This window comes from Balaenoptera ricei, chromosome X (genome assembly GCF_028023285.1).
Source record: "Balaenoptera ricei isolate mBalRic1 chromosome X, mBalRic1.hap2, whole genome shotgun sequence".
Classification (NCBI taxonomy): Eukaryota; Metazoa; Chordata; class Mammalia; order Artiodactyla; family Balaenopteridae; genus Balaenoptera; species Balaenoptera ricei.
In genome coordinates, this window is record NC_082660.1 from 121160810 (window position 1) to 121304988 (window position 144179).

The 144179-nt window shown below is 40.3% G+C and overlaps 2 protein-coding genes across 2 annotated transcripts; one reads left to right on the forward strand and one right to left on the reverse strand.

Moving 5' to 3' along the window:
- Positions 1-640: 640 nt before the first annotated feature.
- Positions 641-79028, forward strand: LOC132357197 (transmembrane 9 superfamily member 2-like). The gene is given in 16 exon segments (XM_059910476.1): positions 641-649; positions 918-985; positions 9160-9199; positions 19375-19502; positions 24475-24586; positions 38482-38561; positions 41762-41874; positions 42881-42973; positions 42976-43011; positions 44352-44471; positions 44676-44733; positions 61598-61757; positions 63045-63196; positions 65903-66014; positions 68769-68940; positions 78819-79028. Coding segments are annotated over 16 exon segments (1467 nt in total). The 3' UTR covers positions 78833-79028.
- Positions 79029-103182: 24154 nt separating this feature from the next.
- Positions 103183-104691, reverse strand: GPR101 (G protein-coupled receptor 101). Its single transcript, XM_059911823.1, has one exon. The coding sequence runs from the start codon at positions 104689-104691 to the stop codon at positions 103183-103185; it is 1509 nt and encodes a 502-aa protein (XP_059767806.1).
- Positions 104692-144179: the final 39488 nt, after the last annotated feature.

The following is a 144179-nucleotide window of genomic DNA, read 5'->3' on the forward strand; positions in this document are numbered from 1 at the left end:
TTCATTCTTTTTTATGGCCTTTTTCACATAGTTTTAACAAATCTGATCATTTATTACACAAATTGAGGGCTTGCCCTATACCAGATTAGGGGGAAAAAAAGAAGGGAGAAAAGGCATAATGACAGCTGACAGCCAAAATGAAAGAGAAACTCTTTACAAAAAGAAAGGAAACTCTTTACAAACAAGTTTATGTTCTTTGGTAGGGGTGGGGGGGTGTGGGTAGCAGAGGTGTAAATAGTTATCTCTTGCCATTCAGTTTTGGGGTAAATAGCTGTTTTCATCTCATTTGATACTGGAGATGTCACAGAGTCAAAGCAGGTGCAATGATTGATGCTCAAAATGACCCTGAGTCATCAAGGAAGGTTAAATTGTGATCATAATGTTTTGTTTAAGATAGGAAAGAGTGAAGTGTATTTTAGAATAATTCTTATAAAAATGGTTACAATAATGCAAGAAAAGCACTTATGCTGGTAGCTTTAATTATTTCAAGTTCTTAACTTGAGTTCCATGGACCCTAGAGGCCCTATGAAGCCTTTTAAAGCTGAACAGGGAATTTGGTGAATATGTGTGCTTTTCTGGGGCAAGGAGCCATAGCTTTCATCCTATTCTCAAAGGGTTCTATAATTAAAAAAGGTTAAGAATGGCTGAGGTATCTGAAAAATTTATGTATTCAAAGACCCCGATGATGCCAGATAAATGAAATGTTATGAATTTATAGCTATACTGTTTAAAAAATTTATAAGTGTACTGTGTTATAAATTTATAACACTGTGCTAAGTTATAAATTTATAACTATACAGTTATAAATTGATGGGAGCAATAGACCCAATTACCTTTCAGTTACTTCATTATGTATTTTGCAAGTACTGCCTTATTTTACTTTGTATTATTAATGATTTTTTTTTCCCTTCTTGTAGTCATCAGTAGCACTATTTGTAAATAGACTGGACTCAGTGGACTCTGTGCTACCTTATGAGTATAATACGTAAGTTGTAAGTATTATAATTATATCCAATATAATTGATATCATTGTGATTAATTTATATCATAATTATGATATAATTGTGTTAAAATGTGCCTTAAGTTTTTAAAGTTAGTGAACGAAAGCCCTGAATATATTAAGAAATGTAGTGGTAATTTTATAATCAACGTAACAGGAAAAAATGATTAGAATAGAGAGCTTTCAATGTGAGACAAATGCTTAAAAAATTAGGAAGTTGCCATACTTGATTTTTCTTTCTAAGAAAGGCAAAGTATAAATTTACTACACTTTGAACTTGAAAAAATATCTTTGCAGAGTTGTATCTTATTTCTAAAATATCAAATACTAAGGTAGGTTTATACTAAGGTTTTTAATGGATGAAGGTGCTTAGTTTAGTAGTGAGTAGTTATTATAAGATTCAGTATGATCGTTCATTTGAGAATAGCAACAAATGATATACTTCTTAGAAAAAATGATTGTAGTTCCCTTTGGTATTACTTTATTTCTACTAATTAAGCAGAAATAAAATCAGGTCTGATTTTCATTAAAATACCAGGTGTAAATGTAGGGTGTTAGTATGAGAATTTAAAACATTACAGAGGCCTACCATTTATTTTATCTTCTACCTAAGCCATTTTACATTCAAATTTACTTAAAGGTAATTGTAATTCTTTTCACCTAGTAACTGTTTGATTTGTGAGTATGTGGGAATGTGTTTGGAGGTGTTTGTTTTTTAATTCCCCTTTGATCAGAACTGATAATTACAGTTTCTAAATGTCCCAGGTTAGAATCAGTACAGACTTTAAGCCATTGTTTCCTTATTTGTGCTTATATGTAATTTGAAGTTTAATCCTAAAAATAGTGTTGTTTTCTTTTTGATTGTGATTAGCTGCATTACAAAAGTCAAGAGCAGTACCATGAGCATTTTAAATAATGAATTCATAATTATCAGAGGTTAAACAGTTTAAAGAGAAACATATAATGAGGTCTATAAATCATAAATAGAAAGATTCTGGGTCATATTTTTAGAAGAATCTACCATTAAAAGTGGAGAGGCTAGATAAATTATAAGGACTGATTTCTTTGCTGATTTTTTTTTTTACCTGACTTGAACCTCTCTTTTTTTTTTTTTTTTTCTTTGACTTCTGTCAAGACTCCAGAAAGAAAAGCCCTTCTGAAAATCTTGGACAAGTACTGTTTGGAGAACGAATAACATCATCTCCTTATGAGGTTATTCAGTTGATCTTATTTTAAATCTTATTTTAAAATGAATCTTCTCAAAACTGACTACATATACAGCCATCCCTCGGTATCCATGGGGGATTGGTTCCAGGACTCACTGCAGATACCAAAATCCACATATGCTCAAGCCCATAGTCAGCCCTCCACGTAGGCAGGTTCCGCATCTGCAGATTCAACCAACCACGGATTGTGTATTAAATTTTACGTCTGCCATCCACGGTTGGTTGAATCTGTGGATGTGGAACCCGTGGAATCAGGGTGCCCACTGTATATTTATTGAAAAAATCTTCATATAAGTGAACCCGGGTAGTTCAAACTTGTGTTGTTCAAGGGTCAGCCATAATTGTACCAGAGTCTTTGCTTTAAAGGAAGGTAAAGAAAAAGGAAAGGAGGTAGAATCTGGTGTTGCCAGAAGAATACATTAATACAGTTGGCCCTCCAAATCCAAGGGTTCCTCATCTGAAGATTCAACCAACCTGGAATCGAAAATATTCAGGGGAAAAAATTCCAGAAAGTTCCCAAAAGCAACACTAGAACTTACATAGCATTTACACTGTGTATTAAGTATTATAAGTAATGTAGAGATGGTACGAAGTACAGTTGACCCTTGAACAACACAGGTTTGAACTGCGTGGGTCTACTTATACCTGGATTTTTTTCAATATATGATCTGTGGTTGGCTGAATCCCTGGATGTGGAACCTGATTCAGAGGAACCATCTATGTAGAGGGCCAACTGTAAGTTACAGGTAAGATTTTCAACATCAGGGAGGGTTGGCCCCCTAACATCTGCATTGTTCAAGGGTCAACTGTCTAGGGGAGGATGTGTGTAGGTTATATGCATATACTCCACCATTTTATATGAGGGACTTGAGCAATGGTGGATTTTGGTATTTGTGGATTTTGATATCCTTGGGAGTTCTAGAACCAATCCTCCACTGATACTGAGGGATGACTCTATATGCTCTTTAAGCTATCTGCAGTAGTTGGTGGTTCCACACAAAGGTTTTGCCTTTCAAGTTTTATTTTTGCTTCATAAAGAAAAAAAGTTTAATTTTTTGTTCTTGCATATTTTGGGTAGGGTGATATAAGTAGATGTAATTGGACTCTCAGTGTCTATTGATATTGCCCTTGATATCTTAATAGATATGGGGATGGAGTAAGGATGTTTTCAAGAGCAGTCACGGTTATGAAGGCACTAACTTTTTTCTTCTTTTTTCTCAACTTCATTGAAGTATAACTGAAGTACAATAAACTACACATATCGAAAGTGTGTAATTTGATCAATTTTAATATATGTGAAAACATCAGACGTTAGCTTGTTTTACAACTTTTTATTTTGAAATAATTACAGATTCACAGGAAGCTACAAAATAATGAACAGGGAGGTTTTGTGTACCCTTTAACCAGGTTTGCCCAATGGTAGCATCTTGCATGACTGTACAATAGCAAAACCAGGGAATTGACATTGGACAATGCACAGACCTTTTCAGATTTCACTAGTTTTACATACACTCTTGTGTGTGTGTGTGTGTGTATGTGTGTGTGAGATGCAGATTCGTGTACCCACCAGCACAGTCAATACACAACATAGTTCCATCAGCACAAGGCTCCCTCATGCTGCCCATTTACTGTTCTTTTTCTGTTTAGTTTTCAGAATTCTTTGTATATTCTATCAATAGTTATGATTCCTTTATTGCAACAGTAGTTTGCAAATAGTTTCTCCCAGTCTGTGGCTGTGTTTTCTTCTTCTTTATAGGGTCTTTCACAAAGCAAATGTTTTAAATTTTATGTGGTCCAGTAATCAAGTTTTCCTTTTATGCATCATGCTTCTGGTGTCAAGTATAAGAAGACTTTGCATAGCCTTAGGTCCTGAAGACTTTCTTCAAAAAGTCTTATAATTTGACTTTATATATTTAAGTCTGATCCATTTCGAGTTATTTTTTGTATAAGGTGTGAGGTCTGGGTTGAAATTCTTTTTTTTTTTTGTCTATAGGTGTGCAATTCCTTCAGTACCATTTGCTGGAAAGACCTTTTCAGCAATTTCAGTTCTTCCTCCACTTACTTGCTTTTGCACCTTTGTGAAAAAATCACTTGGGCCTAGTTGTGTAGGTCTATTTCTGGGTTCTCTATTGATGTGTTCCGTTGGTCTGTGTGTCAGGCATTCGCTTTTCGATGATTAAAGTTGCACGCAGTTCCCCTGTGGAGTACCATTGTCCTAAGAGAAAAGTGCGCCTTTTCAAGAAATGCTGTGCTTTGGACGGAAGAAACATGACAGTTTAGTTCAGTTGCCAATAAGGAATTTTAGGGTTAATATTTGTATGATTTCAGGATATGAAGTGTTAAATTTTCATTGTTTACTCTTGCTTATTGTTTTCTGATGAACCGCATTGGCACTTCATCTTGATAATCTCCTGTAGCTAGACTTTGTAAATAAGAGGTTTCATATTAAAAGTATCAAATATTTTATTATCACTTTTTTGGTAACAGCTTTATTGAGAGCTCATTCACATACCAAATAATTCACCCACTCATACATGTCCAATTCAATGCTTTTTAGTATACTCATGGAGTTGTGTAACCATCACTATAACCAATTTTATTATCAGTTTTAAGTGAAGGGTTGTAGATCAAGGTAGTTTTTAGAAAGCTACAGTGGATTTTATTTATTTATTTATTGGCTGCACCGCGCGGCTTGCGGGATCTTAGTTCCCCAACCAGGGATAGAACCTGCGTCCCCTGCGGTGGAAGCCTGAAGTACTAACCACTGGACCGCCAGGGAATTCCCGCTACAATGGATTTTATACCCCACCTTTTATAATACTGAAGAAGGCAAATTCTTCTGTTTAGTGGTGAAAGCAGTGTGTGTGTGTGTCTACTGTAATCATTTTAGGTATGAACTGAAATGTAGAGGAGATAGTGCTGAGAATGATGGCATACTGAAGTCTCTGAAGAAAAGTTTTATTTGTAAGATAAAGTGCTTGTTTTGTGACATTTGATTTATACAATTTAGTCAAATCTCTTAATATTTTTAATTTTCTTTCTTAATAGTTTTCTTTTAACAAGACAGAAACCTATAAAAGTTTGTGTAAAATCTTATGATACAGCAAATGAAAATCAAAAGAAAAAGCTGTCCTTCTTTGTCTCTTGTAATAGTCTTTATTTTAAAGTCTATTTTGTCTGATATGAGAATTGGGTAGTGTAGGCTTCCTGGTGGAGGGAACTGGTGCCTGTGTTCTGGAGGATGAGGCTGGTGGGCAGGGCCACGTCCGGTGGTGTGTTTTGGGGTGTCTGTGACCTTATTAGGATTTTAGGCAGCCTCTCTGCTAATGGGTGGGGTTGTGTTTCTGTCTTGCTAGTTGTTTGGCATAGGGTGTCCAGCACTGTAGTTTGCTCTTTGTTGCGTGGAGCTGGGTCTTAGCATTGTAATGGAGATCTCTTGGAGAGCTTTCGCCGTTTAATATTACGTGGAACCGGGAGGTCTTTGGTGGACCAGTGTCCTGAACTCGGCTCTCCCACCTCAGAGGCTCAGGCCTGACACCCGTCTGGAGCACCAAGACTCTGTCAGCGACACGGCCAGGTATGTGGGGAGTTTCTTGCCTTTTGGGAAGTCTGAGGTCTTCTGCCAGCATTCAGTAGGTGTTCTGTAGGAGTTGTTCCACATGTAGATGTATTTCTGATGTATTTGTGGGGAGGAAGGCGATCTCTACGTCTCACTCCTCCACCATCTTGAAGGTCTCCAGGAAACACAAGCTTTAAATGACACATTAAACAAGATGGACTTCATTGATATTTATAGGACATTCCATCCAAAAACAACACAATACACTTTCTTCTGAAGTGCTCATGGAACATTCTTCGGGATAGATCATATCTTGGGACACAAATCAAGTCTTGGTAAATTTAAGAAAACTGAAATCATATCAAGTATCTTTTCTGATCACAACACTATGAGACTAGATATCAATTACACGAAGAAAACTGTAAAAAATACAAACACATGGAGGCTAAACAATACACTACTAAATAACCAAGAGATCACTGAAGAAATCAAAGAGGAAATCAAAAAATACCTAGAAACAAATGACAGTGAAAACACAGTGACCCAAAACCTATGGGATGCAACAAAAGCAGTTCTAAGAGGGAAGTTTATAGCAATAAAATCCTACTTCAAGAAACAAGAAACATCTCAAATAAACAATATAACCTTACACCTAAAGCAATTAGAGAAAGAAGAACCAAAAAACCCCAAAGTTAGCAGAAGGAAAGAAATCATAAAGATCAGATCAGAAATAAATGAAAACAGAAATGAAGAAAACAGTAGCAAAGATCAATGAAACTAAAAGATGGTTCTTTGAGAAGATAAAATTGATAAACCGGGCTTCCCTGGTGGTGCAATGGTTAAGAATCCGCCTGCCAATGCAGGCGACTCGGGTTTGAGCCCTGGTCTGGGAGGATCCCACATGCCGCAGAGCAGCTGGGCCCGTGCGCCACAACTACTGAGCCTGCGCTCTGTAGCCCGCGAGCCACAACTACTGAAGCCTGCGCTTTTAGAGCCTGTGCTCTGCAGCAAGAGAAGCCACCTTAGTGAGGTGCTATACAGTAGGTTCTCATTAGATATCTATTTTATACACAGTATCAATAGTGTATATATGTCAATCCCCATCTCCCAATTCATTCCACTGCCCCCTTTCCCCCTTGGTATTCATATGTTTGTTTGTTCTCTAAGTCTGTGTCTTTATTTCTGCTTTACAGATAGGTTCATCTGTACCATTTTTCTAGATTCCACATATATGCGTTAATATACGATATTTGTTTCTCTCTTTCTGACTTACTTCACTCTGTATAATACTCTCTAGGTCCATCCACCTCACTAGAAATAACTCAATTTCGTTTCTTTTTTATGGCTGAGTAATATTCCATTGTATATATGTACCACATTTCTTTATCCATTCATCTGTCAGTGAACATTTAGGTTGCTTCCATGCCCTGTCTATTGTAAATAGTGCTGCAGTGAACATTGGGGTGCATATATCTTTTTGAATACACCCAGTAGTGGGATTGCTGGGTCATATGGTAGTTCTATTTTTAGTTCTTTAAGGAACCTCTATACTCTTTTCCATAGTATAGTGGCTGTATCAATTTACATTCCTGCCAACTGTGCAAGAGGGTTCCCTTTTCTCTACACCCTCTCCAGCATTTATTGTTTGTAGATTTTTTTGATGATGGCCATTCTGACTGGTGTGAGGTGATACCTCATTGTAGTTTTGTTTTGCATCTCTCGAATAATTAGTGATGTTGAGCATCTTTTCATGTGCGTCTTGGCCATCTGTATGTCTTCTTTGGAGAAATGTCTATTTAGGTCTTCCGCCCATTTGTGGATTGAGTTGTTTGTTTTTTTGATATTGAGCTGCATGAGCTGTTTATATATTTTGGAGATTAATCCTTTGTCAGTTGCTTCATTTGCAAATATTTTCTCCCATTCTGAGGGTTGTCTTTTCATCTTATTTATGGTTTCCTTTGCTGTGCAAAAGCTTTTAAGTTTCATTAGGTCCCATTTGTTTATTTTTGTTTTTATTCTCATTACTATAGGAGGTGGGTCAGAAAAGATCTTGCTGCGATTTATGTCAGAGTGTTCTTCCTATGTTTTCCTCTAAGAGTTTTATAGTGTCCGGTCTTACATTTAGGTCTTTTTTTTTTTAACATTTAATTAATTAATTAATTTTATTTTTTGGCTGTGCCGTGTGTTAGTTGTGGCATGAGGGCTCTTCATTGTGGGCATGTGGGATCTTTCGTTGTGGCGTGCAGGCTTCTCTCTAGTTGTGGCGTGTGGGTTTTCTCTTCTCTAGCTGTGGTGCACGGGCTCCAGGGCACATGGGCTCTGTAGTTTGTGGCACACGGGCTCTCTAGTTGAGGTGCATGAGCTCAGTAGTTTTGGCCTGAGGGCTTAGTTTCCCTGCGGCATGTGGGATCTTAGTTTCCTGACCAGGGATTGAACCCATGTCCCCTGCATTGTAAGGCAGATTCTTTACCACTCGACCACCAGGGGAGTCCCTACATTTAGGTCTTTAATTCATTTTGAGTTTGTTTTTGTGTATGGTGTTAGGGAGTGTTCTAATGTTATTCGTTTACATGTAGCTGTCCAGTTTTCCCAGTGCTACTTATTGAAGAGACTATCTTTTCTCCATTGTATATTCTTGCCTTCTTTGTCATAGATTAGGTGACCATAGGTGTGTGGGTTTATCTCTGGGCTTTCTATCCTGTTCCATTGATCTATATTTCTGTTTTTGTGCCAGTACCATACTGTCTTGATTATTGTAGCTTTGTAGTATAGTCTGAAGTCAGGGAACCTGATTCCTCCAGCTCTGTTTTTCTTTCTCAAGATTACTTTGGCTGTTTGGGGTCTTTTGTGTTTCCATACAAATTATAAAATTTTTTGTTCTAATTCTGTGAAAATTGCCATTGATAATTTGTTAGGGATTGCATTGAATCTGTAGATTGCTTTGGGTAGTAGAGTCATTTTCAAAATATTGATTCTTCCAATCCAAGAACATGGTATATCTCACCATCTGTTTGTGTTGTCTTTGATTTCTTTCATTAGTATCTTATAGTTTTCTGCATACAGGTCTCTTGTCTCCTTAGGTAGGTTTGTTCCTAGGTATTTTATTCTTTTTGTTGCGATGGTAACTCAGATCTTTTTATTTTGGAAGTCCCAATCACACTGTTTTTGAAATCTGTCTTGTGGTTTTCAAGCTGTTTTCTACTGGGCCCTAGGGTAATAGAAGTGTCTTGGGGCTGCCATGGAGGCTGAATGGGCATGGAAGGGCTCAACCAGGGCAGCATTGCTTATAATCTGTGTTACATGTGGAGACTTGACATGGATCAGCAATGGGGATGAAGGGGGAGACTCAATGTGGATCAGCAGTGGGGATGAAGGGGAAGGGAGAGAGGAGCAGAGGATGCCTGCCAGGTTTCTGTTTTGGTGTCTAATTGGTGGTACCCTTCATTGTTTCTCTCCAGAGAAGAGGGCAGTGCTTCTTGAATTTCAGTCATTCATGCACCACCTTGGTGATTTTTGCCACATCTGAGGCACCTGTATTATTATTTATCCGTCATTTATTTTTTTTGGCTGTGCCGCATGGCTTGCGGGATCTCAGTTCCCTGACCAGGGATTGAAACTGGGCCCTGGCAGGGAAAGCCCAGAATCCTAACCACTAAGCCACCCGGGAACTCCCTATTTATCCATAATTTAACTTAAATTTATTTAAAAGGAAATTACAGAAATTACAGGCTTAGTGTACTACTTATATATTTTATTCATCTATTTTCAAGTAACTAGATTAAAAAGTAGAGTACAGACTGTTTTTTCACCTACTACCTAAAATTATCTCATATATCCCCAGTGATATGTATTTCTCACAGTGGGAAACATTCACATAGGGAATGTGGGAGAAAAAGCAGCAAACAACTGCTTAATTGATAATTCTTTTAAAGTAAGGGAAAAGTGACAGAAGACAGGAGTTAATGAGTAGGAGAAATTTGCATTAATATAGTCTGTGTTTGATACTCTATATGGAAGTCTATATGGAAATTTTTTTTTTTTTTTTGGCCGCACTTCCCGGCTTGCGGGATCTTAGTTCCCTGATCAGGGATTGAACCCGGGCCGTCGGCGGTGAAAGCACAGAGTCCTAACCACTGGACTACCAAGGAATTCCCTGGAATGGTTCTTTGGAACCATTTAAAGACCACATCTTTGATGGTCTGGGAAGAATAAATGGGCCAATAGGATGAAAGAGCCCCAGTTGGCCAGAGTAGCAGTAACTTTTATCAACATTTGTGGGTTGCCACCCTAAGATTACCAAGGTTAAGTGAAACCAGCAGTTGTCTTTTGTCATCCCTTTTATATATAGAGGAACGCTTTATTGAGAATTTTCTCATTCATTTTTATTTTACGGAATTTTTTTTTTTTGGCTGCACTGCACCGCATGTGGGATGTCAGTTCCCCAACCAGGGATTGAACCCATGCCCACTGCGGTGGAAGCATGGAGTCCTAACCACTGGACTGCCAGGGAAGTCCCTAAGGATATTTATTTTGGGTAGATGTTGATGTCCTCCTCCTTCCCCCCTTTACATGCAGACTTCCTTCCATTGCAAACTTAAAGCTGTAGGGAAGTTTCAGAAAAGTTGTTTATAGTATTTATTGTGTAACTGATCTTTTTTGCAGGAATAATTATATCACCTATTCTCAAAGTGAGGTCTGGGACTCTCTGAGAACTTTTCAGGGAGTCTGCCAGGTCAAAACTATTTCCATAATACTATTAAGATGTTTTTTGCCTTCTTTACTCTCACTCTTTCATGAGTGTACAGTGGAATTTTCCAGAAGCTATGTGAAGTGTGATGATGTCATCACTCTAAAGGCTAATGGAATGTGTGATTCTGTACACTTGCGTTTTAAAATTTTCTCATTTTAAGTTCTAATTTGGTCACTATGGGTAGATATAACCCTCATAAACAAAAACTCTTCAGGGTTTTTCATACTTTTTAAGAGTAGGAGTCCTGAGACTAAAAAAGTTTGAGAACTGCTGAATTAGATATTTAGAATCAAAGTGGCAAATATGATTGTCTTATCAATAGAAAGTTTTAAATTCATTAAGTACACTAGCATTGTATGAACACCACCATGATGATTACAAAAGTAATACCTGTTTGGGGACTTCCCTGGTGGTCCACTGGTTGAGGCTCTGAGCTTCCACTGCAGGGGGCCTGGGTTCCATCCCTGGTCGGGGAACTAGGATCCCCTCATGCCGCGTGTTGCGGCCAAAAAAAAAGGGAAAAAAAAGTAATACATGTTTGTAAAACCCTCATACAACACAGAGGTATAAAGAGTATGAAGTGACAGTCTTCATATAATCCTCCTCAATTTTAATAGATTCTTTTTATGTATACATAATTTCTTAATCTAAGTGAGATTGCAATATATATATTTTTGTAATCTGCTTCTTTGTCTTTACTTAGAAGTTTATAATGGACTTCTTTCCATGTTCATTTTGTATATTATGTATGTATACACACACATATGTACGGAGAGAGGAAATACAAGAACGAGAAAATGATTATACTTTTTAATAGTTTCATAATATTCCATTGTATGGATGGATCATAATTTTTTATCCATTCCATCATGATTAGCTGTTTTCAATTTTTGTTATTAATGATGCTGCAGTGAACATTCTTTTACCTCTCTGAGTCTCATCTGTAAAATGGGAATAAGGATAATATATACCACATAGGATTGTTGTGAGGATAAATAGGATAAGACTTGTAAAGTTCTTGGAGCAGTGTCTGACACATAGTAGGCACTCAATAAGTGATAGTTATTATTGTGCAAACCTCTGTATACTCTTTTCTAATTATGACCTTAAGATAAATTCATATAAGTGTAATTGCTGGGTCCAAGGATATGGACTTTAAAAAAAACCTTTTCGTTGTAAAATGCAGATACAGAAAACCATACAGAACAAATATAAAGTGTAATGAATTGTTATAAGGGGGACACCTTTGTAAACCCCAGCCAGATCAAGAAATAGAATTTGGCCAGCCACCCCAGAAGGTATCCATGTGTCCCTACCCACTTCCAACACTCTTCCTTCCCCTAAAATAACCACTATCCTAACTTTTACCCTAATCACTTCCTTGAGTTTCTTTTACGGTTTTGTCACCCAAGTCTACATCCCTAGATGCTATAGTTTAGACTTGATCATTTTATGTATCTTTTTTCAATGTTTTTTGTGAGCATTTTCAAATGCACAAACAGTTGAATGAATTATATAGTGGACACTCATAAACCCAGCACCTAGATTCTATAATTAGCATTTTCTGTGTTTGATTTATCACCTTTCTATCCATTTGTCCATTCCTGTATTACTCATCCAAACAATGGTGCATTTTCCTCTATCCCTGATTCCTTCAAATTGGTAGATGGATCCAGCGGCTTGATTAGATTCAGGTTTGATCTCTTTGGCAAGATAAAGTAGTGATGTGTTCTTTCATCAGGAGGCACATGATATCACCAGAATGTGGCACATTTGTTACAATTGATGAATCTTCATTGATACACCATTATCACCCAAAGTCCATAGTTTACATTAGGGTTCACTCTTGGTATTGTACATTTTATGGGTTTGGACAAATGTATAATGGCATATATTCATTGTTATAATATCATACAGAGTAGTTTCACTGCCCTAAAAATCTTCTGTACTCTGCCTATTCATCCCCCTCCACCTGATGTCTTTTGTTTCTCTCTTTTACTATGATAAGTGGATCCATTAATTCCTTAGAGGTTGCTGAGGCTGAAGAAACAGGAGCATGCGGAGTGAGCATTCATCAACCAGGAAGCAAAACCCTTTTCTCTTGCAGTGTCTATCCAGCGCCCTCTACTGACAAAGCTTCATTCAGTGTCAGGTTGCGAAGGAGAACTATTTAAAATATTGAAAGGGCCCAGATAATTTTCACAGAGGTCAAAGAGCATGAATTCGGGGATGAGAGGCAATCAATCAATGACTGGCACACCTTACATGCATGTACTGATCAATACTCTGATGAAAGAGACCCCTTGCATATCTCCAGAAATCTCTGTGCGGCTCTCCTCTCTCTGGTAATCTGCCCCACAAAATCTAGCCCCCTTGGCCTCTCTGGACTTCGAACTTTGTCTTCTCAACTGGGAGAGATTGCAGGGCTCTGCTTGGGTACCCTTTCCCTGCACCACAACCTGGAAATCCTCTCTGGGGAGGAAGCGTGAGGCTTCCCCTTCTCTGGGTGATCACTGTTTTAATGTTCTTTGTTGTCCAGGGTCTGAAAACTGTTGTTTCATATATTTTACCCATTTGAAAAAGTTGTTTAAGGTGAAAGAGTAAATCTAGTCTCGTGTTATTCAATCATGTCTGGAGGAGGAAGTCCAGCTCTCTTGCTTTCTTTTTGCATACGTTTGCTTCGTGTAACTTTGCCTATCCTTTCATTTTTAACTTTTCAGAATCTCTTTTAGATGTGTCTCTTTTATACAACATGTTGTTGAGTTTTGCTTTGTGGTATCTTCTGAAAAATCTTTTCCTCTTAATAGGTGAGTTAAGCCCATTTACATGTATTGATATGACACTTGCTTTCAGTTCTGTTTTATTACATCTTCTTTCCTATTTTGATATTTCACATTTTATTGATTCTAAGACTCATGTTTCCCCATATTTTAACATTTATGAAATCAAGATGTGTCTTCCAGTTGATGGCATGTTAAAGGTTAATTGACAGTGTTTTTTTTTAGCAGCACATAAAATAATGATTTTTTAAAAAATTTAAAAAGAATTTATTTATTTAATTTATTTATTTTTAGCTACATTGGGTCTTCCTTGCTGCACGCGGGCTTTCTCTAGTTGTGGTGAGTGGGAGCTACTCTTCATTGCAGTGCGTGGGCTTCTCATTGTGGTGGCTTCTCTTGTTGCAGAGCACGGACTCTAGATGTGCGGGCTTCAGTAGTTGTGGCACGTGGGCTCAGTAGTTGTGGCTCGTGGGCTCTAGAGCGCAGGCTCAGTAGTTGTGGCGCACGGGCTTAGCTGCTCTGCGGCATGTGAGATCTTCCCGGACCAGGGCTGGAACCCGTGTCCTCTGCACTGGCAGGCAGATTCCTAACCACTGTGCCACTAGGGAAGCCCGTAATGATGTTTTATAAGTGGTGGCATTTTAGATTCCATGAAATATAATATTTATTTGAAAAGTCTTTATGTGGTCTACATTTTTATTGTTGTAATTCTTCTAATATTTAAGGTTTGTATTTCTGTTATAGTCCTTTCATTTATACCTACTATTAGTCACTGTTTTTTTTTTTTTTTTTTTTGGCTGTGCCACACAGCTTGTGGGATCTCAGTTCCCCGACCAGGGGTTGAACTCTGGCCGAGGCAGTGAAAGCCCAGAATCCTAACCAGTAGGCCACCAGGGAACTCCCAGTCACTTCTTTCTTTAGAGGGTGTTATGCAGTTTCATGATTACGTGTCTAGTTATGGATTTTTGTTTTGCTTGTTTTTTTTAAAAAATAATTAATTAATTAATTTTTGGCTGCATTGGGTCTTCATTGCTGCGTGTGGGCTTTTCTCTAGTTGTGGTGAGCGGGGATTACTCTTCGTTGCGGTGCATGGGCTTCTCATTGTGGTGGCTTCTCTTGTTGTGGAGCACGGGCTCTAGGCACGTGGGCTTCAGTAGTTGTGGCACATGGGCTCAGTAGTTGTGGCTTGTGGGCTCTAGAGCGCAGGCTCAGTAGTTGTGGCACACGGGCTTAGTTGCTCCGTGGCATGTGGGATCTTCCTGGACCAGGGCTCAAACCCACGTCCCCTGCATTGGCAGGTGTATTCTTAACCACTGCACCACCAGGGAAGTCCCTGTTTTGCTTTGTTTTAAATCCTGTTTGTAATTCCTTAAGTTTCCTGGATTGGTGCCTTTTATCAGTTCTGTAATTCTCAGCCATGGTGAGATATTTTCTTCTTTCCTTTTCAGACTCCAATTAAAGCTATGTTAAATGTTATTTTCTCCTCCATGTCTCTCTTTTGCTTTTTTAAAAAATAAATTTATTTTATTTATAAAATAAATTTATTTATTTTAATAAATTTATTTATTTAATAAATTTATTTAATAAATAAAATTTTAAAATAAATTTATTTTATTTATTTATTTTTGGCTGTGTTGGGTCTTCGTTGCTGTGTGTGGGCTTTCTCCAGTTGTGTTGAGTGGGGGCTGCTCTTCCTTGCGGTGTGTGGGCTTCTCACTGCGGTGGCTTCTCTTGTTGCGGAGCATGGGCTCTAGGCCTGCGGGCTTCAGTAGTTGTGGCTCGCAAGCTCTAGAGCGCAGCCTCAGTAGTTGTGGCACACGGGCTTAGTTGCTCTGCGGCATGTGGGGTCTTCCTGGACCGAGGCTCGAACCCGTGTCCCCTGTATTGGCAGGCAGATTCCTAACCACTGTGCCACCAGGAAAGCCCCTCCTCCATGTCTGTTAACTTCCCTTCTGTATTTTCCATGTTTTTCCTGTGCTGTGTTCTTCTGGTCTATCTTCTAGACTATAAATTCTCTTTTCACTTGTTCCTTTTCTTAAGAGAAGAGAATTTTAGTAATCATCTTCTCATTTCTACAAGTTTTGTTCTTCAGATCTGCTGGGTCATTATTTGTACTTTTCTATTTCATACACATGCTTTCACACTTGTATTTGATGTCTTTAAAATATATTAAATTTGGTTAATTTTAAATCTGCTTGTGATCATTTCTGGATCTGAACTCTTTACAAGGTTGTTTCTGCTGATTCTTGCTCATAATTCCTTTTTTCTTGTATACTTCATTTTTTGGACTACATACTTATTGTTCTCGAAGATTGTTTGTGGAGTTTCTTTGAGTCCTAGGGTCAAAGTACTTTCCTCCAGAGAGGATTTTCCTTTACTTCCACAGGAGTCTTTGGGAAATACCAGTCTGGGACCACCTTAAAGCAAATTCATAACTTGAACTTTCTGGGGCCACTTTGATGATGTGAATCCAGCCTGCAAATCTATGTCAGGGCTGGTCTGTGGCCACAACTTTTTAAGGACAGTTTTATTTCTCTCCCCCGCCTCTGCCTTGTTCTGTTTAGCTTCAAGACCATCTTCCCAATAGTCCATTGGGACTATATGAGCAGGTTCACTTCTGGCTCACCTTTACCCTGAGGATGTTACTTTTGGAGGGGGTGGGTGGTCTCAGCTTAATGTCCAGAGGGTCTCATATTAGCCTTTTCACCTGGGAGGGCCTTCCCTGAGTTCCCGCCTCCTCATCCCATGAAGCTACCCAAACCCAAGTTCAAGTTTGCCCAGCTCAGCAGGTGACCTCAGGGCAGTAGCAGCATCAGTGCTCCCTTACCCAGCTGACCTCTCTGGCTTCCTACTTTCCCTTAGAATTTGGCATGGTAGTTCCTTACTTTCTTGTCACCTCATGTTGCTTTTTTTCTTTCTTAAATTTTAAAGACTTTACCTTTTTAGAGCAGGTTTAGGTTCACAGCAAAATTGAGAGGAAGGTACAGAGATTTCCCATCTACCCCCTGCCCCACCCATGCATAGTCTCCCCCATTCTCAGCATCCTCCACCAAAATGGGACATTTGTTACAACTGATGAACCTACGTTGGTCCATCACATCATAATCACGCAAAGTCCATACTTTACATTAGGGTTAACTCTTGGTGTTGTACATTCCATGCTCATGTTTCTTTTAAGGAGATATTTGTTATATTTATCATTTGTAGTTTTTAGCAGGAGATTTGGCCCAAATAAGATTGGAATTGGAAATCTAGTTAAAGTTTTAAAGCATAATTTTAATATCTAGTAGGAAGGAAACTAACATTTAATGACTTCTTTACTCTGTGCCAGGTGCTGTGCTAGGTCTTTCCGTATAATTTCTCACTTAATCCTCAACAATTTTATGAATTAAGTGATGATAGCCCCATTTTACAACTAAGAAAACTAAGGCCCAGAAAGACTCACGTACAAAAGATGGTATGTGGCAAAATCTGAATTCCATCCCTATGTTTCTTGATCCAAATTTTGATCTCTTTGTACCATACCAAACTGCCTCATATTTTTTGAGCATCTACTGGCTATTAGCTCTGAGGATATATTTGAGAAGTGCCTGGCACATAGTGGATGTTCAAAAATATTTGTTGAATGAATGAACGATCCAGACAAAATTCATAGCCTTGTGATCTACTGGGGAACACAATTTACTAGGGGATGTAAACATGTAAATACACTTGAGTACAATTTGATGTGGTAAATGGCAGAGATATGAGTGGAGTGCTATGAGAGCACACAATAAAGAATTCTCTTTAGTAATTTTTCAGATTATAAGTAGAGGCTATGGCAGCAGATGAGTCTGGAGAGACAAGCAGGATTCAGATCCTGAAGGGCCTTGTTACCACTTTATCTGTCAGATTGAGTACGTGACGGTGGTTGAAATGCTTTTCATGGGCAGATTTAACCCTTACAGCACTCTGTTATGATTTCTACAGTATAGGTACGGAAACCAAGACACTGAGAGGTTAAGCAACTCGGCCAAGGTCACTCAGGCTAGCACATGCCATTCCTGAGCTTTCAACCAAGCCAGTTTGACTGTGAAGTCTTTAACCCCTATGCTGTGCTGCTTCTATTAGTACATATCACACACATACCTCTGTACCAGTACATGCTCTACTAGCTGCATTTTATTTCTCTGTATGTTTATACCATCTTTCATTTAACTGTACTGATAGACATTTTTGGTTGTTTCTAGGTTTTTGCAATTATGGACAGTATTGTGGTGAGCAGTACTTACTTTCCATCCCAAGCTGATTCTGATGCACCGCCTCAGGATCACTCGTACCGTCTCCTTTATCATCACTGTACTAAATGATCTCTAAATTTCCTTCAGGGCTATCACTCTCAATTCTGAGATTTGCAGAGTCATAATTCTTAATCTAGGAGTCCTGCATGTTGTAGATTACTCAACATGGTAATTGACAAGGCTCATTTGTACTCATTCTCTGAAGATTGAAGGCCTGGGTGACATAATAGCTAATATTTAGGCTTTCTATGCCAAGCACTGCACTAAGTACTTTACGTACATTATTCTGTTTAATCCTCTCAACAATCTTATGGGCAATCCTATTATTGTCCCCAATTTTAAAAAGGGGAAACTGAGACTCAAAGAGGTTAAATGACTTGTCTGTGGTCATATAGCTAGTAAATGGCTGTCTGATTGCAAAGTTCATATTGTTAACCCTTGTCTTAATTTGCTAGGGCTGCTGTAACAAAGTACCACAAAATGGGTGTCTTAAAACAACAAAAATTTATTGTCTCAGAGTTTTGGAGACTAGAAGTCCGAGATGAAGGTGTCAGCAGCAGTGCTGGTTCCTTCTGAGGGCTCTGAGGGAGAATCTGTTCCATGCCTCTCTCCTAGATTCTAGTGATGGCCAGCAGTCCTTGGCTTGTGGCTGCATCCCTCCAGTCTCCTCCCCTGTCTTTACATGGCATTCTGCCTGTGTGTTTCTCTCTCTACATGGCCTTTTCCTCTTTTTATGAAGACTGGTTATATTGGATTAGAGCCCACTTGAATGGCCTCATTCATCCTAACTTGATTTTGTCTTACAGAGACCCTATTTCCAAATAAGGTCACATTCACAGGTACAGTGGGTTAGGACTTAAGCCTGTCTTTTGGGGGGGGGACACAGTCCAACCCATCACAACTCTTATACAAAAACTGCCCCCCAAATCCTTATGGAAAAATAGTCCCTCACTCTCCCTTAACCACTGGTTCTCAAAGTGTGTTCCAGGACCAGGAGCATCAGCACCACCTGGGAGCTTGTTAGACACACAGAATCTCAGGCTTCACCCTAGGCCCAGTGAGTCGGAATCTGCATTTTAACAAGATCCCTGGGAAATTTGTATAAACTTTCAAGTTTAAGAAGAATTGATCTAAGATAATTATCTTCAGATATAGTTGTGGCTACTAGGGAGTGAACTAATGAATACTTGGCTGGTAGAGAGAGTTTCACTCCGTTTTTATCTGTTTGATGCTTCTGATTATAAATGTAGATATACCCTCATTATACAAAATTTGGTAAGTACAGAAACATCCAAAGAAGTAGAGGAAAAATTATTGCCTATAATCTCACTACCCAGAGGCGCCACAGTTAACATTCTGAAACACAGCTTCCTTCTATTTTTTCTTGCTTCATTACTTTTACCATAAATAAAGCCCAAACTCTTGATAGGGTTAAACTTTAAGTACTGATAACATTTTATTAGTTTATTTGTATTACTTCATAGTTTTGTGTGGTTAAAAATCCAGTGATGCATGCATTTGTGAATTTTACATTTGCAATATTATTCCTTTGTAACAACTATTTAAAACTGTAGAATTAACTAACATCTTAATTTTAGGCCAGATGCTCAGGGCTGCAGTTTTTATCTTATAAAAACACATTTACACTTCAGTATGCTTAATTTATAGCTCGATTTTTTAGAAGTAATATATCCCATTTTCATTCCGTGATTAGATTTTATATTTTTTAGTTTGTAGGAAAAGTTCAAACTTCTTTCAAATTTCTTTATCTTTCTGCAGTCTGAATTCAACAAAAGTAATACTTTCTACCTCTTCAACCATGTCGATATTACCATTACATATCACGGGGAAAGTGAAACAAATTGGGGTATTGTAAGATTGGTTACTGCTAGACTTGATCCCAAAAGGTAATTATAGAATGTCTTTTTAATTAGTTCCATTAATTTAAAAATTAATTCAAAATGTAGAAGATCTCACCAGAATTTTTATTTTTAGGATACATGTGTGATATAACCTTAGACATAAAGTTTGAAAAATCAAATAGGCAGGGACTTCCCTAGTGGTGCAGTGGTTAAGAATCCACCTGCCAATGCAGGGGACATGGGTTCCATCCCCGGTCCGGGAAGATCCCACATGCTGTGGAGCAACTAAGCCCGTGTGCCACAACTACTGAGCCTGTGCTCTAGAGCCCACGAGCCACAACTACTGAGCCCACGTGCCACAACTACTGAGCCCACGTGCCACAACTACTGAAGCCTGCGCGCTCTAGGGCCCGCGTGCCGCAACTACTGAGCCCACATGCTGCAACTACTGAAGCCTGTGCACCTAGAGCCTGTGCTCCACAATGAGAGAAACCACCGCAATGAGAAGCCCATGCTCCGCAACAAGAGTAGCCCCCGCTCGCCATAACTAAAGAAAGCCTGCACGCAGCAATGAAGACCCAATGCAGCCAAAAATTAAAAAAAGAAAAAAGAAAAATCAAATAGGCAATTTTATTCCATTTAACCTATAGTAAGCATCTGAATAACATGTAATGTGAGGAAAAACTGGCAGACCTGGAAGAGAATTGACTTATTGAGGATATCCTAACTCTCTTCTTTAGTTGCTGCCATATGACAAAGAGATTAGATTAAGATTTATGTTTCTTCAGAGGACAATTCTAGTACCAGTGGAGTCTATTAGGCAGGTATCAGCTGGGTATAAGGAAGAATCTGCTAGCAATTAGAGCTCTCTAACATTTGAATAAGCAACCTCAAGAATTAGTGAGTAGTTAATCCCTACACGTTTGTAGGAAGAGCGTAGATGACCCAGCTCTTTGAGATTTCATAGTTAGGCACCCAGCATAGTGTCTGGTCCCTAGTAAGTGAGTGGTCCCTAGTAAGTGAGTGCTTAATGTCTGGTCCCTAGTAAGTGAGTGTCTGGTCCCTAGTAAGTGAGTGCTTAATGAATTGTAAAGGGCAATTCTGTATTGGGTAAGAGACTAGACAGGTGACCTTTAATGTTCCAACCTTAAGATTCTTTGAGGGCTTCCCTGGTGGCGCAGTGGTTGAGAATCTGCCTGCCAATGCAGGGGACACGGGTTCGAGCCCTGGTCTGGGAAGATCCCACATGCCGCGGAGAAACTAGGCCCGTGAGCCACAATACTGAGCCTGCGCGTCTGGAGCTTGTGCTCCGCAACAAGAGAGGCTGCGACAGTGAGAGGCCCGTGCACCGTGATGAAGAGTGGCCCCCGCTTGCTGCAACTGGAGAAAGCCCTCGCACAGAAACGAAGACCCAACACAGCCAAAAATAAATAAATAATTAATTAAATAATTTTTTTAAAAAAAGATTCTTTGAAACTGTAGGATAAGAATAGTACTCTTCAATTAAAAGGGATAGAGGGGGAATATATCATACAGTGTATCAAATCATGATCCATATGGGCAAAATATTATAAAACCTGAAATATTAGGATGGGAAAAGTGATCCTTTGAAACTTATGTGAAGTATATTAAAGGAGGTAAGTGTGGTATGGTTTTCTGAACACAGAACAAGGAATTTGGAAATTTGGATTTTTGTCTCATCTCTGCTGGTTCCATTTTGGAAGTCAACCCTAAGTTCATCGAGATGAATCAGACTTCATTGTTTTTAAGCCTACTGGCCTGTTTTACTTTAGCCAAGGTTGTTCCATCTGTCACAGCTGATGGCCAAAGGGAAAGAATAGTTAGGGAATGTGCTGTGCCAAGCTTTTGACCATGGGTAGGTTAACTTGATCTCTCATAGGTTTAAATTTCCTCATCTGCAATAGGAGAGGGCTGAATTAGGAGTTTTTAATATAGATACAGATGCATCAAACCCAATTTTTATTTTATTTTATTTTTTTAATATTTAATATTTTTATTTGTTTATTATGAGTGATATTTAGCATCATTTTACATGTTTATAAACTATCTGTATCTGTTCCCAATTTTTATTGATGTGTATGTTTCTGGGCAAAAGTGTCCATACATTTCATTAGATAAACAGACCCCAAAAGATGAAGAACACTGGTACTTTCCAACTCTGACTTATCTTAGTAAAAAGATATTCTTTTTAAATTAGTGGCTATGTTAAAAATTTTTGAAGATTTATTTCATAAGGTGTTGCAGACAGGAAATAAAAGAAGGGTTAAAAGGATCAGGACATATTTATGAGTAACGGGGTAAATAGAGCTACTAAGAGAGGCCAGGGAATACTAACCATTGTCAAGAGCAACCGCCCATGCTTCTTTGTGTCTGTCACTTCTTATATCTGGGAACAGAATTTTAGGTTGATGGGCTGTGAGGTCTGACTCAGGATGGCTACTCATGTTGAAAGTCATTTGGGTAGAAAGGTAGTAAACATACAAAGTATGATGCAGGAAGCTAATCTCATCAGCTATATGAAAATCACATTTAATGCTTATAATCACATCTCATATTCTCAGGCTTGGAGAGAGTAAAAAAGCCAAGAAAATCACTTTCTAGAGCTGTATTTATTTCTACGCTGCCCATAGTAATAGCTTATGTATGCATGCAGTAAAACTTTTATCTAATCACAGTAAAGCTCATTTATTTGGGCCCCCTGAGAATGACTGTGTTAAAATTCATCTTTTTCAGAATTAGGCAATCTGCTCAAGGTCATAGACGTGAGTTAGGCCTAATGGTTTTCTGGGTCTAGAGTCTTGTGTTTTCTTTCAGGTTCTGTGCCTTGTTAATTTCCCTGATGGTTGCTATAACTGATCATCTCTTTTTCCTTAAAACACCTGCCGCATTTGGCTTTTGGGTTACCACTTTCCGGTTTTCTCCTGTCTCACTGGTTGCTCATCAGTCTTTTCATTTCTCCAACCTATTTTTTTTTCTTTTTTTTCATTTTTGGCCTCACCACGCAGTTTGTGGGATTTTAGTGCCCCGACCAGGGACTGAACCCGGGCCCTTGGCAGTGAGAGAGTGGAGTCCTAACTGCTGGACAGCCAGGGAATTCCCTCATTTCTCCAACCTCTTAATGTCAGAGGGCCCCAGGACTCAGTCTTTTAGCTTTGCCTCTTCTTTATTTATACTCACACCTTGGCGATCTTACCCTGGCTCATTGCATCAGATACCGCAATGACGCTTAGGTCTCTAGACTTGTATATCTGGCTGTTTACTTGACCCGTCCACTTGGATGTCTAGTAGGCATTTCCAACTTAACATGTGTCCAAAAGAACTTCTAATCTTCCCTCCAAATCTGCTTCTCCTGTTGTCTTCTGCATCTCAGTAAATGGCAACTACATCCTTCTAGTTGCTCAGGCCCCCAAACCATGGCATCACCCTTGATTCCTCTTTATCATTCTTCATTTATATCCTATATCTAGTCCAACCCTTTGGCAGATCATAGGCTCTAATTTTTTTTTTGGCTGCATCACGCGGCTTGCAGGATCTTCGTTCCCTGACCAGGGATCGAACCCGAGTCCACAGCAGTGAAAGCCCTGTGTCTTAACCACTGGACAGCCAGTGAATTTCCCATGTGGCTCTATTTTTAAAATATATTCAGAATCCACCACTTCTCATCACCTCCACCACTATCAGCTGGTCCAAGACATGGTTATATCTCACATGGATTGTTGCAAAAACCTAGTTGGTCTCCTTGCTGCCAGCCTTGTCTTCTCACAGTCTGTTCTCAATACAGCATGCAGAGCATTCCTTTTTAAATTTCAGCTCATGTCAATCCTCTGCTCAGAGCCTTCCAGTGACTTCCCATCTTAGAGTAAAAGTCAAAGTTCTGAAAATGGCCTGTAAGGCCTTATACAACCGATATATAAGGCCAGTGGTTTAAAATAGGGCTTCTACCTTGATTAGAGATCTTAACACAATTTTGCATTATGCATTATCATGCAGTAATTTAATTTTTCTCTTCAATGTTAAGTTTTGATCTATAGCCTTAACAATTATTATTTCTCTAATTCATAGCTGCTTTAAATTGTATTTTGGCTTTAAGTAGAATGCATTCATCCTACAAACACGTATAATATAAGGGCACATTATGTACCAGACAGTAGGGTTACAGGAGTGAATAAAAAGAGGCACACACCAATAACCTTCGCAATCGTGGGCGAGTGGTTTTATTGTGTATATATGCGTACAGATAACAATCCCATAAGGATTACATATTATTCTTTAGACAGAAGCCAAAGGGTAAACTGTATGTTGAGTAAATAATTCAAAATGGAAGCACCATGGTTTCTCCTTTTGATTTTCTATCACCCTTTATTCCTCTTTTACTTTTCGAGTGACAGAAGAGTCTCTATTTCTGACCAGGCATTTGCTAGCTTCACCAGTCCTGTCTAGTTTCAAACTTCTCTAGTTTTTGTTTTCCATCTTCTGGTTTTAGTAATCATTCTCTTTCAAACACAAAAGGTTCACATAGATTATATACTCAGTACCTTTCATCGTTAAGCATGGCATTTTGCACACAGTAGACCCTCAAATCTCTGGGTGCTTATAAATATGATTTCTGCATCATCTATTTGATTTTCTAACTCTATAGCTAAGGTTACAAGATAGTTTTCTTTTTTAGTATATAGAAGGGGGGATGCAATAAAAGATGAAAAATAAAGGCATTTGCTAATAGAAGGATTTAAAAAAAATCTATCCACAGGCAAAGAGAAGGTTCTTAAGTATTGTGTTTTGGGCAGTATATTGAGTCTTATTTGCGTGTTAGGGACATTTAGAAACAAAAATATTTTAAATCGTAAAGAGTTTTAAATGCAGAATATAATGAAAGACCTATTTTTTTTTCAGCCTGCTATTGTTAACGTGCCTGAAGAGCCATGAATCCGAAATTTACGATGTCAGTTTGGTATAAAAATTCCTTTCCCTTCCTTTTTTCCCTCTCTTTTATTAGCTATAAACATTCAGATGAAAACCACCTAACTTGTAATGGACCCCCTATGGAAATTCCTGGAGAATATACAGATAAGTTGAATGTAACCTACACTTACTCTGTGAAATTTGAAGTAAGTATTCTATGCCATCATCTTATTTTTTCCCAAATCAAGTATATAAATATCATATATTTCATTAATATTAAAGCCTTAATTTCCGTCAATTTAAAGTTGTGTAACACAGCTTAGGAGCCCAAGACAGTAGGTAAGTTCTTTATGTTAAAACCATTCAAAAGACAATAATTACAGGAATTGCTGTATTCAATCTACTACATTTCAGGTACCTTGCCCAGTACATTACTTTCTCATACTTCACACTGAGGTTTGAATGAGGTACATGGGCAACCAGAGGGGTGTCTCCTGGGGTTGGCAGACTGGCTGACTGCTCAAGTGAGACCTTCAAGGAAGAATATCTTGTGGAAGAGACACAATCTATTGTAGTGAAAAGAGCTGACATATTGGACATTTGGACTGACCTACAGTTCAAATTGGGGCTTGGCTGCTTACTAGCTGCATGAGCATAGGCAAGTCATGTGATCTCTGAGGCTCGATTTCTTCTCATGTCATTTCATCCTCATTTTCAGAATATATAAAGCCCTTAGCATGACACAGAGTAGGTCCTCAACATATAACATTCATTATTATTTGTACATCTGGAATTTTTCCTTTTGTAAATAGCTATTTTTATAAAGATGGTATGTATTTTTGGTAAATAGATAGATAGGTAGATAGACAGATTGACTATTAACATTCTGGTGAATAATTTATCAGCTCTTCAAAGCCCATGTTTTCCAAAGAGTTTTCTGTAAACTAGTTCCTTCATATTTTATTTGTTTTAGCTTGGTATTTTAAAAGGTGTTATGTGAAAAAAGGATCTATGATGAGGTTACTTTGGATAATGCTAGGTTAAACAATGTTAAAACAATGGCTTTATGAGTATTCACTATGTTAAAAAGCATTGTGAATTTTCAAAAGATGCTTATAATATGCAGCATTTCATAGACCATGGCAAGAACTCATGGGGATATAATTTTCTGTAGAATATATAAGGAAAACACTGCGTGTGGTGCTAAAAAGTGTACACCTTTGTACAAATGGGATATTACATGTGCTATTTTCACTTAATGTGTATGTCATGGACATCTTTCCAGGTCAATAAATACAGAGTCACAGCCTTCTTTTTATTGACTACATAGTATATTTAACATACAGGCTGTAATTGACTTATTTAGTGCCATATTGATAAAAACAACCCAAATGTCTAATTTTTAATTATTATAAACAATGCTTTAATGAGCATCCTTACTTTTTTATTTGTCTGATTATCTCCTAGACTTAAATTCCTAGAAGTAGGATTATTTAGGTAACAGGGTGTGCACATTTTGATAATACCTTACCAAATTCTTTTGCAGAAAAGTTGCTAGGCCTGAAGATCTGCTGTTTCCTCACACACTCAGCAATACTAGATTTTTGTCAGTTTTAAAAATCTTGCTTCAGAATTTAATTCTGTGAGTATAACAAAGGGAGGTAGATTCATACTAGGCAAACTCCTAATGATCCAATATATAAACCAGAACACCAATTTTGTAATTTATGTGAAGAAATATAAATGTCTAGTGGACCACACCATTCATGTCAGCTGGTTAGCCCATCTGCTCATAATAAAGATATATGAGAAAGAAAATATAAATAGAATAGAATAAATAGAAAGTTTCTTGGTGAGCATAGGACCCCAGAGCAAAAGTAAGAGAGTATTAAAAGGTGATATTCATGTGCACTAGTGCTATGCTTGCCCATGGACCAGATATCTGGTTCATATTCATGGGTCAGGTACTCTTAGCCTTGGACAGTATTAGAGGTGCTTCTCCAAAAGATGAACTTTGGGGCTTTCCTTTCATAGGGAAAACTTTTTATGACTATGTAGATATATGTATTTCTCTTTATAGTTTTTAAAGATGATGCATCATATTTTTGATTCAGCTTTCATTATACTTGATTTTATATAAGACTTATTTCTTATGGCTTTAGATTTGCTTTCCTGAGACAAAACCCTAATCACCTTATTTGGGATTAGGTCTCAAATCTCTTTGAACACTTACAAATTGTGCTTGGTTTGTGTCATTTCTATAGATGGCCTGACAGCCATTATGACACGATTCTTCCTAATCTCATTCTGAAAGCAATTCCGGTTTGGGGATGCCTTGCTTTTGTCCCTATGTATCACCTATAAAATGTTATCTCCATTTTATAAATGAGGATCCTGAAGCCCAGTGAGCTGAAGTAATTTTCTCTGGATCATAGCTAGCAGGAGGTGGAAGTGATATTCAAACTCAGGTCTGTTTGGCCCCAAACTCATAGTTTTTCCACTATTCCATTTTGGCTTTCTATATTAAAGGTCTATTATATTTTCTGCCTACAGAGTTACTGTAAAGAAAATGAGAAACGTTTATGTTAGAAATGTGTGTGTGTGTGTGTACTTTGAATCATCCAGCTAGAGGTCAGGATTACTTGATCCTACAGCCTGCAGTTTACCCAAAGTACAATTGGTGAAAACAGGCAATTTACTAGTCCAATAAGTATAGTCCAGTCTTCTAATCTCTGGATGAAACACAGAAGTGTAATCTGGGGAAAGGAATGAAATACACCCTGAAGAAATTAAAATAACCTTTCCCCAGTGATTGAGAATAGTATTCCAAGTCCAAGCTATTATCAGAAGTTGATTGAAGAGCTGAAGCCCTTATACATTTTTATCACTTATCAGTTGGCTATTAAAATTTTAAGTATAGGATGGTAACTAGACTTATGGTGGTGATCATTTTGAAATGTATAGAAATATTGAATCACTATGTTGTATAACAAGAACTAACATAGAGTTGTAGGTCAATTATACTTCAAAAACAAACAAGCAAACAAACTCATAGAAAAAGAGATCAGATTTGTGGTGACCAGAGGCAGGGGATGGGGGCAAGGGGAATCAGATGACGGTGGTCAAAAGGTGCTAGGGATGTAATGTACATCATGATAAATATAATTAACACTGTACGTTATATATGAAAGTTGTTGGGAGTAGATCCTAAGAGTTCTGATCACAAGGAAAACATATATTTTTTTCTTTAATTTTGTATCTACAGTATATGAGAGGATGGATGTTCACTAAACTTACTGTGGTCATTTCATGATGTATGGAAGTCAAATCCTTATGCTGTACACCTTAAACTTATACAGTGATGTATGTCAATTAGATCTCAATTAAACTGGAAGAAAAAAATAAAATAAAAAAATTTAAGTGTAGGAGCGCTTATGTTTACAGTAAAAGCCAAGGGAAAGCACATCTAAATTGAAGTTTAGATTCATGCCAGGAGCCTGCATGGTATGGTGTTAGTGGTCTGCCTGCCTGTCAGGAAGTAACTGTGGCAGTCAAAAGAGCTGAAGTGCAAGTTCAGATGCAGCTATACCAAATGGGGGTTTTGGGGAATTGCCTTATTTGAGGTTAGGTCTCAACTCCTTGTTCTTTAAGTTTCCTTAATACTGGGAGGTATTCCAGAAGAGGAATTTTTCCTTTCCCGTTGAAACTCATTTAGGGTGCTTAGAAGGCTCCTGGCTTCCAGACGTGGTGCGGTGGAAAGAACCAGACACACCCAAGGTTTGAATCCTGGTTTTGACATTTGCTAGCTGTGTGAACTTCGGTAGGTTACACTGAGCCTGTATTTCCTGATCTGTAAAATGGGGCTAAAATAGTTACCTCATGTGACTGCTGTCAGAGGTAAGTGAACTAACATATAAAATATTTAGCACAGTGCCTAGCCCGTAGCAGACACACAATGTTTCCTATCCCTTCTCTCAGATACAGGAGCACCTGATTTACTAATGTTTTATACAAGAGTAGCTCATGTATGCAGAGTGCACTTACACAGTGAGAACACACCAAGCCACAATATTCTTTTTTTTTTCTCTTTAGTTAATTTCTTTTAACCACAATATTCTTTTTTTTTTTTTGTAGAAATGTGTTTGGCTTTTTTTTAAAATTAATTAATTAATTTATTTTTATTTTTGGCTGTGTTGGGTCTTCGTTTCTGTGCGAGAGCTTTCTCTAGTTGCGGCAAGCGGGGGCCACTCTTCATCGCGGTGCGCGGGCCTCTCACTATCGCGGCCTCTCTTGTTGCGGAGCACAGGCTCCAGACGCGCAGGCTCAGTAGTTGTGGCTCACAGGCCTAGTTGCTCCGCGGCATGTGGGATCTTCCCAGACCAGGGCTCGAACCCGTGTCCCCTGCATTGGCAGGCAGATTCTCAACCACTGCGCCACCAGGGAAGCCCAGACCACAATATTCTTTACCTGAACACCAGAAAGTTGCTGTTATAGTTGTGGGGAGGGCGCCAGGAAGAGTGGTGATGGATATCTCTGATGGTGCTGTTTCTTTATTTTCTGTCTTGGGTTTGGGTTGAATTTTTTTTTTTGTTTACCCAGTGATAATCGTACACGTCAACATTTCTCAAAGTGCATTCCCAAGAATACTAGTCAAATAAGTTTGGAAAATGCTACTTTCTACTGTCTCCTTTCTTAGCTTCACAAAGCACATTAGTGTTTAAAAGTCTCCTAATAAAGAAACCTTTGACTGAGTCTAACTCAACATTTTACCATCGTCTTTGACTATGGAGTACCATTCTGGAGTAACATTTATATCCCACTGCAGATTCCACTTTGTGTACCCTAGGTGTACATGGTTGTTGTGTCTTGTAGTAGCTTACAAAACTCTATTGAACTAGAAATTTTTATTTTTTATTTTTTTAAATTAGAAAAATTTTTATTGAAGTATAGTTGATTTACAATATCATGTAAGTTTCAGGTGTACAGCACAGTGATTCAGTTATACATATATATATTCTTTTTTAGATTCTTTTCCCTTATAGGTTACTACATGATGGTGAGTATAGTTCCCTGTGCTATACAGTAGGTCCTTATCAGTTATCTATTAAAAAAAAAAAAAAAAAGAACCTCCAGAAGGTTCCTTGCCAACTCCTGGATTTTGGACTTCTAGCTTCTAGAACTGTGAGAGAATAAACTTCTGTTGTTTTAAGTTAAAAAAAAATTATAGTAGTTTAGTTATTCATGTTCATTGTAGAAAATATAGAAAAATCACAAAATGTGAGTAAGAGTCATTTAGAATACCACCACGTGCTGAGAACTACCATGAAAATTTTTTTTTTTTTAACATTTATTATCTCATTTGATTCTCCCAGTAACTCCCTGAATGTTGGTAGGGAAGGTATCATTAAATTTTATATACTAGAAATCTGAATTCAGTGTGGTTCACATCAGTACCACTTTACCCTAATTTACAGTTTACAAAGCATTTAAAAAACCATTTTCTTATTTGATGATTACTTAAGATCCTAATAGTACTTAACTTTTTTTTTTTTTTCACACACACACACTATATTTTATTTTTACAAGAGATAAATAGACTGACACCAAGCATTGTACATGGATGACCACAACAAAAGCAACAATGATTGCAATTACCAAACATGAAACACACTCATACTATGTCATAATATTGACATTCAGTCCAGTAATCCTCCACTGTAACAGCTCCTTTACTTTGCAGTGAAAATTGATTTGTATATTCTTTGCCTCTGAGTCCTTGTGGGATTTTTTTTTTTTAATTCAGACAGAAAGTCACCAAAATTATACTCATCCTCATCAGTTCACTCAGTCCCATGTAATTAATTTTTTTTTTCATCTTGATCTTTTGTTAGCACTTTTATGAGTTCATCAGTTTTTCATTAGAGTTCTGAAAATGCTTATTCATTCAGTTCAGCAGTACAGTCAGTTACCAGAAACCTGTACTTGTCAGAGTCTTTTCCATGAATTTCTTGAAGATGAAACCCTTTTATAGGAACATATTTGCAAAATCATCAGAGTACACCCAGAACTGTCTGTAAATGACAAAAGACTTAAAAATGACCACGGTTAAGATTTGATGAAAGTTCATAATAATGCAGTTGACAAGAAAATTAGTTATTTCTGAGATATACATTTAAAAGTAATAACTAGGATTATTACTTATAACATAATACCAGAACATATAAGATTTTTAGAAATTTCATGCAATGTCTGAAACATTTATATTAACATATTTCCATACATATTTCCATACCAATACAAATATAAGATTTTTAGAAATTTCATGTAATGTCTGAAACATTTATATTAACATATTTCCATACATATTTCCATACAAATACAAATATAAGATTTTTAGAAATTTCATGTAATGTCTGAAACATTCATATTAACATATTTCCATACAAATAACCCAATGAAAGTTTAGTATTAGTTGTTTTGTTTGTTTTTTTATACTGCAGGTTCTTATTAGGCATCAATTTTATACACATCAGTGTATACATGTCAATCCCAATCGCCCAATTCAGCACACCACCATCCCCACCTCACCGCAAAATGTGAATAAGAGTCATTTAGAATACCACCACGTGCTGAGAACTACCATGAAAATTTTTGTGTATGTAATTAAGAGTGATAATTCAAAATCAGACAGCTGGGTGCGGGTGTTTTTCCTCTAGTTGCGGCGAGCGGGGGCTACTCTTTGTTGCGGTGCGCAGGCTTCTCACTGCGGTGGCTTCTCTTGCTGTGGAGCACAGGCTCTAGGCGCGCAGGCTTCAGTAGTTGTGGCACGTGGGCTCAGTCGTTGTGGCTCGTGGGCTCTAGAGCGCAGGCTCAGTAGTTGTGGCGCTCGGGCTTAGTTGCTCCACCGCATGTGGGATCTTCCCCGAGCAGAGCTTGAACCCGTATCCCCTGCACTGGCAAGCGGATTCTTAACCACTGCGCCACCAGGGAAGCCCGTATATAGTGTTTGTATAGCATTTTTTTGATAAAGAAATATCTTACATTCTTCTTTCTTGAACTAAGTCTTTGAAATCTGGTGTGTGTTTTATACTTAGAGCTCATCTCACTTAGGACCGACCACGTTTCAAGTGCTGAATAGCCATGTGTGACTAGCTGCTGCCATCTTGGCAAAGATCTAGACCTCCACATTTTCAGGGACTGTCCCCTTTGGTCTGTGCTTCTACTTGTTTTTCACCTTTTGTTGCTTCTCTTAATACAGAAAATCCCACCAGGTCCTGTGACATGCATTGATCCCAGGCACTTGGCTGGGTGAACTACAGTCTCTCACCCTCCTGCAGACTGCAGAAGCCTTCCACAAAGACAGTCTCGGGCTAGGGGAGGGGTAGGTGTGATCCTGACACAGGGATGGGGCGGGGCGGGGGGGCCTGACTGGGGAAGCTGAACACGTCAGACGACTTACAGATGTCAGTGCCATACAGCAGCTATGGCGCCTGAGCCACCTGGGTTGCGATCTCCATCCTCCTGTGCCGCCTCTCCCACCTTAGTGCAGCCACCTGCAAACTGCTGTTTGGACGCAGAGCTTGTGGTCATCGGCCGAGTTGTTGGCCTGAGCCCCTGGTCAGGCAGCTACTGGCCACAGAAAGGTTCAGAGGCAAATATAGCAATTTTTAGTTATAAAAGTTTTGTCTTTTTGCTTTTTAATTGAACATCTTATGCACTTTATGTTTTCAGAAAATAATACATGTTCCCAAGTGGGTACAAAGTTTGGTGTTTATATAACAATTTTGTTCAGAAGTTATTGAAGGATGGGACCATAAAGATTAACATTTGAGTGAAGACCTTTTATTCATCCATTAATATAACAAATATTTATTGAGGGCCTATTATGTGCCTAGCATGGGAGTTTTTATAAAGTACCTAGTTTAACTTTATTTTTCACAATAGTCCTCTGAAGGCAGGTACTATTTTAAATCTCCATTTTATAGACTATAGAACTGAGACTCACAGAGATAAAGTTACTTGCCCAAGGTCACAAATGTAAAGGATTATAAGTCTAGATTAGCTTGACTACAGAATCCAGGCTTCTAACACAGTCTCTTTAATACATCATGTGAGTTTAGAATGGGAAGGAGTTATGGTGGGTGAATTGACCAAGAAGGCTTTCTAAGAGAGAGGCCTTTAGCTAGTCCTTGAAGGATGCTGAGGATAATTTGGATAGAAGGGGTAGAGGTGTGCAAGGCATTCTGGGAAAGCCTATAAACTGAGTTAAAAGACCTGGCGTTTAGGAATCTGGAGAGGAGCTAGAGGAAGGGCTTTTCAGGTAAGAATGTACATGGTGTATGTGGGGAACAGTGAATAGACTTGTCTGATTGAAACAAAACTTTTTTCATTTGTTTATTCATTCAGCAACAGGCAGTAAATGCACTCCACGTGCCAGGTGTTAAGCCCTGGGGTATATAAAGGCCAAAAAGATTCAGTCTAGTACCCCAGACTTTAATTGTTTATATAGTATTGGTAGAAAGGTTAGAAAGATAGGTTTGGGCCAGATTTTGAATGGCTAAGGTATTTCTATTCACCATATTTTACTTTAGAAACTTACTGTTTTTATACCACCAACCAAAGGTTTTTTGGTTTCACTCTAATCACATTAATTTTAGCTATGTATCTACATATGTGAGTTACATAAGCTTTAGTTGTGGGCTAGCTTGGGACCCTAGCCACATATATAGTTGTTTTTTTGTTTTTTGTTTTTGCAAGATACATTCCTGATTTTCAGGCACCATGGACCAATAACTGAATTGAGAATCAGAGAATTTTGGTGCTGGTTTGCTTCAAACTCATACTGTGACCTTGAGCAAGTTCATTTTCCTTTCTGGACTTCAGTTTCTGCATAGTAAAGTGAGGGAATGGAGCTGGATCAGGAGTTCTCAACCCTATCAGATCGATGTCCTCTTTGAATAACAAATGTTTTATCATTCTCCCTTTACTATTGTAAAATTATATTAATAGATACTAGATAATTAAACCTGTCTTACACATAGTTTCAATAGGCATCAATATAGCACCCTAACTATAATATAAAGGAGAAATAAAGATAAATTAGTTTTTAATAAAATAATGTATGTTTCAGTATATATTTCAGTCATTGTCAGATGCATGCACCTATGTGTATAATCATTGTAAACATGACATCTACGAATGCATATGGCTATGAGAATATTGTACATTGATGGCTCAAATACCACATCTTTCTAAAGGATACCATGATTTTCTCAAATGTTGATCAATTTTGGTAAAGTTTCAAGCCAAACATAGTACCATTTTCCCTCAATTTACATGGTAGTTGCATTGCTGGGGGAAAAAATCAATGTATATTAAAACTATGTAGAAATACTTTATCTGTAAAATGAAGTTAGAATCTAGGCACAGATAATCATAAGCAGTTTTTCACTCACATGAATGTTGGATGGGGCTTTTGGAAGTTCTTCTCAATTCTTTGTGCGGGTCTCCTGGTGCCAAGCAGGACGTCTGGCCTTCTATTCAATACCATGCTGCTAAATTCCAGTAGCATCCCCACACCTTTTCATTATGCCCCCTAGAGGGTGCTGCTCCCCCTGTTGAAAACAGCTAGACCAAAAGAAGCTGTAGTTACCTGCCAGCTTGATTCTTTGATTCCCTGCCTGTATTTTTACCGAGTGAAACCCATCATGTGCTGTGTCCTGAATCAAGAATTCTCGTCTATATTTCTACATTTGCTTCTTGTGACTTCATTATAAATAGCATTAAAGACCTGCTTACCTTGTATGCATTTATGACAATTGCTATGTCTTATAAAAGATTTTGAAACTCTGGGATGTAAAGATGCAGAATAATTCATTAATTTTAAATGGATTTAAAAAATGGGTTCCACCATTTAGTTATCTTTTTGCATTTGTCTCAAATGTACCTTAGGATTTTAAAACGATTTATTTTCTTATGCAGGAGTAGTATGTGTTGTGGACTGTTATTTCCAGCAGATGGCAATGTTTGGTGCAAAAACTGCTTGATTTAACAACTGCAGATTTTCTAGGCTCTCTTTGTATTTAAAAGCCAAACTTCATAGTGCATATTTGAAAGTTTCTCTCCTTTTTTTTACATTTTATTTTTTCTTCCAGTTTTACTGAGATATAATAGATATACAGCACTGTATGAGTTTAAGGTGTACAACATAATGATGTGACTTATGTCACGAAATGATGACCACAATAAATTTAGTGAGCACCCATCATCTCATATAGATACAAAATTAAAGAAATAGAAAAACAATGTCTTTTCCTTGTGATGAGAACTCTTAGGATTTACTCTGTTTAACAGCTTTCATATATAACATACAGCAGTGTCAATTGTATTTATCATGTTGTACATTACATCCCTAGTACTTATTTATCTTATAACTGGAAGTTTGTACCTTTTGACTGCCTTCACATAGTTCTCCCTCTCCCCATTCTCCGCCTCTGGTAACCACAAATCTGATCTCTTTTTCTATGGGTTTATTTGTTTGTTTTTGAAGTATAATTGATCTACAACACTATGTTAGTTCCTGTTACACAACATAGTGATCCAATATTTCTATCCATTTTAAAATGATCACCATGATAAGTCTAGTTACCATCTGTCACCATACAAAGGTATTACATAATCATTGACTATGTTACTCACCCTGTACATTTCATACTCGTGATTCATTTATTTTGCAACTGGAAGTTTGTGCCTCTTAATTTCCCTCACTTATTTCACTCCTTTTTATTTATTTTATTTTTTGACTGCATTGGGTCTTTGTTGCTGTGCGTGGGCTTTCTCTAGTTGTGGCAAGCGGGGGCTACTCTTTATTGTGGTTCGTGGGCTTCTCATTGCAGTGGCTTCTCTTGTTGCGGAGCACGGGCTCTAGGTGCGTGGGCTTCAGTAGTTGTGGTACGCGGGCTCAGTAGTTGTGGTGCATGGGCTCAGCTGCTCCACGGCATGTGGGATCTTCCCGGACCAGGGCTCAAACCCATGTCCCCTGCATTGGCAGGTGGATTCTTTTTAATTTTTAAATTTTATTAAACATATATATATATTTTAAATTTATTTATTTTATTTATTTATTTTTTGGCTGTGTTGGGTCTTTGTTGCTCTGCGTGGGCTTTCTCTAGTTGCAGTGAGCAGGGGCTACTCTTCGTTGCGGTGCACGGGCTTCTCATTGCGGTGGCTTCTCTTGTTGTGGAGCACGGGCTCTAGGCGCGCGAGCTTCATTAGTTGTGGCACATGGGCTCAGTAGTTGTGGCTTGTGGGCTCTAGAGCACAGGCTCAGTAGTTGTGGTGCACGGGCTTAGTTGCTCCATGGCATGTGGGATCTTCCCGGACCAGGGCTCGAACCTGTGTCCCCTGCATTGGCAGGCGGATTTTTAACCACTGTGCCACCAGGGAAGCCCCTTAACTCCTTTTTAAAAGGCTTGATATGAGTTTACTTGCTTAAGGTGATTGACAGTCTGGTTAAGAGATGCATGCAATTCAAATTTTGAAAGATTAAGTCACATTTTAGTATAGGAACAATATTTTAATAAAATGGCTAAGATGAATCCTTTCATACAATGAATATTTATCCCTGGATTTGTCAGTTCTGTAAATTCAGATTTTCTTATAGGTTTTAAAAAAATAGTTTATTTCAAAACAATTTCATACTACAGAAAAATTGCTAGAATAACACAAAGAACTCCCGTAGTTCCGTTAACCAGACATCCCAATTGTTAACATTTTACTTCATTTGCTCCATTGTTCGCTCTTCTTTGTGTGTGTCCATTATCATTAGTCTTTCTGTGAATCTTTTGAGAGCTAGATGTTGTCTCATTACCCCTATATCCTCCAGAGTATCTTTCCCTAAAACAAGGTCACCCTCCTATATAACTAGCATACAACTGTGCAAACCGGGAATCAATATTGGCATTACATTACCATCTGATTCACATTCATCCGTTCAGATTTCACCAGCTGGCCAACAATGTCACTTTTCTCCTTTCTGATTCACTATCCTATCCAGGATTACATGTTATGTTTAGTTTTTGATCTCCTCCAATCTGGGCCAGTTCTTTAGTCTTTCCATGTGTTTCATATTCTTGAAATTTTTTTAAAAATTTATTTATTTTTTATTTATTTATTTTTGGCTGCATTGGATCTTCATTGCTGTGTGCGGGCTTTCTCTAGTTGTGGCGAGAGGGGGCTACTCATTGTTGCGGCGTACGGGCTTCTCATTGTGGTGGCTTCTCTTGTTGCGGAGCACGGGCTCTAGGTGCACAGGCTTCAGTAGTTGTGGCATGCGGGCTCAGTAGTTGTGGCTCGAGGGCTCTAGAGCGTAGGCTCAGTAGTTGTTGTGCATGGGCTTAGTTGCTCCACGGCATGTGGGATCTTCCCGGACCAGGGCTCGAACTTGTGTCCCCTGCATTGGCAGGCAGATTCTTAACCACTGCGCCACCAGGGAAGTCCCTCTTGAAATTTTTGAAGAGTACCGACCTTACAATCTGTAGGATGACCATCAACCTGGGTCTGTCTGATGGTTCTTCGTGTCCAGGCTCAGGCCATGGATTCTCGACAGGAAGACCACAAAAGTGATAGCTCACATCAGTAGACACATAACATCAACCTGACCTTTCATGGATAATGTTAACCATGATCACCAGGTCATCAGGTGTCAACTAAAATCCATTGTTGAATTAAAACTCATTTCAATTAAAACCCATCATTTCAGTTTTTTTTAAAGCAGTGTATATTGGCTTGCTTCATACCCACCCCCAAACTTCAGAAAAAAACACTTAAAGATACCTAATTTTAAATAATAAGTCATTTCAAACATAACTTGGTCAACCTGTACCAATGTTTTCCTTTTGCTAAGAGCATGCCATTAATTTAAGGGGTAATAATACTGCATTAATGGTTTAAATGTTTACTGGGGATTATCATTTAAGATCATTTATTGGGGATATTTTATAAGAAAGCTATTGAAAGGTTGAGTTTGATTGCACACCAGCAGAAACAGCTGGTGATTATATTTTCTTGTGTTTTATTCTGTACTGAGCACTACAGTATTAAAAAAACTTTTATAAATTCGTTGTTAAAATATTTCAAAATACTTTACCTACAAAAATGTAAAATATTAAGATATTCTATAAGAAATAATGACTGAAATTGAATACTGTTTTCTAATTAAACAAAATACCCTAATAATAAACCTATTTGCAGGAGGTGGATTTTGTGTGTTGCAGTGACAACTAAAAGTTGTCTTTTAGTTCAAATGTTGAGTTCAATTTAAATAATAATATTGATAATACTTGTATGTGGTGAAGACTGCAAACCATATAGAAAATGTATAAGTAAAATTCTCCCTTCCTTTACTACCCTCCCCCCAATTTCTAGTCTCTTGCTCCAAAAGTATAACCATTATTTTTTCTTCCAGAAAAATGTCTGCATCTACAAAATATGTATATAATTTGGGGGGGGGGGAATAGAATCTTGCTGTACATAACTTGTCTTACTATATACTTTTCACCTTTCTTTTTTCGCTTAATGCTATTTCATAGACATAGTGTCACCTATAGATGCACATCATTCTTTTTAATGGTTACATAGTATTTCTTAGCATGGATTACCACAGTTTATTTATTCCCATTCTGATGGGAATTTTTGGTTTTTTCTAGGTTTTTAAATTTACAAACAAAACTACAGTGACATTACATATACCTTTGTAAGCATGGTATGAAGTTGCAATTAAGATGAAAATGTGGCCTGGACAAAAGGAAATGAAGTATGGGGTGGACTTAGGGTTACAGAAAAATAGTAGCAAAATGGTACTATTTCTGGTGAACAGCAGTAAGCTAAAATTATTTTTTTCCTAGTCCCTTTCTGAAATGAGGTAGAATATCAGTAAATAAAAAAATGATAAAAATATCAGGCTAGATTGCATGATTCCATGAAGTTAGCAGTAAAGAAATAGAGACAGTACAGGCAGAATAACTTTCTGTCTGTTTTAGGATTATAACCAGTAAAAAGTCAGTTAAAGTTTGGTCATGTGATTTTGGATTTTTGTTTTTAGGAAAACAAACATATCAAGTGGGGTTCTAGATGGGATTATATTTTGGAGTGCATGTCTCATACCAGGATTCAGTGGTTTAGGTAAGCACTTTATGAAATAAAGAATAAGTAGCTTCATGGTAGGAAATGTATACAAACACACACACACATACATACATATATGTATTTTAAAAATTATTTTGTCACCAGAGATGATCTTTTTTTCCTTTTAGTTTTATTGAGATATAATTGACATATAGTACTGTATACGTTTAAAGTATGCAGCATAATGATTTGACTTACATTGATGACCACAATAAGTTTAGTGAACATCTATCATCTCCTATAGATACAAAATTAAAGAAATATAAAAAGATTTTTTCCTCGTGATGAAAACTCTTAGGATTTACTGTTTAACAACTTTCATATGTAGCGTACAGCAGTGTTAATTATATTAACCATGTTGTACATTATACCCCTAGTACTTCATCTTATAACTGCAAGTTTGTACCTTTTGACCACCTTCATCCAGTTCCCCCTCCCCCCACCCCCATCCGAGATGATCTTGAGTGACATTTTTCCTTCTCTGTGGCTAATTTCCCTTCTCCTTCCTCTCCCCCACCTCTCCACATATGCAAAGAGAAAGAAAAAAAGGAAAATCTGTATTAAATATACTAAAATGTATGCTGAAGGGAAGGAGAAGGCTGAGATGTCCTAGAGATAAGATGTCTGCGTGTAAAGAGTAGTCCATGCTGGGAAGTAGGCAGGATAGGACTGTGGCAGTGGACACTGTGCAAAAGATGGAATGAAAACAGGATAGATGCTTTCATTTGTGGGGTCAAAGTCTGAGCAAACTAGAGTGTAAGAAAAAGCAGTAACCACCTGGGGTGGAGGAAAGTCAGGATGTCATGAAAGACTGGGAAGAGAGCAGAGAAAGGTGAAAAGATTAAGTATGAGAAACCAAAACATTGCAAGTGGTCAAGGCAGGTCATATAGACGAGAGGACTGTGTTGAGATAATGTCTGTGAGTGAAGGTGGATTCATTCTCCACGTATTCTTTTTCATCCCTATTAGGGTGCCAAGCACTAGGAGAGGCTCTCAGACGTGGCGGTGCATAAGGCCAACAGGCTTCTGCTCGCAGGAAACTTATATTCTAGTGGATTCAGAGTGAAGGGACTTGATTCCTCAGGAATCTTCAACAGGACAGACCACAGAGTTAGGAGTCCTTCAGGACTGTGGAAGGAGTAGTTTCAACATGAAATCGAAGGATGGACCAACTGAGAATGTGATGATTGGGGCTGTCATAAAGCGTTGACAACGAGAGTAGGATCTTCAGTTAGTAACTTAGGAGACTGATCAGAGAAGCCGACGAGAAATAGATGAACCTGTGTATATAGTATTTTTTTCCCCTGTTTTCCTCATATCCTATAATAAACCAGTTTTGAATGGAAGAAGACTATAAAGGTAAAGATGAAAGTAAGGAAAGGTGTGATTCTATGAGTATGGTCTTCTGAGGTGATGATTTTCCTTATATGCCATTGCCTTTATTTTTTTAAAAATTTATTTTATTGAAGTATAGTTGATTTACAGTGCTATTGCCTTTAAAGTGAGAATAGCACCCCCTTCTCCTCCTCCTATTTCTATCCTTATTCTTCCTTCTCCTCTACCTCCTTCTCCTCCTCATTATTATTATCATATTGTAGCTTTTCTAGAAAATCTTCTGTTTGGGCAATAGTCCAGGTCCCATTTTGTCACACCACCCAGAACTCTCTTCAGATAAAATTTATTTACTTATTATTTTTTTAAAGATTTACTTATCATTTATTTTATTTATTATTGGCTGCATAGTGTCTTGGTTGTGGCACGTGGGATCTTCATTGAGACATGCGGGATCTTTTGTTGTGGTCTTCTGTCTAGTTGCGGCATGCGGGTTTTCTCTTCTTTAGTTGTGGTGCATGGGCTCCAGAGTGCGTAGGCTCTGTAGTTTGCGGCACACAGGCTCTCTATTTGAGGCGCGCGAGCTCAGTAGTTGTGGTGCGAGGGCTTAGTTGCTCCACGACATGTGGGATCTTAGTTCCCTGACCAGGGATGGAACCCACATCCCCTGCATTGTAAGGCGGATTCTTTACCACTGGACCACCAGGGAAGTCCCTGGATAAAATTTATTTAAATGCTTTCTTTAAAGGGGTTGTGAAAGGGAAGGGCGTCCAGATAGATTGTGGGGCTAATCTCTAGTAGTATTAATATTTATAATGTAACAATAAATGTACTTTAGTTTCTGTCTCAAGCTAACTTACTTATGACATTTAACAGACATTTTAGACATTATCTTAGTGGCATTTTTCTAAAACAGTGCTGGCCTTTTCATAGATTCTGGTGAAACTTTTTTGATGTGTCTGGATTTGTCTGGGTGGTGGGATGGCAGAAGGTCTTGATTTTGATTTGGGCATAGATTTTAAGGTTCAGTTTTGGAAACAGTATGTAAGAGCTGGTAGGTAAGTGGTCCATGGGGTCTTTACCCCGAAGCTTGATAAAGACTTGATAGAGTTAAAAGCCTTGGTCCATCAGCTAAGAAGTCAGTCAGTCAGTCATCAATTCAACATTGATTCCTGAACTTCCATGCTCAGTTTCATGTTCTGGAACTATGTCTGTGTTCCTGATCTTATTCATTTCCCCTTGTTTCTTTTTGGGAATGTACTCTTACAAAGTTCTAAAATAACCTTAAGAATAGTGTTGCTTCTATTGATTTATTTGTAATGCACTTTTGTGATAGAGCTTTTTTTAAAAAAATTTTTTATTTATTTGTTTTTGGCTGCGTTGGGTCTTCGTTGCTGTTCGCGGGCTTTCTCTAGTTGCGGTGAGTGGGGGCTACTCTTTGTTGTGGTGCGCAGGCTTCTCATTGCGGTGGCTTCTCTTGTTGCGGAGCACGGTCTCTGGGCATGCAGGCTTCAGTAGTTGTGGCTCACGAGCTCTAGAGCACAGGCTCAGTAGTTGTGGTGCATGGGCTTAGTTGCTCCATGGCATGTGGGAATCTTCCCGGACCAGGGCTCGAACCCATGTCTCCTGCATTGGCAGGCGGATTCTTAACCACTGCGCCACCAGGGAAGCCCCTTGTGATAGAGCTTTAAGTTCATTTAATATATTGATGTATTCAGCCTTTGATCCACATTTAACCTTAGAAAACTGATCGACATAATGATAATTTGAATGTCTTTCTTTTACGTGTGCACACATTTTCTTTTTAGTATTCAAATAAGAAACTTGAGACTTAACTTCTCTTTTTCCTTCTTTATGTTTTGTAGTATTATGAATTCCATTGTTATTGCTGTCTTCTTATCTGGAATGGTGGCTATGATCATATTAAGGACTCTCCATAAAGATACTATCAGATATAATCAGATGAGTTTTTCCGTAAGTAAAAATGCACATATTTGATTCAGCAAATATTTTGAGTGCCTGCTTTGCCCAGTTCTCAATGTTATATTTCTACTTAGAGTATAACACCTTGAATACAATGCATTTTGATGTCTAGTAATTTTGCATATTATGCTGAATCAAAGTACAGAGTGTTGTGTTGATTCTTAAAAAGTACAGGTAAGTTTATTAGAGAGTTATTTGCTATCAACTCTTTGGTTATATTCCTTTTCATGTTTCTGACCTTTCAAAATATCATTATTTAAGATTTTCATTAATTTGCAGCATGAGATAAATGTATGAAACACTGCAAAATACTACAATTTAGGGTAAATTTAGTTTTATCAATTTATACTGTTTTAACTCTTGTAATCATTTGTGTATTGATGAACTTTTAATTTCTATAGAATTGGTTGAATCTTTTTTTTTAAAATTAATTAATTTACTTTTGGCTGCGTTGATCTTTGTTGCTGTGCGTGGGCTTCCTCTAGTTGTGGTGAGCGGGGGCTACTCTTTGTGGCGGTGCGCGGGCTTCTCATTACGGTGGCTTCTCTTGTTGTGAAGCATGGGCTCCAGGTGCGCAGGCTTCAGTAGTTGTGGCACATGGGCTTAGTTGCTCCGCGGCATGTGGGATCTTCCCGGACCAGGGATTGAACCCGTGTCCCCTGCATTGACAGGCGGATTCTTAACCACTGCGCCACCAGGAAGTCCCTTGGTTGAATCTTTTATGTATGTTAAATCGTGTTGCTTTCTTCATGAAAATCAAGCCAGTTGTGTCCTTTATATAATTAACACACTCCCTCCAATGCAAAACTTAAAGTAAGGGAATAGCTCATTTGTATGGCAGGGTCACATACCTGCCAGAGACCTACTCTATCCAAAATGAGCTATTGGTTTCCAGCTAGTCTGTCTCTAGAGGAAAATTCATTTTTCTCTAACTTTCAGAGCTCTTGTAACTTTCTGTCCTAGTAACTCCCGTGTTTATTAAAGACTTTCTCATATGCAAGAAGATGGCCAGAAGGAGTTTGGTTGGAAGCTGGTTCATGGGGATGTATTCAGACCTCCAAGGAGTGGAATGTTGCTGTCAGTTTTCCTGGGTCAAGAACACAAGTTTTGATTATGACATTTATTACTTTATGTGAGTAATCTCAGATCAATATGTGTCTTCTTCAACATTCTTAGTGAGCTGGTAACATATGTTAAACTTTGATTCATGTGTACAAAAGAACTTTGAAAATTCTACCCTAAAGTTTAAGGAAATGTGTGTTTTATAGTACTTACATTTCTTTCTTCTCAAATTAAGGATATGAGTCTGAATATGTTCCTATATCAAGGAACTTTCATAGCATCTTCAGTTTTGAATAATTTATTGTAATGTCCAATACACTTGTTCCTTGCTTTGCAAGGTAGGTGCGTTCTTGAAAATCAGTATGTGGGTAGAATCATATTTTAAGTGAACTCAGGGAGTTATAATTCAAAGACTAGCATTTTGAAATGCTATGGCAAGCCTGAGTGCTGGTCTTTAAATGTATAAGCGCAATGGCATCGTTAGTAGGCTTACAGTGGCTGATGAACTCTGGCTGCCTTCATTTATCAACTAAAAATGGAGTTTGTCAGTTTTTGATAACCAGAGTGCTGATTTTCACAAACAAAGCTGCTGTAAATAAATGGCTTATTAGATGTTTCAGATGTCAGTGATAATTTCAAAATTTAGCTCTTAAGGTTATATTTTCCTGAGACCAAGTCTCACTGTGATTTTTTCCCCCTTACCTTGAATAAAAGGAAACAGAAGGAAATTTTTGTGGGAAAAATGATTTGCTGTTTATGCAGTGACTACTGGAGTAGGGAAGGGGAAGATCTTTTGTTTAATTTTGATTTAAACAGTGAGATTAAAGGCTAAATTGAAAACATATCATTTGCCTTGTATGGAAAATCAGACTTTTGCATTAAGAAAAAAATGTCAAAAAAATTAGCTAAGGGCTTCCCTGATGGCGCAGTGGTTGAGGGTCTGCCTGCCGATGCAGGGGACGCGGGTTCGAGCCCTGGTCTGGGAGGATCCCACATGCCGCGGAGCGACTCGGCCCGTGAGCCACAATTACTGAGCCTGCGCGTCTGGAGCCTGTGCTCCGCAACAAGAGAGGCCGCGATGGTGGGAGGCCCGCGCACCGCGATGAGGAGTGGCCCCCGCTTGCCACAACTAGAGAGGGCCCTTGCACAGAAACGAAGACCCAACACAGCCATACATACATACATACATACATAAATAAAAAGAATGTAAGCAGACAAGAATAGCATTAAAAAAATAAAAAAAATTAAAAAAAAAATTAAAAAAAAATTAGCTAAGAGAATAACATCAAAGAATTTCCTTGTATGCTGTTTCATAAAAATATCTTCATAAGGTTGTCTTTATTATAAAGTCCTATGTGCTTTTGAGGCCATTACTGTCACTGGTTTGATATTTCTCTTTTGTGCCTTTAGTTCTGGCCTGTCTTGGTTTCCTTTCCCCTGCCAATCAAGGTGCTTTAATGACCAGTGCTATTCTGCTATGGGTCCTTCTGGGAACCTCTGCTGGATACGTATCTGCTAAGATGTATATGAGTAAGCATTGCAACTGTTATTATTCCAGTAAGTTGGTGTGTTAAATGTAGAAATTAAAAAGCTGTAAAATTCAAAATTCAAAAATTGCATGGGGAATTTCAGCTGACCTAGCAAAATGTAGTTGTGTGTTAGTTACTATAAAGTATTTGTAAAGTGGACTAAATCCAGTTGCTCCAGTAACTCTTCTGTCCTTTACTTCCTCAGCATTTAGAGGTGTTAAGTGGAAGACAAATTTTCTGCTGACGGCACTACTGTGTCCTGGGTTAATATCTCACGTTCTCTTTTCTCTATGCCATTATACTCTTTCTTATACTTTTTTTTAAAATAAATTTATTTATTTATTTATTTATTTATTTATTTATTTTTGGCTGAGTTGGGTCTTTGTTGCTGCGCACGGGCTTTCTCTAGTTGCGGTGAGTGGGAGCTACTCTTTGTTGCGGTGCATGGGCTTCTCATTGCAGTGGCTTCTCTTGTTGCGGAGCGTGGGCTCTATGCGTGTGGGCTTCAGTAGTTGTGGCACGTGGGCTTCAGTAGTTGTGGCTCGCGGGCTCTAGAGTGCAGGCTCAGTACTTGTGGTGCACAGGCTTAGTTGCTCAATGGCATGTGGGATCTTCCTGGACCAGGGCTCGAACCCGTGTCCCCTCCATTGGCAGGCAGATTCTTAACCACTGTGCCACCAGGGAAACCCCTTTCTTATACTTTATCTTGGAAAAATCATTTTACACGATAATGAAGAGTAGAAAGGAGTTGAGTGACCACTGTGTTTTCTGTGGCTGCAGCATTCTTTTTCTGGTGTATCTGCGTTCTTTTCATCTTTTTGTACATCTTAACCCCTAGTACAAAGAGATGGCGATGGTGCTGTGGTATTCAATTTTCAAAAATTAATTAATTAATTTTTGGCTGCGTTGGGTCTTAGTTGCTGCGTGCGGGCTTTCTCTAGTTGCTGCGAGAGGGGGCTACTCTTTGTTGCGGTGCGCAGGCTTCTCATTGTCGTGACTTCTCTTGTTGTGGAGCATGGGCTCTAGGCATGCAGGCTTCAGTAGTCATGGCACGTGGGCTCAGTAGTTGTGGCTCGCGGGCTCTAGAGCTCAGGCTCAGTAGTTGTGGTGCATGGGCTTAGTTGCTCCGTGGCATGTGTGATCTTCCCAGACCAGGGATCGAACCCGTGTCCCCTGCATTGGCAGGCGGATTCTTAACCACTGTGCCACCAGGGAAGCCCCTTTCTTATACTTTATCTTAGAAAAATCATTGTACACGATAATGAAGAGTAGAAAGGAGTTGAGTGACCACTGTGTTTTCTGTGGCTGCAGCATTCTTTTTCTGGTGTATCTGCGTTCTTTTCATCTTTTTGTACATCTTAACCCCTAGTACAAAGAGATTGTGATGGTGCTGCGGTATTCCATTTTGATCTTTGTTTTTGAAGCAGGTTTCATAAATGCTCATCTCAGTTATGCATCTTGCCTTATATATCACGTTAGAGTGACAATTTATACACCACATTGTGTTATTCTCCTCGTCCTTGCCTTCAGTGATTATTTCTTCATGTCTCACCTAGATACTGCAGTGTCATTAGTGACTACAGTCCCCAGGCACAGTCATGGTCAGAGTGGGAGTCGGGGTGGTGCTGCACAGTGGCCATAATGGGAGTTCATCCAGTCCCCTAATTATAGAGATGTGGAATCAACGTGTTCAAGGTCACACAAGAAGTCAGTCATGAAGCCCAGGCTGTATATAACCAAACGCACCCCTTACATCCCGTCCAGTGCTCTTCCCATAATACCTCACTGATAAGGTGCTGACTTGCTTAAGGTTTTATCTCCAAATTCTTTAATACGTTTTGTCTTAGTCAGCTTGGGCTGCCATAACAAAATACCATAGACTGAGTGGCTTAAACAACAGACATTTATTTTCTCACGGTTCTGGAGACTGGGAAGCCCAAGATCAGGGCATCAACAGGGTTGGGTCCTGGTAAGCGCTCTCTTCCTGGTTGCTGCTAGCTGCCTTCTTGCTGTGTCCTCACATGGCAAAGGAAAAGAGAGAGAGAGAGCGAACTCTTTGGTGTCTCTCCTTATAAGGGCACTGATGCCATCATGAAGACCGCACCCTCATGACCTCATCTAAACCTTATCCCTCCCTAAAGGCCCCATTTCCAAATACCGTCACATTAGGGATTCGGGTTTCAACATATGAATTTTGGGGGACACAATTCAGTCCCTAACAAGTTTCATTAAAGAAAATTCTTTCCTTGATATGTTCTGAAGGACAAGTTTTTTTTTTTTTTAAGGAAAAAGTAGTGGATTATATCTTAACTGTTATGTGGTACTTTAATTTTCTTTTGTTGTAAAATTCCCATGTCCTTGATGCTAGAGTGTGTCACAATAGTGGAAGTCCTATAATGAAACTTATACATAGTAAATTCAGTTATATTATGTACTAATTAGTGACAAAATGAGAGCAAATGCTCTGTGACTGAGTATAATGCCATAAACAATTCAATGCAGTGATAGATGATATATTCAGTAGACTCATAATCTTTTATCTACATGTGGCTTGTTTTCTCCTAAACTCCAGGGGAAAAGGTAATATCATTGAAAAGATTGAACATTATAAGTTTGCACATCAAATACATGTACCGCAGTTTTTGACTTATTTAAAATAAGGACAATGCACTCCCCTCCCCCTTACCACCTTGAATAGAGCCATCTGCTTTTTCTATAACTCTTTTCAAGGGAACTAGAATGGGTGGTCTTTCCTGAGGTGAATGCTTTAATATATTTATGTAAGAAAGCAATGTCCTTGACAATATTTCAGATATTTGTTGCTTCAAGTTCAAGACTCAGATGAATCTGAAATTGAATAACTTTGGCAACAAAGTGCCATTGTGCTAAAGTCATTATACTGGATTGTCATGCAAGGGATATTGCAAGCAAGAACTAGTCAATAAACCATGTACTATTCTCTTCATTATTTACTCATTCAACATATTTATTGTGTTTTTAAAAAATTTTGTCTTGTTTTTGTTTTTTACTATATTTAATGCATTATGCTAGGCACTGTAGAGGAAATAAATGTAAATCTCCACTGAAACTGCCTTCGTGGCTTCAGATGAATAATAATGGCCCATTTTTCATCAGACAGATGTTCCATCTTATTGTAAAAAGAAGTTACGTCATTGAAATAGAAAATGTAAAAGACTTAGAATATGCTGTGTCACTAAGCTTGATTAGCTAAATTGAACAATTAATGTCTGAAAAGCATTAGCATTTGCAATGCACTATGAGCTGTTTTTATCATGTTTTCTATGGGATCAATTTTGAAGAATGTTTTACACAGAAAAATTTAAAAATTAAAGTAGGAATCCGTAATAACATGGCTCAGTGTTACGTGGGCTATGAAATGATGCAGTGGCAAACCACTTTTGTGAAAATAAAATTTTTTTTTAATTTGAAAAGCAACTGTTAACAGTGGTTGTCTCCTGGGTGGCTGGGGGACAAGAGTGAGAAGGAGACTATTTATTTCATACTTATTTTTCACTGTTTCTCTGTTTCTTTTTACTTTTCACATTGTGTACCATATGCATGCATTACCTATTTTTAAATAATTTCATTATAAACAACAATAACAACAACTCATAACCATATTTTGAAGTGGAGAGGTAGCATTAGAGGCTACCGGCATAGGCTTTAGAGTCAGACACACACACACACACACACACACACGCACCCTATGCTCTATACACATAGGGGTCCATTTCCCAATTCTGCCCCTTTCTAATTAATGAGGCCTTGAGTAGGTTGTGAATAATGCTGCAATGAACATGGGAGTGCAGCTATCCCTTTGAGATCCTGTTTTCATTTCCTTTATATGTATACCCAGAAGTGGGATGGCTGGATCATATGGTAATTCTATTTAAAAAATTTTGGGGAACCTCCATACTGTTTTCCTTGGTGCCTGTACCAATTTAGATTCCCACCAAGGGTGCACGAGGGTTCCTTTTTCTCCACATCCTCGCCAACACTTCTTATCTCTTGTCTTTTTGATGATAGCCATTCTGACAGGTGTGAGGTGATATCTCACTGTGGTTTTGATTTGCATTTCCCTGATGATTAGTGATGTTGAGCGTCTTTTCATGTGTCTGTTGGCCATCTGTATGTCTTCTTTGGAAAAGTGTGTATTCAGGTCTCCTCTGCCCATTTGTCAGTCAGATTGTTTTTTTGCTATTGAGTTGTGTGAGTTCTTTATATACTTCGGATATTAACTCCTTATCACATATATGATTTGCAAATATTTTCTCACATTCTGTAAGTGATTGTTTCTTTTGCTGTGCAGAAGGTTTTTAGTTAGATGTACTTCTGCTTCTTAAGTTTTGCTTTTGTTGCTTGTGCTTTTGGTGTCATATCCAAAAAATTGTTGTGAAGACCAATGTCAAGGAGTTTTGACCCTATGTTTTCTTCTAGGAGTTTATGGTTTCAGGTCTTATGTTTAAGTCTTTAATCCATTTTGAGTTAATTTTTGTGAGTGGTATAAGATAGGGATCCAATTTTATTCTTCTGAATGTGGTTATTCAGTTTCTCAACATCACTTATCGATTTCTTGGCTCCCTTGTCAAATACTAGTTGACAATATATGCAGGGATTTATTTCTGGGCTCTTGGTCCTGTTCTATTAGTCTGTGTGTCTATTTTTATATCAGTACCATACTATTTTGATTACCATAGCTTTGTAGTATAGTTTGAAATCAGGAAATGTGATGCCTCCAGTTTTCTTCTTCTTTCTCAAGATTGCTTTGGCTATTCGGGGTCTTTTGTAGTTCCATACAAATTTTACAGTTGCTCTTTCTATCTCTGTGAAAAATGCCATTGGAATTTTTCAGCTGCTAATCTACTAATCTAATTTCTGTCTCTATGGACTTGCCTCTTCTGGACATTTCATATAAATGGAATCATAAAAAGTGTGGCCTCTTGTGTCTGACTTCTTTCACTTAGCATAATGTTTTCAGAGTTCATCCATGTTATAGCATGTATCACTACTTCATTCCTTTTATGATTGAACAATATTCCATTGTATCAATATAACACTTTTTGTTTACCCATTCATAAGTTGATGGTCATTTGGGCTGTTTTCACCTTTTGGATAATATGAATAGTGTTGCTATGAACATTTGTATGTGATGTTTTGAGTGAAAATATGCTTCCAATTCTACTGGGTAGATACTGGGTATATACCTGGGAGTAGAATTACTGGGTCATATGGTCACTATGCTTACTATTTTGAGAGACCGCCAGCCTATTTTCAAAAGTTGTTATACCATTTTACATTCCCACCAGCAATGTATGAGGGTTCCAATTTCTCTACACCCTCGTCAACACTTGTTACTGTTTTTGCTTATAGCCATCCTAATTGTTATGAAGTGATCTTTCATTGTAGTTTTAATTTACATTTTTTGATGACTAATGATATTAAGCATCTTTTCATGTGCTTATTTGTCATTTGCATATCTTCTTTAGAAATATGTCTATTCAAATCCTTTGCCCATTTTTAAATTGGATTATTTTTCTTTTTATTGTTGGATTGTAAGAGTTCTGTATATATTTTGGTTACTAGATGCTTATCAGGTGTATGATTTGTAAATATTTTCTTCCATTCTGTGAATTGTCATCTCAATTTCTTGATAGTGTTCTTTGAAGTGCAAAACTTTAAAATTTTGATGACATTCACTTTATTTACTTTTTCTTTGGTTGCTTGTGCTTTAGGTGTCATATTTAAGAAGCCTAATCTAAGGTCATTAAAATTTATGCTTATGTTTTCTTATAAAAGTCTTCTAGTTTTACATCTTAAATATAGGTCTTTGATCCATTTTGAGTTAATTTTTATATATGTGTGAGGTAGGGATCTAACTTCATTCTTTTGTACATGGATATCCAGTTGTCCTGACATTATTTGTTGAAAAGACTCTTTTGCTCCAATTGATTTGTCTTGATTCCCTTATTGAAAATGAAGTGTCCATAAATCTGTGAGTTTATTTCTGAACTTTCACTCCTATTCCGTTAGTCTATATGTCTATCCTTAGACCAGTACCCATAGTCTTTTTTTCTTTTTTTATAAATTTGTTGCTCCTTTTTGTGTACTTGTAATCTCTGAGATTATCTCTAATCTATTTATTTATTTATTTATTTATTTTTGGCTGTGTTGGGTCTTAGTTGCGGCACGCGGGGTCTTTTGTTGTGGCATGCAGGCTCTTCATTGTGGCTCATGGGCTTCTCTCTAGTTGTGGCACGTGGGCTCCAGAGCACGTGGGCTCTGTAGTTGTGGCACGTGGGCTCAGTAGTTGTGGTACATGGGCATAGATCCCGCGGCATGTGGGATCTTAGTCCCCTGACCAGCAATTGAACCTGCGTCCCCTGCATTGGAAGGTGGATTCTTAATCACTGGACCACCAGGGAATCCCACCCATAGTCTTGATTTTAGTCTGTAGCTTTTAATAAATTTTGAAATTAGGAAGTGGGAGTCCTCCAGCTTTGTTCTTTTTCAAGATTATTTTGGCTATTCTGGAACTTTGCATTTCCATATGAGTTTTATGAAGTGCTTTTCAATTTCTTCAAAAAGCTGACTGGGATTTTGATAAGATTGCATGGAATCTGTAGATCAATTTGGGGGATATTGCCATCTTAACAATATTAAGTCTTCCAATTCATGAATACAGGATGTCTTTCCATTTATTTGGTCTTCTGTAATTCCTTTCAATTACATTATACTTTGTGTGATTTCAGATCTGTTAAATTTATTGAGACTTGTGTTATGGCCTAACATATGGTCTATCCTGGAGAACGTTCCATGTACACTTGAGAAGAATGTGTATTCTGCTGTCAATGGGTGGAGTGTTCTATAGATGTCTGTTACGTCTAGGAGGTTTACAGTGTTGTTAAAGTCTTTCATTTTCTTGTTGATCTTCTATTTGTTCTATCCATTATTGAAAGTGTTTATTCAAGTCTCTAACTATCATTGTTGAATTGTCTGTTTCTTCCTTCAGTTCTGTCAGCTTTTGCTTCATATATTTTTTGGGCTCTGCTGTTAAGTACATATATGTTTATAATTGTTATATATTCTTGATAGATTGATACTTTTATTGTTATAAAAGTCCTTCTTTACCTCTCATAATGCTTTTTGTCTTAAAGTCTATTTTGTCTGTTAGAAGTATAGCCACTCTAGCTCTCTTTTGGTTACTGTTTGCATGATATATCTGTATACAGTTGACCCTAGAACAACATGGGGGCTAGGGGCCCTGACTGCCTACACAGTCGAAAATCTGTGTGTAACTTTAGAGTCAGCCCTCTCTATCCACGATTCTGCATCCACGGATTCAACCAATAGCAGATTGTGTAGCACTGTAGCATGTATTTATTGGGAAAAAATCCATGTATGAGTGGACCCGTGCAGTTCAAACCCATTTTGTTCAAGTGTCAACTGTATGTAAAATCCTTTTACTTTCAATCTGTTTGTGTCTCTGAATCAAAATTGTGTCTCTTGTAGACATCATATATTTATTTGGATCATTTTTTTGGGGGTCCCTTTTGCCAACCTGTGCCTTTTAAATGGAATATTTCATCCATGTACATTTAATGAAATTATTGATAAGGTAGGATTTATATCTGATATATTGCTATTTTCTTTCTATAAATTTTAGGTCTTTTTTGTCCCTTCATTACTGCCCTCTATTGTGTTAAATAGATATTTTTAGTGTACTATTTTTATTCCCTTGTCCTTTCTTTTACTATTATTTTGAGTTTGTTCTTAGTGGTTATGTTATGGATTACAATTAATGTCTCAATTTATAGCAATCTAGTTCAGATTAGTACCAACTTAATTTTAATATTATTAAAAATATATGCTCATATATAGCTCCTTTCCCTCCTCCCTCCTTTGTGCTGTTATTGTCATACAAATTCATCTTAATGCTTTGTATGCTCATCAACACAGATTTATAATTACTGCATTATGCAGCTGTCTTTTAAATTTGATAGGCAAAAAAGAAGTTTTAAATAATATTTACTAATATTATTTACTAATATTATTACCTTTCTAATCTTAGGCTTCTTCATCTGCAGTATGGAAATAGTAGTATTATCTACTTCATATGGTTGTTATGAGGATTAAATGGGATAATGTATTAAAGCATTTGGAACAGTGCCTAGCACATAATAAGTGCTTAATAAATGGTAGCTGTGGTTATTAGCTACTGTCTTCTTCTATTATCATGCCTTTGTTCAAGCTATTCCATCTATTTGTAATCCCTTCATTCCAATTTTCCAATGCCAAATTTCTGTTCATTCTTTAATTTCTAGCTCAAATACTACCACTTTCATGTTTTGAAATTGTACAATGTCTATTACCATTATTACAACACTTACCACAGTATTCCTTAGATTGGAGTTATTTGTGATATGTCTTATCTCTCATTTTACATTCCAAGACTCATGAGAGTGAGTACTATGTCTTATTCATTTCTGTATCTTTCACAGTGTGTAGTCCAGTGCCTTATATGAAGTATGAGTGCCTTATAGAGAGTAAGTGCTCAGTAAATGACTGAATCATGAATAATTTAAAATGCAAGACAGATTCAGTTTCCTAGTTCTGTTAGTAGAACTGAATGCAGTTTAAAAGCAATAAACCAGGCATGATACAAAGAACATGTTTCCCTCAAGAGGTTTAGGGGCTCTCTTAGATACATGAGAGAGAGAATCATAAGGTACTGGGATTCTTATTTCTTAGAATGTGGTAGGTTACCAGAGAATTTCAGTGCCTCGTGGTATATACATGGACAATGTAAAAATGGATTTGATATTGAGCTGCATGAGTTGCTTGTATGTTTTGGAGATTAATCCTTTGTCAGTTGCTTCATTTGCAAATATTTTCTCCCATTCTGAAGGTTGTCTTTTTGTCTTGTTTATGGTTTCCTTTGCTGTGCAAAAGTTTTTAAGTTTCATTAGGTCCCATTTGTTTATTTTTGTTTTTATTTCCATTTCTGTAGGAGGTGGGTCAAAAAGGATCTTGCTGTGATTTATGTCAGAGAGTGTTCTGCCTATGTTTTCCTCTAAGAGTTTGATGGTGTCTGGCCTTACATTTAGGTCTTTAATCCATTTTGAGTTTATTTTTGTGTATGGTGTTAGAGAATGTTCTAATTTCATTCTTCTACATGTAGCTGTCCAGTTTTCCCAGCACCACTTATTGAAGAGGCTGTCTTTTCTCCACTGTATATTCTTGCCTCCTTTATCAAAGATAAGGTGACCATATGTGCCTGGGTTTACCTCTGGGCTTTCTATCCTGTTCCATTGAACTATATTTCTGTTTTTGTGCCAGTACCATACTGTCTTGATTACTGTAGCTTTGTAGTATAGTCTGAAGTCTGGGAGCCGGATTCCTCCAGCTCCATTTTTCTTTCTCAAGATTGCTTTGGCTATTCGGGGTCTTTTGTGTTTCCATACAAATTGTGAAATCTTTTGTTCTACTTCTGTGACAAATGCCATTGGTAGTTTGATAGGGATTGCATTGAATCTGTAGATTGCTTTGGGTAGTAGAGTCATTTTCACAATGTTGAGTCTTCCAATCCAAGAACATGGTATATCTCTCCATCTATTTGTATCATCTTTAATTTCTTTCATCAGTGTCTTATAATTTTCTGCATAGAGGTCTTTTGTCTCCTTAGGTAGGTTTATTCCTAGATATTTTATTCTTTTTGTTGCAATGGTAAATGGAAGTGTTTTCTTAATTTCACTTTCAGATTTTTCATCATTAGTGTATAGGAATGCAAGAGATTTCTGAGCATTAATTTTGTATCCTGCTACTTTACCAAATTCATTGATTAGCTCTAGTAGTTTTCTGGTAGCATCTTTAGGATTCTCTATGTATAGTATCATGTCATCTGCAAACAGTGACAGCTTTACTTCTTCTTTTCCAATTTGGATTCCTTTTATTTCTTTTTCTTCTCTGATTGCTGTGGCTAAAACTTCCAAAACTATGTTGAATAATAGTGGTGAGAGTGGGCAACCTTGTCTTGTTCCTGAACCCAATCCAAAAATGAGCAGAAGACCTAAATAGACATTTCTCCAAAGAAGGTATACAGATTGCCAACAAACACATGGAAGAATGCTCAACGTCATTAATCATCAGAGAAATGCAAATCAAAACTACAATGAGATATCATCTCACACCGGTCAGAATGGCCATTATCAAAAAATCTACAAACAATAAATGCTGGAGAGGGTGTGGAGAAAAGGGAACCCTCTTGCACTGTTGGTGGGAATGTAAATTGATACAGCCACTAGGGAGAACAGTATGGAGGTTCCTTAAAAAACTAAAAATAGAACTACTATACGACCCAGCAATCCCACTCCTGGGCATATACCCTGAGAAAACCATAATTCAAAAAGAGTCATGTACCACAATGTTCATTGCAGCTCTATTTACAATAGCCAGGACATGGAAGCAACCTAAGTGTCCATCAACAGATGAATGGATAAAGAAGATGTGGCACATATATACAATGCAATATTACTCAGCCATAAAAAGGAACGAAATGGAGGTATTTGTAGTGAGGTGGATGGACCTAGAGACTGTCATACAGAGTGAAGTAAGTCAGAAAGAGAAAAAGAAATACCATATGCTAACACATATATATGGAATCTAAAAAAAAGAAAAAAAATGGTCAGAAGAACCTAGGGGCAAGACGGGAATAAAGATGCAGGCCTACTAGAGAATGGACTTGAGGATATGGGGAGGGGGAGGGGTAAGCTAGCACAAAATGAGAGAGTGGCATGGACATATATACACTTAAACGTAAAATAGATAGCTAGTGGGAAGCAGCCGCATAGCACAGGGAGATCAGCTTGGTGCTTTGTGACCACCTAGAGGGGTGGGATAAGGAGGGTGGGAGGGAGGGAGATGCAAGAGGGAAGAGATATGGGGACATATGTATATATATAACTGATTCACTTTGTTATAAAGCAGAAACTAACACACCATTATAAAGCAATTATACTCCAATAAAGATGTTAAAAAAATGGATTTGAATTTAAATGGAGAAGCAGTTAAACTAATGAACATATGCTTCCTAAGAGAAATTGAAGAAAGTAAAATTATTTATTTATTTTTTAAAATAAATTTATTTATATATTTTTGGCTGTGTTTGGTCTTTGTTGCTGCACGTGGGCTTTCTCTCTAGTTGTGGTGAGTGGGGACTACTCTTTGTTGCGGTGCACGGGCTTCTCATTGCGGTGGCTTCTCTTGTTGCAGAGCACGGGCTCTAGGCGTGCAGGCTTCAGTAGTTGTGGCATGCAGACTCAGTAGTTGTGGCTCGTGTGCTCTAGAGCACAGGCTCAGTAGTTGTGGCGCATGGGCTTAGTTGCTCCGCGGCATGTGGGATCTTCCTGGAGCAGGGTTCGAACCCATGTCCTCTGTATTGGCAGGTGGATTCTTAACCACTGTGCCACCAGGGAAGTCCCTAAAATTATTAAATGATGTCCTTTTCCTGCATGTAACCCCTAAAGCAGTAGGTAGAAAAGGGAACGAGTCAGCAGAGGTTGATTGGCATGTACTCAAATTTTAAAATTAGAAGAAGAAAGTTTTAATTCCAGCACTCAGTATTAGGTGAGTGACCTTGGATAAGTCCTATAACCTTTCTGATTGTCCATTTCCTTGCTTGTAATGCTTGTGTCACAGAGTCATTTAGAGAAGTAAATGAACTAATGGATTGTGAAATTGTTTTGTGAGCTACAAAGCATTTTTGGTCACTCTTTTCTTTTGTGTTCCCACTGTTCTATGTCTGTCATCTTCTATAGCATTTCCTATGTTGTAATTTATTTGTTTATCTCTGTCTCCCACTAGACTGAGCTTTTTCAGAGCAAGGATTTTTGTTTTATTTATCTTGGAACACCAGGGCCTAACACATAGGTACTCAATAAATGTTTAATGAATGTGTGAATAAATGTTTCGAGTAGGAGGTGGACCTAGGTTACCTTTTAAGTTTCCTTTTAGTTTTGCTGTTTAAGATTCCATGAAAAGGTCTAGAAATAATTAGAGATTGACAAAGGAATTCATACTTAGAATATAAAAACATGAAATTGAAGGACAGTTACAGAATCATTAAACACATATCAACATTCTAGAGTGTATTTTCAAAAGGGAAATTGTTGAGATGGGTTAATTGAGTTTATGTATAAGAAGGGAGTTTATGATTTGTCAAGTGAGAAGTAATTTTTCTGGCCCTAGAAAGATAACAGCTGAAATGAATCTCTCCAAAGCTAGGAAATGTGGCAGAGGAATATCGTGGCTAAACAAATTCATTAGAGCAGAAAGGTATTAAAAAACATTTTAAGAAGTATGGTTAAGTCATGGGAAACTAGACTCCCTTATTGAGATGCCTGAAACTGATGAGACATAAGGTGGAGCTTTTGTTGTTGTATATGTTGTTGTTTGAAAGGACTGGAAACTACATCTCCAACAGGAGCAAAGTATGAATAGATATGTCTACTGAAATAAAGTGTTGATAGACAGAAGAGACTGTGAACACAAGGAGGAAAGGTGGAGTAGAAGTAGTAAAATGAAAGAACAAATGACTGAAGTTGGTTTAGAAAGGACCAAATCACTTATAATGAGAGAGGGGGAAGCATCCAAAGCAGTGATCCTAAGTAAGAAATTGAAAAAAGATCGTAAATATGAAGGCAGTCTTAAAATCCTAAAATTAGAATGGACCTTGAGAGAATTTACAACTGAAGAATGAAACCAGAGATTCTCTAAACAGTAGACCTCAAAGCCTAACCTGGTTCAGCATGAAGTGGCTGTCACCACATTCCCTGGCTCTGATCTTTGACAAAATGTTTGGGGGAGGAGAAGATAGATGTGATTGGTCAAGTTGGTTCCTACCATAGAGACTTTATTATAGCACAGTGGAATGGAGAAAGCTTGCTCTTGAAAAAGTCACACACATCTGATTAAGAATCCCAGCTCTACTTCTTATCAGCTGTTCAATCTTCAGCAGATTACTTAATATCCCTAAAAGACATTCAGAAAGAACTCTGTCTATCCACATAACTTATGTTTTTCATATACCTGGGTTGATCATTAATTTTCCTCTTTTTTTTTCCTGTTCTTCATTTCTTTCTTTCTTTTTTTAAACACTGCTTTCTAAGACATTTCGTCAGCTTTATCTTCCAACCCTTTTATTAAGGTTTAAATTCCTCTTGTCATTTTTTAAAGATTGAAGTATAGTTGATTTACAGTGTTGTGTTAATTTCAGGTGTACAGCACAGTGATTCAGTTATACATACATACATACATACATATATATACATATATATATATATATATATATATATATATATATATATATATTCTTTTTCAGATTCTTTTCCATATAGGTTATTACAAAATATTGAGTATAGTTCCCTGTGTTATGCAGTAGGTCCTTGTTGGTTATCTATTTTATATATAGTAGTGTGTGTATGTTAATCCCAAACTCCTGATTTATCCCCACCCCCTTCCCCTTTGGTAACCATAAGTTTGTTTTCTATGTCTGTGAGTCTCTTTCTGTTTTGTAAATAAGTTCATTTGTATTTTTTTTTAGATTCCACATATAAGCACCTATTGTCATATTTTTAATTCCTAAGACCTCTTCTATTTTCTCAAAAGTCCTTTAAAATTTCCTCTTCTTGTCTCATGGCTGCAAAGTCTTCTTTAATTTCTCTGAGGATCATAGATTTTCTTGGTAAAGTTTTCTTCTGAGCTTCAGGGATCTTCTCTAAGGGACTAGCCCTCCTGTCTTCTGTGGAGGTCTTCAAGGGAAGTTGTTTGGCTCTGCAGGTCTATCAGCGTCTCAGGCTGACTTTCAACCAGCCCTCCTGGTGTTAGCCAGTCGTTCACCCCTACTTGTAGAGGTACCTGGCACTACAAATTCCTGAACCTTTTTGGAGCTCTGTGGTATAAAATTTTTTTTAAAAAATGTTTATTTATTTATTTATTTTTGGCTGCATCGGGTCTTCATTGCAGCGAACGGGATTTTTCGTTGAGGCACACGGGCTTAGTTGCCCCGCAGCATGTGGGATCTTAGTTCCCTGACCGGGGATCAAACCCTTGTCCTCAGCATTGGGAGGTAGATTCTTTTTTTTTTTTTTTTTTTTTTTTTTAATGTATGGCTGAGTATTCTGTTTTCTTTTTTTTTAATTATTTATTTATTTGTTTTTGGCTGTGTTGGGTCTTCGTTTCTGTGCGAGGGCTTTCTCTAGTTGCGGCAAGTGGGGGCCACTCTTCATCGCGGTGCGCGGGCCTCTCACCATCGCGGCCTCTCCTGTCGCAGAGCACAGGCTCCAGACGCGCAGGCTCAGCAACTGTGGCTCACGGGCCTAGTCGCTCCGCGGCACGCGGGATCCTCCCAGACCAGGGATCGAACCCGCGTCCCCTGCATTGGCAGGCAGATTCCCAACCACTGCGCCACCAGGGAAGCCCCGGGAGGTAGATTCTTAACCACTGGGCCACGAGGGAAGTCCCTTGTGGTATAAATTGAGTTGCCTCTCAGCTTTCCCTACTGATGACTTCAGATACAGGTTCCCACTTTCTACTAACTTGGTTACTATTTGTCTGTCTGCTATCTGGTTTCCAAAATTTGCTGTTAATGTCTTCTCCCCTGTATCCCCCATCCTTTTGTATTTATGCCTTTTAAAAATTCCTTTGCTATAATTTTATCAGGGTTTTGAGGAAGGAGCAGAGCTAAATGTGTGAGTTCAATCTGCCATCTTTAACCCAAAGTCTTTTAATTCTTCACGTCTTTTGTATCCTTCAGGTCTTTTATATCCATCCTTTACATTTTAACCATCACCACATTGTACAGATTTTTAACACTTTAGACTCCTTGCCTCTAGTATCTCCTCCCTTAGGTTTGTCCTTCGAAATGCTGTAGATTCACCTTCCTGGAAAACTGCGCTGTGTACCCCACAGCTTTGAGTGTACAAACCCTTCAGTTGCTTCCTGATGCTGACAGGATAAAGCCTACATTCCTTAACCTGACTTTCAAAGCCTTCCACAGTCTAGCCTCTGCCCACCTTTTCAGCCTCATCTTTTAGGCTTTCAGAAACACTCACATCCATGCCCACCCACAGCCATACTCAGCTTGTAGCTGTGATCAAACTTGTCTGGCACACATACAAGCACAGTAGCTGGGCTTGCCTGGGGGTTTATCCAGTAGACTTAGGGGTTGACCTGCTGATTTTGAATGACTAATTTAAAACTCTGTTTTATTTTTTTTGGAAAATTTAAATTATTTTATTATAAAAATTTATACAAAATAAACCATAAACACAATAGTGAAAAATAAAATTTAAACAGAGTTAAGCCAGTCCATAAAACATTTCAAATGAAAAAGTAATAACAAAAACCTTATCAGCTCGTTTGAAATTATTCATCTTTAGATATATGATGCTTTATTTCCTAGACTTAAAATAGTGATCTCATTATACTTAGTTAGGCTGTGAAATATTAAATAATATTTTAAAAAGACAAACAGATTCTTAAACTCAAGGATTAACAAATACTTGCAAAGTGATCACCAAAATCTTTGTGTATTTGTTAACAAAATTGTAAATCCAGAATACAAAACCTACTTGAAACAATCTAGCCAAATACCAGATTACTTAAATGAGAGTCGGTTTCTGAGATGGTATCAAGAGAAAATTAAAGTCTTATTTACATACAAGGTTGTGTACACAAATAGGTTTTTGTCAATATACTTTTTATTTATCTTTTATTAAGTATAGTTGAATTACAGTGTTGTGTTAATTACTGCTGTACAGCAAAATGACTCAGTTATACATATATACATTCTTTTTCATATTCTTTTCCATTATGGTTTATCACAGGATATTGAATATAGTTCCCTGTGCTATACAGTAGGACCTAGCTGTTTATCCATCCTATATATACCAGTTTGCATATGCTAATTCCAAACTCCCACTCCTACTCTCTCCCACACCCCTCCCCCTTGGCAAGTATATTTTTTAAAAGCAAATCAAACTGGCCACCATTCCTGAAAACGCCTCCTACACTATGCTGGAATTTAAAAGAACTTTTAATAACTTCAAGCCCTATCTGCACTACATGTGAGGCAGCCTTTAAGATTTCTTTACCTCCTGTACTGAAGGCCAAGAAAAAGAAACTGAAAATATCTGCATGATAGTAAAAAATTTTTCCCCATTAGTTAGAGCTATTAATAGAAATTGTAAGGCAGAATCTTTGTTGGGAAGGCTCTGAAGAAAATAAAGATGTGTGTAAGATAATTTTTAATGAACTTTCTTACAGGAAATATTTGTAAAACTCTTTGTTTTAAATGAATACTTGTCTGACTTGAGCCTTCTAATAGTCCATTTCAGTCTAGGATTCTAAAATCTTTTTTTTTAATTAATTAATTAATTTTATTTATTTTTTGGCTGTGTTGAGTCTTCATTGCTGCACACAGGCTTTCTCTAGTTGCGGCGAGCGGGGGCTACGCTTCGTTGTGGTGCACGGGCTTCTCTCATTGCGATGGCTTTTCTTGTTGCAGAGCACAGGCTCTAGGCATGCGGGCTTCAGTAGTTGTGGCTCGCGGGCTCTAGAGCGCAAGCTCAGTAGTTGTGGCGCACGGGCTTAGTTGCTCCGCGGCATGTGGGGTCTTCCTGGACCAGGGCTCGAACCCGTGTCCCCTGCATTGGCAGGTGGATTCTTAACCACCGCACCACCAGGGAAGTCCCCTAAAATCTGTTTTTAATATATGTATTTTCTTAATTGTGTTCACTATATTGCATATTGAGTTTTTCGGTAGTATATTATTCCACACCTTATTTATTTTCTGCTAGACTCTTGAGCTGCAAAGATGAGTGGAATGTAGAAATTATGTCCTATAATAAACTGCTATCTTATTATATGGTATTGAGTTTAAGCTCCAGCTCAATGACTGGGTTTATACAGTGTGATTTAATATTCTTCTAGGGTTTAACCTAGTAATTTGTGATATCCTTCCCACCAAAAGAGTGTTCTGACATTCACATCAAGTATATTTATAACATTTTCCTGAAATCATAACGTTTTCTGATGACTTTTCTCCTCTAGTATCGTCTTTGCTGACCTCTTCATCATGAATCTAATTCTTTGGGTGGAAGGGTCATCAGCTGCCATCTCCTTTGGTACCCTGATAGGTATCCTCACAATGTCGTTTGGAATTTCAGTACCACTAACATTTTTGGGTGCATACATTGGAAGCAAGAAAAAGGTAAACTTTAAAAATACTTCTTTTGACCATTGAGTGATGTCTGAAATAATACCTCCATGTGTATAGACTATACATGGAATGGAAGATGTACCATTGGAGAAAATGACAAAGAATAATCATTTAGGGATAAAAGACTTTTACAAATTGTAAATGACAGACAGTAACACTTTAAAAGGCATTCTTTAATGTATTTCTCATTTTATGGGTTGTTTATATTTCCCTCTCTCTCTGATGGGCACGATTAAAAGGATATATTGTAGGAAGGCTGACTTTAAGAAAGTCAGAAAAATAATAAGATTATATAGTTGGGGGAAGAAAGCCAAGATACAATCCAAGAAATGAGGCTGCTCAGTTTACAGATTTTTTTCTTTTCCATTATGGTTTATCCCAGGATATTGAATATAGTTCCCTGTGCTATACAGTAGGACCTTGCTGTTTAACCATTCTATATGTAATAGTTTTCATCTACTAATCCAGTTTACAGATCTGAAGTTAGCCTATTCCACGTATAGGGAAAAGGAGCAGTATACCAAAAAGACTAAATGAGGCCACACTGCAAAAGGGTTGTATTTTAAAGATATAGCATGAGTTTGCAGGGGAGAAATCAGAAAAGACAAAACAGGAGGTGGAGTTCCACAGAGAGCAGAAAAAGAAAATTTTCTGAAAGCTATTGACAAAGTTTCAGAGGCAAATTATTAAACAAATTCTAAGAGAGAACTTTTGGACATCATATATTATTTCGTATTGCAATAGTCACTAGTGAGTTTTGTCTAATCTCTCCCTTGAAATTTGTAAGAAAAGATAAACATCCTTATTGTTTAGCTGTGTCCTATCTAGTATGCTGGCCACTAGACACCTGTGCCTTTTGAGTACTTGGAATGTGGCTAGTCTGAATTATGTGCTGTAAGTGTAAAATACACACTGGTTTTCAACCACTTAGAACAACAACAAGAGGAATACAAAATATCTGATTAATAATTTTTATATTGATCACAAATTTAAATGATAGTATTTGGACATGTTAGATAATTAGATCAGATAAAATATACTAATACATTAATTTTACCTGTTTTTTTTTTTTTACTTTTTAAAATGCAGCTACTAAAAAATTTGATACGGCATTTGTGGCTTGCATCATAGTATTTCTGTTGCACAGCATTGGTCTAGCCTCTGCCCACATAACTGCTCTTGGAAATATTCAGATTCAAGATTGTGTATTTTGATGGTATCTGTATAAACTTACTTCACTTTTGTTTCATTCTGATTTTCATTTCATTTATTTTCGAGCAGTTTAGGTATCCAGTTCGCACAAACCAGGTTCCCCGTCAGATTCCTCAACAGACTTTCATTAGAAAACCACTTTTTGGCCTCATCATCAGTGACATTTTACCTTTTGGCTGTATTTTTATTCAACTCTTTTGCATTCTAAACAGTATTTGGTGAGTATTTTATCTTCATAATTTCAAAAATATTAAATGTTAATAAATTAATTTTTTTATATGTCAAAGAGGTTAAATTCTGGTATGGTAAAACTTTATTTGCTACCCTGTTTTATCCAGGAAATAGCAATCTGACCTGAGGGAATTTCCTAGGAAACTAAGACTTAATTCACAAAATTTTAAAGCTACTTTTGGATGGAAACGTCTATAAAGATTTCCTTTTTGGAAATTAATAACCTCTTTTTAAGCCTTTCCAGGTGACTTAGAAAAGTTGGTCTCAAACTGTGCTTCTTTGAGACTTTGCAAGGGGTGGGATGGGGGTGTCCCTTGGAGGGAGGTGCGTAAAGATGGGAAGGGGCAGCTCTGATTTGTATCCGTTTTCCATACTGGCCTTCCATGCAAGATTTCATTTAGAGTTTCTCTGCTAAAAATAATTTGAAGACCACTGATTTTGGGTCTTCATCTGTACTGAGCTATAAGTAATAGTTTTCTATCTTCCTTTCTGTCAACTGTTAGTTGTGATGTCAGATGCCTTTTCCTTATAACTTTCCTCTTTTCATCTACTACTTTTAATCTGTTGTAATTTAAGAAGTCTAATAACCAAGATAGTTAGAAATGCATGTGAAGTAAGAACAGGTACTCTCTGATTAAAGTGCCACAGCTTTAGTGCCCCTGCTTTGTGACAGCTATTTCAGTTGCTCCAAGTCCCTTTTTTTCTTACTTCCTGATTCTTGACAGCATTTTGGTTTCGGGAGCTGGCCAAGTGGGGTGTTACTGTGGAAGGATTTGTGGAGAGGGGGCAAAGGCACCATAAAATAAAATAAGATAAGGTAAAATAAAATAAATAAAATGCAGTCGCCAACTGTGTGTGTTTATAACACTTTTGTCCCAAAGGAATCTTCTGGACAAAACTTTGAAGTCCTTGGAAATTAGGCTTAATCACGTACATTAATTGCTCACCGTTTAAACAGCATTGTGTCAAAGTTGTTTAAAAGATAAGCAATAAAATCTGTTACCTTGTCAGCAACTAAATATTTAACATGCTGCTAAATAGATTATAGTAACCAAATTTTCCAGATGTTTTTGATGGAAAAGTAACTTTAAAGCGAAACTGAAAGGTTCTTTAGATGAATTAATTTTAAAAAGTTTTTTTTAACTTTTTACTTTATATTGGAGTAGAGTTGATTAACAATGTTGCGATAGTTTCAGGTGTACAGCAAAGTGATTCAGTTATATGTATACATGTATCTATTCTTTTTCAAGTTCTTTTCCCATTTAGGTTGTTACAGAATATTGAGCAGAGTTTCCTGTGCTATGCAGTAGGTCCTTGTTGGTTATCCATCTTAAATACAGCAGTGTGTACATGTCAATACCATATTCCCTAACTATCCCTTTCCCCCCACCCTTCCCCCCGGTAACCATAAGTTCGTTCTCTAATAGATGAATTAATTTTTGTTTCAATGAGAAACAGCACGCTTGTTGTGTACAACTTTGTATATATTTATTAACTCTAGAGATGATTCTCCCCAACCTCCATCCTTCATCTTCACCCCCAGGTGTATATCTTACATGAGGTTTTAAAATGGGATATAGGGGCTTCCCTGGTGGCGCAGTGGTTGAGAATCTGCCTGCCAATACAAGGGACAGGGGTTCGAGCCCTGGTCTGGGAGGATCCCACATGCCGCGGAGCAACTGGGCCCGTGAGCCACAGTTACTGAGCCTGCGCGTCTGGAGCCTGTGCTCCGCAACAAGAGAGGCCGCGATAGTGAGAGGCCCGCGCACCGCGATGAAGAGTGGCCCCCGCTTGCCACAACTAGAGAAAGCCCTCGCAGAGAAACGAAGACCCAACACAGCCATAAATAAAATAAATAATAATTAAAAAAAAAAAAAAAAGATCATGCTACCTATCATGTTAAAAAAAAAAAATGGGATATTGATCGGTTCACCAGGTTCTTCTTCTCTTCAGAAGGCTTTTAAAAATGTATATTTCTTATCCCAATTTAGTCAGCTCGCTCTATAATAATGAAAGAAATTACTTCATTCCTTCGATGTTTGACCTAAATGTAATTCACACATAGATATTTTTAAAGATGCATGTTTGAAAGTATATTTAATAGAATTATGTGTGTCATGCTATAAAGACCTATTTGGGGAAGCTACCTGTCAACAGACCTCCAAAGGCAAAATGGCGTGTGAGTCTGTGGTTTTCTGTTGTCTAATGTAGTCGCTGGTATTTATGGCATTTACAACCTTCCATTTCTAAAGAGAAAGCATGTTTTTAAATGTGTGTAGAGAAAATTGATGGGTCTCAAGTGAAAACTAAATTATAGGATCAGAGAAATATGGGTAAGTAGCAACACTGATTCTGATGAGAGAGGATATGGCCAAACTCTGAAGCTGTGTAGGTAAGGGAATATATATGTATATATATATGTGTGTGTGTGTGTGTGTGTGTGTATATATATATATATATATATATATATATATATATGTATGTATGTGTATATATATATATATACACATATATATTCGATACTACATGGATACTACATGGATTTGATGATACTGCATGGATAGATGAAGGTTTGGAATGAAAAGCTCAAGGTGAGAAAAGTGTGTGACAGTTTACTGTATAGAGTTGGACGGATCTTTCTGTGTGTATCGTTAAGTTAAAGGTTATTTTAAAGCTGTCGTTTTTCTTTTCAGGTCTCATCAGATGTACTTCATGTTTGGCTTCCTTTTCTTACTCTTTATAATTCTCCTGATTACTTGTTCAGAAGCTGCCGTTTTGCTGTGTTATTTTCATTTGTGTACTGAGGTAAAGACATAGGAAACTAATGCATCTGAAGCTTTGTAAACTTGCATTATTGGAATTAGAGGTGTGTGTTGAGAAAGGAATTGAAATAAATGTTAACCGCATGGTTTCTATAACCTGGGATCACTTTTATATTGTGCTTTTCTAGTGACACGTTTTAATTTTGATGCAGCTATCAAGTTAATGCTACTTTGATGGAAAATTTTTCAACAGAAAGCAATTTCTCTCTGGCTAGTTACTATAATTGCTGCGTAATATTCAGTTAACATAGAAAAATATAGGGAACTGATTTGATAGTTTAGACATATGAAAGATCTGGTTCGATGATGTTTTCTTTTTAACAATTAAAATTTTCTTGCAGCTTAGGCCAGGATTGCATCTTATGGGTTTGAGATTGCTGCTAAAGGCCCTTTCTCTTTCATTTCGTTGCCTTTCGGTTACCATGGGCATAAATAATTCTTTTTACCCCATGCCATCCCCAATTTTTTGCTGATGTCATTTTGGATAACTAAGCTGGTGGTGAACATGTTTTCTTTTCTTTTTCTTTTAAAGTTAATTAATTAATTTATTTATTTTTGGCTGTGTTGGGTCTTCGTTGCTGTGCGCGGCCTTTCTCTAGTTGCGGCAAGCAGGGGCTACTCTTTGTTGTGATGCACGGGCTTCCCATGGCAGTGGCTTCTCTTGTTGCAGAGCACGGACCCTAGGTACGCAGGCTTCAGTAGTTGTGGCACGTGGGCTCAGTAGTTGTGGTTCACGGGCTCTAGAGCACAGGCTCAGTAGTTGTGGCTCACTGGCTCTAGAGCACAGGCTCAGTAGTTGTGGCGCACAGGCTTAGTTGCTCCGTGGCATGTGGGATCTCCCCGGACCAGGACTTGAACCCATGTCCCCTGCATTGGCAGGTGGATTCTTAACCCCTGTGCCACCAGGGAAGTCCCTGAACATGTTTTCTTAAATCCCCTAAATCCCTCTTATTTTGGTAGTTTAATGTGACTCTCTAAAGGTGACAAGAGAGTTTAGGGAATGATTATTATATACATGATGTCTTAGAGCATTTTTTTCTTGAGCTATAAGAATAAAGATAAAAAATATATAATTATGTATATATTATACTTAGCTACTCATTCATTCTGTGGTACATTTTGTCATAGAAAATCTGCAACAGTCATTAATGAAACATACATTAATAGACATATAATGTGTATATTTTTATTCCTTAGAAAATGTTTTGGGGGCCCCCAAGGCCACCCACATGTTTGGTGACTCACTAGAAGGACTCATGGGACTCAGGGTATAGATGTCTTCTTGGCTAGGGTTTGTTACAGCAAAAGGATACACAACAGGATCAGCAAGGGAAAAAGACACAGGTGGAGCCTGGAAAAAAATCCATGTGCAGTCTTCCTATGCTTTCTCTCTCTCATGAGGGGACACACGAAGCATGCTCCTTTCTCCAGCAGTAAAAAAATGCAGGAATATATGTGCAACGTGTCTGCCCAGGGAAGCCCATTCGAGACTCAGCATCCAAGGTTCTTATTGCGAGCTAGTCACATAGGCACCCTCTGCCTAGCAACTCCCAAAATTCCAGACTCCCAAAAGGAAAGCAAGTGTTCACCATAAATCACATTGTTTGTACAGTCTAGGTAGAGCAAACCAGTCTCATCAGTCAGGGAATGATTAAATGCCAAATTCCCAGATATAAGCCAAGAGTCAACCTTGTAAGCAGACCCTTCTAAAGATAGCAACCTCAGACCTGCTGTTAACCCTTTTCTGCACACTTTATCCCCTTGGCCCTTGACCACAGTGCCTTTATGGTAAAATTACTATCAGGAGGGGCCCATGGGGCAGGATGAGACTAACCTGATTATTGACCTCAGTCATGCCTCCATGGGTCCTGAATTTAGCCAGTTGAAACAAATCCTATTAACCATAAAGGTCTGTCTTAGAGAAACAAACAGACTTATAGAAAAAGAGATCAGGTTTGTGTTGACCAGAGGCAGGGGTTGGGGGGAGGGAGAATTGGATGAAGGTAGTCAAAAAGTACAAACTTGCAGTTATAAGATAAATAAGTACTAGGGATGTAATGTACAGCATGATAAATACAATTAACACTGCTGTATGTTATATATGAAAGTTGTTAAGACAGTAAATCCTAAATTCTCATCACAAGGAAAACATTTTTTTCTGTTTCTTTAATTTTGTATCTGTATGAGATGATGGGTGCTCACTAAATTTACTGTGAAAATCATTTCATGATGTATGTAAGTCACATCATTATGCTGTACACCTTAAACTTAGATAGTGCTGTATGTCAGTTATATCTCAATAAAAATCCCAATAAAACTGAAAGGGTAAAAAAAGGTCTATCTTAAATTTCTATATTAACCTTTTTTTACCTGGCCTGAGGCATCAATTCAGGCCCAGCACAACTCTGGCCAGTAAATTGAAGCTGACCTGAAAGCCTTCCAGGGCTGAGGCAGCATCTGCAGAGAAAGGATGCACACATTAGAAGTACAATCCCCGAGGGCACACATCGTCCCCCTGGAAACCAAGAGTTTATCATTGTTAGGGCGCCCCAAGCAGGATGTACATTAGTCAGACAGTACATATTATATTAAATTTCTTATAAAACTTCCCCCTTTATTTCTTTTAATCCATAATCCTACAGAGCCTATTTTATGTTTCTTGTTATTACAATAATTGCTAACCCATGGATAGTTAGAATTTCATCTAAAAATTTGTTTTTTCTACCTCTTTTTGCAGGATTATCATTGGTGGTGGAGAGGCTTTTTTACCAGCAGTTTTACAGCTGTTTACCTTTTTTTATATGCAGTTTATTACTTCTTTACCAAACTTCAAACCACGGGCATTGCAAACACCATTTTGTACTTTGGGTACACGATGATCATGGTCTTGATTTTCTTCCTTTTCACAGGTAAGCACAGAATTACTTTGTGTATTTCAGATTCTCTAAAAAGACTTGGGGATAGCCATAATATAATAAGCATCAATTAACAATTAATGGAAGGAAGAGGGAACAAAGTCATCATGTTCATTTTTATGCTTTGGAGATAAAAGATTGCAAAGCCCGGGGAGCTGGAGGGACCTTATGTACTTAGCTGTAAGACTGTCTCTTGTGAATGTTTTTAAACAGTAGGGATGTGTTCCAAAGCACAGTAAGGGTTATGTGTAATCACCTTTGAATAGCTCCCAAGCATAAAAAATTAACTCACTTGAATAACTTTTAAATGAGTAAAATGAGATTAAGTCAATATAAGCAATTATAGGTGAGGAACAAGATGTATACTTCTCAGGATTACTCATTTGGGATTGTTATTTGGGTTCCGCTGTGATGGAAACTTTTCTTTAGATTAATGCTTGAAGCAGGTGAAAAAATGGCATGGTCTCTAAGATGATCCTGTCGGAGAAATAATGAAGATGGAGAGCTTTATGCCCTTTCTAACCCAAGGGAAGCAGCGGTCCATCTCTACCTGCCTCACTTTTAAGTTCTGGTTTTAGCTCAAGTCATATCACTTGTGTAGATCAGTTTGGAACATTTCAAGTATTTTTCTCTGATTTTAACTCTCGGGTTCAACAAATATGCAAAAATTAACAGTGGAAATTTGTCAGAAATCAAAGCCTTAAGACACATGTAAACATTACCTGAGAAACTGGGCATCTTGGTGGTGGCTCCTTTCGGTGCTTTTCGTGTACTGCTGCTCTCAACTCCTCAGTAAAGGGAAGACTGGGCAGGCCTTCTTTCATCTCTCAGCCACCAGAAGTTCTATTTAGGGACCTCCCTGGCGGTCCAGTCGTTGGGACTCCGCTCTTCCACTTCCACTGCTGGGGGCCTGTGTTTGATCCCTGGTTGGGGAACTTAAAAAGTTCTATTTAAAACCAAAAGCCTGAGAGCATCTCACCATTCTAGTCTACCAGCCTCCTCATGTTTGTTTTTTTTTTAAATTAATTTATTTATTTATGACTGTGTTGGGTCTTCGTTTCTGTGCGAGGGCTTTCTCTAGCTGTGGCAAGCGGGGGCCACTCTTCATCGCGGTGCGCGGGCCTCTCACTATCGCGGCCTCTCTTGTTGCGGAGCACAGGCTCCAGACGCGCAGGCTCAGTAGTTGTGGCTCACGGGCTTAGTTGCTCCGCGGCATGTGGGATCTTCCCAGACCAGGGCTCGAACCCGTGTCCCCTGCATTGGCAGGCAGATTCTCAACCACTGCGCCACCAGGGAAGGCCCCTCATGTTTGTTTTTGAGGTTTTTAAGCTTTTTACTGAAATATGCGTGCAGAAAAGTGCACACATCGTAAGTGTAGAGCAGTGAGCACAATCTGTAACTGACACCCACGTTAATAAACAGTACGTGATCTGCATGCCCAAAGCCACTGTTGGGCCTCTTTCCATTCACCTTCCCCAAAAGGCAACCACTATCCTGACTTTTAACAGCATCGGTTAATTTGGCCTGTTTTTGATTTGTAGGTAAATGGAATCATACGAGATCTACTCTTTTACGTCTGGCTTCACTGGGGTCTGGTTTCTTTTTCTCAAGATTGTTTGCGAATTTCATCCGTATCACTGTGCGTACATGTCGTCTCTGCCCCTCATGTGTTCTGTTTTGGGTTTCTCCCCCTGTGAGTTACTGGCTTTTCTATTTGTGTAATGTGCAGTTAGATGGATTATGTTTTCTTTTCTTCATTACCTAACACTTTGACTCAGGCTGCCTTTTTCTGGGAGTCTTATATTACAACAGCTTCTTTCAGAAGTTAGATGTCATCCCAAATGGTCACATTGCTGACAAAAATCTGTGCCCTTTGGTTGGCTCCACCACTTGAATTGCTTCTGTCGCTAATATGTGACTCTCCAAGGCTCTCAGTGGTCTCTTGCCAAATCTAAGGCCTTTCCCTGGTCTTCATCCTCCTTGGCTTCTTAGCTAAATACTACTCAACACCTATTCTATGAAATTCTCCCAGCATGATTGGCATTCTTCTTCTTGTACCACGCTGTGAATTCTTTTGTTTTCCTCCCTCTTCCTGTCACCTAACTCTAGCCTTTATCAAGGGTTCAGCTTTCAGCATTTCAGTCCTTTCTTTCTACACTCTCCCTTTTAGAGCTTATTTAGTTCCAGGGCTTCACTTATCTCCTCAGTGCTGACAGCTCCCAAATCTGTATCTCTAGTCATAACCTCTCTCCAATTATATTCTGAACATTTGCATGTCGCATTGGTACTGCCAACTCGGCATGCCCCAGAAAGTGAATGTAGCACTTCCTTTCCCCCCAACTGACTCATCTTAATTGCTCTCTTCCTTTGACCATCATCTCTAATCTCTCATCTCCTTGGCTTATTTTGCAGGAATTCTTAACATAGCCCTTCCATGCTTTATAGTTAATTAATTACAACTCCCCTATTTATTCTTCTTCAGAAGCCTCTTATTCTGTCTTACACTGCGCTAGACCCTGTGCTAGGTGCTGGGGACATAGCGGTGAAGAAGACAGGTAAGGTCCCCTGCTTTTGTGGATCTTATATTTTAATGGATGGAAGACAAAGAAGGAATTATGGGTTTGATGAGCTTTGTGAAAGAAATGATATTGAAGAAGAGGTGGATAATCAAGTGTTTCAAACAGAGGTGACAGCGTGTTCAAAAGTCCTAAAGTGAGAAGGAGTATGACATCTTCAAAGAACACAGAGAAGTTCAAGATGGCAAGAGAAGGAAGGTGGCACTAGGTGGCAATAGTGATTAGAGACATAAGGAACTTGCAGATCTTACCAGGGTCTTAACAACTCTACTGTACTAGGGAATTTAGATTTTATTGTAGGAGTGATGGGAAGTTGAGGGGGTTTAAATAGGGAACTAATGTGATAATATCACTCTTCTTATTTGAAAGCTTTAATAGTGCCATACTTCTCTATCAAGTTCTAAACGTCCCTTGGTGTTTGGGCTCCTGTTCTGCCTACTCAGCGTATTTTCTAAGCCTCTTAAACTGAACCATTTACTGAGTTTAGGCGTGTCTCCTCCTGACTTTTTTTTTAATATATATATTTTAAATTTATTTATTTTATTTATTTATTTTTGGCTGCATTGGGTCTTCGTTGCTGCGCACGGGCTTTCCCTAGTTGCAGCGAGCGGGGGCTACTCTTCGTTGTGGCACACGGACTTCTCATTGCGGTGGCTTCTCGTTGCGGAGCACAGACTCTAGGTGCGTGGGCTTCAGTAGTTGTGGCATGCGGGCTCAGTAGTTGTGGCTCGCGGGCTCTAGAGCGCAGGCTCAGTAGTTGTGGCACATGGGCTTAGTAGCTCCGCGGCATGTGGGATCTTCCCGGACCAGGGCTTGAACCCGTGTCCCCTGCGTTGGCAGGCAGATTCTTAACCACTGCACCACCAGGGAAGCCCTCCTCCTGACTTTTTTAGCATGTCTCCCCAGCTAACTTGGAATCTCCTTGAGAACAGGGACCACATCGTATGCCTATTTTATATCCTTTATAGTGCTAAGCACATGGTTCTTCTTGAATTACATAGAGCATGAAAGACAGGAGATACCATTATGGTATAATGTTTCCATATCTATTTTATTTTATTTTAAATTAAAAAAATGTTTAGATTGAAGTATAATTGACATACAACATTGTATTAGTTTCTGGTGTACAACATAATGATTTGATATTTGTATATATTGCAAAATGATCACCACAATAAGTCTAGTTAACGTCTGTCATCATACACAGTTACAAAATTTTTGGAGTAGATGAGAACTTTTAAGATGTATTCTCCTAGCAACTTTCAAATATGCAGTACAGTATTATTAATTATAGTCACTATGCTGTACATTACATCCCCATGACTTATTTATAACTGGAAGTTTGTACCTTTTGACCCACTTCACCCATTTTGCCCACATCCTCTCCCCACCCTCCAGCCTCTGGAAACCACCAATTTGTTCTTTGTATCTATGAGCTTGGTTGTTTTTTTTGTTTGTTTGTTTTTGTTTTTTAGGATCCCACATGTAAGTGAGAGCATGCGGTATTTGTTTTTCTCTGTCTGACTTATTTCACTTAGCATAATGCCCTCAAAGCCCATCCATGTTGTCACAAAAAGCAGGATTACATTCTTTTTTATGGCTGAATAATATTCCATTGTATACATATACCACATTTTCTTTATCCATTTATCCATCAGTGGACACTTAGGTTGTTTTCATATCTTGGCTATTGTAAATAATGCTGCAGTGAACATGGGGTACATGTATCTTTTTGAGTTAGTGTTTTCATTTTCTTTGGCTAAATACCCAAAACTGGAATTGCTGGATCTTACAGTAGTTCTATTTTTAATTTTTTTTTTCTTTTGGCTGTGTTGGGTCTTCGTTTCTGTGCAAGGGCTTTCTCTAGTTGTGGCAAGCGGCGGCCACTCTTCATCACGGTGCGCGGGCCTCTCACTATCGCGGCCTCTCTTGTTGGGAGCACAGGCTCCAGACGCGCAGGCTCAGTAGTTGTGGCTCACAGGCCTAGTTGCTCTGCGGCATGTGGGATCTTCCCAGACCAGGGCCTGAACCCGTGTCCCCTGCATTGGCAGGCAGATTCTCAACCACTGCGCCACCAGGGAAGCCCTATTTTTAATTTTTTGAGGCACCTCCATACCATTTTCTGTAGTGGCTGCACCAATTTATATTCCTATCAACAGTGCACCGGGTCCCCTTTTCTCCACACCCTTGCCAACACTTTTTATTTATTGTGTTTTTGATAATTGCCATTCTAACAGGTGTGAGGTGATATCTCATTGTGGGTTTGATTTGCATTTCCCTGATGATTAATGCTGTTGAGCATCTTTTCATGTACCTTTTGGCCTTCTGTATGTCTTCTTTGGAGAAACGTCTATTCAGATCCTCTGCCCATTTTTTTGTAATAAAATGCTTACATCTATCATAACAGCCCTAAAATCTTTGTGGAGGGTGTATATATTTTTTCCTTTCCAGTTTTTTTGAGATTTTTATTGAGATATAGTTGACATACAGCACTGTATAAGTTTAAGGTGTGCAGCATAATGATTTGACTTACATAGTCATGAAATGATGATCACAGTAAGTTTAGTGAATATCTGTCGTCTCATATAGTTACAAAATAGAAGAAATAGAAAAAATTTTTTTCTTGTGCTGAAATTTACTTTCAGCAACTTTCGTATATAACGTACAGCAGTGTTAATTATATTTATCATTGTACATTACAACCCTAATACTTATTTATCTGATAACTGAAAGTTTGTACCTTTTGACTGCCTTCATCCAATTCCTCTTCACCCACCCCTCACATCTGGTAACTACAAATCAGATCTCTTTTTCTATGAGTTTGTTTGTTTGTTTGTTGAAGTATAATTGACCTACAGCACTGTGTTAGTTCCTGGTACACAGCATAGTGATTTGATATTTCTATCCATTTCAAAATGATCACCATGATAAGTCTAGTTACCATCTGTCACCATACAAAGATTTGCATAATCATTGACTATATTCCCCACACTGTACATTTCATCCCTTGACTTATTTATTTTGTAACTGGAATTTTGTATCTCTTAATCTCCATCACCTATTTCACTCCTCCACCTACCCCTCCACCCCCGGCAACCACCTGTTTGTTCTCTGTATCTATGACTGTTTCTATTTTGTTACGTTTGTTCAATTGTTCCGTTTTTTAGATTCCACATACAAGTGAAATCATACAGTATTTGTTTTTCTCTGTCTGACTTATTTCACTTAGCATAATACCCTCTAGGTCCATCCATGTTGTCCCAAATGGCCAAATGACAAGATTTAATTCTTTTTTTATGGCTGAATTATATATATATATATATATATACACAAACATATACCACATCTTATTTATCCATTCATCTATTGATGAGCACTTAGGTTGCTTCCATATCTTGGCTACTGTAAATGATGCTTCAGTGAACATAGGGGTTCATATATCTTTTTTTTTATGATTTCACTTTTATGTGGAATCTAAAAACAAAACAAATGAACAAACATAACATATATCTTGAATTAGTGTTTTTGTTTTCTTCGGATAAATACCCAGGAGTGGAATTGCTGGATCATGTGGTGGATCTATTTTCATTTTTTTCAGGAATCTCCATACTGTTTTCTACAGTGGCTGCACCAATTTGCATTCCCACCAACAGTATACAAAGGTTCCCTTTTCTCCACACCCTCACCAACACTTGTTATTTGTTATCTTTTTGATGATAGCCATTCTGACAGGTGTGAAGTGATATCTCATTGTGGTTTTGATTTGCATTTCCCTGATGATTAGTGACATTGAACATCTTTTCATGTGCCTGTTGGCCTTCTGTATGTTTTGTCTTCTCTGAAAAAATGTCTGTTCAGATCCTCTGCCCATTTAAAAACAATTTTTTTAATAATTTTTTTTGATGTAGACCATTTTTTTAAAAAGTCTTTGTTGAATTTGTTACAATATTGCTTTTGTTTTATGTTTTGGCTTGTTGGCTGCAAGGCATGTGGGATCCTAGCTCCCCGACCAGGGATTGAACCCTCACCCCCTGCATTGGTAGGCAAAGTCTTAACCACTGGACTGGCAGGGAAGTCCCGCTCTACACATTTTTAATTGGATTTTTTTGGGGGGGGTTATTGCTATTGAGTTGGATGAGTTTTTTTCAAAAATATATTTTGGATATTAACCCCTTATCAGATATATGATATGCAAGTATTTTCTCCCATTCAGTAGGTTGCCTTTTCATTTTTGTTGATGGTTTCCTTTTCTGTACAGAAACTTTTTAGTTTGATGTAGTCCCACTTGTTGATTTTTGCTTTTGTTGCCTTTGCTTTTGGTGTGAAGTCAAAAAAATCATCACCAAGACTGATGTCAAGGAGCTTACCTCCTGTATTTACTTTTAGGAGCTTTATGGTTTCAGGTCTTTAATCCATTTTAAGTTAATTTTTGTGTCCAGTTTCATTCATTTGCGTGTGACTGTCCTGTTTTCCCAACACCATTTATGAAGAGACTATCCTTTCTCCATTGTATATTATTGGCTCCTTTGTCATAAATTAGTTGACCATATATGTGTGGGCTTATATCTGGGCTCTCTGTTTTGTTCCATTGATTTATGTATTTGTTTTTATGCAAATACCATACGGTTTGGATTACTATAGCTTTGTGTTATAGTTTGAAATCAAGGGATTGATACCTCCAGCTTTGTTCTTGTTTCTCAAGATTGCTTTGGCTACTTGGGATCTTTTGTGGTTCCATACAAATTTTAGGATTGTTTGTTCTATTTCTGTGAAATTACCACTGGACTTTTATTTTATTTTTATTTTTATTATTATTTATTGACCATGCTGTGAAGCATGTGGGATCTTAGTTCCCTGACCAGGGATCAAACCTGCGCCCCCTGCATTGGAAGCACAGAGCGTTAACCACTGGATCACCAGGGAAATCCACCACTGGACTTTTTTTTTTTTTTTTATTAATTTATTTATTTGTGGCTGTGTTGGGTCTTCGTTTCTGTGCGAGGGCTTTCTCTAGTTGTGGCAAGCGGGGGCCACTCTTCATCGCGGTGCGCGGGCCTCTCACTATCGCGGCCTCTCTTTTTGCGGAGCACAGGCTCCAGACGCGCAGGCTCAGTAGTTGTGGCTCACGGGCCTAGTTGCTCTGCGGCATGTGGGATCTTCCCAGACCAGGGCTCGAACCCGTGTCCCCTGCATTAGCAGGCAGATTCTCAACCACTGCGCCACCAGGGAAGCCCCACCACTGGACTTTTGATAGGGATTGCATTGAATCTGTAGATTCCTTTGGGTAGTGTAGACATTTTAACAATATTAATTCTTACAGTCCATGAGCATGGAATATCTTTCCATTTATTTGTGTTTTGTTCAATCTTTCATTAACATCTTACAGTTTTCAGTGTAGAGGTCTTTCAGTTCCTTGGTTAAATTTATTCTTAGGTATTTCATTCTTTTTGATCAATTGTAAATGGGATTGTTCTCTTAATTTCTCTTTCTGATAGTTCATTATTAGTGTATAGAAATGCAACAAATTTCTATACATTGATTTTGTATCCTGAAACTTTACTGAATTCATTTATTAGTTCTAATAGTTCTTTGGTGGAGTCTTTAGGGTTTTCTATACATAATATCGTGTCATCTGTAGACAGTGACAGGTTTACTTCTTCCTTTCCAAATTGGATACCTTTTATTCTTTTTCTTGCCTAATTGTTCTGCCTAGGACTTTCAATACTCTATTAAATAAAAGTGGTGAGTGTGGGCATCCTTGTCTTGTTCCTGATCTTAGAGGAAAAGCTTTTCGCTTTTCACCTTTGAGTATGATGTTAGCTATGGGTTTGTCATATATGGATTTTATTATGTTGAGATATGTATCCTCTATACCCATTATCATTATGTAATGCCCTTATTAGCTTATTACAGTCTTCTTTTTAAAATCTATTTTGTGTATATATAGCTACCACAGCTTTCTTTTGGTTTCCATTTGCATGGAATATCTTTTTTTTTTTAATCCCTTCACTTTCAGTCTGTGTGTCCTTATGTCTGAAGTGAGTTTCTTATAGGCAGCATATAGATGGGTCTTGTTTTTTATCCATTCCAGCCACTGTATGTGTTTTGATTGGATAATTTAGTCTATTTACATTTAATTATTGATAGGTATGTCCTTATTGCCATTTTGTTATTTGTTTCCTGGCTGTTTTTTAGTTCCTCTGTCCCGTTCTTCTTCTCTTGTGTCTTCCTCTGTGGTTTGATGACTTTCTTTAGTGGTATGCTTAGATTCCTTTCTCATTATCTTTTGTGTATCTCTATAGGTTTTTGCTTTGCGGCTACCATGAGGCTTATATATATTGGATTGGCCAAAAAGTTCGTTCGGTTTTTTCCATAAGATGGCTCTAGTAGCACTTAGTTGTCTTTAACTTCATTCGAAACAGTTTTGGTAGATTGTATTGTGGCAGCTGTCATATCAGCGTGCATTTAAAAACAAAACTTATCAAAATTGCATTTCAGGGGACTTCCCTAGTGGTCCAGTGGTTTAGAATCTGCCTTCCAATGCAGGGGACGCAGGTTCAATCCCTGGTTGGGGAACTAAGATCCCACATGCTGTAGGGCAACTAAGCCCACACGCTGCAACTACTGAGCACGTGAGCCACAACTAGAGAGCTTGCATGCTGCAACTACAGAGCCCACGTGCTCTGGAGCCCATGCAACACAACTAGAGAGAAGCCCATGAGCCGCAACGAAGATCCTGCATGCTGCAACTAAGACCTGACACCGCCAAAAATAAATAAATAAATAAATAGTAAAAAAAACCTGAATTTTTTGTAGCCATTTTAATATGGAAGATGGAAGAAAAAAAGCAACATTTCAGCATATTATGCTTTATTATTTCAAGAAAGCTAAAAACACAACTGAAGCGCAAAAAAAGATTTGTGCAGTGTATGGTGAAGGTGCCGTGAATGATTGGATGTGTCAAAAGTGGTTTGCGACAAAAAAAACCAGTTTGCGAAGTTTCGTGCTGGAGATTTCTCGCTGGACGATGCTCCACGGTCAGGTAGACCAGTTGAAGTTGATAGCGATCAAATCGAGACATTAATTAAGAACAATAAGTGTTATATCATGTGGGAGATAGCTGACATACTCAAAATATCCAAATCAAGCATTGAAAATCATTTGCACCAGCTTGATTATGTGAATCGCTTTGATGTTTGGGTTCCACACATGTTAAGTGAAAAAAACCTTCTTGACCGTATTTCTGCATGCAATTCTCTACTTAAAAGTAATGAAAATGTTCCATTTTTAAAACAGATTGTGACGGGTGATGAAAAGTGGGTACTGTACAATAATGAGGAACGGAAGAGATCGTGGGGCAAGCGAAATGAACCACCACCAACCACACCAAAGGCCGGTCTCCATCCAAAGAAGGTGATGGTATGTATATGGTGGGATTGGAAGGGAGTCCTCTATTATGAGCTCCTTCCGGAAAACCAAATGATTAATTCCAACAAGTACTGCTCCCAATTAGACCAACTGAAAGCAGCACTTGATGAAAAGCGTCCGGAATTAGTCAACAGAAAACGCATAATCTTCCATCAGGATAACGCAAGACTGCATGTTTCTTTTATGACCAGGCAAAAACTGTTACATCTTGGTTGGGAAGTTCCGATTCATCCACCGAATTCACCAGACATTGCACCTTTGGATTTCCATTTATTTAGGTCTTTACAAAATTCTCTTAATGAAAAAATTTCCATTCCCTGGAAGACTGTAAAAGGCACCTGGAACAGTTCTTTGCTCAAAAAGATAAAAAGTTTGGGGAAGATGGAATTATGAAGTTGCCTGAAAAATGGCAGAATGTAGTGGAACAAAACAGTGAGTACATTGTTCAATAAAGTTCTTGGTGAAAATGAAAAATGTGCTTTTTATTTTTACTTAAAAACCAAAGGAACTTTTTGGCCAACCCAATAACAACTTATAACAGTCTATTTTAAGTTGATAAGATCTTAAGTTTGAAAGCATTCTAAAGCTCTACATTTTTACTCTCCTTCTATGTTATATGTCTTTGATGTCACATTTTACATCTTTTTATTATGTGTATCACTTAACTTATTGTAGTTATTGTTATTTTTACTACTTTCGTCTTTTAACCTTTATATTAGGTTTTTAAATTTTTTAAATAATTAAAAAATTTTCCTGCCCCTTCACCTTCCTACTAGCTTTATAAGTGACTAATCCACTACCTTTACTAATATATATTTACCTTTACCAGTGAGATTTATACTTTCATAAGTTGTCTTGTTACTAACTCGTGCCCTTTCTTTTCAGCATGAAGGAGTCCCTTTAACATTTCTTGTAAGGCCAGTTTAGTGGTGATGAACTACTTTAGCTTTTGATTGTCTGGAAAACTTTTGTTTTTAAATTAATTTTTATTGGATGATAATTGATTTACAATGTTGTGTTAGTTTCTGCTGTATAGCAAAGTGAATCGGTTATACATATACATATATCCACTCTTTTTTAGATTCTTTTCCCATATAGGCTGTTACAGAGTATTGAGTAGAGTTCCTTGTGCTATACAGTAGGTCCCCGTAAGTTATCTATTCTATATAGTACTGTGTATATGTCAATCCTATTCTCCCAGTTTATCCCCCCCCACCCTGGAAAACTTTTTATCTCTCATTCAATTCTGAATGATAACTTTGCCAAGTAGAGTATTCTTGGTTGGATTTTTTTTCTTTCATCATTTTGAATATATTGTCATTCCCTTCTGGCCTGCAAAGTTTCTGCTGAAAAATCTACAGATAGTCTTATGGGGGTTTATAACAAGTTGTTTTTCTCTTGCTGCTTTTAAGATTCTCCCCTTGTCTTTAACTTTTGACATTTTAATTGTAATGTGTCTCAGTGGGTCTCTTTGGGTTCATTTTATTTGCAACTCTCTGGGCTTCCTGGATCTTGACATCTGTTTCTTTCCCCAGGTTAGGGAAGTTTCCAGCCATTATTTCTTCAAATAATTTTTCTGCCCCTTTCTCTCTCTCTTCTCCTTTTGGAACTCCTATAATGCAAATGTTAGTCCACTTGATGGTGTCCCATAAGTCCCTTAAGCTATCTTCACTTTTTTCATTCTATTTCTTTTTTGCTCTGATTAGGTGAGTTCCTCTGCCCTGTCTTTGAGTTTACTGATCCTTTCTTCTGTTTCATCTAGTCTGCTATTGAACCCCTATAGTGTATTTTTCAGTTGAGTTATTGTATTTCTCAGCTCTGTGGTTTATGTTTGAAACTTTCTTATATTTCCTATTGATACATCTTTGTTGGAGTTCTCACTGTATTCATCCATTTTTCTCCCGAGTTCTGTGAGCATCTTTATGACCATTACTTTGAATTCTTTATCAGGTAAATTACTTAACTTTGGTTCCTTAATGGTTTTTTTTTTTCCTGAGGTTTTCTCTTATTCTTTTGTTTGGAACATATTCCTCTGTTTCTTTATTTTGGTTGACTATGTTGGTTCCTGTGCGTTAGATGAAATAGCCACCTCTCCCAGCCTTGAAGGGTTGGCCTTGTGTAGGAGATGAACCTCATTGTTGAAATCTGCCCTAGCTCTTGATTGTCTCTCAAAACTTTGTGACTATCCAAGTGGCCTATTTTATTTATTTATTTATTTTTATTGGAGTATAGTTGCTTTACAATATCGTGTTAGTTTATACTGTACAGCAAAGTGAATCAGCTATACGTATACATATATCCCCTCTTTTTTGGATTTCCTTCTCATTTAGGTCACCACAGAGCATTGAGCAGAGTTCCCTGTGCTATACAGTAGGTTCTCATTAGTTATCTACTTTATACATAGTATGAATAGTGTATATATGTCAATCCCAATCTCCCAGTTCATCCCCTCCACCATATCCATATGTTTGTTCTCTAAGTCTGTGTCTGTTATTTCTGCTTTGTAAATAAGATCGTCTATACCAGGGGTCCGCAGCCTGTTAGGAACCGGGCTGCACAGCAGGAGGTGAGTGGTGGGTGAGTGAGTGAAGCTTCTGCTGCTCCCCATCACTCGCATTACCTCCTGAACCACTGTATCCCACTCCCCCTCACCATGGTCTGTGGAAAAATTGTCTTTCACGAAACTGGTCCCTGGTGCCAAAAAGGTTGGTGACCACTGGTCTATACCAGTTTTTTCAGATTGCACATATATGTGTTAATATACGATATTTGTTTTTCTCTTTCTGACTTACTTCACTCTGTATGACAGTCTCTAGGTCCATCAGCCTATTTCATTTTTAGTAGCTCCTAGTAGTTGAGGGTGTGCCAAAACCTTTCGGTGTCTCAAAGGGGAGGATCTCGGTCAGCACCGAGATTCAGACTGATTGAAAGTCAGACCCTCAGACAGCAGCTTTTAAAGAATACACATATATCTTCTGTGGAACTGCAAGTGTAAACCCCACTGGCTCCCAGAACCGGGTGATCTGGAGGTGTCTGCTGGGCAGCAGTCTCAAAAATCAGGGCTCCAGATGAGCGTATAAGCTCCTTTCTGGGAGGCACTGGTGAGCTGTAGCAAGGTAGAGGGAGAGTGCAAAGGTGATGTTCCTCAGCGTACATTCCCTGAGAGCAGCTCCATTGCTTCCAGATGTGTGCCAAACCTAGCGCCTGCCCCTAAGGCCGAAGATTTAGGACTAGCAAGTAGGCCTCCTTCACAAAACGCCTGTGGAGGTCTTTCAGTCTGCTGTCTGTGTAGTGCCCTGGGGGTGGTAGTTGCCAAGGACTGTCTTTCCAATTGTTACTGTCCCATGGGACCCAGGAACACCAGCCCTCCTGGCCACCAGAGCCGGGCGATCAAGGGGTATCCCTGGGAGGCAGCTGCAAAAACCAGGGCACTAAATGTAAAAACTGGGGCACCAGACTCATATAAGAGTTCCCATCCTCCTAAGTCTCAGGGAAGGTTTACAGTCAGTCCTAAGATGTGGACTTAATTAGAAGCCTGCCCCTCAGGCTGAAGCTATGATGATAAGGTAATAGGAGCCCCTGGGTGTGTTGCCTCTTGCTGGGCCCGGGGGTGGGGGGAGGTGGTAGCTGTTTAAGAACTCTTTCTCCATTGGTTACAGTCCTGTGGGATGTGTGGGCATAAGCCCCACTGCCCACCAGAGCCGGGCAATGCAGAGGTGTCCCCTGGCCGCAGCTGCAAAAATCAGGGCACCATATGTAATAACTGGGGTGCCAGATGTGTGTAGAAGCTCCCCTCTGGGAGATACAGCACTCTGGAGTATGGCCGGGGGAGAGCATGAAGAGGGCACCCACTGACTGGAGCAAGGCAAAGGGGAAGTGCAAAGATGGCACCCACAGAAAAAAAAGGAGAAAAGAAGAAAAAAATGAAAGTAAAAGAAAAAGAGAAAAAGAAGAGAAAGGAAAATGGGAAATAAAATAAGAGATGAGGGAGATGGTACCTGCTGGCTTTAGCAAGGCAGAGGGATTTGGAGGAAGATGGTGCCCACTGGCTGAAGCATAAAGATGACACCCGCTGCAAAGAAAGGACAAAATAAAGGAAGAAAAGATGGTACCAGCTAGCTTAGATAGGCATAGGGAAAGCAGAAGATGGCACCCACCAGCCTCTGTCCCTGAGAGTATCCCAGCAGGCCCCAGCCCTTCAGACCAACGCTTTAAAATTAGCAAAGGAGTCTTTCACATCAAGTCTGGGTGCCTTTCAAAAGGCTGCTTCTATTCTGTTCCCTGGAGCCGGTGAGTCTGCGTGTGGGCCCTTTTTTTAAAAAAAAAATTTTAGTGGAGTATAGTTGATTTACAATGTTGTGTTAGTTTCTGCTGTACAGTAAAGTGAATCAGTTATACATATACATATATCCTCTCTTTTTTTTTCTTTTTTAGATTCTATTCCCATATAGGCCATTACAGAGTATTGAGTAGAGTTCCCTGTGCTAAAAAATAGGTCCTTATTAGTTACCTATTTTATGTAGTAGTGTGTATATGTCAATCCCAATCTTCCAATTTATCCCTCCCCCCCTTACCCCCTGGTAACCATAAGTTTATTTTCTACATCTGTGACTCTATTTCTGTTTTGTAGATAAGTTTATTTGTACACTTTTGTTTTTAGATTTCACATATAAGCAATATCATATGATATTTGTCTTTCTGTGTCTGACTTACTTCCCTCAGTATGACAATCTCTAGGTCCCTCCATGTTGCTGCAAATGGTATTATTTCATTCTTTTTTATCGCTGAGTAATATTCCATTGTATGTATGTGCCACATCTTCTTTATCCATTCATCTGTTGATGGGCACTTGGGTTGTTTCCATGTCCTGGCTATCGTAAATAGCGCTGCAATGAACATTGGGGTATATGTATCTTTAAAAATTATGGTTTTCTCTGGATATATGACCAGGAGTGGGATTGCTGGATCATATGGTAGCTCTATTTTTAGCTTTTTAAGGAACCTCCATATTGTTCTCCATAGTGGCTGCACCAGTTTACATTCCCACCAACAGCATAAGTGGGTTCCCTTTTCTCCACACCCTCTCCAGCATTTCTTGTTTGTAAACTTTTTGATGATGGTCATTCTGACTGGTGTGAGGTGATTCTTCTTTGTAGTTTTGATTTTCATTTCTCTAATAATTAGTGATGTTGAGCATCTTTTCATGTGCTTTTTAACCATCTGTATGTCTTCTTTGGAGAAATGACTATTTAGATCTTCTGCCCATTTTTTGACTGGGTTGTTTTTTTTTGATATTCAGCTGCGTGAGCTGTTTGTATATTTTGGAGATTTTGTGTGGGCCCTTAAGAGCCAAACCTCAGTTTGTATCAGCCCCTTGGGTCTCATGGGTGCGAGCCCTGTTGTTTTTCAAAACCAGATGTTTGGGGGGTTTATTTCTCAGGTACCAATCTTAAAGGGTGGAGTGCTCCATATAGGATATGAACGCTTTGCTCCTCAGAAAGAAGCTCCAGGTCTTGAGTTCCCTTCCGAATGTGCGTCACCATGCCGGGTTTGGGGTTTATGGTGAGATTGTGTCTCAGCCTTTCCTATCCCCTTCGATGTGGTTTCCCTCTCATTTGCCCCATGTGAAGAGGTCTCTGTGACAGGTTTTTTCAGAGGAATTTGTTCCATATATTGCTGTAGATTTGGTGTGTCTATGAGAGGAAGTGAGTTCAGGGTCTTCCTATGTCATCATCATGAATCAGAGCAAATTATTTTTCATATGGGGGGGGAGAGAGAGAAAAAGAGATCTCCACATCTATTTTTAAATTAAATCATGGGTAGGAGAAACCTCTAAAGTAAATCCTGGTTATTGTTCATATCAGGAAAAAAATTATTAAAATCATGAAGTGTGCTTTTGACATCAGTTTTCTAGAACTGTTCTTTAAGAAGCCCTCTCTGCGTAAGGCTCTTAAATGGCATCTCTTTACATTTCATCGTTACATTTTGAGGTTCACAGCAGGAAGCAAGGCTTATTGCCTCTGTTCATGGTGTTTCACTTTTGAGGAAGACATTCTTAATTAAACAATTAGTCTTAAGAATATAGATGTACACAAAAGTATAGTTCTTAATTGCTGATTACTCTTTCTTGCTGTAGACAAATCTTTCTGAGAGTGATTTTTTTTAAATGAGAACTTTAAAATTAGCAATATCCACTCATGTAAAAAATGCTGAAGAGTTTCACACTAATTTAGAATAATTATGCATTCATCCAAAGCCGTTCCTTGTGGTCATCACATTTCTCTTTGGTATTTGAATTCATCCATGGCATCACAGTGGAAGTAGAAGACTTCATAGCTGTCACTTTTCAATATTGAGTATGTTTCTACATATCCTTTATATTTGCCATTTTTATGGCTGTTTAATCTATTGAGCAGATTACTTAACTGTTTCCTCACTGTTGAATCCCCGCCATTTTGGATTATTTCCTTAGGATAGTCTGTGTAATGGGATGACAGGGTCAAAAAGCGTAAATATTTTTATGGCTCTTTATGTTTTTCTGCCATCAGCAGTATTGTATCGGTTTCTCTACAGCCTTGGCTGGCATTGAATATTATTTTTAAAGAAACAATAACCAAAAAACCCTGAAGAAGTGGTTTTCTTTTTTGTTAACTCAGTATGTCTAAAATGACACCCCATTGTTTTCTTCCTCTCATTTTTTGAGGCAAAGGAAGTGATGTACATTGTGGCTGGTGTTCCTCTACCCAATTTTCAGTTCATAGCACACTAACAGATGTGTAAATAACATTTTGAAATAGGATTCAAAGAACAGGAAGAAGAAGGATAAGCCACAATATACCAATAATGTCACCAAAGGGTACCAGGAGGGAAACCTGGTATTGTAGAGACAAAGATAAATTTCAGTTAAAGTTCGGTGACTTGCCCAAAATCCTAACTGGTTTTAGTATAACTAGTTTAACCAGCTGTTAAGAAACTGGCTATTAAAGAAACTAAGTCTGGGCTTCCCTGGTGGCGCAGTGGTTGAGAGTCTGCCTGCCAATGCAGGGGACACAGGTTCGAGCCCTGGTCTGGGAAGATCCCACATGCCACGGAGCAAATGGGCCCGTGAGCCACAATTACTGAGCCTGCGCGTCTGGAGCCTGTGCTCCGCAACAAGAGAGGCCACGATAGTGAGAGGCCCGCGCACCGTGATGAAGAGTGGCCCCCGCTTGCCACAACTAGAGAAAGCCCTCGCATATAAACGAAGATCCAACACAGCCATAAATAAATAAATAAAGCACACCTAGTATAGTGTAATTAAAAAAAAAATTGATTAAAAAAAAAAAAAAAGAAAGGCTTTCCTCTCCCCCAAATATTCTACAACAAGGACTGAAGTCCTCACCATAAAAAAAAAAAAAAAAAAAAAAAAAGAAACTAAACTAAGTCTGTGCATGACCAAGTAGGCTGTGATCTCTTCTAATTTGATCACTTTACTCAGATCTCTAATGGATGTTCATGGTTGGCACACGTATGGATACTTGATCTTGATTGGAGGATAGTTAGTGATTTATTATTTGCATCAAGTTTTGTTTTCGATATCAACAAATGCATTAAAGTCTTAAGAAAATTAATCAAAATAATGTATCTCTAGTTTGATGTAATAGACATAAGATCACAATAACCAATTAAGATCTAACACTTAAGATTCCTTCTCTTTGTGTTTAAATGCTATGTTCTATTATAATAATGGAGTTTATGGTTTAATATAAATCCTGGCTGCATTGCCATTGGGTAGTAAATTAAATATTTTATATAAATGTTTGCATTCAGCCACAGTCTTTTATTCCTGAGCAGTGGTTCTCAACCAGGGACAAATTTGTCCCGTATAGGACATTTAGCAATATCTGGAGACATTTTTGATTGTCATGACTGGGAGGATGCTAATGACATCTAGTGGGTAGAGGCTAGGGATGCTGCTGAACATCTTATGATGCACAGACCAGCCCTGAACAACGAAGAATTATCTGGCCCAAAATGTTAATAGTACTGCTGTTAAGAAATCTGGTCTAGAGTGAACTGTTTTGGGACCTCACTTTTACTTGGGAGTTAATGCTATTTTCAAAATATAGTTTTGTTCATCTCAAGAGAGCATGTTTAGAGTCTGAGACTCTGAACCACCAATCACTGTGCAGTGATTGAAGCCAGTGTGATGCAAAGAGTTTCTACGACCCAGAAGAAGTATCAGTCGGTGCAGAGTGCTTTTCTGTTGGCTTTCTCACTGTCTATGCTTTGAATATATTTTTATTCACTAAAAGAAGTGAATGAAGTTCAATATATTTTGAGAGTGTCTACCGTACAATATTGTATCACTAAAGTGAAGAATGTTCTCACACAGTGCAAGATGAAATACACTGTATTGAAGGAAAAGTCCAATTATCTTAACACACAAATGTTAGCTGTAGTGGGCCTTTTGTGCTTTATTATACCAAGTTGTGTCTGTCTTATTAAAAATTTCAATTCTAAAGGCCAAAAGATCAAAAAGGGATAAAGATGTATTAATGCTAATTGTTAACCAACCAACAAATATTTACTAAACTACTTCTTTTATGGGCTTGGCAATGTGCTAATAGGGAATATGGAAACATACATTTATCTCACTTAATTTTCACCTAATTGTCTGATTATTATGAGGTGTAGGTCATGTTATTCCCATTGCATGTATGAGGAAACTGAGGCTCAGAGAGATTAAGTGACTTGTTCAAGGTCACTCAGCTAGTAAGTGTGGGAGCTATGATTCATTCAAACCCAAGTTGGTCTGACTCTAAGGTTCATTCTCTTAAACACAACTCTCTATGTCCTCCTTAAGAAAGAGGTACTTTCTTTGAGGTGGGGCTAAACCAACCACCAAAGGATGCCTGCAGAATCTGCTCTGTGGGCCTCTATTTGATCAGGTGGACTTCCTGTAATTGGGAGAATGAAGACAGGTGCATGTAAAGCAATGAAGTATCGCCCTCAGGAATAGATGATGAAAAGAGACTATCCCAAGTCTTTTCCATGCCCCTTCAACCCTTCCAGCCCTTCTTTAAAAAAAATAGAGGCACATCCTTCCAATTTTTCCACATTATTCTAGGATAGAGGGAGTCAAGGCCAGTGTAATCTCTGGGATAATTCCATTACTTCTTTAATTCCAGCTCATTTTGATTTCAGCTTATATTTATGGACCAAAGTGCCAGGTGCTGTAGGAATTAACAGGACAGAGTGTTCTCTGTTCTGAAGGATGTTAAAAACCTCAGGGTCTTATCATTTTTCCCAGTGCAAGTAGTTACAGACCTATTCTAACCCTGGGCCCTGTGGTAGCCAGTATTCTTCTAGTTTTGAGCATCATACTAAACAATTTCAAAGGAAGGGAAGTATTCCTTTTCCCCAGAGGTAAGCAAAAGCTGCATTCTCTGGCATTCTTGTTTTGTGCATTTTATGTTCTCTGGCATCTCATACCTGAGTTGATTTCTTACCCCCATCCTCAAGCTTTTCCTGTCCAACTGCTGCTTATTCTTTGAGGTATTTTTCTGTACAAAGCAGTTCTTGGTCATCTCAGCCCGTATTGATTATCTCCACCCTAGAACACTCAGGGCAGAATTGACTTTGAGTCCCAGCTGTACTGCTTATTGGCTGTGTGTTTTAAGGCAAGTCACTTTACTTCTCTGAGCCTCCATTTCTTTATAGAACATAATAGCACCTATCTCAGAGTGATCGCACAGGTGAAACACTTAACTTGGAGCCAGGCATATAATAAATATTTAGTAAATATCAGTTATTATCATTATTATTATCATCATCGTCATTGTCATTGTCTTGGTCATGAACAAATTTGTTCATCTCACTCTCTGGCTTATGAATCTTTGCTGGCTCCCAGTTGCCTATGGTATCAAATCCAAAGTTCTTAACTTATCATTCATTATCTGGCCCTCACCTACTTTTGCGGTCTTTTCTCCTATATGCTCTTTTTAATATTCCCTTAATTTTCTGATCACGCACCCTTAATGTTCCAAACCCTCTGCCATGGTTCTCACTGTTCCTTAAAACTGCCAGGGTTTTAGTTGTTTCAGGCCTTTATGGGTACTTTCCCCTCTATCTGGAATAGCTGTCTCCCATCCTCAAATGCCTCTGAATCCAGCTTTATAGCACCTTCTCTATGATGCCCTCTCCAAGTTCCTGCCATCTATTCATCATTTATTCATGCATTCATTCAAGAAGTATATATTGAACACCTACTGTATGTCATGCACTGCCCTAGAGGCTGGGGCTTTAGCAGTGATCAAAATCCCTATCCTCATGGAGCTTACATTGCTAAGCAGTTAATTTAAACAGTTCAGTTTAAGAGACACTTGTCCACCTACAATGTGCCCAACACTATGCTATGCACTGGGGGTACAAAATTGAGTAAGACTTCACCCCTAGCCTCAAGGCTATCATCTGGAGAGAGAAGACCTCTAAACAGATCGTTTCCATGCATCGTGGTAAGGAGCCTAATAGAGTTAACCTGGAGTTTTGTGAAAGCACAAAGATCTTTAGGTAATTTGGGGTTGGGGAGTTTAAAATTTAAGGCATCAAGTGGCAGGAACAAGGCCTAAAGAGGCGGGCCAGGGTCTGATCCTGGAGGGCCTTGTGTGCTGACACTAAGGAGTTGGAATTTTTATCATATATAGTCGTCATTTTCAAACTTAGGTGTGCCTTACATTCACTTGTGGAAATTATTTAAAACTAACTAAAACCAATAAATCTGATGCCCAGCGCCTATCCCAAAGCCCCTGAATCAGAATCTTTGCTGATCTGTATTTTTAACAGCTTAAAAGATTTCTGATACCCTCCGGGGTTTAAGTACTTTTGCTATGGGAAGCTATTAAAGGTTTGTAAGTAGGGACCTGGCAATCAAACTTGTGTTTTGGAAATATCACAATCACTCTGACAGAGAATGGATTCAAGAGGGATACTGGAGGTGAAGACAAGCCAGGAGACAGTTTTCTAGATGAGAGATGAAGAGAGTGTGACTTAAGACCCAATGGCTACGGAGATGGACAGATGGATGGAGGGGATGGATTCAGAAGATTCCCATAAAAAAAAAATCAATGCCAATTATGTTCTGGAAGTGATAATAAAGTTTTTAGAGAAAAGATCACAGAAAACATTAATTTATAAATGATAGAGCATCGAGCTCGGAAAGGAAACATAAACAATCAAGGAATCAGTGAAAACTACATTTACCATCTCTGATTTTTATTTTCATAACAAATTATACAATTATGCAAGAATGAGTATAAAATATGTTTATACATTATATTAAATTGTATCTATTAAGAGTTTCTGCAGTAAATAACACCACTTTCTTCCAATCCTAACAATAACGTGCACGTGAAAAAATGTGGTTTAATATGTAATATGAATTCCGGTAATATTTTCATCCATTTGCGGGCACTTTTAATGGCTATGGCAGTGTTATTGAATCTCAGTCTCCTCTTTAATTCTAAAACTTGTTATGAAGATGTTTTCCTATGTATGTAAATACCAAAACAAAAAATTTCACAGGTTACCAACTGAGAGGGGGAAAGCAATTGTATTCTGTTATCACAGTAAGTATTTAGTTGAGGAAAAGAAGTATTTAAATAAGCATGTAAATAAAACATTTGCACTTCAAAAAAAAATTCCACGTTGGAATTGGCAGGTCTTGGTGACTGATAAGATGTGGAAAAAAGACAAGGGGAGAAAGACAAGGGGTTAGGGGTCCTTTCCAAGTCTCGGACTGTGACCTCTGTATAAATAGTGATATGTTGAGCAGCCACTGACATTGTTCCCCACCAGAGCCCCCTTTTCTATCCTTTACATTACCTGGCAAGTGCCAGGCCCAGATAAAGTGCTTACTGAATACTGAATCAAATGTGGCTGAGGAGAATCAAGGTCCCCGAGACCCTTTCCTCCAAACACACTTTCTCTTTATTCCTCTGTGCAATGGCTTTAATTCCAGTTTTAGGAAAATCTTTTCTGCATGTGTCTTATTCACAGCTGCCAATTCTTAAATTAATGTATATTGGAATTTAGTCCCCAGAGTGACTGTGGAAAGCCTCTTTAAAGGTTTGTTTATATTGCATAGAATGTGATAGACTTTCAAAATGTTTTATTTAGCTAGTTTCTTCTTTTTCAAGTGCGCATGACTACTTTGGGAAAGCCCTGGAGGAAATGTGTATTGGATGCCAGTTCTAGATCAGACTGAATTTTTTTCATTATAGAATTGCAATTAGAGAAAGGACAGGGGGAAAACGGGTTTCTCTGCTTGTCTTGGACTGCCTCATTCAAGGTCCTGTGGTTGGATTGTCTTTTTGTTATGTATCACTCCACCTAATGAAAAAAGGTTATGAGGTTTAGAAAGAAACTAGGACACTTCTAGTATTGGTTTAGTACTTTCTCTGTCCCGAAGCAAAAGTAGGCAAAGACACCAAAGTGATAATTTTCTCCCTTTTTGTCCCATCTCCCTTTTTCTACCCTCAAGTTGTAGTACCAGCAATTGAGCTGTAGAAAAAAATATTTTAATTTCTCCAGATCCTTTACGTTGCTTTTAACTTGTGTGGTACCGTGGCCCTTAGGAGAGAAATTTCCACACCTCTCTTCATACTTAAGGAAGGAAGACAGGCTAGCCCAGAGGTTCTGAACCATGGTTGCATGTTAGGACCTGGGGAGATTTAAAAACTCTTGACACTCAGGCTGCATCCCAGATCAATTAAATCAGCATAGCTGGGGGGATTGACCCAGACAATAATATTTGTTAAATCTCCCCCGGTGATTCCAAGCTACAGGCGATGTTGAGGACTTCCACACTAGTCAAATAAATCCCATGTGAACATATTTTTCAAGCCCCAGATCAGAACATCAGTGACAGCTATCATTTCTTGGGTGCCTCTAATGTATTTTATCCTTTTATTGTCAGGTCAAGCCTGTTAGCTGGGTGGGGATATGATTCCTTTCACTTATGAGGCACAGAGGAGAGAGATATCTTGCTCTACATCATACAGCTAATGTCTGCCTAACTCCAGAGTCCAGATTCTTTAGCTCAGCCAACTATCAGAACAATGTGAGGGTTGATGGATTTTTGTTTTTCGGGTAGGAGACAATTTGGTACTTTAAATAGAGCATCAAAAAGTTGAGAATTCATAGACATTTTTAATAATTTATGGGAATAATATGCAGCAAATTGAAATCAGGAGTGTTTTAGATTCAGAGACATATGTTAGCTACGCACCTGAACCTTTGAAGTTGTTGGATTCAAAAAAGGAAGCCAAAAGTAAGAATAGGTATTATCATCCCCATTTTTCAGCTGAGAAAACTGAGGCTTGGCAAAACTGTCACTTGCCCAAGATCAACAAGTAACCAACAGAGGAGATTTGTGTCCCTCCAGAGCCCATGGTCTTATCACTGTACCATACTGACTCCTGACAAGGAGCTTTGTAGGATGGGAGGGAAGTGGCATGATGGTATATAGGATGGAAAGTTATTCTATTGATAAATTTAGAAATCGGCATAGAAAAAGGTAACAAACCCTGCCTAAAGCTTTCTGTGATCTTGTTATTAAGATGTTTTCTTAGATGATTGAATTGTCTCAGCGTGCCCCATTTAGACTATGGGATTTGGAAATCTTATTAGAGTTTTCTTCAATTAAGTCATTAGACCTTAAGTTAATGTCATCTGAAGATTTATTTTTATAGTATGAACATCAATGGAATTCTATGTTAAAGAAAAATTTGTCCATAATCATGTCACCCTAAAATATAAAGGTATCTTCTTTTGTTCATGCTCTGCTGTAGTCGACAGGTTTAGGCTTATGCAGTGCTCTCACAGGTGTGATGCCTGGGAGTTCTTTAAGATCCGGCTTTTTTCACCTAACACCATATTATAAATATTGCCCCATGCTGCTTTATATGGCTTTATATTTGTCATTTTTGATGCCTGTCTTATTTCATCTTAGTCCATCGTTTAGGTAGTCATCTATTTGGGGGCATTTGGTTTGTTTGTGACTTTTCAATGTTATAAATCAGTATTATGAACACCTTTTGCATGTAATTTTTTTTCTTCTATGGGACCATTTCTTTAGGATAAGTCCCCAGAGATGGGCTGTTTCTCAAGCTTAATAATGCAAAACTTTGATTTAGAAAACTAATATATTCTCTGAGTATGTAAGTAAACAGATTATTCCTGCTGTTGCTATGTAGATAATGGTTATTTACATTTTCTAAAATTGAAGCAAGTTGTACAAAGTTTATTGTGTTAGAAAGTTGCCTTGGGGGCTTCCCTGGTGGCGCAGTGGTTAAGAATCCGCCTGCCAATGCAGGGGACACGGGTTCGAGCCCTGGTCCGGGAAGATCCCACATGCCGCGGAGCAACTAAGCCCGTGCGCCACAACTACTGAGCCTGCGCTCTAGAGCTTGCGAGCCACAACTACTGAATCCTGCACGCCTAGAGCCCGTGCTCCGCAACAAGAGAAGCCACCGCAATGAGAAGCCCGCGCACTGCAACGAAGAGTAGCCCCCGCTCGCCGCAACTAGAGAAAGCCCGCGCGCAGCAACAAAAGACCCAACGCGGCCAAAATTAATAAATAAATTTATTTTTTTAAAAAAAAGAAAGTAGCCTTGCACTTTTTTGATCCTTTTTGAAATAGAGAACTTAAGTTCCTCATTTTTATTACTTCGCTTTGGTTAGAGACCTGCAGTGTTCAATCAAATGGATTCTCACCCTTTTCCAGGTGACTGCCTCCAGCCCTGCTGCGACTCCTCTTTGCTCAGCAAGAGAGCCTGGTGATTTTTATTTGATAAGGTCCGAGTCTTGAGATTTAGAGAATGAGTGCTCCACCTCAAAACGGACATGCTTGGCGTTTTTGAGAAAGCTACTTTGATGTTCTATAATGTCTGGTTAACAAAGATATTTTTCATTTTGTTTCAGGGACAGTTGGATTCTTTTCCTGCTTCTGTTTTATTACTAAAATCTACAGTGTGGTGACAGTGGATTAAAGAATGTCCCCAGAGGCTTCCAGGCACATCACCCTTGCTTTTGAATATATATCTGTATCTATAGGAACATCTATAGAGATATATATGTATGCTTCCAATTGCATGTTTTTAATATCTATCAATTTAAAAACTCATTGTCCGGCCTCAGTTTGTATGACACAAAATACGATTGTATGGACAAAAAAAAAAGGTTGGGAGGTAGGTTCATTCTAAGTAACATTTTCCTGAAACAATACCATAAAAGGGTTTGATTTAAAGCAATTAGAACAAAGGAAGCACATTTCCTTAAAAAATTCAAGTTGAGTAGACTGGTTTTTTGGATGAGAAGTTTTTTTCTTCTTTTTTTTTCCTTCTTCATCTGCTTAGAGCATCAGAACTACTGACAAATAACTCTTAGGTAAAATGTAAAATTTTCCAATTTAAGTTGATTGTACAAACTATATTACACCTTTGTATCTGGGTGATCACTTAAAAAATATGGGGGCTTCCCTGGTGGCACAGTGGTTGGGAGTCCGCCTGCCAATGCAGGGGACACGGGTTCGAGCCCTGGTCCCGGAGGATCCCACATGCCGCGGAGCAACTGGGCCCGTGAGCCTACAACTACTGCTGAGCCTGCGCGTCTGGAGCCTGTGCTCCGCAACAAGAGAGGCCGCGATAGTGAGAGGCCCGCGCACCGCGATGAAGAGTGGCCCCCACTTGCCGCAACTGGGGGAAGCCCTCGCACAGAAACGAAGACACAACACAACCATAAATAAATAAATTAATTAATTAAAAAAAAATATGCATTGGTTTAGCATATAGAATTTATGGAATACCAGATACTGCTGTCTTATTCCTCAATTAAATCTGCACATTTCCGGTTGTTGGTTGTCTTTTTTTGTTTGCTGCCTTTGGAGGCTGAGAATGTGCAATTGTGACTTAGTTGTGTGCAGATACGAAATCTTTGGAGTCAATTTTCTTGGATTTCTTTGCTTCTACTCAACAATAGTCCGGCGTCACAACTTCCCAAATGTCGGGAATTTGTATTGCAAGCATTCTTTGAGCTTGCAGTTTGGGGGGAGCAGTCATGAAAATCATACATTGTTCTGTGATAAATTTTATTGATAAATATTGGTCTTATTGAGGTAAACGTTTGAAAACTATCTACACATACCCTTCAGTTCATGAACGTTCTCAAAGCCGCCCTCAAGCTGAGGAATACGTGTTGGTGGGTGCAGGGAGCAAAGAGGTGGTGTTGCCCTTGAAGGGGAGTCTGGAATGAGGAGGGACAGGGTCAGGGGGTTGCATTCTGAGAGAGTGGGAGACGGAGTAAGAGCTGACTAGTTGCCTCAGGGAAGAAGAAACTAGTTCAGTAAGCAGTAGTAGGCCTTCCTCTGCATTGGAAGGAGCAGGGTTGTGACTGGGGCCTGGAGCGTACCTGAGGGGTGGGGGGGGGAGGGAGTGGCTACAGAAGGTCAAAGGTGTCTCTTGACAGTGGCATTTTCAGATCCTCTCGACCCTCTTGCATTCAGTCTCGGAATCGAAGGCCGAGCCCTAAACCCTGCCTGAGAGGAGGAACTGCTCTGGGGCGATACCTTGGAACCCGGTCCCTTCTCCTCTAAATACTGTGCACTAAGCAGCGTTCTAGCTACGGGGGACTCTGCTGCCTGATAGTTTTATCGGAGCTCACGAGCGCACTTGCTTGCACTGGCGGTAGTAGTTTGCTAGATGGTAAATGTATTTCTGCAGGACGAGAAGGTCATCGCCTGGACGTTGTTCATAAACCAAGGTTAAAGGCGACCACGGGCGGGTCTCACGGCAGCCATCTTTGAACATCTCGAAATAACAGCGCGGAAGTCAGTATTTAGATTTTGGAGTGAAAAATGGAGAAGAGCACCTTCCTTTGATTGAAACGGGGATGAATAGCTCCCTGAGCCTCCGAGCGAGCGTGGAAGCACGAGGGCGCAGCTCCTTGTACCACTGCTGATGAGATTATGGGAAGAAGGGCTACTAGTAGGTCAAGCACATCGACTTGAGAGGAACTAGTGGGCTCTTAAGTTTTAGACATATTTGCTTATCTCATCTGTGCCCTGTGTTTTCATATGTCATGGCTGGTGTTAGAGGCCGAGCCAGTTTCTTAAACTGGGGCTGGAGAGAACATGCTCCTGCCTCTTGTTGTGTAAACCCTGGTGAGTCGGCACTCTCTGTGTATGGGGGGGGGGGGTGTGGGTGACAACGGTGTCGGTGTGGCTGAATTGTGCCGAGGGAGGTGTCCTGGTCGTGAGTAGCAAGACGGAAGGGCCAGGAGCCCAGTGAGGGTGAGCCAGCTGCTGGGCAGTACTGTTTCCTAAAACAAAGCCTATTCAGCCCCACCCCCCAAACCCCATGGCCTTGAGACTAAGGCTGGCGTCTGGGAGCCCCGCAAACCACCTGGCCCCATTTTTCCACTCTGCCCACCCATCCTCACTTTGTTTTTTTTAAATGTTATTTTGTATGAGAGCATAGTTGATTTACAATGTTGTGTTAGTTTCAGGAGTACAGCAAAGTGAATCAGTTATACATATACCTGTATCCATTCTTTTTCAGATTCTTTTCCCATATAGGTTATTACAGAATACTGAGTAGAGTTCCCTGTGCTATACAGTAGGTCCCCATTAGTTATCTATTTTATACATAGTAGTGTGTATTAATCCCAAACTCCTAATTTATCCCTCCTCCCACCTTTCCCCTTTGGTAAGCATAAGTTTGTTTTCCAAGCCTGACCACCCTCACTTTGGAATCCTTTTCATTCACAGAGGACTCCGCAGATTCCCCTCTTCCAGCAAGCCCCTCAAGATGACTCCCCCCCTCCCACTGCATATTCCTTATATTGGAATAGTGCGATGTGAAACATTGGAGCCCATCTATTTCATTCTGCTGCGTACTACAATTAGTTTCCCCCCGTTTCCTCTGTTCAAGCAAAAGAGAAGGGATAGAGAACTAGTTATGTGTCTCCCTCCCTTACGTGTTTTCCATGGAGCTTGGCATAATAACCAGATACACGCATTAAAATTAGACTTTATTCAGCATATTTAAGAAGAATATACCAAGGACAGATTAACAGCACCTATTAAAGAAACACAAACATTACTTAATAATATTTAGTTAAACCACAAACATCAATCTCTCTGTATTCCCCAAGCAGGAGTCCGTTATTCCTGTCCAGCAAGAACATGCATGGTAACCATTTTAGAAAGGATCCAATGAAAGCCAACCAATATATGAAACCTTGTCCTTGGGCAGAGTCTCCGAGACTACTGACCCGTGTAACAGTATTGATGTATGAATTTGACTGGGGTGTGAAGGGGTTTCTCTTCTTGCTGCGGGGGAGGAGGATTAAGTCCACCCCTTTTGTGCACCTGAAGGTAAGTTGTGCCCTTGGGAACTTGGCCCCAGGATTGTAGTTTGGCAATCCTTTGAAAAGGCACTTTTAAATTACAAATACTTTTTGATAAGGAAAAGGAAAAATTCAAATTCAAAATTTAAAATACTAAAGAAAACTGTTTATTGACTGAAGGCATTTTCCTCCTGCTTTCAGTCTCAAAAACAGCACATAAAATTTGGTATTAAAGGCAGTTTTAGAAATTATTCAATATGTATAGCTTTCAGCTTTAATATTTTTATTCTTAAAATACAATAAACTCATCTCATAGTTCTCTTTTCTTGTCTGATGCAAATGCCATTGCTATACGATTGTAATTCTCAAACATCTTAGCTGTGACCCCCGGAGGAGTCCCACTACTTCTTTATCTATTTACCCATCTGTGCTCTCTTATCTCTCAAGCAACCGATCAAAGAAAAAAAAATAACAAAGCAGAGCAGCCTTTTTCTGGTTTTTGGTACTGCTCTGGGAGGGCAGGGATGGTCGCAATATAGATCTGCTCAATGCAAACCCTGTCAGTTCACAGTCAGGTACTGGTTGGATCTTGAGACTACATCATTCTTTCCATCCTGCTAACAGGACTCCAATAGCCTGTCCTGGGGCCTTTGCTCTTTAAGGATGAAAGGATTGTCTTTTTTGATTTTGCATTCTATACAATGAATGGAAAACAGGCGTACCAGTGCCAAGCGTGTTGTGGAGAACTGCCAGCGAGGACTTTGGCCAAGACGATTAAGTCACAGTAATGACCAATTGTACCAGAATAAGTTCTCACCTGTCGTATATTATACCAGGGATTTAAGGAATGAAAGGCACCACTTCCCGCCACCCCACCTTGGAGCCTCTTATACATCCTGCAGTATACACTTTAAAAAGAAAACTTTAAACACAAATATACTATGTTCTACTTCAGAAACTGACCAAGGTGTGGGTCACAAATAGAATTCTGCATGCATTTTATTAACTAACTTTACATGTATGTACTACCCAATTTTGAGGGTGACACTATCTATGGACACATACAATCTAATATCTAGCACCTTATCTCCAAGAACACATATTTTATATACAGTAATAGCTTACATTTAGAAGAATTACTACAGAAAGGAATACACCACTGAAACAGACAAAAATACCAAATTTTTAACATTAAAGTTGTAGCACAGATGAAGGGAGGGGGAAATCCACTCAACTTTGAAGCACCAAACTAAAACCAATCTTGTTTTTGCCTGTATTTTAGAACAAGAGAGATCCAGTAACGAATCCTTGGCCATAGCAAACCTCTTGTGAGTGTACAAGTTACTGTGTTTTCCCCTTGGTGTGTATACTTTGAGATATGCAAGCTTTGAGAGGCAGTGATGGGAACATTTGACACCCATTGGTGACCTCCATTTACCTTGAGGATTCTTATTCTACTTAGCAAAGAGCAGTGAACTTTAGCTGTGGATTTTAGCTCTCCTAGTTCTTCCTTCAGCCAGTCTTGCTGCCTTTAGCAGAAGACTGCTGTAAGCAAGCTGGGCCTTTGCCGTAGAGGAAGAGATTGTAAGTAACTGGAAAGAATTTATGACAAGAGCCTCTCTTCTTTTTGACTTTTAGGCTATGATCTGTTGTTTGTGGTTCACTGCTTCTGTCTCCTCATGCCTAAGCTTGGAGGGGCTTTGAGGGGGCCAGGAGCACCTGTCTGGCCCACAGAAAATGAGAGAGACACAGATAAGGACTGAGAGGGTTAAAAGCCATGACTGACCAGATTTTCTCTTATCTTGGTAACTGGCTCACGGCCAACTGTTCCTTTAATCTTTTGTCTGCTCTAGGGGGAAAAGACATTTTGCTTAGCGAAGCCGCTCCTGACAGCCCGAGGGTTTGTCTTAAAGAGGAATACAATAAAAAAGACATTATGAGGGGAGAACACTTCTTTTGATTTTTTTTCCTCAAAATATGGGGGAAGGCAGTTATGAGAAAAAAATACAGTCCACTAGTTGAAATTGGTACTCTCTGTTTTATCCCAACAACCTCTGTGGGTTTTATCTTGGAGCATTCAAATTACCAGATGATGGCATAATTTCTGTCTTCCAAATGGTGTATTTCAGACATTTTTAAGAGCATTTTGGCAAAGTCTAAGAAAGAAAGCCAGTTTAATCTTGTATATTACTCTTCAGGTAGTATGAAGAAAATCTTTTGAAGTAACTTTACCTAGCTTAATTGGTTAATTACCTAGAAAATAAGGCAATATCAGGCACCTTACAATTTTATAGGTAAATTTTTTTTTAGTGTTTTTCTTGTTTTTTGCTGAAATAATTGGACAGTATCTACAGGGTTGAATGTGCTCCCAAAGATGCGTTGTAGTGGGTGTTTTTTGGTATGCGATGCCTACCTCCTCCTGTGATAAAATGGCACTTTTCCTTACCTGTTGAATTTGAAGTAGGTGTCCCCTCATCTCTAAGTTGGGAGGAGACAGAAAAACACCTTTAATCCTGCCGCCCACTTCGGTCCTTCCCTGCTGCCACGGGCCCCTGGGTCCCTGTGAACCTGTCAGCTCTGGGTGGGCAGGGGATGAATAGGGGCGAGTGAGCACACAGAGCCTCAAGCACGGGGTGTTCCTGAAGGGCCAGCACAGCGGGGGCAGGGGGAGTGAGGCAGGTGAAGGCAGTGGGCATGATGGCAGGAGGTAGGCAGGGGGGCCGAAGTGTAGGGACTTCCGGGCAGCTGGTATTTGTGGTGCTTTAAGAAGATGGGCCCTCACAGTCACAGAAGTCAGAGAAGCCAGGGGCTTGCCCCTTATTACTGCCTTCCCAAGCTTGTTGAAATTGGTGTGTTAGTCAAAGCACCTGCGACTCCTTGGCAAACTGGAGGCTCTATTATTCTTAACTAAGGAAATCATTAAATTGGAAGCCACATCATTTCAAAGTCTGGTTCGTCTGGCTCCTGGACTTTAATGGGATTTTTACTGCGCATATGAAGTGGCCTTGGCAAAAGAATACCTCCTTTAAAAACATTTAGGGAAAGCTATTGCACATGAGGATCTGTGAGGCTAATGATGACTTTTGTGTGTGCTTTCAGATTTTCAAATGACAAAACAGTATGTGCAGTAAAACCTCATTAAGTTGATAGTGTTTTATTCAAAACAGCATAAAACTTGAAGCAGTTGCTATCTCCAAGCTAACTAGAGGCCCTATTGTTCATTAAGAAGAACGTGTCAGCAAAGCGGAATGCTCTGAATTCAAAGGTCCTCTTTTCCAGTTCCCTATTTTCAAAAGGTTTTCACCTTTGAAAAATCCAGTCTGCTATGAGAATTAACAATGACTAAAATAGGGAAAAGAGGAACTTGAAAAAGGAAATCGGTGAGTCTTGGTGCCCTGGAGGATGTTGTGTGTGCCATTACACGAACTTACCACACTCGGGCAGGTTCTGCTTCCATTTTGATTTGGGATTTTGGCAAACAATTTTCTCTGATACACCTTGAAGGGGTTGAGCTTTAAAAGTAAAACAAGAAGTTCAGTTTCAACAAAATATTTGGAGACACTTATGTTTGAAATCCTGTTTCCTACCCAGGTAAGCATTTCTACTCAAAGGACAGGCTATAGCAACCTCGAACTCCTTTGACCATGACAGATCTTCAAGGCAATACCCCTCCCCGCATAGAAGGATTGGTCACATGGGCCATTTCTTCACCCAGATATCCTTTGAGGACAGGTCGATACAAGAGTTTGGCAATAAATTGGTATCATAAATTTATGACTATTAATTCACTTTATATGTTTTGGTAGAAAAATAAATGATTTGCAAAGGTAAACTTCAGCCCCCATGTCTTGTCTGAACCACAAGTTCCAAATTAATGGGGTTGAAATCAATACGATTTTCGTGGATATAGCGAACTGATGGGTCAGCTCAATGTTATTTGGGTCTACCCTGCTCCTTTCCTAAATTCTGAACATGGCAATGCCAAATTCCCATGCAGACTTACTCACAGCCCCAAAACACTGCTGTTTACCTCTCCCCCTTGAGATGCTCATGTTGGAATCTGTCAGGAGGAAGAGATAAAATATAAGTGAGCTTGGCTTTTAAATGAACGAAATTTGAGTTCTAATACAGACATGGTCATCACAGAAGAATGAGACTAAACTCTGAATATGGCCATCTTTGTATACAACCACCTGATTAACCATTTTTTTCAGTCAAATAACCTTCCTCTCCCTCCACCCATATTAACATTGGATTTCTGCTTGAACACATGACTGACCATAGAGTTGCTTTAATTTGATCTTCAGGAGGATCAAAAACACCGTTTTGACCATTTTTTGGTTCCGTGTCATTTGGTCATGTCGATATGGTCTGTGCCCTCAGAAATAAACAAGTATATTCCCACCCAAAGTGATTTCAGGGTTTGGGATTTGAAAGCTCTTCCTCTGTATTGACCCTAGGGATAATTTAGATATTGTAAAGGTTTTCCCAAAGTGATATATTTCAACAGCAATAATTAGGATAAGTCTGACCTGAACGCTTTGATTTACGATTGTCTGGAATAGGTCAGATGCTTGCCAGGTATTGAGAAACCTTTCTCTCTGTCATTTCTGACTATACTTCTCTCCCACATCTGCGGAGAGCTTAAAGGCTTTAGAGAGAGCCACAGGTGGAAAAGATGCATGGGTGTGCCTGGAGGAAGGAAAACGTTTATCCTGCCTTACTTTCACCCCATGTGGAGATCATATGTCTTGTCTATGATCTCATGGACACAAAAAAGAGATTTCTAGTGGGCACATCACTCTTGATGGGCAGTGTGAGTTTTGTAGGACTTTGGCCACTCCTAGTTGAATTTCTTTTTTTTTTTTCCTGGAAATACTGTTTCCAAATAGACCAAAAAGGCCTATTTGGAAAAGAAAACACACAAGTGACTGGGAGAGGAGATTTGGAGGATTCCTATGAGCATCTCAATTTGATCCCAAAAGGGAAAATTGGAAAATGGTGGCATGATTTCTGTCCCACTATTATTGAAATAGGAGACAGAAAATAGTTTAGTGCCACCTGACAATTTTCCATTTGCATGAGACAATTTTGGTCTCAGCCCATGCACAAACCCAGGATTTTATAGAAAAAAGTCAACTGTTTAGCCCCACGGATGTGTGTGATTTCTCTATCTTCTCCCTTGGACTAGCTTTCCATTTCAAACATGCCCTATTATCCTCTTCCACTTTTCTGGATCCCTTTAGAGGATCTAGAAACCTTCTTGATTTTTAACTACACAGTGCCCTTAGATTCCATAATAGCCTTTGCACCAGATTCTGGGGGCCCTTCAGTCTAGAATTTGTCTCATATGTTGATCAGTCAGTCAGGTCATGCTTCCTGGGCTCCATGAATGACTTGCTCCATTGCTTTTCTTTCCCTTGAACATGGGCCGTAGCCCTTGCCCATGAGCTCAGAAGTCCTTAAGTTCACCAGTATCATCTTCCTTTTCCCCCAGAGCACAAGTTGACACATGGTAGCTCTGGGGAGACAGACAGAATACCAGGCACGGGTCCAAAATGGATAGCCCTTGTTGCTTTAAGAAATTTAGAGCCTAATAACTTTTTCGGGGGGGGAGAAATTTCAGTCAGAATCCTCAAGTCCATTCTTTCAGGGGCACACTTTTAAGGGAAGACCCCAGTTCCTACCTCTTCCATATATTTATCTACCTTGTTGTGAGAGGGTGTTGTGTGCAGAACCTTTGCCTGGAATGGGATGGGTTGGCATTAATGCGACTGTGGACGGTCCATTTGAGAGAAAGCTGCTCCTGTGTTCTGTGGACAGTTCAAGGTTTACCTTAGAACCAACTTCAAGGCGAAGTGGCAGAATCATGAGAAGGGATGATCTTGCCTTCAGTTCCACCCTCGGTGCCGGCTTCGGTTCCGGGCAGGTCTGGGTGGCTGTCTTCTTTGGGGGGCTTCTCCTTGCAGAAGAACTTCTTCAGCATATCCTGGATCTCCTTCTTGATGGTCTTGTGCATGTAGCCATAGATGTAGGGGTGGATGCAGCACTGCAGGAAGAAAAGCCAGATAATTATGGTGATCACCCACTGGGGTACCTTGGTTTGGACATCCACCCACACGGCCAGAACCGCTAGAAAGCAGTAGGGCCCCAGGGACAGCACGTAGGAGAAGATGATGAGGAAGATCACTTTAGCAGCTTTGCACTGGTAGCACCTGGGCAGAGGGGGGTCGCTGGTGCTGTTTCGATGACTGACTGGGAGACTCTCTGTGATGTTCACCGCCTCGATGTCATCCTCGCTGAAATGGATGTCATCCTCACCAAACTCCATGTCGTCTTCACCCAAGTCAATGTTGCACTGGGTGACCTCTAGGCGGCCCTTGTCTGCCTTCTTGCTGCTCTGAATTTTGGTGCTGCCTTCGCCGGCCACCAAGCTGCTTTCTCTGACCTCCTCACTGCCCTTGGCCTCCACGCTCCCCTCACCGGTCTCCACGCTCCCTTCTTTGGCCTTCCTGCTGCCATCCTTGGCTTCCACACTGCCCTCCTTGGCCTTGACCTCACCTTCATCCTGGCCGTGGAACTCGCTCTCACCCTGGAACTCATCCTTTTTCTCTCCCTCTTCGTCCTCATTCTCCACGTGGTCCTTGGCTCGCACCTCCAAGCTGTGGCTCTTGACGTTGTAGAGCAGAGCGTGCTGCCGGCGGGCTGCACCGAACACCACAGAGTAGCAGGCAATCATGACAATCAGCGGGATGATGATGAAGGACACGACGCTGAGAATGGTGTAGCTGGGGCTGGCCCCCCAGATCATGGAGCAGAGGGCATTGCGCTCGTCAAAGGCGGCCTGGCCCCAGCCATAGAGTGGGGGTGTGCTCTGCAGGATGGCCACGATCCAGGTGCCGTAGAGGAGCATGTAACCCCGGCGCGGGGTCATCTTGGCCGGGTAGGAGAGAGGGTGGATGATGGACAGGTAGCGATCCACCGACACCACGACGATGGTGTTGACGCTGGCAAAGGCGAACAGGTGAGTGAGGCTAACCAGGGCGGTACAGAAGTGGCTGTTGAGGGGCCAGAAAAAGGGCACGGAGGTGGCCACCACCCAGGGGGCCACGAGTGAAATCTGCAGCAGGTCAGTGACGAGGAGGTTAAAGATGAAGCGGTTGGTCACCTGCAGCAGCTGCGGCTTGCGCTGCAGCACGAGCGCCAGCACTATGTTGCCCACGAAGGAGGCGGTGAGGAAGATGAGCAGGACGCTCGAGCGGATGATGCCGTGCGCCAGGCTGATGGGCATTTTGGAGAGGGGCACGCACGTGTGGCTGCTGTTTTCGCGCGTGCTGTTGGTGCAGGTGGACGCCATGGCGGCGGCGGGGGCGGGCGGGAGGCAGGTGCAGGCGCGGAGCGGGCACCGGCGGGCGGCGAGGGGGCGCACGGACCACACTCACCGCCTAGGCTGGGGACGAAAGAAACACGCGGGGCTGGGTTAGTCCCCCTGCCGGGGAGGAAGAGGGGCGCTTCCGCGCCGGGCAGCGGCGCTGCAGGAGCCCGGCCCCGGGGCCCTCGCGCGGCTCCAGTCCGCATTCGGGCAGTTTCTATGAATCCTTCTCTTACTCTGGGTCTCTCTGCCTCTCCCTCTGGGGGTCTCCGAGTCCCCCCGACCCCCACCCCTGTGTCCCGCTGGCGCGCGCGCGCGCGTTCTCTGCGCGTCTCCCACACTATTTGTGGGTCTCGAAGTTTGGGTCTCTCTGGAGGTCTCTCCGCAGATCTCTCCGCTAGCTCTCCTGCTAGCGCATGCGCGCGCGCTCCGTCCCTGCCTGTTTACATGTGTCGATTTGTCTCTTTCTCTCCAGCGTCTCTCACTAGCGCACTTTTCCTGTATCTCGTGTGTGTGTGTGTGTGTGTGTGTGTGTGTGTGTATCTCACCGGTTTTCTCTGACTCTCTCACCCCTGTCTCTCACTCTGTGGCCTGTCCCTATTTCTCAGTCCCTCGCTAGCACGTGCGCGCTGTCTGTCCGTCTCTGCCAGTCTGTCGTTCTCCTCTCACCTTCCTTTCTGTTGCTCCAGTCTCGCCCTCCCACTCTCGGTCGGCTTCTCCATCTCAGTTTCTCTCGGAGTCTCTTTCGCCAGCGCACTTTCTGTTTAGCTGTGTGTGCGTGTCTCTGTCTCTCGTCGTCTTTCTCCCAGTCTTGTCCCTGTCTCTCCCTCCGTCTCTTTCTGATGCGCTCTCGTCTCCGTATCCCTGCCTCTCACTGTCTCTGTCGCTCGCTAGTGCGTGCGCTTCTGCGTCTTCCCCTGATGCTGTCTCGTCTCTCCATTTCTCTCTCACAGTCTATTTCCCTGACAATCTCTGTGGATCCCCGGTGCACCTGTTCAGTATCACTCGCTGACTGTGTCTCTGACCTTCTCCATGTCTCTCCAACTCTCCTGTTACCATGTCTCCCTCGGATTCTCTCTCTCCGCGTCTCCCGTCTCTCGTTGCTCTTGCTCTGTCTTTCTCGGATCCTCTCCCCTCTGTGTCTCTCCCTGTCTCCCCCCTGTGGCTTCTGTCTCCCCGTGCGTTAAGTTCTCTCTTTATCGCTGTCTGTGTCTCTCCGTGGGTCTCTGAAAATCTACTCCTTGTCTCTCCTGATTATCTCTGTCTCTGCGTTGCTCAGACTCTCTCCAGCGCGTGCACGTAAAGGGAGTCGGTTTCGCTGTCTCTCACTCTCTCCCGGAGGCTCTCGCTAAACACTTTCCTTGTGTGTTTGAGTGTGTGTGCATCTCTGTCTCTCTCCATCTTTCTTCGACGATCCCTCACCTCGGTTTTTCTCTGGCTTCATCACTGTCTCTGATCTCTATCTCTCTGTCGACTTTATTTTACCATGGAAACCAGCTGCCACCTTGGCCACCGCGGGCTGTGGCGGATAAACCTCCCAGTTTCTCAGCAGCGCAGCCGCGGCTGGAGGCAGGGAGGATGCCTACTGCGACCGCCCCCCCCCTGCCATTCGGTATCCTCCCTGCATTCTCAAGCCCACCCGGCATCGGCGGCGGCGGCGGCGGCGGGTGTAGGGACGGGTGAGCTCGGGGAGAGCGGGGGAGGAGGCAGGGGTTGTGGGGAGAGAGCGCGCAAGAGACTGAGAGGCAGAGAGAGAAAGAGAATGAGAGAAAAAAAACGAGAGACAGAAAGACATGAGAGACAGAATGACAGCCACACAGAGAAACAGAGAAAATGACAGAGAAAAAAGACCTAGAGTCCATGAATGAGCCAATGAGAGACAGAGAGGCAGAAAGAGAATGAGAGACAGGGAGAGACGGAGACAGAAAAATCATCAAAGAGAGGATAAGAAAAGAGAGGATGGGAAGCAGAAAATGTTAGAAAGAACGAGGAAACCTCGAGAAGATGGGGGGTGGTGGGCGCGAGGGAAAGTGCGAGGGAAAACGCGAGGGCGAGGGGTCGGCCGAGGGGAGGCGAGAAGGGGCTGCGCCACGGGGCTCCGTGCGGGGCAGCGCAGGCGCCGTCGGGTCGCGGCGGACGGGGCGTCCCCGGCGCCGGCGCCGGAGCGCGGGATCGAACGGGGCGCGGCGCAGGGGCCGCGGCGCGGGGAGCGGAGCCGGACCGCTTACCTGTTGCTGCCGAAGGCGTCGCGCCGCGGGAGCTGCGTGCCGGTCCCTCAGGACTCGGCGCGCTCGACCGGGCGGCCTCTCGAGGCGCCGGCGGCCGCGAGCTGGCACCGTGCGGCTGGAGCAGCGAGAGCGGGGCGCCCGTGCCCGCCCGTACGGCCGGCGCGGCGCGCTGCGAGCTCTGAGCGGCGGCGGGGGCGCGCGGCGTCTTAAGGCAGCGCGGGGCCCTCACCTTGCCGCGCCCCCCTCCCCCCGGCCCCCGCCCGCGCAGCTGACGCACGAGGCCGCGGGCGCCCGAGGGGCGGAGGGGCGGAGGGGCGGAGGGGCGGGCGGGGGGCACTGCGCAGGGCCCGCTTAGCTATTCTCACCCCGCATCAACGCCCCGGGCGGTCCGAGCTCACTGGAGACCTCAGAGACTGGGGATCGTCAACGGGGCTGATTTTCCTGCAAATGCCATGGCTTTGTAGCCCCCGGATTTCGGGCCAGGGCCGGACCCCAGACCTGCACAGTTCTTCCGAAGAGAAGCAGAAAGCTGGGCCGGGCCCTGGGGCCTTGACCTTGGAAGACCCCCTCCACACCCACCCCCCTCAAGTATGAACCGCCCCTGGGCCCGAGAGAGGAAGTGACTTTGATATCACCGATTTGCCACAATTTTCTCTAGCTCCCAGCAAGAGCTAAACGGCAGTTCCTTTCCTCTAGGCCTTGGGAGCATTTCCTCTAAGACAAGCTGCTTAATTATCCACTTTATTATTTGACTGAAGTCTGTCTGTCTGTAAGTCAGTCTCTCTCTCGCTCTGCCAGGTACTGTGGTAAACTGTTTCCACAGAGCATACCGCCGAATCCTTCCTCCAGCCTTTTGAGATAAGTACTGCTATTATCTTCATTTTATAGAGACAGAAGCAGAAGCCAAGAGAGATTACCCTACTTGCCTAAGTTCAAGTAAATGTTGCACCTGCTCTGTTAACCAAGACTTTCTGGACTCTCCCAAACACGTACACATCGAGTGTTTGCTCTTTACCAGGCGGGCAAACACCAGAATGTAAGCTCACCCGCCCCCCAGAAGGGAGGGTCGTGTCCAGGAAGGTGGCCCAGACAAGGGGTCATTTGCATCTGGTTTCCAAGGGATAATGAAACCTTTTCTAGGCATGACAGAAGGGGAGAACTGTTTTTCTAGAAGGAGATGCACGGGCAAAGAGGGCTGCAGGGGAGAGCTGGGTGCCAAGAGAGGCTGCAGCACGGTGAGTGCCGGCAGGTGAGCTGGAAAAATGGGGCAGGGGCAGCTGCTCATGGGCCTTGAATGCCGGTCTGGGGACTTTGGACTTCATCCTGAGATCCCTGGAGGGCCTTTGAGGATTTGTTTTATTACGCACAGTTTCCAACATGCACAAATATGATGAGAATAATAAAATACCCCCCCGTTGTTCTCACCATCCAACCTTAACAATGATAAATATTTTGCAATTATTGTTCATTGATTTTTAAAAATTTTTTTGAAGAAGGTTTAAGTGAAAAAAGTCAGGGTATAAAATTAGATACTTTTTCTTCTTCTGGCCGTGCTGCGTGGCTTGCAGGATCTTAGTTCCCTGACCAGGGATCGAACCCGTGTCCCCTGCAGTGGAAGCGTGGAGTCTTAACCACTGGACCACCAGGGAAGTCCCCTAAATACTCTTGTTTAAAAAGGCCTATATATTTTTTGTACATGAATTCAGAATATGAAGGCGGTTAAACCAATATGTTAAAAGTTATCATTCTAGTGTATGATAAGATTATATATGATTTTAAAAACGATTTTCATTTTTCATTGGTGGTTTTTGTGCAGGGCGATGTGGTAAGATTTCTGTTTTTCCAGGGTCTAGAAGCAGGGCTGGGTCGGGGTGCGAGCTGTTAAATGGAGAAAGAGCAGAAAGGAGGCTGTGACAGGAGAGAAAGACAGTCTGGACAGGTCACAAGGAGGGGGCTGAGCAGAGACCCATAGAGAGGCCAAACTGATAATGGGGAGGGATAAGGGCAAGGGGGTGTTGGGGAGGGTCTAGGATGACACAAGATTCTGAGTTGGTTGATGGGCTGGATGGAGATCCGCCCCCTCCCCCCACTGCACCCCATGCCTTTGGACAGGGAACAAGGCAGGTGTAGAATCAAGCCCCAGGATGCTCTTTGGATTTCAAGTCCTACCATTTGCTGTAGATCACTTGTCCTTTTTTTTTTTTTTTCTTTTTGGCTAGGCCTGATTTTATCTTCCGAAATTTGAATGGTATAAACCTAGTCGTTTTTCTTGGAGACAGTTTCCATGATAATCGCTCACAGTTATTAATTCCTAGCCTCACACTGGCCATGGCGCAGAATCCTGGGTGGCACGCACTGTCAAGTGACAGTTCACTCAGACTCCATATTTTAGAATCACTTGGGAGGCTGTCAAGCTGGGAGAAATGGCCAGAGACAAAGGCCAGTCCAGTCCATCGTGCTCTTTCCTCCTTTTTCACCGTGGTCCCGAGAGTTCCCTGGACTGCTGGGATCCAGCAGGGCACAGGAAGAAAACCTCTAGGTACATGTTAAAGGTGGGTGCCTCAGAGAGGTGGCCTCATGGAATCTGCAGCTGCACCCCTGAGTACCACGGGGCATGATGGGGAGTGGAAGAGTCTGCATGCGATGAGGCTTCTGCAGCCAAAGCCGGGCTGCCTGCAGGAGACACTACGAAAGGCTAGGGAGCCCTGGGGAAGAAATATAAGCCACTTTTCTGTACAGGGAGGGTTGTTTGAGGGTTGTTAATCCTCAGGTGTCTGTTTCCTCTTTTTTTCCCTCTAGGCAGGAGTAGAGTTGGTGTCCTTGAATTTCAAAGGCATGCAAGTATCAGCATCCCAACTGGAGGTATGTGGGGGGCCTTGGGGAATGTGGATTTGGCTTCAGGCCCCGCAGACTCTGATTCTGATGGCCTTGGGAGAGCCCTTCAACTGACAAGCTTTGTTAGATTCTGGGGAGGTTCTTTGGGATGAGACAGGGAGAGTTTGGGATGATGGCACAAGAAGCCACCTAGTCCGTTTCCCTACCTTCATGGTTCTGTAGCAGCAGAGGTAAGATCAGGCAAATGGTATTAATGGGGCAGGGCTGGAGGGCAGGAAGCTACTAGAAAGGCTCTAGGGCCTGATGACAGTCACAAGCTGCAACACCAGCCAGCAGCATGCCAGCCTGGTTTTCCCAGACTTGTTCACCTCATCAGACTGCCCCGATGCATGTACCAACTGCCGGGTGAGGGAAGTCAGAGGCCCAGGACCCAGCCAGGTATTGGCTCCAGTAACAATGGGAGTGCAAGAGTCCTTGAGCACCTGCCACATGCCAAGCCCTATGCTTGCTTTATCCTATTTAATCCTTGAGGAAACTCTGCAAGTTAGAGATTAATACAGTATTTTTAGAATCCAAGACATCATATACCATTAAGAATAAAAAGCTGCAAACTTAACCTTCACACCACTGCTGGCAATATGCATCTTGATTTTAAAGATGCTAAAATGCGAAAAGAAATGTGCTTTAGAATCAATGTATGCCGGTACCCTCCCTGTCCTTACAGAGGGGTTAAGTAACTTTACCCAAGGTCACACAGCAAGTAAGTATTGGAGCTGAGAGGTAAAACTTGTTCTGACTCCAACGCAGGGGCATCTCCTAGGCTGCTTCTTGGAAGGGTCAAGAGGCAAGACGGAAAGAAAGGCTCCCAGAGAACCAGCCCAGATAAAAATTTTGAATCCAGATGAATTGCTAAAATTGTGGGAAGACAAATGCAGTTGCAGTGATAATGGCTTCTTTTTGTAGGATACATGGTTCCCATAGGTGGTGAAATGACTAAATTAGCCAATCTAAATTCTAAGTCACACTCCTTCCTGCATAGTGAGTTCATAATAAGTCAGTGGGGAAAAATATATGGTTTTGTTCTGGAGTGCCTACCCACGGGGGTATTTTAAGTTTTTCAGTGTTATGAGCTGCTCTGGTATTCACTTTAGTCTAACCCTAGGGGTTGTGTTTGCAAAATTTACATGAAATTAAGTACCAATTGGGTGTGAGCTAATATTGCCCACTTTGTGGGCTTGGGCAGGACAGAAGGTCTAGATTTCAAAGCTATAACTATCCAAATAAAATGGTTTGGAAGAGAAAATCAGCAGAAAATAACTGAATGGAATAAAAATAAAGAGCAGGAGACCTGATTTCTAGTCCTAATTCTGTGGCTAAAATTAGGTGTGTGACTTTGGGAAGATCTGCCCCTCTGTCTGATCTCAGTTCTGTTAATCCACCAAATTTGGTGGGGGTAGCGTTAGGTAATTTCGAAGGATCCTGTCAGTTTTTGACTGATTCCATCTATTTTATATCTGGGTGTTATTAAAAATCCCCAAACTAATCCAACTCAACTATTTAAAAACTGAAAGCTGGACCTCTGCTTCTGGCTGTGAAAGAGTAACGGGGACTGGATTTATCCTTCCACCTTAAACAACTAAAAAAGTGGGCAGAATATGTGGAATGATGGTTGTAACACATTGGAAAACAGGAATGCAGGGTAGTGATCTTCAAGAAAAGGGAAACACATGAGGTGAGCCCTACAACTGCCCCAGTTTAATACCTAGAGAAAGTTTACCAGCTGGGAACCCAGGCTGAACCTAGGCATCTGCCTAAACTGAGGAGACAGAGGTCAGAATTCAGGGAGGTAAGTAAGGGTGGCAAGAATTTGCAAGGTAATATACCAGAGAGGAGCCTCCCAGAGAGAGAGAGCTCTTGAGAACTCTAAAAGGTACCCCTCAAATCTTTGACTACATGTGAGGAAACTACCCAAGGCTGGGGAAAAAATGACTCAGAAGGGGTAGGTGGAGTGACTTCTAGAGCTCATACAGGGCTGGGGATAGTTCAGTTTCTCAATAGCCAGAGAGAAGAAACTTCATAATATACAGGGCATCAGACTGAGCACTCAGAGAGGATTGCCTCAGCAGCGGAGCCAAGTTAACCTTAGTGTAAAGTTTGTTCTGGTCCCACATAGCAAAGCTTAAAAGCAAGCTTTGAAAGGGTTGAACTGTTTCCAAGTGTCTTTACTGCAACTCAAACCAAGGCTCAGAAATATTTAACGGAGTACAGAAATCTCTAGCACACAACATGGTAAAATTTGCAAAGTCTGAATTCCAATAAAACGTTACAATGTGTGCAAAATAGGAAAATATGACCCATACTGAGAAGAAAAGTCCTTTAATAGAAACAGACATGGATGCGGATGGAAGAAGGTATTCCACACAAATGGAAATCAAAAGAAATAGACATGGGTGGTGGAATTGGACGACAGACAGTAAAATGGCTTAAAAAATATATTTCATATATTTAAGAAGGTAGAGGAAAGCATAGGCATGTCAAGGGGAGACATAGAAGATAGAAAATAGATTTAAATCTTACTTCTAGAGATAAGAATATAATTTCTGAGATAGAAATACAATGGATAACATTATTAACATGTTAAGACACTGCAGCAGAAAAGTTTAGTGAACTTGAAGACAGAGAAATAGAAACTGTCCAAAATGAAACACAGAGAAAAAAAGATAGAAAACAAAGTAAGCAGAGAAACAACGAGCTGTGGGACAATTTCAAATGGCCTAATATATGTGTAAGTGGAGTCCCAGAAGAAGTTAGGGAGACAGAAATATTATTTGAAGAGATAATGGCTGAAACTTTTCCAAATGTAATAAAAACTATACACCCACAGATCCAAGAGCCTCAACAAAACTCAAGCACAAGAAACATGAAACCATACCAAGGCACATCATAATACTCCCTGTTTCTCCATAAATCCTTGCCATATGGTTGATGAGGATATTTGGAAAAGCTATAACTTTCATACACTGCTTTTGGAATGTAAAATAGGACAGCCACGTTGAAAAAGAGTTTGGCTGGTTAAAAAAATATTAAATATACACTGACCATATGACCTAGCTTTTCCACTCCTAAAAGAAATGAAAGCATTTGTCCATGCAAAGATGTACATGAATGTTTATAGCACCTTTATTTGTAATAGATAAAAACTGGAAACAACTCCAGTGTCTATCAACAGGTGAATGGTATATTCACACCTCGGAATACTATTGGGTTGGCCAAAAAGTTCATTCGGGTTTTTCCACATCTTACGGAGAAACCCGAACGAACCTTTTGGCCAGCCCAATACTTAGCCCAAAAGAGAACAAATTGTTGATATAGATGACAACATGATGAATCTCACAATAATTATGCTGAGTGAAAGAAACCACACAAAAAAGAGTACATACTGTATGATTTCTGTTACAGAAAATTCCAGAAATGCAAACTAAAGTGACATAAAGCCGATCAGTGGTTGCCTTGGAGTGGGGGAAGAGAGGGAAGGGGTATGAAGAATCTTTTGGAGATGACACAAATGTTCATTATCTTGATGGTGGTGATGGTTCGTGGTGTATACCTATGTCAAAACTCATCAAATTGTACTCTTCAGATACGTGCAGTTTAATCTACATGTATTATACCTAAATAAAACTGTATGTAAAAATAAGTCCCTGGGGAAAAAACAACCCAAAGCGAATGGTTTGTGTGTCCAGGATCCCACCTCCAGCATTAGAACACTCACCTTTCTCTAAGGGAACCATCAGGCCTCCCAGCACCCTGTCTTGGCTCTCATCAGTGTACCACTGTGTTTTAGAAATCGGTGTTCTTGCCCCACCTTCCCTCTGTAATGGGAACACAATGTGAACTCTTCCCAAATGCTTGCAGAATTGTGTCCATCCCTTCGTGGCAGGCTTGCAGCTCTCATTTACTGAGGATTTAACAGTGTACCTTGCACTTGACCTCTCCCAGCTCATTTAATGAACACTGTGTGATCGTGTGCCTCATTTTATAGATGGGGAACCAAAAGCTTAGAAAGGAGCTGTGGCTTACTCAGAGTCACTCTGGAACAGGCAGGGCTAGAATTTGAATTTAGGACTGACTCTGAATTTACAGCCTGGGTGGTTAGCTGCTACACTATTTTGCTTCCCTATCCTAAGCAATTCTTTAAAATGTATCACTGATATGTGAGGAACTTTATATGCCTTATCTCATCTAATTCTCCAACAATCCTGTGAGATGGGTATTGTTAATTTTCCTTATTTTATAGATGAGAACACTGAGGCTTAGAGAAGCTAAATAATTTGCTCCAAGTCACCCCAATAGCATATGGATAACTTCAGAGGCCACTCTCTGTAGCTGCTTTGCTTACTGTCACCCTCAGGGCAGGAAAGACTTAAATCCTCTCATCTTTGGAACCACACTTAACTCTGCTCTGGAGTTTCACAGCATAACTTTGGTGCAGTGTCAGGTGCCAGGAGCATTGGAACGGCCTACCGCGTTCTACAACATGTATTCCTTGAGTGCAGGGCTTGGGTGGCTAGAACCAACGTATCACTGATTAGTATTGAATATTCAAAGTACCAAACAATTCAAACCGCCAATGGCTCTGCATTAAATATTAGGGGCTGTGGAGTTTTCAACGGCGAATTTGTATTTTGTTTTTCATTGAATTAAGACTTGGAAGTTTGATTCAAAACAATGAGCTTGATGGCAGTTAAGAATCAGAAGGGAGCTGCGGAGCCTGTGGGTTGACCAGAGAAAGACAGTTCCTCAAGTGTGCTCAGGTGCCTTCCTCGAAATGTTAGTGTTGCTTTTTGGCTGTAGACATGGGGCCAAAATGCCTTAAAATGGAGTTGACAGAAAATAGGATTATGTTTCTACGTTTAGGAAAATATTTCTGCCATGCTCAGTTATCAGCATTAGAGGGGGAGAAATCAACCTCTTCAAGCCAAACAGTAATGACCATATACATTTTAGAGCTGTTGCCCAGAGGAATGCAAAGGGTGGCATTTTTCTAGAAGTTGCTCATGTGAAATTCTTTAAAAAGACTGTTCTGTGGTACAGTGTGGTAGAGACAGTCTAGAGACACTCTGTACTGGTTTGTGAGAGCTGGTGTACTGGTTTGTTCTGATTTCAGGAATTTTGCAAGTGATGGTTACAAATTAAATTACATAAACGTACAGTTAAATGAATTACATTCAAAAAAAGGTAATAAATACTCAAAACACATCACTTCCTAATTGTTTTATCACCTTTGACTATTATCTGTTATCTTGAGATTCTTTAAGTCCATTGTATGTGTATATCGCAAATACTTTATTATACTGTAATGCCGCACATCTCCGCACAACTCCACGTTGACTGACATCACATTGGTCACCTGAAATTGGCCAAGGGAGTATTTTTACCACGGAAATCATCAAACACTGCAAATTAGGACATTTTTCTCTGAGAACCAGATGTTAAACCTTTACTGACACATCACTGTCTGTAGAACACATTATTTTTATTTATATAGCTTTATTGAGATATAATCCACATGCCACACACCCATCTATTGTACAACTCAACTGACTGGAGTATATTCACACATATGTGCAGGCATCAGCACACTCAATTTTAGAATATTTTCATCACCTCAAAAAGAAGCCCTTTAGCTAACAGGCCCTTATCCCGCATTCCCCACTCCTTAGCCTTAAGCAATCACTAATTTATTTTTTGTCTCTAATTTATTAGATTTACCTGTTCTGGACATTTCATATAATGGAATCATATAATATGTTGGCTTTCGTGACTGGCTTCTTTCACTTAGCATAGTGTTTTCAAGGTTCATCCATGTTGTGATGTGTGTCAGTACTTCATCCCTTTTTATGACTGAATAATATTTCATTGTATGGATATACCACCTTTTGCTTATCTGTTCATCAGCTGATGGACATTTGAGCTGTTTCTACCTTTTGGCTATTGTGAATAGCACTGCTATGAACATTCATGTCCAGGTTTCTGTTTGAACATCTGTTTCCAATTCTTTTGGGCATATGCCTAGGAGTGTAATTGCTAGGTCATATGGTGATTCTGTTTAATTTATTGAGGATCTGCCAAATTGTTTTCCACAACAGCTGCACCATTTTACATGCCCACCTGTAGTGTATTGGGATTCCAGTTTCTGCACATCCTCACCAACACTTGTTATTCCCCCCCATCCCCCCACCCCGCTTTTTTTTGATTATAGCCATCCTGGTGGATGTGAAGTGGAATCTCACTGTGGTCTTGATTTGCATTTCCATAAAGACTAGTGAGGTCAAGCATCTTTTCATGTGTGTATTGCCATTTGTATATCTTTCTTGGAGAAATGTCTATTCATATCCTTTTGTAGAGCACGTTTAAAATCTTTTAAAAAATCTTTTAAAATCTCTACTCCTCATAACAACCTTGGAAAGTATGTGTCATGATTCCCATCTTACAGTTGAGGTAACCGAGACTCAAAAAGATGAAACAACTTGCTTAATTTGTACACAGCTAGAAATGGAGGGATGTGTGAATGTGTCTGGCTCGAAAACCTGTACTCCCTCCATTACACCACACTGTTTCCAAGACCCTTGATCTGTCCACTGATACGTCAGTGCTAATACTCTTGTCCAGCGACTGTGCTCCTGGTGAGGTCCTCTGGCCTGGGTTCTAGTCCCAGCTCTGTACCTTGGCCTCCATATCCTCATCTCTAGCTGGATGACCTCTATGTCACTCCATTTGTCTAATAGAAGAGTTAGCCCTTTCATTTTGGATGCAGATGTCCCGAGGATTTGTACAAAGGAGGCTTGATTGCTCGGTGTGTTATTTTGAGTGGTTAATGGGATTCTTTTTCTCGGAGCATTATGTTGCACTTGCCTACACCGCCGCTCACCTGCTTCATTTCAGCCCACACACTCAGCCTCTCAGCATCTTCTGCACTTTAATCTAAAGAGCTTAACATATTACTACCCAGAAGGGTTGGGTGTTGCCTGGAAACGTGAAGTTTTTACTAGCCTGACGTTCTATTTTTTTTTAACATCTTTATTGGAGTATAATTGCTTTACATTGTTGTGTTATTTGCAGCTGTATAACAAAGTGAATCAGCTATTTGTATACATGTATCCCCATATGCCCTCCATCTTGCGTCTCCCTCCCACTCTCCCTATCCCACCCCTCTAGGTGGTCACAAAGCACTGAGCTGATCTCCCTGTGCTATGCGGCTGCTTCCCACTAGCTATCTATTTTATGTTTGGTAGTGTATATATGTCCATGCCACTCTCTCACTTTGTCCCAGCTTACCCTTCCCCCTCCCCGTGTCCTCAAGTCCAATCTGTACATCTGCATCTTTATCCTGTCTTATCCCTAGGTTCTTTGTAGCCATTTTTAAAATTAGATTCCATATATATGTGTTAGCATACGGTATTTGTTTTTCTCTTTCTGACTTACTTCACTCTGTATGACAGACTCTAGGTCCATCCACCTCACTACAAATAACTCAATTTCGTTTCTTTTTATGGCTGAGTAATATTCCATTGTATGTATGTGCCACATCTTCTTTATCCATTCATCTGTCGATGGACACTTACGTTGCTTCCATGTCCTGGCTATTGTAAATAGAGCTGCAGTGAACATTGTGGTACATGACTCTTTTTGAATTATGGTTTTCTTAGGGTATATGCCCAGTAGTGGGATTGCTGGTAGTTCTATATTTAGTTTTTTAAGGAACCTCCATACTGTTCTCCATAGTTGCTGTTTCAGTGTACATTCCCACCAACAGGGAAAGAGGGTTCCCTTTTCTGTACACCCTCTCCAGCATTTATTGTTTGTAGATTTTTTGATGATGGCCATTCTGACCGGTGTGAGATGATACCTCATTGTAGCTTTGCTTTGCATTTCTCTAATGATTAATGATGTTGAGCATCCTTTCATGTGTTTATTGGCAATCTGTATATCTTCTTTGGAGAAATGTCTATTTAGGTATTCTGCCCAGTTTTGGATTGGGTTGTTTGTTTTTTCAATATTGACCTGTATGAGCTCCTAGTGTATTTTGGAGATTAATCCTTTGTCAGTTGCTTCGTTTGCAAATATTTTCTCCCATTCTGAGGGTTGTCTTTTCGTCTTGTTTATGGTTTCCTTTGCTGTGCAAAAGCTTTTAAGTTTCATTAGGTCCCATTTGTTTATTTTTGTTTTTATTTCCATTTCTCTAGGAGGTGGGTCAAAAAGGATCTTGCTGTGATTTATGTCATAGAGTGTTCTGCATATGTTTTCCTCTAAGAGTTTCAGAGGGTCTGGCCTTACATTTAGGTCTCAAATCCATTTTGAGTTTATTTTTGTGTATGGTGATAGGGAGTATTGTAATTTCTTTCTTTTACATGTAGCTGTCCAGTTTTTGCAGCACCACTTATTGAAGAGACTGTCTTTTCTCCATTATATATCTTTGCCTCCTTTGTCATAGATTAGTTGACCATAGGTGCGTGGGTTTATCTCTGGGCTTTCTATCTTGTTCCATTGATCTATGTTTCTGTTTTTGTGCCAGTACCATATTGTCTTGATTACTGTAGCTTTGTAGTATAGTCTGAAGTCAGGGAGTCTGATTCCTCCAGCTCCGTTTTTTTTCCCTCAAGACTGCTTTGGCTCTGCGGGGTCTTTTGTGTCTCCATACAAATTTTAAGAGGATTTGTTCTAGTTCCGTAAAAAATGCCATTGGTAATTTGATAGGGATTGCATTGAATCTGTAGATTGCTTTGGGTAGTATAGTCATTTTCACAATATTGATTCTTCCAATCCAAGAACATGGTATATCTCTCCATCTGTTGGTATCATCTTTAATTTCTTTCATCAGTGTCTTATAGTTTTCTGCATACAGGTCTTTTGTCTCCCTAGGTAGGTTTATTCCTAGGTATTTTATTCTTTTTGTTGCAATGGTAAATGGGAGTGTTTCCATAATTTCTCTTTCAGATATTTCATCATTAGTGTATAGGAATGCAAGAGATTTCTGTGCATTAATTTTGTATCCTGCAACTTTACCAAATTCATTGATTAGCTCTAGTAGGTTTCTGGTGGCATTTTTAGGATTCTCTATGTATAGTATCATGTCATCTGCAAACAGTGACAGTTTTACTTCTTCTTTTCCAATTTGTATCCTTTTATTTCTTTTTCTTCTCTGATTGCCGTGGCTAGGACTTCCAAATCTATGTTGAATAATAGTGGTGAGAGTGGACATCCTTGTCTCGTTCCAGATCTTAGAGGAAATGCTTTCAGTTTTTCACCATTGAGAATGATGTTTGCTGTGGGTTTGTCATATATGGCCTTTATTATGTTGAGGTAGGTTCCCTCTATGCCCACTTTCTGGAGAGTTTTTATCAGAAATGGGTGTTGAATTTTGTCAAAAGCTTTTTCTGCATCTATTGAGATGATCATATGGTTTTTATTCTTCAATTTGTTAAAATGGTGTATCACATTGATTGATTTGTGTATATTGAAGAATCCTTGCATCCCTGGGATAAATCCCACTGATCGTGGTGTATGATCCTTTTAATGTGTTGTTGGATTCTGTTTGCTAGTATTTTGTTGAGGATTTTTGCATCTATATTCATCAGTGATATTGGTCTGTAATTTTCTTTTTTTGCAGTATCTTTGTCTGGTTTGGTATCAGGGTGATGGTGGCCTCATAGAATGAGTTTGGGAGTGTTCCTTCCTCTGCAATTGTTTGGAAGAGTTTGAGAAGGATGGGTGTTAGCTCTTCTCTAAATGTTTGATAGAATTCACCTGTGAAGCCATCTGGTCCTGGACTTTTGTTTGTTGGAAGATTTTTAATCAGAGTTTCAATTTCATTACTTGTGATTGGTCTGTTCATATTTTCTGTTTCTTCCTGGTTCAGTCTTGGAAGGTTATACCTTTCTACGAATTTGTCCATTTCTTCCAGGTTGTCCATTTTATTGGCATAGAGTTGCTTGTAGTAGTCTCTTAGGATGCTTTGTATTTCTGCAGTGTCTGTTGTAACTTCTCCTTTTTCATTTCTAATTCTACTGATTTTAGTCCTCTCCCTCTTTTTCTTGATGAGTCTGGCTAATGGCTTATCAATTTTGTTTATCTTCCCAAAGAACCAGCTTTTAGTTTTATTGATCTTTGCTATTGTTTTCTTTGTTTCTATTTCATTTATTTCCCCTCTGATTTTTTTAACATCTTTAATGGAGTATAATTGCTTTACAATGCTGTATTCGTTTCTGCTTTATAAAAAAGTGAATCAGTTATACATATACATATGTTCCCATATCTCTTTCCTCTTGCATCTCCCTCTGATCTTTATGATTTCTTTCCTTCTGCTAACTTTGGGTTTTGTTTGTTCTTCTTTCTCTAGTTCCTTTAGGTGTAAGGTTAGATTGTTTACTTGAGATTTTTCTTGTTTCTTTAGGTAGGCTTGTATAGCTATAATCTTCCCTCTTAGAACTGCTTTTGCTGCATCCTGTAGATTTTGGGTCGTCGTGTTTTCATTGTCATTTGTCTCTAGGTATTTTTTGATTTCGTCTTTGATTTCTTCAGTGGTCTCTTGGTTATTTAGTAACGTATTGTTTAGCCTCCATGTGTTTTTGCTTTTCACGTTTTTTTTCCCTGTAATTCATTTCTAATCTCATAGCATTGTGGTCAGAAAAGAAGCTTCATATGATTTCAATTTTCTTAAATTTACTGAGGCTTGATTTGTGACCCAAGATGTGATCTATCCTGGCGAATGTTCTGTGCGCACTTGAGAAGAAAGTGTAATCTGCTGTTTTTGGATGGAATGTCCTATAAATATCAATTAAATCTATCTGGTCTATTGTGTCATTTAAGGCTTCTGATTCCTTATTTATTTTCATTTTGGATGATCTGTCCATTGGTGTAAGTGAGGTGTTAAAGTCCCCCACTATTATTGTGTTACTGTCGATTTCCTCTTTTATAGCTGTTAGCAGTTGCCTTATGTATTGAGGTGCTCCTGTGTTGGGTGCATATATATTTATAATTGTTATATCTTCTTCTTGGATTGATCCCTTGATCATTATGTAGTGTCCCTCCTTGTCTCTTGTAACATTCTTTATTTTAAAGTCTATTTTATCTGATATGAGTATAGCTACTCCAGCTTTCTTTTGATTTCCATTTGCATGGAATATCTTTTTCCATCCCCTCACTTTCAGTCTGTATGTGTCCCTAGGTCTGAAGTGGGTCTCTTGTAGACAGCATATATATGGGTCTTGTTTTTGTATCCATTCAGCAAGCCTGTGTCTTTTGGTTGGAGCATTTAATCCATTCACGTTTAAGGTAATTATCGATATGTATGTTCCCATGACCATTTTCTTAATTGTTTTGGGTTTGTTTTTGTAGGACCTTTTCTTCTCTTGTGTTTCCCACTTAGAGAAATTCCTTTAGCATTTGTTGTAGAGCTGGTTTGGTGGTGCTGAATTCTCTTAGCTTTTGCTTGTCTGTAAATCTTTTGATTTCTCCATCAAATCTAAATGAGATCCTTGCCGGGTAGAGTAATCTTGGTTGTAGGTTCTTCCCTTTCATCACTTTAAGTATATCCTGCCACTCCCTTCTGGCTTGTAGAGTTTCTGCTGAGAAATCAGCTGTTAACCTTATGGGAGTTCCCTTGTATGTTATTTGTCATTTTTCCCTTGCTGCTTTCAATAATTTTTCTTTGTCTTTAATTTTTGCCAATTTGATTACTATGTGTCTTGGCGTGTTTCTCCTTGGGTTTATCCTGTATGGGACTCTCTGCGCTTCCTGGACTTGGGTGGCTATTTCCTTTCCCATGTTAGAGAAATTTCTGACTATAATCTCTTCAAATATTTTCTCTGGTCCTTTCTCTCTCTCTTCTCCTTCTGGGACCCCTATAATGCGAATGTTGTTGCGTTTAATGTTGTCCCAGAGGTCTCTTAGGCTGTCTTCATTTCTTTTCATTCTTTTTTCTTTTGTCTGTTCCGCAAAGTGAATTCCACCATTCTGTCTTCCAGGTCACTTATCTGTTCTTCTGCCTCAGTTATTCTGCTGTTGATTCCTTCTAGTGTAGTTTTCATTGCAGTTATTGTATTGTTCATCTCTGTTTGTTTGTTCTTTAATTCTTCTAGGTCTTTGTTAAACATTTCTTGCATCTTCTCGATCTTTGCCTCCATTCTTATTCGGAGGTCCTGGATCATCTTCACTATCATTATTCTGAATTCTTTTTCTGGAAGGTTGCCTATCTCCACTTCATTTAGTTGTTTTTCTGGGGTTTTATCTTGTTCCTTCATGTGGTATATAGCCCTCTGCCTTTTCATCTTGCCTATCTTTCTGTGAATGTGGTTTTTGTTCCACAGGCTGCAGGATTGTAGTTTTTCTTGCTTCTGCTGTCTGCCCTCTCTCCCAGCACCACTTATTGAAGAGGCTGTCTTTTCTCCATTGTATATTCTTGCCTCCTTTATCAAAGATAAGTTGACCATATGTGCGTGGGTTTATCTCTGGACTTTCTATCCTGTTCCATTGATCTCTATTTCTGATTTTGTGCCAGTACCATACTGTTTTGACTGTAGCTTTGTAGTGTAGTCTGAAGTCCAGGAGCCTGATTCCTCCAGCTCCATTTTTCCTTCTCAAGATTGCTTTGGCTATTCGGGGTCTTTTGTGTTTCCATACAAATTGTGAAATTTTTTGTTCTAGTTCTCTGAAAAATGCCCGTGGTAGTTTGATAGGGATCGCATTGAATCTGTAGATTGCTTTGGGTAGTAGAGTCATTTTCAGAATGTGGATTCTTCCAATCCAAGGACATGGTATATCTATCCATCTCTTTGTGTCATCTTTGATTTCTTTCATCAGTGTCTTATAGTTTTCTGAGTACAGGTCTTTTGCCCCCTTAGGTAGGTTTATTCGTAGGTATTTTATTCTTTTTGTTGCAGTGGTAAATGGGAGTGTTCCCTTAATTTCTCTTTCAGATTTTTCATCATTAGTGTATAGGAATGGAATAGATTTCTGTGCATTAATTTTGTATCCTGCTAGTTTACCAGATTCATTGATGAGCTTCAGTAGTTTTCCGGTAGCATCTTTAGGATTCTCTATGTATAGTATCATGTCATCTGCAAACAGTGCCAGTGTTACTTCTTCTTTTCTGATTTGGGTTCCTTTTATTTATTTTTCTTCTCTGATTGTTGTGGCTAAAACTTCCAAAACTATGTTGTATAATAGTGGTCAGAGTGGGCAACCTTGTCTTGTTCCTGATCTTAGAGGAAATGGTTTCAGTTTTTCAGCATTGAGAATGATGATTGCTGTGGGTTTGTCATATATGACCTTTATTATGTTGGGATAAGTTCCCTCTCTGCCTACTTTCTGGAGAGTTTTTATCATAAATGAGTGTTGAATTTGTCGAAAGCTTTTTCTACGTCTATTGAGATGATCTTATGGTTTTTATCCTTCAGTTTGTTAATATGGTGTATCACATTGATTGATTTGCATATATTGAAGAATCTTTGCATTCCTGGGATAAACCCCAATTGATCATTGTGTATGATCCTTTTTTTTTAACGTTTTATTGGAGTAAAATTGCTTTACAATGGTGTGTTAGTTTCTGCTTTATAACAAAGTGAATCAGTTTTACTTGTACATATATCCCCATATCTCTTCCCTCTTGCATCTCCCTCCCTCCTAGCCTGCCTATCCCACCCTTCTAGCTGGTCACAAAGCACCAAGCTCATCTCCCTGTGCTATGCAACTGCTTCCCACTAGCTATCTATTTTACATTTAGTAGTGTTTATATGTCCATATGTACACTACCACTCTCTCACTTTGTCCCAGCTTACACTTCCCCCTCCCCGTGTCCTCAAGTCCATTCTCTAGTAGCTCTGCGTCTTTATTCCCGTCTTGCCCCTAGGTTCTTCATGACCTTTTTTTTTTTTTTAGATTCCATATATATGTGTTAGCATACAGTATTTGTTTTTCTCTTTCTGACTTACTTCACTCTGTATGACAGACTCTAGGTCCATCCACCTCACTACAAATAACTCAATTTTGTTTCTTTTTATGGCTGAGTAATATTCCATTGTATATATGTGCCACATCTTCTTTATCCATTCATCTGTCGATGGACACTTAGGTTGTTTCCATGTCCTGGCTATTGTAAATAGAGCTGCAATGAACATTGGGGTACATGACTCTTTTTGAATTATGGTTTTCTCAGGGTATATGCCCAGGAGTCGGATTGCTGGGTCGTATTGTAGTTCTATTTTTAGTTTTTTAAGGAACCTCCATACTCTTCTCCATAGTGGCTGTATCAATTTACATTCCCACCAACAGTGCAAGAGGGTTCCCTTTTCTGCACACCCTCTCCGGCATTTACTGTTTGTCGATTTTTTGATGATGGCCATTGTGACCGGTGTGAGATGATATCGCATTGTAGTTTTGATTTGCATTTCTCTAATGATTAATGATGTTGAGCATTCTTTCATGTGTTTGTTGGCAATCTGTATATCTTCTTTGGAGAAATGTCTATTTAGGCCTTCTGTGCATTTTTGGATTGGGTTGTTTGTTTTTTTGATATTGAGCTGCATGAGCTGCTTGTAAATTTTGGAGATTAATCCTTTGTCAGTTGCTTCATTTGAAAATATTTTCTCCCATTCTGAGGGTTGTCTTTTCGTCTTGTTTATGGTTTCCTTTGCTGTGCAAAAGCTTTTAAGTTTCATTAGGTCCCATTTGTTTATTTTTGTTTTTATTTCCATTTCTCTAGGAGGTGGGTCAAAAAGGATCTTGCTGTGATTCATGTCATAGAGTGTTCTGCCTATGTTTTCCTCTAAGAGTTTTATAGTGTATGGCCTTACGTTTAGGTCTTTAATCCATTTTGAGTTTATTTTTCTGTATGATGTTAGAGAGTGTTCCAATTTCATTCTTTTACATGTAGCTGTCCAGTTTTCCCAGCACCACTTATTGAAGAGGCTGTCTTTTCTCCATTGTATATTCTTGCCTCCTTTATCAAAGATAAGGTGACCATATGTGCGTGGGTTTATCTCTGGGCTTTCTGTCCTGTTTCATTGATCTCTATTTCTGTTTTTGTGCCTGTACCATACTGTCTTGATTACTGTAGCTTTGTAGTATAGTGTGAAGTCCAGGAGCCTGATTCCTCCAGCTCCGTTTTTCCTTCTCAAGATTGCTTTGGCTATTCGGGGTCTTTTGTGTTTCCTTACAAGTTGTGAAATTTTTTGTTCTAGTTCTGTGAAAAAATGCCAGTAGTGGTTTGATAGGGATTGCATTGAATCTGTAGATTGCTTTGGGTAGTATAGTCATTTTCGCAATGTTGATTCTTCCAATCCAAGCACATGGTGTATCTCTCCATCTATTTGTATCATCTTTAATTTCTTTCATCAGTGTCTTATAATTTTCTGCATACAGGTCTTTTTTCTTCTTAGGTAGGTTTATTCGTAGGTATTTTATTCTTTGTGTTGCAGTGGTAAATGGGAGTGTTTCCTTAATTTCACTTTCAGATTTTTCATCATTAGTGTATAGGAATGGAATAGATTTCTGTGCATTAATTTTGTATCCTGCTACTTTACCAAATTCATTGATTAGCTCTAGTACTTTTCAGGTAGCATCTTTAGGATTCTCTATGTATAGTATGATGTCATGTGCAAACAGTGACAACTTTACTTCTTCTTTTCCAATTTGGATTCCTTTTATTTCTTTGTCTTCTCTGATTGCTGTGGCTAAAACTTCCAAAACTATGTTGAATAATAGTCGTGAGAGTGGGCAACCTTGTCTTGTTCCTGATCTTAGTGGAAATGGTTTCAGTTTTTCACCACTGAGGACAATGTTGGCTGTGGGTTTGTCATATATGGCCTTTATTATCTTGAGGTAAGTTCCCTCTATGCCTACTTTCTGGAGGGTTTTTATCATGAATGGGTTTTGAATTCTGTCAAAAGCTTTCTCTGCATCTATTGAGATGATCATATGGTTTTTCTCCTTCAGTTGTTAATATGGTCTATTACATTGATTGATTTGCATATATTGAAGAATCCTTGCATTCCTGGGACAGACCCCATGTGATCATCGTGTATGATCCTTTTAATGTGCTGCTGGATTCTGTTTGCTAGTATTTTGTTGAGGATTTTTGCATCCATGTTCAACAGTGATATTGGTTTGTAGTTTTCTTTTTTTGTGACATCTTTGTCTGGTATTGATATCCAGGTGATGGTGGCCTCATAGAATGAGTTTGGAGTGTTCCTCCCTCTGTGCTTCCTGGAGTTAATTAACTATTTCCTTACCCATATTAGGGAACTTTTCAACTATAATCTCTTCAAATATTTTCTCAGTCCCTTTCTTTTTCTCTTCTTCTTCTGGGACCCCTATAATTCGAATATTGGTGTGTTTATATTGTCTCAGAGGTCTCTGAGACTGTCCTCAATTCTTTTCATTCTTTTTCCTTTATTTTGCCCTGCAGTAGTTATTTCCACTATTTTATCTTCCAGGTCAGTTATCCGTTCTTCTGCCTCAGTTATTCTGCTATTGATCTTTCTAGAGAGTGTTTAATTTCATTTATTGGGTTGTTCATGATTGTTTGTTTGCTCTTTGGTTCTTCTAGGTCCTTGTTAAATGTCTCTTGTATTTTCTCCATTCTATTTCTAAGATTTTGGATCATCTTTACTATCATTATTCTGAGTTATTTTTTAGGTAGACTGCCTATTTCCTCTTCATTTGTTAGGTCTGGTGGGTGTTTACCTTGCTCCTTCATCTGCTGTGTGTTTCTTTGTCTTCTCATATTGCTTAACTTACTGTGTTTGTGGTCTGCCTTTCGCAGGCTGCAGGTTTGTAATTCCTATTGTTTTTGGTGTCTGCCCCCAGTGACTAAGGTTGGTTCAGTGGGTTGTGTATGCTTCCTGGTGGAGGGGACTGGTGCCTGTGTTCTGGAGCCTGAGGCTGGATCTTGTCTTTCTGGTGGGCAGGTCCACGTCTGGTGGTGTGTTTTTGGGTATCTGTGACCTTATTATGATTATAGGCAGCCTCTCAGCTAATGCGTGGGGTTGTGTTCCTGTTTCGCTAGTTGTTTGGCATAGGATGTCCAGCACTGTAGCTTGCTGGTCGTTGAGTGGAGCTGGGTCTTGGCGTTGAGATGGAGATCTCTGGAAGGTTTTCGCCATTTGATATGTCATGGAGCTGGGAGGTGTCTGGTGGACTAATGTCCTGAACTTGGGTCTCCCACCTCAGAGGCACAGCCCTGACGCCTGGCTGGAGCACGAATATCCTGTCATTCACACGGATCAGAATAAAAGGGAGAAAAAATTAAAGTAAGAAAGATAAAGATAAAATAAAATAAAATAAGATAAAATAAGATAAAATAAAATAAAAAAGTTATTAAAATAAAAACAGAAATAATTATTAAAAATTTTTAAAGTAATTTAAAAAAAAGAAAGAAAGAAAGAAGAGAACAACCAAACCAAAAAACAAATCCACCAATGATTACAAGCACTGAAAACTGTACTAAAAAAAAAAAACAAAAAGAAGAACTTACAAAAAAATGGACAGTCAGAACCCTAGGAGAAATGGTAAAATCAAAGCTATACAGACAAAATCACACACAGAAGCATACGCATACACACTCACAAAAAGAGAAAAAGGGAAAAAATATATATATATTGTTGCTCCCAAAGTCCACCTTCTCAATTTGGGATGATTCCTTGTCTATTCAGGTATTCCACAGATGCAGGGTACATCAAGTTGATTGTGGAGATTTAATCCGCTGCTTCTGAGGCTGCTGGGAGATATTTCCTTTCTCTTCTTTGTTCGCACAGCTCCCGGGGTTCAGCTTTGGATTTGGACCCACCTCTGCATGTAGGTCGCCTGAGGGCGTATGTTCTTTGCTCAGAAAGGACGGGGTTAAAGGAGCAGCTGATTCGGGGACTCTGGCTCACTCAGGCCAGGGGAAGGGAGGGGTACAGATGCAGGGCGAGCCTGCGGCAGCAGAGGCCACCATGACGTTGCACCAGCCTGAGGCGCGCCGCATGTTCTCCCGGGGAAGTTGTCCCTGGATCACGGGACCCTGGCAGTGGTGGGCTGCACAGGCTCCCAGGAGGGGCAGTGTGGAGAGTGACCTGTGCTCGCACACAGGCTTCTTGGTGGTGGCAGCAGCAGCCTTAGCGTCTCATGCCCGTCTCTGGGGTCCGCGCTGATAGCCGTGGCTCATGCCCGTCTCTGGAGCCCCTTTAAGCGGTGCTCTGAATCCCCTCTCCTCGCGCACCAGGAAACAAAGAAGCAAGAAAGAGTCTCTTGCCTTTTCGGCAGCTCCAGACTTTTCCCGGACTCCCTCCCGGCTAGCCGTGGCGCACTAGCCCCCTTCAGGCTTTGTTCATGCAGCCAACCCCAGTCCTCTCTCTGCGATCCGACCGAAGCCTGAGCCTCAGCTCCCAGCCCCCACCCGCCCCGGCGGGGGAGCAGACAAGCCTCTCAGGCTGGTGAGTACTGGTTGGCACCGATCCTCTGTGTGGGAATCTCTCCGCTTTGCCCTCCGCACCCTGTGGCTGTGCTCTCCTCCGTGGCTCCGAAGCTTCCCCCCTCTGCCACCCGCAGTCTCCGCCCGCGAAGGGGCTTCGTAGTGTGTGGAAACCTTTCCTCCTTCACAGCTCCCTCCCACTGGTGCAGGTCCCGTCCCTATTCTTTTGTCTCTGTTTTTTCTTTTTTCTTTTGCCCTACCCAGGTACGTGGGGAGTTTCTTGCCTTTTGGGAGGTCTGAGGTCTTCTGCCAGCATTCAGTAGGTGTTCTGTAGGAGTTGTTCCACAAGTAGATGTATTTCTGATGTATTTGTGGGGAGGAAGGTGATCTCCACGTCTTACTCTTCCACCATCTTGTAGCTCCTCCTCTGATGTATGATCCTTTTAATGTGCTGTTGGATTCTGTTTGCTAGTATTTTGTTGAGGATTTTTGCATCTATGTTCATCAGTGATAGTGGCCTATAGTTTTCTTTTTTTGTAACATCTTTGGTTTTGGTATCAGGGTGATGGTGGCCTTGTAGAAAGAGATTGGGAGTGTTCTTCCTCTGCTATATTTTGGAAGAGTGTGAGAAGGATAGGTGTTAGCTCTTCTCGGAATGTTTGATAGAATTTGCCTGTGAATCCATCTGGTCCTGGGCTTTTGTTTGTTGGAAGATTTTTAATCACAGTCTCAATTTCAGTGCTTGTGATTGGTCTGTTTATATTTTCTCTTTTTCCTAGTTCAATCTCGGAAGGTTGTGCTTTTCTGAGAATTTGTACATTTTTTCCAGGTTGTCCATTTTATTGGCATATAGTTGCTTGTAGTAATCTCTCATGATCCTTTGTATTTCTGCAGTGTCAGTTGTTACTTCTCCTTTTTCATTCCTAATTCTGTTGATTTGAGTCTTTTCCCTTTTTTTCTTGATGAGTCTGGCTAATGGTTTATCAATTTTGTTTATCTTCTCAAAGAACCAGCTTTTAGTTTTATTTATCTTTGCTATCGTTCCTTCATTTCTTTTTCATTTATTTCTGATCTGATCTTTATGATTTCTTTCCTTCTGCTAACTTTGGGGTTTTTTTTGTTCTTCTTTCTCTAATTGCTTTAGGTGTAAGGTTAGGTTGTTTATTTGAGACGATTCTTGTTTCTTGAGGCAGGATTCTATTGCTATAAACTTCCCTCTCAGAACTGCTTTTAGTGCATCCTATAGGTTTTGGGCCGTCGTGTTTTCATTGTCATTTGTTTCTAGGTATTTTTTGATTTCCTCTTGGATTTCTTCAGTGATGTCTTGGTTATTTAGTAGTGTATTGTTTAGCCTCCATGTGTTTGTATTCTTTACAGTTTTTTTCCTGTAATTGATATCTAGTCTCATAGCGTTGGGGTCAGAAAAGATACTTGATATGATTTCATTTTTCTTAAATTTACAGGGGCTTGATTTGTGACCCAAGATATGATCTGTCCTGGAGAATGTTCCATGTGCACTTGAGAAGAAAGTGTATTCTGTTGTTTTTGGATGGAATGTCCTATAAATATCAATTAAGTCCATTTTGTTTAATGTATCATTTAAAGCTTGTGTTTCCTTATTTATTTTCATTTTGGATGATCTGTCCATTGGTGAAAGTGGGGTGTTAAAGTCCCCTGCTATTATTGTGTTACTGTTGATTTCCTCTTTTATGGCTGTTAACATTTGCTTTATGTATTGAGGTGCTCCTATGTTGGGTGCATAAATATTTACAATTGTTATATCTTCTTCTTGGATCGATCCCTTGATCATTATGTAGTGTCCTTCTTTGTCTCTTGTAATAGTCTTTATTTTAAAGTCTATTTTGTCTGATATGAGAATTGCTACTCCAGCTCTCTTTTGATTTCCATTTGCATGGAATATCTTTTTCCATCCCCTCAATTTCAGTCTGTATGTGTCTCTAGGTCTGAAGTGGGTCTCTTGTAGACAGCATATATATGGGTTTTGTTTTTGTATCCATTCAGCCAGTCTATGTCTTTTGGTGGGAGCATTTAACCCATTTACATTTAAGGTAGTTATCAATATGTACGTTCCTATTCCCATTTTCTTAATTGTTTTGAGTTTGTTATTGTAGTTCTTTTCCTTCTCCTGTGTTTCCTGCCTAGAGAAGTTATTTTAGCATTTGTTGTAGAGCTGGTTTGGTGGTGCTGAATTCTCTTAGCTTTTGCTTGTCTTTAAAGGTTTTAATTTCTCTGTCAAATCTGAATGAGATCCTTGCTGGCTAGAGTAATCTTGGTTGTAGGTTCTTCCCTTTCATCACTTTAAATATATCCTGCCACTCCCTTCTGGCTTGCAGAGTTTCTGCTGAAAGATCAGCTGTTAACCTTATGGGGATTCCCTCGTATGTTATTTGTTGTTTTTCCCTTGCTGCTTTTAATATTTTTTCTTTGTATTTAATTTTTGATAGTTTGATTAATATGTGTCTTGGCATGTTTCTCCTTGGATTTATCCTGTATGGGACTCTCTTTGCTTCCTGGACTTTATTAACTATTTCCTTTCCTATATTAGGGAAGTTTTCAACTATAATCTCTTCAAATATTTTCTCAGTCCCTTTCTTTTTCTCTTCTTCTTCTGGGACCCCAAGAATTCGAATGTTGGTGCGTTTAATGTTGTCCCAGAGGTCTCTGAGACTGTCCTCAATTTTTTTCATTCTTTTTTCTTTATTCTGCTCTGCAGTCATTATTTCCACTATTTTATCTTCCAGGTCACTTATCCGTTCTTCTGCCTCAGTTCTTCTGCTATTGATTCCTTCTAGAGAATTTTTAATTTCATTTATTTTGTTGTTCATCATTGTTTGTTTGCTCTTTAGTTCTTCTAGGTCCTTGTTAAAAGTTTCCTGCATTTTCTCCATTCTATTTCCAAGATTCTGTATCCTCTTTACTATCATTACTCTGATTTCTTTTTCAGGTAGACTGCCTATTTCCTCTTTATTTGTTTGGTCTGGTGGGTTTTTACCTTGCTCCTTCATCTGCTGTGTGTTTCTCTGTCTTCTCCTTTTGCTTAACTTACTGTGTTTGGGGTCTCCTTTTTTTCAGGCTGCAGGTTCGTAGTTCCTGTTGTTTTTGGTGTCTGCCGTCAGTGGGTAAGGTTTGTTCAGTGGGTTGTGTAGGCTTCCTGGTGGAGGGGACTGGTGCCTGTGTTCTGGTGGATGAGGCTGGATCTTGTCTTTCTGGTGGGCAGGACCGTATCTGGTGGTGTGTTTTGGGGTGTCTGTGACCTTATTATGATTTTAGGCAGCCTCTCTGCTAATGGATGGGGCTGTGTTCCTGTCTTGCTAGTTGTTTGGCATGGGGTGTCCAGCCTTGGAACTTGCTGGTCGTTGAGTGGAGCTGGGTCTTAGCATTGAGACAGAGATGTCTGGGAGAGCTTTTGCCGTTGCATATTACGTGGGGCCTTGAGGTCTCTGGTGGTCCAGTGTCCTGAAGTCGGCTCTCCCACTTCAGAGGCTCAGGCCTGACCCCCGGCCAGAGCACCAAGACTCTGTCAGCCTCATGGCAGTTAATGTAGCAGTCTCCATTCTGAAGTCAGATTATGAGGGTCTACAGTAGCTGTTCAGCTAGAACAGGCTGACTTGGGAGCATTTTGTCTACGAGGCTGTCTCCAGCAGCCGGTGGCTAAAAGAGTAGGTCTCCACATGTGCTGTCAGAATCTTAAACGTTTATATAGAGGTCTTCACTGGGTTCAGTCCCGGATTCGGTACAGATGGTCTCAAGAGCACCTTACTCTCTCAAGGCTGTGTACTTGAAACAGCTCCTAAGCCTGAGGGTCTACAAGCTGCAGGAAGACGAGACCGCCTGGGGCGGCTTGCAAGCCGTGATTCTTGCCACAAACCCTGCTTCTGTCGTCGTGGAATCCGGCTTCCCCCACCGCTCTGCAATGAGTTTTCACTGAAGCTTTCTCTCTGTGCTGAGGAGATTTATGCTACCTGAGTTGCCCAAAGCCATAGAGCACATAAATATTGGGGCTGGGGTACAAACCCAGCATACCTGGCTCCAAGGTCTGTGTTACGTCACCCAACGAGAGTGGGGAGGCCATGCACCTAAACGCCTCACCCCCACGAGCCGCCTCCTCAAACCCACGCTGCCGCAGGAAGAGTCGCGCGCACCGGCGCCCCTGCGCAGCCACGCAAACCCCTCTCAGCCTTAGAGGCTCGTGTTTTCAGTGTAGCACGGGGTTCCGATCCTACCAGCCCCCGCGAATGAACGTGGAGCTACAGGTGCTCGGAGGCTGGCACTGAGGCTGCACTGTGGGAAGCAAAGCCTCTCCCCTTTGCCTGACTTTCTTCCACATAATTTTTGCCTAAGTCAGTTAAGATAGATCTCTCCATCAGTTTTTGGGGGGAGGCCATGGTGTCTAGACTTCTCTTCTCAGAGAAAATCAGGTTTATCCCTGTTTCCTGTCCCTGTGCCCATCGCTCATCCATGATACGACGGTACCCTGACTCCCATGGTGGTTTGGAACTCTGTCAAAATCTTCCGTTTTCACATTCCCTTTTTTTATCCATGCATGTTTTTACTGCTTAAACATTTCTGATAGATCGGCCAGGCATGAATTCATCTTGTGTAAACTGTTTTCCAAACGGTCATTGAGCTCCTCCTTTGTTATAAAAATTATGTGTTGCCCAGCCCGTGACCCGGGATCTCTTTAGGACCCTTATCAATGGAACTCGTACTGGCAACGTGGCAGCCTTGTTGTGGGGGCCGTTGGTGAGGACAGACTGCACCTTCTGGCCTAGTTTCATGGAGACACTTTGCCCCTGAATCCTAGTGAAGGGTGCGCATTTAGGCCATTCTGCGGGCCTTGGACATCCACAACATTTGCCACTATGTGGTCTCATGACTTGGACACTTCCAGTGGGAGCTGGGGAGCAGACATCCCAGTGATACCCTGCTTGGTATTTGTTCACTTCTTGGCCTCCCAAGCATGGCTGTTATCCCAACTGTCAGTTGTCCCCACTGATTGTCTTGCTGGCATTCTTCTTAGATTAGACCTCAAGAGGCTCTTAACTTTGCCTTTCAGGTACCTTGCGTGGTTCGTCTTCAGTTCCTTTGGTCCCCCAGAGTTGTAGTTTGCCTCTCCTCCACCACTTTTGGGGAGCATCTTTGTTCCCTTTGCTTGAGCCACCTTTCCAGTTGAAGAAGGAGATTTTATCATACTGCTCATCTCTCTCTTACTTGGCTACTTAGTTGCTCAAAGATAGTTCTTTCAAAGTCTCTGATGTTTTGGATTCTTGGTGCACATTGCCCTAGATTTTCAGTAAGATGTTTTCTAAACTATCTACAGGCCTCTTGTGGTTATTGCCGTACTTAACTCTTTCATATTCTTTCCTAACGAATGCTCACATTTGGTCAGAATGAAGTAAGTCAGCCTGTGGTGGATTTCTTTGGCTTTCCCTCTCCCACTGGGATGCTGGCCCTGATTATTCTGGGATCAACATTTTAGAAGCCTTACTCAAAATAACCTGATCAGTATCTCTTACTAATGATAGGCTTCCATCTTCCATAGGGGCCTAGGGTGAAGGGAGAGGACGGATGAAACCGATAGGTGCTATGTGGCAATATGGGGTGTCAGAGAACCTGGCTTCTAGCCTGTGTCAGTCACAGTTTTCCTGTATGATAGTACGAAGGCCATTTCCCTTCTCAGGGCTCAGTTTCATCCTTTTAATGAGAGGACTGGCCCATAGGAAGGACAGGGGTGTATAAATGTGGTCCCAATGATTCAGTTTCCATTACTGTGTTTTCAACACGCACCCCTGTCTATGAGTAAAGAGTTAGATTCAGATCGAGTGAGCCTTGGGCAAGATTGTTGGATCCTTCCGGTATCTGAACCCTGGAATCAGGATTTAGATCAGAATTGGTGGCTGGGACTGGGCTGTATGGCTCTGGAGAAAAGGGTCCCAAACTTCCATTCTCTGTTTCATCACACTTAGCCCTGTACTCTGGCTCTTTAATCTTTTCCACAGTGGGGTGGGGAGCACTGCTGACCAAGCTTAGTGTTTCTTTGAGTACAGTGATGCTGAACTTTTTTGCTTCTGAATAAGGGACCCCTGAAACTAATGAAAGCTAGGGACCCTGTCCACCAAAAAATGCATGTACACGGACACACACACACACACACACACATACACACCAATCCGAACCCAGTTGTAGGGGGTTCATGACCCATGAAGGCAGTCCATGCAGTCTGGAGTCTAGGGATCCTTGGTTAATAGCTCCTGCCCTAGAAGGTGGCTCCTGGCCAGCACTGAGCTCAGCATCCTCCCTTGCAGCTTGGTTATGCTCTGGCTTCATGGACTAGGGCCAGTGTGGGTGATAAACAAACCACCGGAATTGATCCAGAGCCTTGATTGTGTCTGGAAGGAGTCATTTTCCCTTGGATAGTAATTCTATAGCTGAGAAGTTGTGCTAAGCCCTGCCAGCAGTAAAAAGGAGAAGGAATGAGGGCCAAGTGGGCAGATTCTCACGGCATCTCAGGTCAAGGAGCTTTCTGTGATGGGAGGCTTGCTGGTGGATGTAGAATCACTGGGAAGTGCTTCTGTGGCTGGTAAATGGGGAAGAGAATCCATTGCTTTCTATTATACCAGCCAGAAGCTATGAAAAAGCAGACCAGTGGAGAGTAAGGTAAAAGCTCAATTGAGAGTGAAGTTATGTTCCAATGCCAGGCAGTGGTTTGAATGACGGTGAAGAACTAATGGATGAAATGAGTCGACTTAGAGAGCCAGTGACCTAAAAAAGCAGCAGCCGAAGGAAAAGTAAATGGTAGAGGAGGGGGAACGTTCTTAGGGAAAACCTCTCTCACCCTGATATTTTATTTCTTGATGGAGACATGATTTCCTTTGAGAGAGCTTGCTCATCTGTGCCAGTGGAGCTGTGGGGACATGTGAGGGGGAAGCTGGGATCCAGAGAGTGGAGATTAGGAGTTGGGCAAAGAGCACTTCAGTGCATGCAGATTCGTCCTTAATGTACCTGGGTTTGGTCTGTTTTGAAGCAGAATGTCCTTTCTGAAGACTGAGCTGGGTTGAGTGCTGGCTCTACACACCCGCCATGGTGAGCAGTAGCTGCCTAAGAGGTGGAGCTTGTGAAACAGCTTTGGCTAGACTGGGGTACCATCAGAGAAATGCTCCTTTGGGGCTCACAGGCAGAGGAAAAAGGGGTCAGTTAGTTGGAATTCATCGTGTCCGTCTTGGGCATCTGTTTGGCATCATGAATTTACCCCTGGCATTGACCCAGCCAAAGAGCTGGAGTGGCAGCTGAAGTGTAACTGTGGCAGGAGGAGAGTCCTACTTTGCCTGTGGTGTGTTCAAGTGGGACAAGCCAATGGGGCTTGGAGGCTGAATAGCTTTCTTTGCTCAAATGTAGCACCTTCCCTGCCCAAGGCGACATGCCGTTTCTGTGGGTGGTTGTAGGTATGCTCATGGGGTAATAGCCAAGGAAATGTTTATAATCAACCACTTCAGAGGCGGCAGGAGTGACCTGCTGCTAACAGACCACTCACCATCACTTACTTGCCCCATCACAAGAAGGCAGAGAAGTTTTTTTTCCTCCCTCCCTCCTTCTTTCTTTATCTCTTTCCCTCCCTTCCTTCCTTCCTTCCTTCCTTCCTCCCTCCCTCCCCCCCCCTCTCTCTCTTTCTTTCTTTCTTTCTTTCTTTCTTTCTTTCTTTCTTTCTTTCTTCCTCTCTCTCTCTCTCTTCATCCCTCCCTCTCTCTCTCTCTTTCTTTCTTTCTTCTTAGACCTCTCTTATCATCTTTATGGTCAAGGACTTTTGGGAGAAAACTTTGAGAGTAGGTTACCAGGGAAAAGGCGCTGAGGAAGGGTGCCAGGCAAGCTGAATTAATGACCACTATAGGTTGCTGGGGATCCCTTGGCTTTCTTTAGGTTCACTCTTACGTTCATGGGCCCTTCAGAAGAGTTTGACTTGTTCTTTAACCTTTGCCATCCAGTGCTAGGCTGGGGTCCATCCCATCACTTTTGTTCATTCTTGTTTGACAGGCCATGCTCTGGGTCTCAGACTCAACTGCTAGAGCCGCATCCAGGAGAGGCAGTTCCGGAAAGGTAACACATTCTGTTATGTTCTGTGGGCAACAGGAGTGGGGGCTACACGGGACATGCTAGTGTCTGACTCAACTTTCACTTCTAACACAAAGAGCCTATTCCACAGCCCTCTCCTCAGATATATACATATCAGTGTGTGTGTGTGCACTTTTCTTCCTTCCTTCCTTCCTTCCCTTCCCTTTCCTCCCTCCCTCCTTTCTTCCTTCCTTCCTTTCTTTCTTTCTTTCTCTCTCTCTTTCTTTCTTTCTTTCCCCGTTCCTTCCTCCTGCCTGCCTTCCTTCTTTCTTTCTTTCTTCTTTCTGTCTCCCTTCCTCCCTCCCTCCCGTCCTTCCTTCCTTCCTTCCTTCCTTCCCTTCTTTTCCTTTCTTTCTTGGCTATTTGGACCAGAAATGGATGCCTGACCCAAGAGTGGTCCCTACCGAGGCTGGCACCAAGGGCTTGGCCTAAGAGTGGCCTTGGGAATCAGCCAGACCATGCAGACAGTGCCCTCTGGGATTTGGACTAGAGAAGAATGTTGAGAGGCTTGGTCAGTTGGTCATTTGTGGGGCACAGGCAAGAGAGCAGAGACACCATGAGAGATGATGTGACACATGAGAAAGAGAAATGGCGAGAGTAGCAGGTCCCAGAGAAGCCTTAGTTCCTGATGACTTTCAGCTTCCAAACTCCTCCTCTCACTTTTTAATTATTTTTTACTGTGGAAGTTCTCAAACATATGCAAAATTAAAGACGATACCTTAATAAACCCCATATACCAATCACCCAGCTTAAGCAATTATCATGGCCAATCTTGTTCCATTTAATTCCCACCCACTCCTTCCTCCCATCCCCTGGAGCACTAAAAGCAAAACAGCTTTATTGAGGCATAATTTGCAAACTATAAAATTTACCCACTTTAAGTGTAAAACTCAATGGCTTTTAGTAAATATACAGAGTTGTACAAATATCAATCACAACATCCAGTTTTAGAACATTTTTTATCACCCCCATAGATATTCCTTGTGCTCATTTTCCTGAACTCTCTCACCCTGAGCCCCCTGCAATGACCAGTCTGCTTTCTCTCTATATAGATTTGCCTTTTCGGGACATTTTATATGAATGGAATCATACAATATGCAGCTTTTGCTTCTAACTTCATACACTTGGCATAATGTTTTTGAAGCTGTAGCATATGTCCGCAGTTCGTACATGTTTTATTGCTGAGTAGTATTCCATTGTATGGATATATCACATTTTGTTTATCCGTTCACTACCTGATGGGCATTTGGGTTGTTTCCACTTTTTGTCTATTATGAATAATGCTGTTGTAAATATTCACCCCTAGAACATTTTGAAGCAGACCTCTGATATTATCATTTCATCTGTAAATACTTGGGTATGTATCTCTAGATCAAGCACAGGAGCCTTAAAAAAACCCAATCATAGACACAACACCATTACCACATGTAAAATAATTAATAATAATTCTTTAATACCATAAGCTATCCCATGAGATTAAAATTTCCAATTATCTCTTAGATGCTGTAGGATTTTTTTTTAGTTATATGTTTTGTTAGAATCAGGATCTAAATAAGATCTACACATTGCAATTGCTTGATATGTATTTAAGCTTTTTTATCTACAGGTTTCCCTATATCCTCTCTCCTTCTCTCTCTCCAATTTATTTGTTGAAGAAATGAGATCATTTGTTCTGTGGAGCTTCCCAGAGTCTGGATCTTGCTGATTGCATCCCTGTGATGTCTTTTAACATGTTCCTCTGTCCTTTGTATTTCCTGTAAATTGGTAGTTGGATCAGTGTTTGATCAGGTTCTCGTTTGCCTTTTGGCAAGACTTCTTCAGAGACGGTGCCATGTGCTTCTGTCAGGAGATGCACGATGTCCAGTCATCTCGCTCTTTGTGATGTTAGCAGCCACTGGGGATCATTAACTAGAACGTAGCCTGAATGAGATTCTCTTTGTCCTTTTCTACCCAAAGCACCTAGCTAGCCTGAGGAACTCATGTTCAAGCTGAGGCAGCATGGTGGGGTGGATCTGGAAACTCTGAAGCTTCTGCAAATGTGTGCGTTTTGGAAGGAACTGCTTGGGTGGCATGCCTGGTCTAGCAAGAAGTCTCAACTTTTTAGGCCTTCCTCTGTGTCTTAGTTTGGGCTGCTATAACAAAACAGAAATTAAACAGTAGAAACTTATTTCTCACGGTTCTGTAGGCTGGGAAGTCCAAGATCAAGGCAGCAATAGATTCAGTGTCTGGTGAGAGCCTGCTTCCTGGTTCATAGACTGCTGTCTTCTCACTGTGTCCTCACGTGGTAGAAGGGATGAGAGAGCTCTCTGAGGTTTCTTTTATAAGGGCACTAACCCAATTCATGAGGGCTCCACCTTTGTGACCTGGGCACCTCCTAAAGGCCCCACCTCCAAATACCATCACATTGGGGGTTAGGATTTTGACATATGAATTTGCGGGGAGGGACACAAATATTCAGTGCATAACACTTCATCTCTCCAGTTATTGGGTTCTGTAATATACATACTGCCTCGTTGCTTTCCCAGTTTCCAACACCTCCCCCCATTCCACCTTTTTCTTCATGTTTCCTTATCAATCCTTGCTTCCTCCTCTTCACTGCCCATCTTTCCATTCCTTATCAGTAACAGCCAGTTTGGGTACTGCATTATGAGTGAGAGGGAAAGATAGCCAGCCCAGCGCATCTGATTGCTACACAACACTCTAAGCACGTTCTGGCAAATGGTGGAGAAGATGGGAATTTGCCAGACAGTAGTGTTTCCTATTAATATTCATTTGTATTTGGCTTTCTATAGCATAGATAAGTACCTGTTATCAAAATACAGGTGTAAAAGAAAGGTGAAACAGGGATCCAAACAAGAAGAGAGGACACAATGAACATTGCATTGTGCAAAGGAAATAATTCACATTTTCACAATTACTGTTGTCTTGTTATAAGCTCTACCTGTCAGCAGGCCTCACTGTTTCAAATAAACAAACCCCAAAACTAGAAGAAAAAGCAAACAGGGGCACCTTGTTTAATTGGTGGAAAGTGATAGATGTTGTAAGCAGAGATGCAGCCATAATTCAATTTCACAAGTCCCCGAGAGCTGCTACATGTTCAGTGCTGACATGGCCTCTGCTCCCATGGTTCTCACCAGCTCTCTGGGGAGACGGACACACACGAGAGAATCAGAGAACAGGAGATGGAAACAAGCAAGTCGCTACAGGATGGCTCCTGCATTAAGTGCTGGGGGGAGCTCACAGGCAGGAGAAGCTAATGTGGGCTGAAGGAGCTGACACAGGCTTCTGGAAGGAGGTAGGACCCTGGCATCAGCAGCTCATACCAGTGTGCTTGGTGATACCTCTGGACCACTTACTGGATGCTTTTCCATTCCTCTGTGCACGGAAAGCAGATCTTGCAAATGCTGGCAAGAACCCATGCCTGAGAGTCTAAAAGACTCTGGGTGTCTGGGGCCACTGTGGCTCCTGGTGTGTGCAATCACTTCCTAACTCAAGTGGGGAAGGCCTTCTTCAGCGAGGCTGAGGTACAGCATTCAAAGGACACCGGAGGAAGGTTTGGGGGTTATTTCCAAAGTGAAAAAGGATTAGAGCCAGGGTTATCTTTATGAACTCATATGCATACTTTTAGCTCCAGTATTTCTTGCTGGCTTGAAGGGGTGTGTAAGCAGTCATTTGGCCAGCTGTGTTCCCTATCAGGGAGGCGGTGTAGACGGTGAAAAGAACATGGTTTTTGTATGAACTTGGACAGATTCTATACCCCTTCTGAGCTGCAGTTTCCGCATCTGTGAAGTGAGGCTAAGGATGCCTCGTGGGATTGTTTTGAGGATTAAATAAAATGACTGATGTGAAAGTACTCAGAGCAACAATGGCAAATAGGCGCTATTTGGATGATTGTGATGCAGTTCTGTGCATCCCGACAGGACGCCCCCTTGGTGTGTGGCACCTTGCATCTCGGAGTTGGGGTCTACCTCAGGACACAGCCAGCTCTAAGGGATTTGTGAGGTGCGGCAGGATAGGGTCTGACGGCAATTGCTCATCCTCAGCAGTTTAAAACTGACATTTGCTTGAGCTCCCGTAGGTGTTATGGATGCTTCCCCCTCCTTCATTTGCGTTTTGCTGGGTTGTCATCAGATGTTATCTGATCGGATGTTTCCGAGAAGGGCAGGCCCCTCCCTGTGGGCTGCAGAGGGAGGCCCGGGGCCGCGCGCTACCGGGGGGTGGGGGAGGGGCGGCTGTTCGGGCGGGCGGGCGGGCAGGTGAAGACGCGCTCCTGTCCCTGCCCTGCCGGAGGCCCCCAACTCCCCGCCGGTGCCCGGCTCGCGGCGCAAGCAAGCTGTGCGCATGGCGCCCTCTGGTGTCCCGGAGCTGTCACTGCGCGGGTGCCCGCGCCCCCAGCCCGCCCCGCCCCACAGAGGGTGATTGCGAAGACCCCTGGCACCGCCGCGCGCCTCCACCTCCCCTCCCGGGTGTCCTGGGTTCCCCCTGAACCACAGGGCGCAGACCCGGGGGCGCTCCGTGTCTTTTATTTCTTTAGCAAAACTGTGCCTAAAACGGGGCGCTCTCTGGGCGCTAGGCCTTTGCCCCGAGGGCGCCGTCTCCTCCCGATGGCGGCGCCTGCAAGAGAACACAGCCCGGGTTCCCACCGCGCCCCCTCGGGACCGCGGTGCCCGTCCTGCTCAGACGGTGCCACTGCCAGCCCCCATCCTGCAGCGCCCAGGCCGCTGCCATCTGCTGCCCTCGCCACCATTTGCGTTTGGGGAAGCACTCGGAGGAGAAAGGGGGGGGTTCTCTCTCTGGTCGCCTATTGGGAACTAAACGTAATCTGCAGCTCCGGGAAGCCGGGAAGATGCCCGCGTGTCAGTGGAACGCGGCGCTGCCGTTTAGAAAACCCTGTATCTGATCAGACGTAGAAATGGATTTTCACCCCCGCGCAGCTTCAGTCAATGTCTCAACAAACTATTAAGTAAACGGGATTTAACAAAGGGAAAATAAATTTGCGAGCGCCCGCTGTGTCGAAATGTGGGTTGCTATCAGCACCGGCGTTTAATCGGGACTGAATTATTAATACGTGGACGAAATTTATAGTGCACCATTAATACTTTTGAAAGACAGCATTCCAGGCGTCGTCTACCTCTTCCTTCTGCAGATGTGGATGGGATTCAAAATGTGTGTCTGGATCGCCTGCGCATTTTTGAACTGCAATCTAATTATCATTCATTTCTGAATTTGGCCATAGGGCTTGTAACACCGGCCTTCATTTCCCCCTTGCTCTGTGTTCTTAATGCCACGGAGATTTCTCTCTGCTCCCTCGTAATGAATTGTATTATTGAATAGCAGAGGCTGGGAGGCTATGTATTCATCCCTTAAAATGTTAAAATGTTTTTAACGGCAAAAGTAAGAAGAAGAATTATTATTGTCTCAATTTTGGTATTTTCTCTTACTTGAGTTTTTTCTCCCCTCTCCTCTCCTTTTATATAAACTCGGCAGGACAGGTTTATCACAAGTAGAGTGTTCCAATTCAGTACCCATCACCAAATGTGTTTTCTGTGAAAGGCACATCTGTAAGAGGTTGGAGAGAGAAAATGATAAGAGAAATAAAATTGCAAGAAACAATTGCATGTCACTTTTAAGAAAACCCAAGGCTTACAGAAGCACTCCCATTGTGTGGGTCTTCTTAAATGTGCATTTTTCTTCTTTTTCTTTTTTCATCACCTGTCCTCTATATTTTTAATTTTATTGTTGCACATGTGCAAAGTTCAAAGTTCAAACTTGATTTCTTCTGCCGGTGTTCAAACGCTTGCTTCTCTGTGTAACTGTGCAACCTCCTTGCAAGGGGAAAATTTGGGAGGGAATACCAGGAGAAATACTGAAGAAGATTCCCACTGCTCAGGACTTAGCACAGGCCTATATACCTCTGGTTTAGCGGGACATGAGCTGGACCCCTGAGAGAAGGAGACAGAGAGCCAAAGGGGCACTGGTTTGTTTGTTTCGTGTACTTGGTCTTCTTGGAAGATGGGGTTGGTTGGTGGACCTCAGGCTGGACTCCCAGAAAGGGCCATTGGGTACTTTCATGGTGTTATTAGCACTTTTCAAGGTGGGAGGGATGGAGGGAGTGGCCTGGCCCCCTGTGACCCCGCCCTTGATCTCCAGGCCTGATGATGGGGAGCTGTGGCAGCCTGAGGCTGCAGGAGTGCTGGGGGCAGGTAAGAGTTAAGCTGGAGATCTCAGCTGCGAAGAGCACTAGAACTGCAAGGGTTCCCCTCTGATTCTCAGCCTCAGTTTCCTCATATGGAGAAGGGGGATGACAACCTGTAGGGCTGAATGGGGGTCAGAGGGGTTCATCCAGTGGACAGCTCATAGGACGCGTTCAAGTTATTGTAGTGCTTTCTGCTTTGTTGAGAATGTGGATCCTGAGAAGTCTCACGTGGGGGGGGGGGAGGGGAGAAGCAGAGGGAGAAAGAAGCCTTCCATTAGAATTCCTTCCACATGGGAATAGCAAAGCGCAGTGACTCTAGGAGAGAGAGAGAGAGAGGAGCACTTATGTTCAAGAGGGACTAATGTCAGGGTGAACATAGTGATGGAATGGAAATATTTCTGAGTTTATAAACCCATGGACAAGGCTGGATTAAAGAGCTGAAGACTTATCTCAAAGCTGACAGGATGTGGAACCATCATCAAATCTACCAATAAGGTAGAAGGAAAACAGTCTCCAGAAAAATGAGAAGCACTGAAACCAGGGCGAAGAATGAATGGAAGTTAGACCCAGAAAGAACTCTGTGAGTGAGGGCTGTGATCAGTGTTTGGCAAAGGGAGAAAGCGAAATCTCGTTGTGTGGAAATAACAGTATCTCTGAAGAGCCCTGCCTGGGAGCACAGCGTGGCTGATGGGCGGGCGGTGCAGTGGCTGGTTCTGGAGGTGCCTTTCCACACCATATGCTCACATAAATACAGATTTCTCCTTTCTGTTTTCATCGGAAGCTGAAATTGATATCTTCTGTGTAGGATTACACTGGAAAACAGCCATTTCCAGAATCAAAGTTCCCCCTTTCCTGAACAGCGTTAGCAGCCCGGGAATGGCTTTTATTTGGAGGGAAGCTTTTATTCATACACTCATTTACAGACACACACCAAATGCCTGACCATCAGGAAGATTTTAATTTTCACAAGGCGACAAGCAGTTTTGGTTGCCATGGCATTTGTCAATATCATTTTCACTGTATAACCTCTTACAGACCCTTCATTTCTATAAAACCAACTCAGGATTTCAATCCTACTACGGCTACTTTTTGTTGTTGTTGTTGGCCAAGTGTGTGATGGTTATAGTATTAACAAAGCTTTCTTGGGCAACGCTGACTCTCCTTTTCAAGGATTAACAATACCAGGCTAGCTGTGACATTGCAGTTCTTTAAAACTCTTTATCAGGATTTCTGTACAGATGATGACTTTGAATGTTGCATTCTTTTCTGCCTGGCTAGAAAAGTAAGCTTTTGCAAATATATTTAAGGGGAAATTAATCTGTAGCTAAGTGGGAGTGGGGGAGGTATGTGACATGTTATATAAGCTTCTAAAATGTCTTCTTCCCTCATGGATACAGTGGCAAAAATCCCCCTTTGTGACTAGAAGTCAATTACTTCTGGAGGTGGAGTTGGCTTTCATCAGAAATGGGATGGTACATTTTATATTAGTTATTAATTGATAGAATCTCTGTTTTGTGGTTGCCCTGAGGAGGATGGAATCAATTCTTTGCCTCAGATTGGTTTTGAAGTCTAGGCTGATGATGTCATACATGTGCCAGGATGGAATGAAAAAGCCATTCCATCGTGAGGCTTTCTG

Coding starts and splice junctions, on each gene's coding strand:
- GPR101 (XM_059911823.1), bottom strand. CDS start 104,691: ATGGCGTCCACCTGCACCAACAGCACGCGCGAAAACAGCAGCCACACG.